At 30.8% G+C, this 144,179-nt stretch overlaps 13 protein-coding genes and 1 pseudogene across 32 annotated transcripts; 8 read left to right on the forward strand and 6 right to left on the reverse strand.

Annotated features, from left to right (window-relative positions):
* Positions 1-478: 478 nt before the first annotated feature.
* On the forward strand, positions 479-1,039 carry LOC108320192 (uncharacterized). The gene has a single exon (XM_017551545.1). It carries the CDS (start codon positions 479-481, stop codon positions 1,037-1,039), a length of 561 nt encoding a protein of 186 aa, XP_017407034.1.
* Positions 1,040-6,217: 5,178 nt separating this feature from the next.
* Positions 6,218-7,387, forward strand: LOC108320204 (uncharacterized). Of its 2 annotated transcripts, none has more exons than XM_017551568.2 (2): positions 6,218-6,293; positions 6,594-7,387. In XM_017551568.2, the coding sequence occupies exon 2, from the start codon at positions 6,668-6,670 to the stop codon at positions 7,298-7,300; it is 633 nt and encodes a 210-aa protein (XP_017407057.1). In that variant the 5' UTR covers positions 6,218-6,293; positions 6,594-6,667; the 3' UTR covers positions 7,301-7,387. The 2 variants fall into 2 exon arrangements, with proteins under 2 accessions (XP_017407057.1, XP_017407058.1); XM_017551569.2 differs by having other exon boundaries at positions 6,222-6,293; positions 6,660-7,387.
* Positions 7,388-12,657: 5,270 nt separating this feature from the next.
* LOC108320203 (uncharacterized) lies at positions 12,658-14,566 on the forward strand. 5 transcript variants are annotated; one of them, XM_052868955.1, is made up of 4 exons: positions 12,690-12,772; positions 13,357-13,681; positions 13,835-13,910; positions 14,277-14,566. In XM_052868955.1, the coding sequence occupies exons 2-4, from the start codon at positions 13,381-13,383 to the stop codon at positions 14,302-14,304; spliced, it is 405 nt and encodes a 134-aa protein (XP_052724915.1). In that variant the 5' UTR covers positions 12,690-12,772; positions 13,357-13,380; the 3' UTR covers positions 14,305-14,566. The 5 variants fall into 5 exon arrangements, with proteins under 5 accessions (XP_017407055.1, XP_052724915.1, XP_017407056.1 ...); XM_017551567.2 differs by lacking the exon at positions 14,277-14,566 and having other exon boundaries at positions 12,692-12,772; positions 13,835-14,192; XM_052868954.1 differs by having other exon boundaries at positions 12,693-12,772; positions 13,357-13,910.
* An 8,296-nt stretch (positions 14,567-22,862) lies between these two features.
* LOC108320201 (uncharacterized) lies at positions 22,863-24,237 on the forward strand. 2 transcript variants are annotated; one of them, XM_017551561.2, is made up of 2 exons: positions 22,863-23,068; positions 23,401-24,237. In XM_017551561.2, the coding sequence occupies exon 2, from the start codon at positions 23,423-23,425 to the stop codon at positions 24,062-24,064; it is 642 nt and encodes a 213-aa protein (XP_017407050.1). In that variant the 5' UTR covers positions 22,863-23,068; positions 23,401-23,422; the 3' UTR covers positions 24,065-24,237. The 2 variants fall into 2 exon arrangements, with proteins under 2 accessions (XP_017407050.1, XP_017407049.1); XM_017551560.2 differs by having other exon boundaries at positions 22,864-23,068; positions 23,417-24,237.
* An 8,884-nt stretch (positions 24,238-33,121) lies between these two features.
* Positions 33,122-35,008, forward strand: LOC108320216 (uncharacterized). The gene has a single exon (XM_017551585.1). It carries the CDS (start codon positions 33,785-33,787, stop codon positions 34,814-34,816), a length of 1,032 nt encoding a protein of 343 aa, XP_017407074.1. The 5' UTR covers positions 33,122-33,784; the 3' UTR covers positions 34,817-35,008.
* Positions 35,009-38,806: 3,798 nt separating this feature from the next.
* LOC108320199 (uncharacterized protein At2g37660, chloroplastic) lies at positions 38,807-41,391 on the reverse strand. Of its 2 annotated transcripts, XM_017551558.2 has the most exons (8): positions 41,103-41,391; positions 40,716-40,805; positions 40,547-40,602; positions 40,270-40,365; positions 40,073-40,150; positions 39,611-39,673; positions 39,361-39,534; positions 38,807-39,155 (listed from the first exon to the last, which is right to left on the reverse strand). In XM_017551558.2, exons 1-8 carry the CDS (start codon positions 41,374-41,376, stop codon positions 38,976-38,978), a joined length of 1,011 nt encoding a protein of 336 aa, XP_017407047.2. In that variant the 5' UTR covers positions 41,377-41,391; the 3' UTR covers positions 38,807-38,975. The 2 variants fall into 2 exon arrangements, with proteins under 2 accessions (XP_017407047.2, XP_017407048.2); XM_017551559.2 differs by lacking the exon at positions 40,073-40,150.
* Positions 41,392-42,518: 1,127 nt separating this feature from the next.
* LOC108320212 (PHD finger protein ALFIN-LIKE 3) lies at positions 42,519-47,197 on the reverse strand. Of its 2 annotated transcripts, none has more exons than XM_052868464.1 (5): positions 46,872-47,197; positions 45,595-45,627; positions 44,475-44,703; positions 44,173-44,305; positions 42,519-43,085 (listed from the first exon to the last, which is right to left on the reverse strand). In XM_052868464.1, exons 1-5 carry the CDS (start codon positions 46,963-46,965, stop codon positions 42,816-42,818), a joined length of 759 nt encoding a protein of 252 aa, XP_052724424.1. In that variant the 5' UTR covers positions 46,966-47,197; the 3' UTR covers positions 42,519-42,815. The 2 variants fall into 2 exon arrangements, with proteins under 2 accessions (XP_052724424.1, XP_017407068.1); XM_017551579.2 differs by having other exon boundaries at positions 44,170-44,305.
* Positions 47,198-50,190: 2,993 nt separating this feature from the next.
* On the reverse strand, positions 50,191-54,429 carry LOC108320197 (nuclear transcription factor Y subunit A-3). 2 transcript variants are annotated; one of them, XM_017551552.2, is made up of 6 exons: positions 54,084-54,429; positions 52,821-53,119; positions 52,298-52,446; positions 52,148-52,222; positions 51,006-51,173; positions 50,191-50,839 (listed from the first exon to the last, which is right to left on the reverse strand). In XM_017551552.2, exons 2-6 carry the CDS (start codon positions 53,077-53,079, stop codon positions 50,444-50,446), a joined length of 1,047 nt encoding a protein of 348 aa, XP_017407041.1. In that variant the 5' UTR covers positions 53,080-53,119; positions 54,084-54,429; the 3' UTR covers positions 50,191-50,443. The 2 variants fall into 2 exon arrangements, with proteins under 2 accessions (XP_017407041.1, XP_017407043.1); XM_017551554.2 differs by lacking the exon at positions 54,084-54,429 and adding an exon at positions 53,354-53,990.
* Positions 54,430-60,687: 6,258 nt separating this feature from the next.
* On the reverse strand, positions 60,688-69,709 carry LOC108319332 (polyadenylate-binding protein-interacting protein 3). 8 transcript variants are annotated; one of them, XM_017550433.2, is made up of 15 exons: positions 69,522-69,709; positions 67,186-67,355; positions 66,953-67,114; positions 66,659-66,786; positions 66,251-66,441; positions 65,246-65,423; positions 64,917-65,147; positions 63,212-63,339; positions 62,995-63,061; positions 62,842-62,875; positions 62,327-62,583; positions 62,054-62,200; positions 61,453-61,548; positions 61,312-61,368; positions 60,688-60,978 (listed from the first exon to the last, which is right to left on the reverse strand). In XM_017550433.2, the coding sequence occupies exons 2-15, from the start codon at positions 67,325-67,327 to the stop codon at positions 60,949-60,951; spliced, it is 1,848 nt and encodes a 615-aa protein (XP_017405922.1). In that variant the 5' UTR covers positions 67,328-67,355; positions 69,522-69,709; the 3' UTR covers positions 60,688-60,948. The 8 variants fall into 8 exon arrangements, with proteins under 8 accessions (XP_017405922.1, XP_017405925.1, XP_017405923.1 ...); XM_017550436.2 differs by having other exon boundaries at positions 67,192-67,355; positions 69,522-69,678; XM_017550434.2 differs by having other exon boundaries at positions 67,186-67,363; positions 69,522-69,677.
* Positions 69,710-70,809: 1,100 nt separating this feature from the next.
* Positions 70,810-76,551, reverse strand: LOC108319333 (phospholipid:diacylglycerol acyltransferase 1). The gene is made up of 6 exons (XM_017550438.2): positions 75,495-76,551; positions 73,627-73,849; positions 73,172-73,455; positions 72,502-72,817; positions 71,749-72,008; positions 70,810-71,548 (listed from the first exon to the last, which is right to left on the reverse strand). The coding sequence occupies exons 1-6, from the start codon at positions 75,953-75,955 to the stop codon at positions 71,062-71,064; spliced, it is 2,031 nt and encodes a 676-aa protein (XP_017405927.1). The 5' UTR covers positions 75,956-76,551; the 3' UTR covers positions 70,810-71,061.
* A 17,508-nt stretch (positions 76,552-94,059) lies between these two features.
* LOC108319307 (protein Brevis radix-like 2) lies at positions 94,060-98,077 on the forward strand. 4 transcript variants are annotated; one of them, XM_017550400.2, is made up of 6 exons: positions 94,060-94,396; positions 94,696-94,999; positions 95,239-95,618; positions 96,443-96,578; positions 96,841-97,232; positions 97,689-98,077. In XM_017550400.2, exons 2-6 carry the CDS (start codon positions 94,880-94,882, stop codon positions 97,765-97,767), a joined length of 1,107 nt encoding a protein of 368 aa, XP_017405889.1. In that variant the 5' UTR covers positions 94,060-94,396; positions 94,696-94,879; the 3' UTR covers positions 97,768-98,077. The 4 variants fall into 4 exon arrangements, with proteins under 4 accessions (XP_017405889.1, XP_017405891.1, XP_017405890.1 ...); XM_017550402.2 differs by having other exon boundaries at positions 94,076-94,396; positions 94,744-94,999; XM_017550401.2 differs by having other exon boundaries at positions 94,076-94,384.
* A 4,583-nt stretch (positions 98,078-102,660) lies between these two features.
* On the reverse strand, positions 102,661-107,012 carry LOC108319304 (uncharacterized; annotated as a pseudogene).
* Positions 107,013-107,564: 552 nt separating this feature from the next.
* LOC108319330 (uncharacterized) lies at positions 107,565-115,609 on the forward strand. Its single transcript, XM_017550432.2, has 10 exons — positions 107,565-108,020; positions 108,988-109,031; positions 109,134-109,269; positions 109,707-109,836; positions 110,666-111,264; positions 111,682-112,033; positions 112,301-112,562; positions 113,625-113,717; positions 114,377-114,823; positions 115,098-115,609. Exons 1-10 carry the CDS (start codon positions 107,840-107,842, stop codon positions 115,440-115,442), a joined length of 2,589 nt encoding a protein of 862 aa, XP_017405921.1. The 5' UTR covers positions 107,565-107,839; the 3' UTR covers positions 115,443-115,609.
* A 10,032-nt stretch (positions 115,610-125,641) lies between these two features.
* LOC108319320 (protein BIG GRAIN 1-like B) lies at positions 125,642-127,423 on the forward strand. The gene has a single exon (XM_017550421.2). It carries the CDS (start codon positions 126,049-126,051, stop codon positions 127,321-127,323), a length of 1,275 nt encoding a protein of 424 aa, XP_017405910.1. The 5' UTR covers positions 125,642-126,048; the 3' UTR covers positions 127,324-127,423.
* Positions 127,424-144,179: the final 16,756 nt, after the last annotated feature.

The raw sequence follows: 144,179 nt of genomic DNA on the forward strand, positions 1-144,179 counted from the left end.
ACAGTGCAACGGGTGTTTTTAACTCCTGCGGACTTAGCCAATTCAACGATGAACTCCAGTGAAAACCCTTTTTTAATAGTCATCAAATTCAATGTTCCTTCTACCAAAAATCCTGTTATTGTCAACTATTAGATTAATATAAGGTCCAGTTAATTGCGAATCAACGTTCCATTAAATTAGTTGTTTATCGGGTTCAAATGCTCACTATTTTCCTCCACCTCTTCAATTTAATACCTTCTGCAATTTTACATATTGCCTAAAATAATGCAACTGTCCATAGAACCAAACCCAGAATTCTCCACACAGGAAATTTCACAGAAAGTATATTTTCTGAACCAACATATGACCAGGCTTTGCTCCAAATATATTATTAATGGAAGGGTGAAGAAAAAAATTATGCATGCTCCTTTTTATTCCCATCTGATACAATATCTTAAGATAAAAGATTTGAGGCATGGATGGAATGGCACTGCCAACGATGACGGTGACTCGAAATGGAAGGCGTGAAGGGCATAATTGGATGGAAGAAAGAAGAGGGTCTCTAATGATTGTGGCCACTGTTCTTGCAACAATGAGTTTCCAAATTGCCATAAACCCTCCAGGGGGTGTTTGGCAATCTGACTCAGATGCAGAACAAGGTTGTGAACCTGGTAAAATATGCCTAGCAGGTACTTCAGTTTTAGCCTTTGGCAACAACAAGCAAAGGGGAAAATTTGAGATATTCATGCTGTTATGTACCATATCTTTCACGGCATCTCTCAGCACAATCATATTACTCATCTGTGTAGTTTCCCTTCGTAACAAGCTTATCATGTGGTTCCTCACCATTCTCATGTTCATCTCACTAGTTTGCACAGCAGGAGCCTACGCGATTTGCATTTGGATGATTCTGTATCCTCTCGGTGAAGCAGTTCAACTCGCCACCTCAATTTATGCAAGGTTTTGGGGAGGATTTACTGCTTTGGTGTGTGTGGGTTTCTTCTGTCGCCTTGCGTTTTTGTTTCTGAAGAAGTTTTTCCGCTTCTTGTGTTGCCGCTAGAACACTGTATACTGAGAATCCACGTCTCAAACATTCACAAAACCTAGTACAGGATCTGTTTGACCTGGGTTTAAATTTCTTGTGATAACATTTTGTATATCTAAGTTTCATTTTAGGGATTGATATGGAGAGAATCTGGTAGAGAGTTAAATTATAACTTTTATGGATGGTAGATTTTATTCGGATTTTTATTTTACTGAGCTTATGTAGATATATTACAAAGATTTTTAATATATTTTAAAATATTGATTTGAAAACATAATAAAAAGATATACTAAAAATTTAAATTCCAAAATTTCACACTAGTATAATTTTGTTGAGAAAATATTTATAAAATAGATAAATTGTTCGAAACGTATAAAAGTGGATAAGTTATTTAAGAGAAGTTCACTTCAATTTTAAAGTTGTCTTTCACAAGTAATTCAACCTTTTTATTTTAAACCAAATATAAATGTCATATTTAATATACATATTTTATATTTTTTATTAAAGTTATTATGTTTGGGAAAAATAATTACAATTTATTAGGTATGACTTCAAAAAAAGTTTTATTAAATACAAATTTTAATAAAATATATATATATATATATATATATATATATATATATATATATATATATATATATATATATATATATATATATATATAAACAAAGTTATATATACCAAACATGATTTTTATTTGTAAAAAATAAAAAGTTGAAATCATCTTTTTGATGGATATCTTACATAATGTTAAAGTTATTTTACCATTTATTCATTCTAATATTTTGTTGGTAGAATGGTAAATTTTTCAGCAGCATATGGATTGATGAATGTTTTTATTTATATCGTATGGTAAAGTAAAATTGTGTGGAAAAGTTTTGGTATCGATCGTGTGGTGAAGAAAATGAATAAGTGGAGAAGATATTTATGTCAATTTTAATATTTGTGATTGAATTGACTAAGAGTTGAATGAATCGCCCGTAAAGTTTCATCATGTTTTTATGTAATATTAAATTTGTGATAACATAAAAATAATAAACGAACCAGTCGAATAAGTTATACCAAGTTGTAAAATTCAACATATATCTTTCACAGGTCACTCTTTGGATCAAGCTTCAACAGGTCATATTAACTCTTTTTGCAACTCTCATAATCATTGCAATCTTGCTATCACTCCTAATTAAGTATGGCAGATCACGATTGGGTATTATTGAGTTGAGATATAAGAATACCAATCCAATCCACCACAGTTAAAATTTAACATTTAAAATTTATTTGTGTTCGTTTAACTTGTTATAAATTAATCGATTGAAAAGCCTTTTAACGTCATCCTTTAGACATCTGATCATCGAATATCTAACGTAAAAAATGATCGGTGACATTATAATTAAAATCACTATTTAGACGTCGGCTGGGAGTCGCCGACGTCTAAAGAATATTACACGGGGCCCTTCAATTGGATGCCAAAAATAGACGAATGAATAAAAATATTAATATTTTAATTGGTTTTAGACGTCCGGGTTCAGGATACCCAATGTCTAAAACCTATTTAAACGTCGGGGCCCACCACTGGACGCCAATGAGGTAGTCAGAATTCCAAAAGTTACTATTTAGACATCCGATTCCGCCACACCGACGTTTAAAGTCTTATTTAGACGTCGGTCTCTCCTAACCCGGACGCCAAATGTGTCCACTAAAATTATATTTTAAACTCTTTAGACGTCGGCTAGGAGGGGGCCCGACTTCTAAACTCTTTAGACGTTGGCCGGCGATTTTCAGCATTTTTTGCCGACGATTCTTGCGATTTTGAACGGTGGACTCCTCCATTTTCCTCCATTGTGTTTTTGAACGGTGCACATGCAGACGTCTAATGAATTACATAGCCAAAATTCATCCAGGACATTAAACGTCGGCCGCCCACAGTCAGATGTCTATATAGACGTCTGACATGTACTATCCGACGTCTATATAGACGTCTCACTTGTATTATCCGATGTCTACATTGACGTCTCCTTATAAGACGTCGGTGCGGGATCAGACGTTAAAAGCCCTAAATAACCGACATTAAAAGCATTTTCTGCACTGGTGCGAATTCGAATAACTCGAATTAAATATGGATGGATTTAACTTGTTATAAATTAATCGAATTTGAATAACTCGAATTAAATATGAATGGATGGTGGGTTACCGTTGAAAAATCACAAAAAATATCTCAGAACAAATAAATATACTAAAATCCTTATAATCATCACCACCACTAGTTTGGCAGCGGCGTCCCCCACATCCTAGCCAGGGTCCAACAGACTTAAACTCTAAGCACGAGAGCTATATCATCTTTGTAGACAGATAAAATTTGTTCTTCAAAGGCGAAATATCGATCTTGCCAAGCGGCAGACTATGAGCAGAAAACGATGGCACGGTGGTGATGGACATGGATGCAGAAGTAGAAGAGCATGGAGTTGTATACAATCCGTGAGAAGAGGAGACATAACTGCCGTCCAGACACCACTAATTAGACATGTATGAATTAATAGATCATGGAAAAAAAGAAAATAAAGGACAGAAAATGAAGAAAAGGAAAGTGTAATGGGATTGTTAGAATAAAGAAAAAAACTTAAAAAGCGTAATAAAATTTATAATAAGATTGATTGATGTACGGGGATGCCCGGACAGTCTAGACGATCGGTGCATGAGCAGCGATAAGGTTGTTCGGCCATGGTAGGTGTTTCCAAACATGATTAAGGTAAAACACTGATTAAGGGTGATTGGGCTGTGGTTGGGCCGCGATTAAGGCTTCGTTAATCCAAAGCCCATGAGCAAAACTATAAATACAAGTCAAAGGTAAGAGGTAGGGAGGTTCATTAATTACGCATTTATTACAGCACTTAAATTACCGATTGGACTATCATTGACTTTGGCATCGGAGCACCTTTAGCAGGTACACCTCCGATCAGTGCACAAGAGATTGAACAAAGCTTGATTGGACGGAGAGAGCAGAGAGAACGTGGACCGGACGGCGTCTGAAAGAAATTGTGCAAGACTTAGGTGACTCGACTCTATACCAAAACAATTGATAAGACAGAAGAAATTTGATTGTATAATAATATATTTATAAAATAACTTATATAGGTTGTTTCATCATAAAGTAATACAATACACTTATATATCATATAATTTGATTGGTATATATCATAAGGTTTAAAGAATAATTTTGATACGTTATTTTAAAGAAGAGAGTACCGTTTATACAATATTATATATCAACTTTTCTCATTAATCTCTTTTTCATTTCAATAAAAAAAATTAAATTAAATAACGTTTTTTCCTTGTTACTTCCAGCTAGAATTAGATGAATACCTTTTTTTTTTTCTACTAACTCACATGCAAATTATAGCAAATATATTTGCTTTAATTTTAAACTTGTATTATCTTTGATTAAAGAAAAACAATAGTTGATTTAATCTTTTTATTACTTACTCATAAATTTGATCAATTCTCCTATAGTACTCCAACGTCATATACGGTTGAAACAATTTATACAGTAAAAACAATCCATTTTATGGAAAAATCGTATTTGATTCCTCTCACGGACAAGAGTTAATCTAAATAGTATTATTATTTGATGCAGTGTGTTGGAAAACCCGAGAAGAAAAACAAATCTAAAAAATTCTGTGAACTTTTATGACTTTGCCTTTGGCCATCATGTTTACCAAAAATGAAAAGAAAAGTAACTTGTTTTTTTTTTTTTAACAAGACTGTAAACAGAGTTGTTATAGTAGATTTATGAAAAAAAAAAGGAAAATTATTGTTAAAAATGTCAGCTTCAATTTTTATTAGAATTTAGAATTCTCCACTTTGTTTTCACCCTCTTATCTCGTTTCAAAAATGGCTTCGTGGAGCTATATATTTTATGCTTTCGAATATTTTGTACCTATAACTGGAGCCTTTCAAGCTTTGATTTTGTTGGAATTAATGGCTGCAAAACCTTCCAAGTTGGTTAATGAAAAAGAGTATTATTCTAGTGATATATTGGACTAATTATTCATGAGCATTTGTGAAGATGGTGGAGAATGAACTTTATTCGACTTTATTGTACTGCATATTACAATGAAGGACAATCACGTAGCGCATTGGAATACCAAAAAAATACCCTTATTACTTCATATCTGTGTTGATTCTTGCTATATAAAAGATTCTTTATGCTCCTCAAGGAGCACATATTCTTCCAGCACTAAACTCCACTAATGGTGGTTTTCATTTTGTGTGGATCCTAAGATGGGTATGCGTATGCTTCTACAAATGGAATTTTACAAATGATTAATTACTTGGATTAATCATTTTGTAGGCATAATTTATAGATTTTGTTCAAGATTTTTCTTACGCTTTCAATCTTCAATTTTTGGAGTGTTTGTCCTCCTTTAAAATAAAAAGATTGTACTGGTAGGAAAGGTTCTGACATTCAAGTCAGTTTCTCACGTTAACAAACAATAAATGTATAATTAATAAAAAATTTAATTAATTTATCTCCTAAAATACATTATTTATAATTATAATTTATGAGTTTTTTACTTGAATGAACTTAGATCTATTAGTCTAAATACATACTATCTCCCCGATTTATATTATCTTCTTGATTGTCATAATTAATCATGAATCATGATAACTAAGTGTCTTAATAATAATAAATCAAGTACAGATAGACTTAATAATTTAATATGTGTTCATCCCAAGAATAGATCAATATTAAGTCATACAGGACAATTTACTCACTGAGCTCTCCCTTCACATTAATTTCACACCTGTCATATAAATAAATATATAGTATATTTTTATATTATAATTTGTATATTTATAAAAAAAAACAATTGTTTAGGCAATCTAAAAAAGGGGTCACTTTCCAATAAATATATGGAGGCTGACAATTATTTTCAATAAAACCAATTTTTATTGAATAATTTAATTCAATATTTTATTATTAATTTTAAAAAAAAAGTTCTCAAAGTATATGTTTGAATCTGTTGTGAGAATATATATATATATATATTTTTTATTGGAGGAAATAATATATGAAATACAGGATATAAGTAACACTTATCATTACATCACTCTTTAGTCAACAAATGACATCATAAGACAAACTTGGCAGTGGATTTTCACCACATCACATTTTTAAAATTTTGCATATATATGTGTGTGTGTTTCACTTCCTCAAAATCACATTTCACCGTATTTCACTTGCTTTGCGAGCTACCATACTAAACTATCAAAGGTATGTCAGATTTTGTATCCCTAATTAATGAATCCTATATTTTATTTTACTTTTCATCTTGTGTACTCTGGAAATTTATGTAGAACTTTAAAGTTGTAGAATTGAAGTGTCAACTACTTTCCTTTTTAGGGTCACCTTAATTTTTTTATGCACAAAAAAGAATCATCCTAAATTTGAACTGTCATGAAAGAAGACTATTTTTTCTGTATCTGAACTCAAAAACAATCTATCAAGTTGCAACTACTCTATAATCTTTCAAATATATCATGCCTGTATTTATAACTCTATTGTTTTCTATAGGACTTTAGTTGCACGTGTAATATGCATAAATAAGTGCATGCAACTTACAGCTGTAACATGAAGTAGGTGAAGGCATGGAAGATCCATCAGTTACTGTGAACGTTGAAGGTGAGAAGAAGGAGGAGAGAAAATGGTGGGGAAAGCCTGTGAAAAAGGTAGTGAATTGGCTGACACACAAGGATAAAGATAAATGGCCGAAGGAGTTGAGGGGTAACCTTTTTTTGGTGGCTACGGTAATCGCAACAATGACCTTTCAAAGTGCTCTAAATCCACCGGGTGGCGTTAGACCGGCAAAAGATGGTGGAGGAAACGTGGTTTGTGACGACAAGATACATCCATGTCCTGGAGAATCTGTTCTGGCTTATACAGATTCAGATAATTATACCTACTTCCTTATTTCGAACACAACATGTTTCATATCATCCTCGGCTGTTTGTCTCTTGCTGGTGAGTGGATTCCCTCTAGACCACAGATTTATCAGCTGGCTTTTGTCAATAGGCATGTGCATCACCATCAGTAGTCTTGCTCTAACCTACATGTTTGGTGCTCAAATGGTTACCCCTGATCCTGTTTGGGAAGAATCCACCTCCATGTTTCAAAACGTTTTCTATATTTGGATAGCGTTGTTAGGACTCGTTGCTCTTGTTCTTTGCCTGCGTCTGTTTGCTTGGATTCTCACCAAACGGATTAGCAGACCTAAACAGTGAGATATCAGACCTAAACTGCACCAGCTTATAGAACATTATGCAGTATTATATATATGAATAAAGAAATGAATTTGCATGTTTCAAGTATCATGCTTGGTTTTGTTTTTCAAACATCAAAACACCCAAAACATATTGATGTTACTTTACTGGTCGAGTTTTTAAAATGGAATTTCCATGTTAAGATGTCCAAATTGCTGATCATAGATTCAATATTTTATCATAAAAACATCTCTAAAAAGTAGCATTAGTTTAAGGCAATTTGCAAGATTCTAGCCTTCCATGTTCATATGACAAAACAAAATGAATCATACAAATGAGACAAACTAAAGCTTAAACAGGAAAGTCTAAATTCGATTTATAGAAGAGAAATAGAAAATTTAAACAACACCGATATGAGCTCCCTATAGCAGAAAATGATGATACAGTAAACAGAGAAAAAACCCATAAAATGCTTTCAAAAGAAGAACAATGATCGAGTAGTGATAAACATATTCACCTTTTATTTTGATACATATTATAAAAATAAAATAAAAAAAATTATATTTAAAAAAAAAGAATAATATGAAATAAATATAAAATATTAGTTTCTATTTTGAGTATAGAATTGAAGTCCCTTACTTAAAGCACTCCAAGTTGTCTTGTAGACCGGACGGGTTCCCTAGTGATCCTTCATCCTCTAAGTTACGTTGTTCGTTCTCCCTCCTCCTTCCAATCCGTGTGGGTGGATATCTGTCAAAGACACTTTGACGCTCAAGTTAGTAATGTAACTGAACGGTTGGCACAAAGTGATACATATATTATGTATCGTGATCCTAAAGTCATACCTGAAACCTTTATTTATACTAGTTGTGTTTACTTTTCGCTGGCCCAATAACGACCCAATCACGTCTTAATCTGCATTGGGGGTTTAATGAGTCAATACCACTAGGCACAACCTGGGAGGACATCTTGGGAGGATGTCCTGTTTGGATGGACTTGGAAGAACGACCTGGAAGGACAACTTGGTTGGATGGACTTGGAAGGACTTCGAATGATGGCCTGAGTGGACGACTCTATGAGGACGACTTGGGTAGACAACCCTGGGAGAACGACCTAGTTGGATGGACTTGGAAGGACAGTCTGGGACAACCAGAGAAAATGTTCTGAGAGGACGACTTGGTTGGACGAACTTGAAAAAATGACCTAGTGCGGCCTAGAAAGATAACCTGAAAGGACGGTTTGAGTGGATGACCTGAATGGTGATTGGTACCACGACAGACTGTACAATACACACCGGTGTGGTGGACTGTACGGTACATTTTTTTTTCCCTTTTTTTTTTCTGAGTTCCGTTATAGAATTTTTATACGCCTGTCTATCAATTCTCAAACCCATGCAATTTTGAATTAATCAACTTCTTACGTGTTTATCTTGCGCTCAATCCCTTAAGAATAATGTGTCACTTATCCAAGATTACTCCTTCATTTATTAGCCTCTAATTCGGGTCTCCCATCATTTTCATTCATTACAAAAATTTTATATACTTTTAAAAAAGTAAAAAATAATAATAATAATAATTACAACAACAAAACTTTTATCAGAGACACTTCTTCTTCACCAATCGTCTTCTATACTCTAAAATCTTGACTCTAAATACAACACCATTTTCATACCATATTAACCAAAAGCTAAGACCTTCTAATATTCTTTTTATCTTTCAGCTTACTTTTTCTAAAGAAATCTAGCATGACAAAGTGACCCGAATACTGCTATAAGCCCTTTTCAATTAAAAAGGTGAAATTGACGGTTCTTAATCTATTCACTTAAAAAAAGTGAATTAAATTAATTGTTTTGTTAAAAGTATATTAAGATTAGTTTTTCCATAAATACTTTTAAAAGAAAATAAGGTATTTTTTATTCATACTTAAACTAATGTTAATTCATAGGAAAAATAATATTTTTTTCTCAGTTAGTATTTATTGAATGAGGTCACAAGTTAATACTTGTTTAGTTATGATGTCTATTAATTTTGTATTAATTAGTGTGTGAGAGGATATCAAAGACCTTTGCCAACATTTATTTTGATCTTCCCTCACAACATCGACGCCACAAATACCAAAGTTATTAACTTTTTCATAATGTCAGATTAATCTTATCTTATCCTAACAAAGTTAGATTATAATATTATCTTATCCTAACAAAGTTGTTAACTTTGACCTCGTCTCTTTCATGGTCAACCCAACTTTTTTGGCATTTAGGACTTGCTGTTGGCTCTAAATAACGTTCCCAACATTCTTCTATTCATCCATATATAAGTCTCTTTTAACATAACCTTCTCTCGATCTCTCTCACACGTGACTTTTATTTTTTAAATTTACATATAATAATGAATCTTTTGCCAAAAAATTCAATAAAAAATAAACATAAATTCAATTTACACGAGGGCTCGTATCATTTTCAATTAAAAAATTTATTTAAATTATTTTCTGAAATAAAGTAGGTGTTATAATTTATTGTTTCGAAATTAATAAATAAAAAAGGCTAATTTAAACGTTACCACCGAATCAATATTATACGATTTTCTTACAACGGTCTTGAATGAATGATGACGATCAAATCTCATCTTAGCTTTATTTCATTTTTTTTCTAATAAAAATAACTTTTAATTTTAACCATTAATATTCGGACGGGTGTGATGTGAAAGGTTGGAAATTGAAAAAGAAAATATCATGACAATGCCATGCGAAGACTCCAGAGGATAAACACACTGATTTATACTAAACTTCTGGGCATACCCAAATTTAATATGCATAAATTGCATAAACACACTGATTTTTCCCCCTTATCAATCATTATAATTGTTTCCTCCAATAGGGATAAACATGACATCTAAAAATGGAAATTAAAAACAAAAACATATTTCATGTAAGCATGACTTTCAAAAATAAAAACATAAATCATACACATAAACACAATCTTCTATAAATAAAAAAGAAAAAAAACAAATAGAAATGAAACTCTTGTCAAAACTCTTATAAAAACGATAAAAAATCTAGTCATGAAAACTTTGCGTTCTTCGTGAATCTGCATAGAGAAAGTCAGAAACATAAAAAATCTCAAATAGTAACAACCAGAAATTTCATTCCCAATTAGAAATCTCGTTTCCAATTTCAAGAATCCTAATTTAATTTTCAGAAATTCCATTTTTAATTTGGTTTTCAAGAACCCTAATTTCCTTGTTCAAAAATTCAATTTTCAGAAACATTAATAATTGAGTATCTTACTTTTGCACATGTATGACGTGGAGCCAGAATTTCCCCCATGAAGGTATATGCATTACACCACCATGATCGGGAATCCACTTTATATCGTTAGCACAAGCATTAGGTCCTTCTCCGAGAATTCGCAAACATATATAATTAAGTGCAGTGCAAAACATGGTGCTGTGACTTTCTGTGTGCAGTCCCCAACCTCCATCTTCGTTCTTCAAATGTTTCCCAGTTAATTTTCAGAAAAGATAATCAGACTAATCCACAATTTTAAATTAAATATATATATATACCTGGTGAATGTATGTGTAGCGAAGAATTTCTTTACGATGTTCTTCTGAGAATACTGAATCAAGATGTCCTGTAATGTATAAACAAATGACCTGCAATATTGTTATACAAAGAAACTTATATAAATACCAAATTCTCAGTTGAATAATTTCAATTGATTATATTTTTTATGATTACGTATATGAATTTTGATATAGAAAGTACAATTTAAAATAAAAATGTTATAGAACTTACCAATGCTGGAGTAAAGAAGAGGGAAACTGCAAGGTGAGCAGGCCAATGGCAATCACTGTGTGTTGCAAGCACTTCACAGCCTATGATATTGACCAATGGAAGGGCTTCGATCACTTTGTCTTCGATGCTCGTGTAAGTCTCTCTTCTTTCCTTAGTTACTGTTTCAAAACCACTTTTTCTTCATCGTTTATCGAGTATAATCAATAATTAATTATTTTTTATTTTGGTTCCGGTACAAACATACCAGTCATGTTTATTATATGGATAATGATAATTATATATTATATACAACACAAATGCATTACTACAATGTCAAAAGCTTTCATTTTTCCCTCATGCTCTTTGATTTTTCCCTCCATGCTCTGCTAGAGATTTTAGTTTTTCTTTCTTTTCATATTTGTTTGTTGTTACGTGTCCATGAAATATTGGAACTCAAGTCATCATATCTGTCATGTGAAGTTTGCTCATTGATTTAACTCACAAAAAGTTGTTGTGATTAGCAGAGGGAGAGAGAATAATACATTTTGATTTTTAAATTTAAAATTTATTTAACAAATAAAAAAAGTTGTTTGAGGAATTCATAGGAGCACAAGAGAGAAAGGAAAAGCTAACCCCGTTGGTTATTTAACGAAAGAGAGAATATTAACCAAAAATTTATTAAGTGAAAATTAATTTTATAAACTTTTAAAATAAGAGACTAAATTGACATTATTTAACAAAATTGAAGATAAAATAGACTATTAAACCTAAGAATTATAAGAATTATTAAACTTATTATTAGTAATACAAAACCTGTATAAAAAATATTTTCTCAAAAACATTTTAAGAAAGAAAATATAGAATGTAAAAAATTTTCATGCTAAAATTAAATTTTGTAAAAATTTAGAAATTTTTTCTTAAATATGCGCCATAAATATAAATTACTTTTTTGTATAAAATCCTCTCAATTTTGTTTTATTTTATTTCATAAGCCAATGCTATCTTTTATATTATAAATGTTTGTAGGGAAGTTGTATCCGAACAAATCTATTATAATAATGATAATAATAATAATAATAATTTACATATTAATTACTGGTAAAACAAAAATAACTTTTTTTGTGGGGCCATCTTTATTCAAAAGCACAATCCACTATTAAATAATTATGGCTTTTGTTCTTTGTGTGGGTCTTACGGGCATGCTTTTGGTGCGATGCATCCATTATTAATTGCTTTTGAATCTAAAAAATTTGTCCCATGCATGCTAATAATTTCTACAATCTTTGTTTGCTCGCTAATCATATCTTCAATGCAGACTAATCTTTTGACAAAAGGAAAATTAGTACATTTGTTTTGACAAATATGATGGGATATGTTTTGAACAAAATTGAGGATAAAATTGATCATAATCATAAATTATTCATTTCATAATGAAAATATACAAATAGACTCTCAATAAATAAAAAAAATAATTGTTTAGATGAACGATGTACTACAACAACTTGCATTCTAAAGTCACTTTTCAATGAAGTGATTCAAACATCCACGAAACTGATTTTGCAAATTCCCACCATACCCTTATTTCTTAGCCTTATGAACAAGTTTTGCAGCTATAAATGTATCCTTTTCTGGCTTCAACAGCAGCATTCACTTGAGCCAGAGCTTCGTTGCAAAAGGAAATAAACTAATAGCATCTTCAGCTTTCATACTAAGAAAGATAAGGTATGTCTTTTAATATGTGTTTGTGTGTGCACTTGTTATGGATATTTTTTTTATGTAAGAGAACACTTAAAATTACCATGAGAGGTTGTCAAATACATATAGATATGAAAAAAATAAAGAAAGAAAAGGAGGAGGAGGAATCATTCTGTCTTTAACGGATTCTGGGATCTCACTCTTTTCAAGTATAAAAACCAATTACCTCAAAAACATTATACCTAGAATGACCAAACAACAGTCTGTCACAAAAAACAACAGAGAAAACTCATTCGTTTCTATCAAACAATATACACGTTGTTGTGTTGTGTTTTTGGAGTAGTATTTTAAAATTCTCATGTATCACTGAGATTCATAGATTTCAAACAAGTAATAGAAATAGACTCGTGTGTGCAATCCTTTGATTCTCCTTGCACATGGCATAATGAGATTGAACTTACTCAAAACTCTTTTAAACCCTTTATTTTATTTGTTTTTAATCCATGGCATGAAAAGTAGTTAAAGCAAAATAACTGAATAATTAAACCTGATAAATATTGAAATGATTATGAGACATTCATGTAATTAAATTTAATTGCACAACATAACAGATTTAGACATATTAACCCTAGCTGATGAAGTGCAGAACTGATAAGGTGATTATGAGAGGTATATCCGTTACAATGGAGGATAAAAGAGAGTTGAAAGAAGAGAAGAAATGGTGGAAAACATGTATAGAAAATATGGGGAATTGGCTGGCAAACAAGAACAAGGATGAATGGCTGAAGGACATGAGAGGGAATCTGAGTTTGGCTGCAACCATAATCACAACCATGACCTTTCAAACTGCTATTAATCCACCAGGTGGTGTTAGACCAGCGACAGAGACTGGACATGTGAAATGTACACCAACGGTAGAAGGTGATCCATGCCCAGGTGAAGCAGTTCTAGCTGTAGTTTTCCCAGATGTTTATATCAGATTCCTTTTGTCGAACACTATATGCTTCGTTTCATCCTTAGCTGTGTGCCTTTTGCTTGTGAGTGGCTTCCCTCTGAATCATAGATTTTTCACCTGGCTTCTGTCAATAGGCACCTGCATCACCATGACCAGCCTCACAGTGACCTACATGATTGGTGCAGAAATGGTCACCCCTTATCCCGTCTGGTACACCACCGATACCATGTTTAATAAAGTCATTTATATTTGGTTTTCACTTCTAGGACTCGTCACACTTGTCCTTTGTCTGCGGCTATTTGTTTGGATTTTCACTAAATGCATTGACAAACGTAAACCATGAACTTCTGCTCATTCACTCTCCTTCACTGTACGTTGCATGCATATGTTATTGTTATGCATATCCCTATGTAAATCAGTAGTTTGCGTATGAATCTTTAAACTATGTATCAATGTTTCTCTATAATGATCTTTTTGCTTAGTGTTTATATATATGCTTTAATAATCTTGATGTTTTCTGTCCGTAACCGATTATAACTTTGGAGATTATACCAATATGTATATCTAAATGTTAAGCTGGACAACAAGGAGAATGGTGGGATGAACACGGACCATAAGCATGACAAAGGATGCAATTGTGTATAGAAGTGGGGGAAAGGAAGCGATGTGCAAAGGGTAGAAAAGGAAAGTTGAATCTGTAGGTGTAAATAAAAGGAACAACACGAAATATGAGAACAAAATGAGGTGTAAGGAGTAAAAATATGGTGTACCCCAATAGCATATTCTGATTTTTTTCAAAGCAGTAAGAAATGCATGGAGGCACACCAGTGTGTATGAATGTGTCTAACGAATACTGCATTTTGCTAGGACTATATTGCAGTGATGAATAGTATAGGTTCATATACACACAACTAACAAAAAAAAAAAACTATTTAAATAGTAATTAATTTTAGAGATAAAAATAATTAGTTATTATTGTGAGAATGTAGAAAATTATATTTTACAATTAATAATGATTTAAAAATAATGATCCTTTGTTATTTTAGTATAAAATAAGTTTATATAAATAAAAAGTTTTATAAATGAGTTTTATTACATTAATTCTCTAAAAATTACTTTTTTATAATTCTTTCACTTCTTTATGCGAGTTCTTACTCTTCGTTTATCTAATTAAGATTTGAGACACCACAAATAATCTTCGCATCGAGTTCTATTTGGATGTTTTTTTTTGCTCTTTTCTTGGGCCAAATATATCTTTCTTACATGTGATTGACTTTCTTTTGCTTGCATATATCGTCCTAGTCTTCTATACAACTATGTATTGACTAATGATCATTATGATAGGTCCTAATATTTTTGTGGTGTTTCTATGCATAAATTGAATATCTTGTAAGTTCATAAATGTTTAGCTATTTGAGCAGTTTATTCAAGTAAGGAAGGTTAAATTTATAGTCTCTATATGTTGTTTTATGTTGCAATTATTAGTTGTAATTTTCATGTGTTGCTAGAATGAATTGGAGATAAAATTGGCTTTTTCTACAAAAACTAGTTTTGTATGTAAAAATTAATGTGGTATTGTGTGAAATGGATGACAATTATATATTAGAATGGTTGTAATTGATTATAATTTGCTTCTGTGTGAATGAGAGAATTGAAATTTGAACAATTGAGTGTTAGTACAGGCTCATTATATGTAAAAATGTTTTGAACCAAAGCATGTAGGGGAAAGTATCAAATTAATCAATTGAACAGGTCAAATTCCTTCCATCACAATATTCTTTTTCTGGTTTCTGATAAATCACTAAGTGTGATGGGGAAGTGCATACCTAGAGAGAATATACTAAATGACATTTAAGAGAATGGGAAAGAAATTAAAAATGAAAGAGATTAAGGAAGCGGAAACTTATGATTTGAAGATGCGCCACTTGAAGGAAGCTCCAAGATAAGCATCAAAGGAGGACCGTCACTTGTTTGAGCAAGATAAGGTCTGCCCAAAATAGGAACTTTGGAGACAAAATACTATCTCAAAGAAGATTGCAAAAGTGCAAATCAACTCAAAATTCAATTGATTCAAGGTAAGGTCGCTACAAAGGAGACCCCTTAGCCTTCTTATATAGCCCTTGGAGTGAGTTTGGAAAATGGAATTAAGAGATGTGAGACTTATAAGTCTCAAGGCTGGCCAGCAGTTGCAACACTTCTCCTTGGTGCTTGGAGTCCCACATTACTTAATTCTCTCCATCCAAAAGGGTTTATAAGCCATCTAGATCTCCTAAAGTTCAAAACATAAAAGTTAGCTATACTACCTTACGCTACAAGCTAAGACGCCTTCTTTCTCTTCTTTTCTTTTAAGACCAAGCCATGGAAAGTCCCACATTGCTTGTGCTTAAACGAAAAGAAAGGCTTATAAGCATATATTCAACTAGAACTAAAGAAAAGATACAAAGAGGCAAATACAAGCCTATGAAATCTATTCTACTCTTTTTATGCTTGCTGTCACTTTGAAAACTCTTCATTGTTGCCCCACTTTGAAAACTCTTCATTGTTGCCCCATCTATGATCATATCAAAGTGGCAGTAGACTACAGTTGAGTGTCAGGCTCATTGTGCATGTCTAAGACCATTTTAGCTTTAGATCGTTGAGCGCCAAATCGTACTATTGAGCGTCATGTTTTACAAATGCTTTGGCGCTTAGTGACAACATAACACCAATGAATGGAAACTTTGAACTGCAAGTTTTGGAGCATTTTAGCTCTAGGACGTTGAACACCAAGAAGTGTCGTTGTGTGATAACTTTTTGGCAAGTATATCAAATCGTTCAAGTAATACAGTGAATTAAGTTAAGAGTATCGTTCTCCCAAGGGAATTTGAGTTATGTTATTCAATTAAAATTATTTATCAAGATCAATTATTGATAACATTTGAGATTTCAAATTGGAAATTAGCATGAAATTAACAACGTACAAAAATTTAAGATCGAAAAATACGATAAAAGATCACTGGAATTGGTCTTTGACTAACATTATAGTAAAATCCTAGACGACATATATATTCTCTGTTCAAGCATTCACATAAGAGTATCTTGGTTTAATTCCTTAAAACAAGGTCTAAAATTATCTATTGAATTATTAATTCATCAGATAATTTTGCATTAAATTCAGATGTTGAGAATAACCAAAAGCACAGAAGTTATTCCTAGCTTAGTTACTTTTAATTTCTTTTCTTACGTTTCTAGTTCTAAAAATACTTCCCAGTATAAAAGAACTTTTAAACAGAATAATACTTCTGTATAATCAAAAGCAAGTCAAGAAAAGAACAAGAACAGAAACATATATTGCACAGGAAATTTACATTAATGTGTCGTCATATAACCAATTCCAATAAACAGAAAATTTAGCATATCCTAGACATCTCAAACGTACTCTTTACAGCAATTCCTTAAAGAAAGTGAAGTCTTGATGTCTTCAAAGGTCTCCTGATCGTCTCTTGAGTTCTTCAGTATTTTTCTTGCTTTTTCGTGTGTCAAAAGATGGTTTCTCCTTTCTGTCACGTCTTTTAAAGTCATTTAACTTCATTAATTCGCTCAGCGCACAGGTGTGTGTGCGCTGTGCAAATTTCCTTTAACTGTTGCACTTTAACTGATGTTATTCGCTCAGCGCACAAGTACTAGTGCGCTATGCGAATTTCCTTTTTCTGGTAGTGCAAATTTTGGCTTTCGCTTTGCGAAAATTGGATGACAAACTCCAAATTATACACCCTTTCCTACAATAATTTACATAACAATATACTTCCTATTACAACTTTTCACTGAGTAATAACATGAATAATTATAAGATTGAGATCAATTATAAGTGTAAAAACAACTCTTTTTCACACTTATCATTGTGTACCCCTTTTTGCAAGGAATGACACTAAGCACCAGAAATATCATTGAACGCCACTTCTTACGAGAGGTTTGGCGCAAAATGTCATCATTGAGTGTCATTTTTAATGTTGGCCTTGTTTTCTTCTTTGGCGGTTTGAGATAGATTTATAATGAACCTTATATATGTTTATCATTTTGGTTGTTATTTAATTGAGATGAAATTGTAATGTGAACATGTATGATGATGATGGTGTTAAAGGAATTTCAAGGAGAAATTCTTTTTTGTGGTAATTTTAGTGTATGCATTGATGTATAAGATTCAGTAAAGGGATATCATGTTACTTTAATAATCATTCAAACTCAAGAGTAGAATGTGTTATATGGAGAGTTGTAAGGCGTCCTAGTCAATGAGCTTGTTTGGCCCTAGATGCAAAGGAGATTAATCTGTGTGGTAGGGTGATAACCCCTTTGGCTATGACTCTATAAAGCATGGAGACCAGCATAAGGGCACACCTTTAGTGAATTTCGATGTCAAGGGCATGTATTCGGATAATTAAGAGTATACAGAGTCTTTAATTATATATTTGATTTTATTTTGCCAGTTGTATGACTTTGTTATGAAAATATATCTACTTATCATATGTTAATTTGTTTTATAAATTAGTTTACCCTCTCTTGTGTTGGTTTCCCTGTATTTGTTTTCTTCTTTTATCATAATCACCTTAAGTAGTGTAAGCATACGAGAAAGTATGTTATTGTTATCGTTTCTTTATTAGTTGTATTTCCTTTGTTTCTAGAATTTTAATAAAAAACTTAAGTTTTCTTGATATACCATAGTTTTCTTTTAAATTATATATTTATATCTCTTGTTATTATTATTATATCTCGGAATAACTCTAATAACAATCTTTAGATTATGAATTTTTTAATTATGAATTTCCTATTTTGAATATTATTATAAAATATCTTATTTTATCAGTTTTATATGTTTCTAAAATAGAATAATAATCTAATTTAGAAATAACTAAAATTTATTCGTATTTAAAATAATATTTATTATATTATAATTAGTTTTTGAATTAGATTCTAACATTAAAATACTAAGCTTTGACTAACAAAGAAATTAGTATTTAAATTGATTACTAATTAATTAGGCTCTAATTTGTTACTAACTTAATTTATTTTAAATATTTTTTATTAACTTTATTTGTTTTTAATATTTTTGCAGTTAATATTCATCAAACCAACAATTTAAACAAAGATAACTATAAAAATAAATAAATATCTTAATATTTGCTAAGTTGAAATTAATACAAATATTTTATTTAATAAAAAAGTTTAAGAATAATTTTGCGTAGTTTAGGTTTCTTTAAAAAAAATACACAATTAAATCAATATTTTATTGTAGTGATTATTTTCTTTGACTTACCCACTGTACACAAAATATAGAGAATATATTAAGATGATTGTAGTCAATCAAATAGGATATCAAATAACTAAGTTAAGATAATTATAGTCAAAATAGTTAAGATAACATTGATTGAGGTGAGTTAGTCACACACAAACAACATTTGAATCATGAACAAATTAATTTTAGGATTAAATATGTTTTTAATCTCTAAACTATCAAGCGAATTTGTTTTTAGTCCCTCTTTCAAAGTAAGCTACATTTTAGTCCTTCTTCTTAAGGAAACCATAATTTTTCGTCCTCCAAAACCAACGACGTTAAAAAGAAGCTGAGCTGGTTAACCGTGGAGTGCCACGTCATTTTTTTTCTCCCTCCATCACTGGCGTTGTCTCCTTCCTTGCATCTTCATCCCCGTCCACCGCCCTCCGCCCTCGTCAACTCTTTTTTCACCTTGTCATCTTCACCAACACGAACCTCCTCCACCACGCCAACGTCAACAGTTCTACTTCTACTAGCATTGCTACTGCAACTATTTTCAGAGAGTTCATTGTCGCTTTTCATGTTTGTTCCTCCAGCATTAACTGTTGTGTTGCCCCCATTTTGGCTATTGCTTCCATTGTTGCTTCCTGAAACACTTCTATTGATACAGATAAGGTTGTTTTTTATAAGTTGGAAAGATATGGTGATGACGATGCAAGTGGGGTCCATCATTCGTTCAGAGATCTGATTTAGAAGCTGAAAACACAAGATTTATTGCCTCTAATGGCACAACTTCTATTCTGGGAATAAAAGAACCAACTTTCCATCCATTCACAAGCAGAAAAAGAAACTCAATGAAAATTAACCAAAACTAAAGGGACAAATTGTGGAATTGGATCACGAGTCTGATTGAAAGAAACCCCATAAATTCAATTTCAGAGAAACAAACAATAAAAATAAAACACAGACCTTTGGGAAAAAAACCTAATTTGCATATTGGGGGCAAAACCAGTAACTGCGACGGTGAATGGACATGATCACGCTGATCACGATGATCATGTGGTCCAGCAGCCCTAGGATTCGGTAACTCGATTGGTGAATGGACATGATCACGATGCTTCTGCTTTGTGCAATTCTCTACAAAACCTTCACCACCAAGAACGCGCTGGTGGAGTCAAGTCCCGAGGTTGGCTCGTCTAGGAACAACAGGATCGGGTCGTGGATAATGTCGATGCCGATGGAAACTCTCTAACGCTCTCCACCTGATTCTCCGCGGTGACCTTCGTCGCCAATGACTGTTTTCGCAGCGTTTCGAAGACCTGGCTGCTCGATGAGAGCTTGGACACGGGTGTTTTTCTTCAACTTAGAGAGCGTGTGCGAAAGTCTGAATTTCGCTACGAACATCAAAGTCTCTTCCACAGTGAGCACAAGGAAGAGTAGGTCATCTTGCATCACATACGCAGAGATCACCTTCAGAAGACGTGATTCCAGTGTTTCGTCGTTTAGCACTACCGTGCCTTTTAAACTTCGCTTGGTGATTCGGTTCGCCAGCGCGTCGATCAGTGTTGACTTTCCAGAACCGCTGGCGCCGAGGACCGCCATGATCTCGCCGTTGCGCGCCTCGCCGGAGATATCGTTAAGCAGCGTCTTGGTTCGCCTGAACATGCTCTCGTCGACGGTAGGAGCCTCGCCAGGGGAGGGAGAAAAATTGGGAAGATTAACTGTGTCAGAAAAATAAATTGGCGTGGCACTCCACTGTTAGCCAACTCAGCTCTTTTTTAACGCTGTTGGTTTTGGAGGACGAAAAATTATGGTTTCTTTAAGGAGAAAGACTAAAATGTAGCTTACTTTGAAAAAGAAACTAAAAACAAATTCGTTTTATAGTTTAAAAACTAAAAACATATTTAACCCTTAATTTTATATTGAGATAGATGTAACAACGAGGAGAAATGTTATTTCAAAAGGAAACATATCGCCCAGAAGAAAAGTATTATTTTTTTTTAAGCACTAGAAGAAAATTACAATGTTAAGAATGGAATATACAGAAAACAACTACAAAATGATAGTGTTAAGATAACACAACACCCAAAAGTAAATAAAAGACAATAAAAAAAGTTCATAAAATAAACATTAATTACCCCTAATTTTCCTATTTTTCTTAAAATACGATTTAACGTAGTTAATATACATTTAAAAAAAAAGCTCGTAAAAAATAATAATTACAACAACAAAACTTTTATTAGAGACACTTCTTTCTTCACCAATCGTCTTCTATACTCTAAAATCTTGACTCTAAATACAACACCATTTTCATACCATATTAACCAAAAGCTAGACCTTCTAATATTCTTCTTATCTTTCAGCTTACTTTTTCTAAAGAAATCTAGCATGACAAAGTGACCCGAATACTGCTATAAGCCCTTTTCAATTAAAAAGGTGAAATTGACGGTTCTTAATCCATTCACTTAAAAAAAGTGAATTAAATTAATTGTTTTGTTAAAAGTATATTAAGATTAGTTTTTCCATAAATACTTTTAAAAGAAAATAAGGTATTTTTTATTCATACTTAAACTAATGTTAATTCATAGGAAAAGTAATATTTTTTTCTCAGTTAGTATTTATTGAATGAGGTCACAAGTTAATTAGAGCATACAAAGATATCACGTGCATTTTTTATTGTGTTGGAAGCAATGAAAACATTATAAGTTGAAAAATTCATATTAAATATAAATAAGTAAGATTAACTATATATAAGTAAAAAAAAATCCGAAAACTTATTGTCTTTTGAAGAAGATACTTTTTTTTATAAGTTTATATATAATAAATATCTCAGCTTCAATATATTTTTCCTTAAAATAACCACAAGATGTCAAAACAAAAATTTGTTTTAACTAGTCATGAAATCTACTAAATAATTTCGAAGAACAACAAAAAAAAATCTAGTGTACAATACATTCAATATTATTGTGTTAATCTCATTAATCCAACTTGTAAAAAAAAACGACAAAATATATTTTATATGAACGTTATCATTCTACTTTAAAGTAGTTAAGAACCTTAACGCTATTAATCACTAATGAAACAAATTACTAGTTTCAAAAGAAGCATAAATTAATTATTTGATTTATTCATTTCTACTATGATATTATTAACTTGTGAAATAAAAACTAATTCCTGTTCAATATCTCAATAACTTTATAGTATTATTAATAATACCAAACCTGTTTAAAATATATTTTCTCAAAAACATTTTAAGAAAGAAAATATAGTATGTAAAAAAATTTCACGCTAAAATTAATTTTTGTAAAAATTTAGAAAGTTTTTCTTAAATGATTAACATGTATAAATTACTCTTTTTTTTATATAAAATCCTCTAAAAAATTTTTTCTTTTATTTCATATAAGCTAATGCAAATTTTTTTATTTTTTAAACGTTTGTAGAGAAGTTTTATCCCAGCAAATCTATTATAATAATAATAATAATAACAATGATTTACATATTAATTACTTGTAAAACAAAAATAACTTTTTTTTTGTGGAAATAACAGGGTCTACGGCCATCTTTTTTCAAAAGCAAAATCCACCATTAAATAATTATGGCTTTTGTTCCGTGTGTGGGTCGCACAGGGATGCTTTTGGTGCGACGCATCAATTATTAATTGCTTTTGAATCTAAAAAATTTGTCCCATTCATGCTAATAATTTCTACAGTCTTTGTTTGCTAGCTATATGTTCAATGCAGACAAATCTATTCAATGTCTTTATGCATCAGAAAATTTGCAAAGGGAAAATTAGTACATTTGTTTTGAAAAATGTGATGGGATATGTTTCGAAAAAAATAGGATAAAATTGATCATAATCATAAATTATTCATTTCATAATGAAAATATACAAAATAGACTCTCAATAAAAAAACTTAGATGAACAATGTACTACAACAAGTTGCAGTCTAAGTCACTTTTCAATGAAGTGATTCACACATCCACCAAACTGATTTTGCAACTTCCCACCATACCCTTATTTTTCTTAGCCTTATGAACAAGTTTTGCAGCTATAAATGTATTCCTTTTCTGGCTTCAAAAGCAGCATTCACTTGAGCCAGGTTCGTTGCAGAAAAAGGAGGTATGTCTTTTAATATGTGTTTGTGTGTGCACTTGTTATGGACTTTTTATTTTTTTTTATGTAAGAGGAACACTTAAACTTACCATAAGAGGTTGTCAAATACTATATTGTGAATATATAGATATGAAAAAAATAAAGAAAGAAAAGGAGGATTTCCATTCATTCTGTCTTCACTCTTTTCAAGTATAAAAACCAATTATCTCAAAAATATTACCCTTAGATACTACCTAGAATGACCAAACAACAGAGAAAACTCATTCGTTTCTATCAAACAATATAGACGTTGTTGTGTTGTGTTTTTGGAGTAGTATTTTAAAAAGCTCATGTATCAGTGTGTTTTTGGAGTAGTATTTTATGATTGGTATATCAGCTACAATGGAGGATAAAAGCGAGTTGAAAGAAGAGAAGAAATGGTGGAAAACATGGATAGAAAAAATGGGGAATTGGCTGGGAATTAACGTGAACAAGGATGAATGGCTGAAGGACATGAGAGGGAATCTGAGTTTGGCTGCAACCATAATCACAACAATGACCTTTCAAACTGCTATAAATCCACCAGGTGGTGTTAGACCAGCGAAAGAGACTGGACATGTCAAATGTAGAGGATCTGAAGATGGTAATCTATGCCCTGGTGAAGCAGTTCTAGCTGCACTTTACCCAACTGTGTATTACAGATTCCTTCTGTCCAACACTGTATGCTTCGTTTCATCCTTAGCTGTGTGCCTTTTGCTTGTGAGTGGCTTCCCTCTGAATCACAGATTTTTCACGTGGCTTCTGTCAATAGGCACCTGCATCACCATGACCAGCCTCGCTATGACCTACAAGCTTGCTGCAGATATGGTCACACCTGCTCCCGTCTGGGAAGCCAACGATACTACCGTCTTTGATAAAGTCATTTTCATTTGGCTTTCACTCCTAGGACTAGTCACACTTGTCCTTTTTCTGCGCTTCTTTGTTTGGATTTTCACTAAATTCATTGACAAACGTAAACCATGAACTTCTGCTCATGCACTCTCCTCTACTGTACGTTGCATGCATATCTTATTGTTATGCAATATCCCTTTGTAATTCAGTAGTTTGCGTTTGAATCTTTGAACTATGTATCAATGTTTCTCTATAATCATCTTTTTGTTAGTGTTTATGCTATAATAATCTTGATGTTTTCTGTCTGTAACTGATTATAACTTTGGAGATTATACCAATACTATGTATATCTAAATGTTAAGCCGGACAACAAGGAGAATGGTGAGATGAACAAGGATGCAATTGTGTATACAAGTATAAATAGAGTGTTTTTGTGTTGTTATGTTAACAAATGGAAAACAAATTAAAACACACACAAGTGGGAGGAAGGGAAGCGATGTGGAAAGGGTAGAAAAGGAAAGTTTGAATCTGTAGGTGTAAATAAAAGGAACAACACGAAATATGAGAACAATGAGGTGTAATGAGTAAAACTATGGTGTAGTCCAACAGCGTATGATGATTTTTTTTCAAAGCAGTAAGAAATGCATGGAGGAACACCAGTGTGTACGAATATGTCTAACGAATACTGGATTTTGCTAGGACTAAATTACAGTATGAATAGTATAAGTTCATATACACACAATTAGAAAAAAGTACATTTACATAGTAATTAATTTTGTGATAAAAAATAATTAGATATTATTGTGAGAATCTATAAAATTATATTTTAAAATTAATATTGATTTAAAAATAATAACACTCTGTCATTTTAATATAAAATATATATATATATATATATATATATATATATATATAAATAAGAAGTTTTATTATTCTAAAATAAATAAATTTTCTAAAAACCACAATTATAAATTTTTTTGACAATTCTCCCTCTTTGTTTGTCTTATTAAGATACGAGATAATAGAAATAATCCTTTGCAACAAGTTTAATTTGAACGTTTTCTTCTTTTTTTTCTTGAGCCAAATATATTTTTTTATTACATGTGAGTTTTTTTTGTTTGCATGTACCGTTTAATCTTGATTAGTGATCATTATGATAGGTCTTGATCATTTTTGTGATGTTTCTATGTATAGATAAAACATCTTGTAAGTTTTGGAGGTATTGAACTACCTTAGAGTTATTTGAGTAAATTGTTCAGGTGAGGAAAGTTAAATTTGTAGTCTTTATATGTTGTTTATGTTGTAATTATTAATGTAATTTGCATGTGTTGCTAGAATGAACTGGAGATAAAATTGGTTTTTTCTGCGAAAACTGATTTTGTATGTAAAAATTGATGTGGTATTGTGTGATTAGAATGGTTTTGATTGATTGTAATTTTCTTTTGTGTGTGAATGATAAAATTGAAATTTAAATAATTGATTGTTGGTAGAGGCCCATTGTATGTAAAATCACTACAAGGAAAATATGATTTATCTACTGATATTTACATACAGATTTTGATCCATAGATAATGCATGTATTACATACGAATTTCATATACGGATAATTTACATACAGATTTTACCTACAGATATTTTTGTATGTAAAATTTGTATGTAATGTTGAACGAGAATTTTACCTAAGGATATTATCCGTATATAAATATTCAAAATTCGTATGTAATCCAAAAAACCATTACCTACCGATATTACATACGGATTTTCAAAATTAATTATTAAAAATTATTAAAAAAACAAAAATAAAAACTCACATGTCTTCTCTGCGTTGGCCTTATCCCAGAACCCTAGTCCTCACCATGGTTCCTTCTCCCTCAAAATCAATCTCTCTCACTTAAACCCTCAAAACCCTAACTTCCATTGTGTATGTCTCCTCTATGTTGGCCTTATCTCGAAACCCTAGCCTTCATTGTGTGTTCCTTCTCCGGATTAGGAAACCATAAAATTCAAGGATTCCTTACTCAGACTCGCGTGAAGATGGTTGGAACGGTAGTGGCGAGAGTGGCGGGGGATGCAGAGAGGAAGCAGGTGGTCTGAGAAGCATTCCTTCCCTTAGTGTTGGTTCTCAATTGAGGCTTTTTCTCCTAAGATAGATCAACTCATACTTCCTCATCTGTTTACACTTATCATTGCAAAAAAAAAGAAATACAAGAAAACACCAACACAAAAGAGGGTAAGCTAATTTATTAAGAAAAATCAACATATAATAAGTAGATAGATTTTCATAACAAAGCCATACAACTCAAATACTCAAAGTGAAATCAAACATATAATTAAAGACTTTATGGAATCAATTATCCGGATACAAACTCTTGACATTGGAATTCACTAGAGACGTGCATTTATGGTGGTCTCTATGTTCTGCAGAGCCATAGCCAAAAGAGTTATCACCTTACCACACATAAGGTTAATATCCTTCATGGCTAACAATCTTATTAACTAGGAGCTCCTACAACTCTTACTACATAACTCATTATACTCTATTTGAGTGTGAATGATTATTATCAAGATATCCATTTACTGAATCTTATACAACAATGAATACATTAAAGTTACCACCAAAAAGAATTTCTCCTTAAAATTTCTTAAACACCATCATCATCATACATGTTCACACAACATTTTCACCTCAATTAAATAACAATCAAATTCATAAAATTAATAAGGTTTATCATAGACCTATCTCGAACAGCCAAAGAAAACAAGGCCAACATAAAAAATGACGCTCCACAATGACACTCAATGCCAAACCACTCGCAAAAAGTGACGTTCAACAATATTTCTAGTGTTTAATTCCATTCTTCTTGCAAAAAGTGGTGTCCAACGACACTTCTTGGCGTTCAATGTGCTGGAGCTAAAATGCTTCAAACCTGCAATACGAAGTTTTCATTCAGTGGTGTTTTGTTGCCGCTCAACGCCAAAGTATTCGCTAAACACGACGCTCAATGCCATTGTATTTGGAAAACACAACACTCAACAATACGATCTGACGCTCAACAACCTAGAGCTAAAATGCTTCACACCTGCACAATAAGGTTGACACTCAACTTTAGTATGCTACCGCTCAACGTAATATCAGAAACTAGAAAAAGAATATTGTGATAAGAGAAATTTGACTTGATCAATTTGATACTTTCCCCAATGCTTTGATTCAAAACAATGGTTATACCTTGGAATTATTATGAAATGTCTTATTTTGTAAGTTTTATGCTACTAAAATAGGATTTTACAACTATAATGTCTAATTTAGATATCAATTTGTAAACTAAAAATTATTAGTATTTAAAATAATATTTATTAAAAATAAAAAATTATAATTAGTTTGTAACATTAAGTTACCAAGCTTTGACTAAAAAAATAGTATTTAAATTAATCATTAATTAATTAGACTCTAATTTGTTATTAATATCATTTATCTTAAATTCTTTTTATTTAATCTTTTTTTTTTATTTTTTTTTCAGTTAATATCCATCAAACCAACATTAATTTAAATAAATATAACTATAAAAATATAAATATCTTAATATTTGTTAAGCTGATGCTAATATAAATATTTATGTAATAAAGAAATTTAAAAATAATTTTACGTTTTTTAGGTTTCTTTAAAAAAAATTACACCATTAAATCAATATTTTATTGGAGTGATGATTTTCTTTAACTTACCCATCTCACTCTATACAAAATATAAAGAATATATTAAGATGATTCTAGTTAATCAAATAGCAGATCAAACAACATTTGAATCATAAACAAATTAATTTTATATTGAGATAGAGGTAACGACGAGGAGAGAAATGTTATTTCAAAAGGAACATATTACCAAGAAGAAAATTACAGAATATAGAGAAAATAACTACGAATGATAGTGATAAGATAACAAACCACAACACCCAAAAGTAAATAAAAGACAATAAAAAAAAACTGTTCATGAAATAAACATTAATTACCCTTAATTTTCCTATTTTTCTTAAAATACGATTTAACGTTAGTTAATATACATTTAACAAAAAAGCTCGTAAATGTTTTTTACAATTTGACATTATATTTTATTCTACATTAATTTTTAATTAATTAAGTTAAAAATATTATATTTTTAATAATGAATATTTAATTTAAATGAAAAAATTATCATTATTTGAAAATTAGCCCATTTTTAAGTTAGACATTGATGTGATATGAAAAAAATATTTTTTTATAAACAAATATTAATCCTTTATACTTTTAAAAAAGATAACCTTTTAATGCTGAAGACGAATTGAAATTTCATAACTCTGCATAACAATTTATAGAAAATTATAAGAATGTTTGATAAGAAAACCGAAAACATGTAGTTATGTGACATAACATCATGTTAATGTGGTCACTATCTCTAAGAACGCCAACATTGATGCCAGATCATCTAATCACTGACACGTTGGTCCCACTCACATTCAACTCTGCCACATCTTCGACAAATTTCCAACTCATAAGGATCCACTACAAATATGCCACGTAATCAGTCTCACGTGTTTTCTGTCACCGTTACAATTAACATTTTTATTTATTTCTCAAACGTTCTTAATTTTTACCTAGTCTTTTATTTTTAGTTTTAAAAATCAATATTTCATACAAACTTTCTATCAAATCGTTTCTCATTATTTACATTCATTTCGAAAGAACAAAATGAACTAAGACCAAAACAAAAAAAATCATGAAATTCTAGAGATAAAAAAATTAGTTAACCCGAATCATTCTTCTTCTTTTTTTTACCAAGGATATTTTAATCTAAAGTTAAAAGTTTTAAATCTTATAAAAATAAAAACAAAAGAAAACAAACATATAACTTTTAATTTAAGTCTTATTAATCCGGATGAGTGTAATGTAAATAGAATATAGATTTAATCATACCATCTAAATTAATCAATGTAAGCACAGTTAACTAATTAACTGTTTTTCTAAAAAAATGTAAGAAATAAATGTTATATTCTTAATTTCTCGTTAGTGTTTTCTTTTATATTTTGTGAGACTTTTTTGAACTTTCTATAAAATATTACATGATAATTAACTTTCTACTAAAATATAAAAGTACCGAAATTTTTAGTAGAGTTCACATTTTCAAGCATGTATATTCCTACACAAGTGTATTTTTTTCATAATTTACAATTCTGGAGTATTTTATTAAATCATGTTTTATCTCATAATTATTTTAATTATTATGTTGTCGACTGGTTTAATGGAACAGTAGATCTAAAAGTATGTTAGTTGAAGTGATCATATACATAAGGAAAATTGTCACGTACGGACACTTTATCTCATAACTTTTTCATTATTATCTTTAGTCATTAATTGAATTTTATTAAAAATAGATACTAGGTTTTTTTATTTAATAGCTTTTTACGTGATAAAAAAATGATAAATGTGTTTTAGAATGTAAACATAACTAAGATGTGAAAAAATATAATGAGTTTTTGATAAAAGAATTGAAAAATGATATGAATTATAAAAAAATCACAGTATATTATTTTTCTTTTTATTCAAAAATCTCATGACATGTTATCCAAGAGATAAAACCCTGTGAGGAGACCAACTAGAATGTAAAATTACTATTAGTATTATTACTACAAAACTTACATAGATATAATCCCTTTATCTTAATTATATATATCCTTCAATGTCTCAATTTTTTGTAATTTTTTATGGCAATCTAAGTACATATATTATTGTCTTATAATCCTATTTTACAATCTAAAATCAAGTATTTTGGATTATATTTATTTTTAATAAGAAAATATCTTTTTAACAATTTTTTTGATAATTTTTTAGAATAACTTATATGGTAGTTTGTGATTGGTCTATTTCAAATACATGAATCAATAAAATAATGATACATAATCTATTATTAAAAAATTATTAAAAGAAGTTGTTAACATAATCTTTTTAATAGAAAAACAAAATTAAAAACATTTAAGTAATTTCTAACATTGAATACCTTCTATAATGTTGTGTTCGCATGAAATGAAATGGATTTTCCTATTAAGTCATATTTGCGAGTAGGGATGGCAAAAAAATTCGTGCCCGCGGATATCCGCGGATAAAATCCGCAACGGATAGTTGATACCCGCGGATATTTACTACTCGCAACCCGCGGGAAGCGGATATTTTAATACCCGCGGGAAGCGGATATTTTAATACCCGCTTATAAACGGGTCGGATGCGGGTATTATACTATCCGTACCCGCGGATACCCGCTACCCACAAAAAATAAAATAAAAATTTAATTTATATTTTATTAAGTTAAATTTAATTAAAATTAACATTAATTTATATTTTACAAGATTAAATTTAATTAAAATTGAATTTAAATTTATATTTAATTTAATTTATATTATATTTTATATATTTTTTGTAATTCTATTTAAATTTTATTTTAATAATTTATTAAAATATTTTTTTTTAATATTTGCGGGTATCCGCGGATATCCACGGGTATCCGCGGATATCCACGGGTATCCGCGGGTCTTAAAATACTCGCGGATATTTTTTAAGCGGGTAGCGGGTGGATTTTTTTTTTGTCGGGTCGGGTTGCGGGTAGGCACTATCCGTGCCCGACCCGACCCGTTGCCATCCCTATTTGCGAGTGAAGATTTGAGCTAATTTGCATGTTCGTTTTAAAAAATATGCGCAAACTGATTTGAGATGATTTGCGGAATGAATAACTTTTTCACCACCCGCTAATGTGCTGAGATTTGGAGGGATTGTGTTTAAAAAGTCACATTTATCCTTGACTTCCCTAGAGTAAAAACATGGTGTATTTGGTTCTATGTTTTCTGTATTCCATTCCCTCACAGTTTGGTTGTATGTATTCGGTTATCTTGAATAATTTTGTATTGACCAGAGGGAGGTTAAGCATCTACGCGACGGCCATAGGAAGTGGGTTGGTCATGTTGTTGTTGTAGAGGTCGAGGACCTCGAGTCTCTGGACACGCGAGAGCTCTGGGGGAAAGGTTTGGTTGAAGCCATTGTTGGAGAGGTTGAGGAAGCGAAGGGCAGAGAGGGAGGAGAGAGGCGGAGGGATGGGGTCGGAGAACTTATTGTCGGCGAGGGAGAGATTGGAGAGGAATGGGAGGTGAGCTACGTCGACGGAGAGAGTCCCGGAGTGGTGGAGTCCGGTGAGCTTAAGAGCGACGACGTGGCAATGGGCATCACATGTGACGTCGAGCCAGAAATAGTAAGAGGTTGAGGCATTCCCAGAAGAGAGAACGAGTGGAATGCCATCGATAATGGCTGAACGAATAGAGCGAAAGGCATTGTACTCTGAGAATGGCAGCGAAAGGGTTTGATGAAGATGGAAAAAAGAGGATATGCATTATACATCTTTTCTTTGCCTCCTACTTTGTTGTAAACTTTTGGCTCTTTAGTCTTTGAAATTTTAACTTATATTTTATTTTGAGGTGGTAAATTATATTAAAAAAATATTATATTTAAAAAATAATAATTATAATAACTAATAATATTAATATTAATATTAATATTAATAATAAAAATAATAATTTAATATTATTATTATTATTATTTCAATTTACTAAATTACCATTTTTTACATTTTAAAAATTAATTTTATTTTTTTTCTATTATAAACATTTTTACAATTATATATAATATTAAAAATTATCATTTTATATTACTTTTATAACTAGGGGTATTTTGGTAATCTTTAATTTCTACTAATTAAACAATTTTTATTTTTGTGTCACATCAATCAAATCCTACACTAATTCTCAAAAATTTTACTTCCAAATCCACTCTCAATTACCCACAAATCCACTCAAAAAAACAACAAAAATATTACCCTCAAATCCATTTAATTACTCTTCCCCAAACCATCTCTCACAAATCACCTAAACCGAACACACCCTAAAACAAAAATGATATTCTCACCAAATCTCATGTTTTTAAAATTGTGCTCATAATCCCAAAGATTATTATTGTCTTCCATCCATAAAATTAATAAGACAAAGTGTAAAGGAAATTGACCAAATAAAGAAATAAGTTAATTTTTTTTTATTTTCATTTTAGGTTTGACTTAAAATCCATTCTTCTTTGTAATACACAATATTTTATAAATGTATATTTCTGTTTTTTTCTCTCTGGTCTCTTTCTTCTGTGCTTCTGCTACATCTATAACCTTGAAGAGAAACCTTAATACTAAAAATTAGTAATATTGAAAATATTTTAAATAACATAGAGAACGTTTAAATAAAATTGTGTAAATATATATTAAAAACAAAAGCCAAAATCCTGACCATATATATGACATCTGTAATCAATGTTTAACTAACAAAGAGAACAATATATACCTAATAAATGAGTGCAAGTTGCTTATTCTGGATTCTATCACCTTCCTTTCTTCCCTTTTTGGTCCACCAAATTCTACATCCTCTGCATTCTTCCCTCATATCAATCTCTTATCCTCACCCTTATCCATATCTTACCATATATCACTATAATTAATAATAACAAACTTCAAAACTACATTTTTAAGTCATATACTTTTAATCAAATATATTATTCATTCTTATGTTTCAATATTAATAAAATAATTTTTTTAAAAATATATAAGTTTAGTTTTAAGGATTTGATAAAATTATGCGCACAAACTTACATTTTTCTAAAACAGATGAATTCGTCTTTTAGTTAGAATGAAAATTAATATTTATGTACATTAATCAAAATCTTAATCGTGGATCTAACATAAATTCACTCACTTTTAATTTTTCCATATCAAATAAACAAATTTATTTTCATCATATTTCATATTTACTCGACAAGACATACAGGTAAAACTAGGTAGATCGTACAACACCTGTCATTTATTCCATCATCTGACAAAGGCAGGATCAGACAATTATATACGGTCAATAAACGAGTCACATTGTACTATTGTGGTACGCGTCACAGGAGGACAAAGCTCTAGCCACCCAACACTGGATAAGGATTGCCACGTCACTAACTTTCTCGGAGGACACACCATCTGACGAAAACCAGCAACAAAAACAAAAACTCCTTGATGAACAAACACATGCCCTAATCCTTAACTGACACGTGTCAATCCATTTCCTTCTTTTGCACCTACAAATCCACCTCTCATTCCGGTTACCTTCTCCTCTCTCCCGTTCCTTTTTCTCTCTCTCGCACTGCTTATTGATACTCTAAAGACTTTATCTATATATGCCTCTCTCTGATGCGACGGGTGCCTCCAATTTTCCGGCGAGCTTTTCGTCCCCGGCTCCGATTTAGATTATTTTCCGGTATGAATCGTTTGCGACAACCCTTTTGTTGATTTAGAAATGCTAGATCTACTCATCGTGTCACACGTTCGATCTAAAACCTGGTTCCACAAGAGGAGAAAAAACCTCCCACTTCGTTCCCACAAGCACTAGTTATATTTCCCTTCCAATTTCGCAAAACTATATTGTAATTTTCTAATTGTACAGCTAGAATTTCTTTCCTTTTTTTAATTTATTTTTATACTTCCTTTATTGTTCAATTTTCGTTGTCGGGGTTTGCAAAGGTTGTACAGTTAGGGTTGGGGTTGTGTTTGAAGGAAAGAGCAGATTTTGAATCTGGGTTTTTGTTGGATGGTGGAGAATATGATATAAAAAAGGGTCTCTGATTGTGATATTGGCTGCAACTTCAAGGTTTTTAAGGTGTCGTGACCTCAACTGTGTCTGCATTTGTCAGTAATTTTCTGCAATATCAAAGAACGTGACAAAATTGTGACTGTAACGTAAAAGCTTGGTAGTGAAAGTGGGGGAAATGAGCATGAGAATGGCAGAGGAAGAATCTAGCGAGGAGGTTCATGTTCCGGGTGAGATTGATTGGCAAATGCTTGATAAATCCAAGTTCTTCTTCCTTGGTGCTGCTCTTTTCTCTGGGGTTTCTGCAACCCTTTACCCTGTTGTTGTGTTGAAGACTAGGCAGCAAGTGGCACAGTCCCAAGTGTCTTGCATAAACACTGCATTTTCGTTGATTAAGGGTGAGGGTTTTAGAGCATTGTACCGTGGGTTTGGGACTTCTTTGATGGGTACAATCCCTGCCAGGGCTCTTTACATGGCTGCATTAGAGGTTACCAAAAGCAATGTGGGCACGGCCACTGTTAGGTTTGGGCTTGGTGAACCTACTGCTTCTGCAGTTGCCAATGCAGCTGCTGGCTTGAGTGCGGCCATGGCAGCTCAGCTTGTGTGGACCCCTGTTGATGTTGTGAGCCAGAGGTTGATGGTTCAAGGCTGTTGTGATTCTAAAAATCCAAAGGCTTCGGCATTTCGGTACATCAATGGGATTGATGCCTTCAGGAAGATATTGAGCAATGATGGCCTTAGGGGCTTGTATAGGGGTTTTGGGATCTCAATTTTGACCTATGCCCCTTCAAACGCAGTTTGGTGGGCTTCATATTCTGTTGCACAAAGGATGGTCTGGGGTGGAGTAGGGTACTACTTGAGCAAGGGCAATGATAATGCAACTAACAGTGCTTTGAGGCCTGATACAAAAACCATGATGGCAGTTCAGGGAGTCAGTGCAGCAGTGGCTGGTGGCATGTCTGCTTTGATCACCATGCCACTGGACACCATCAAGACAAGACTGCAGGTCTTGGATGGCGACGAGAACGGCCGTCGTGGACCCACCATTATGCAGACAGTGAGGAGTCTGGTCAGGGAAGGTGGTTGGATGGCTTGTTACAGAGGATTGGGTCCTAGGTGGGCATCAATGTCAATGTCTGCAACAACAATGATCACTACTTATGAGTTCCTCAAACGGCTCTCAGCGAAGAACCAAGAGGTTTTAACATAATGAAGAATAGGTTTATGACAGCAAAGAAAAAGGATAAACAGAGAGAAGACGAGGTTCATCTTTGCCTGTTTTCTGTACTTTTCTTCTTTCTACTTGTCACTGTTGTTTCTTCCCTTTTAGTTTACCACAATGACTGCTTCATCAATGTAAGTCGTTGCAGGTTATTACATAAATAAAAAGTTACTTCTAACACATCTCTACATTTCTCAGTCATCATATGCAACAGGCCTCAATTTTACTTGGAAGTTTGATTTGATAATGGTGACTCACTCTGGTTTTCAAATTGAATATCACGAACTAGCTGACTTAGCAATAGCAACTCTCAAACGCAAGAATCATGTCATGTGGATTTCAACTTTATGCACCATGTGATCTACTCCAGACTTTTCAAACAAAAAGGATAAAAATGTTGAACCTGAGAGTATAGCAGTCACATGAGCATTCGAGACTCTTCTATGTATTTTTCAACTTACATATTTACTTAGTCTATTAGTTATGAGGAAGTGGGAACAACTTTTAGGTATCTCTATAGGTTTGGTTTATAGTGGAGAACTTTAATACAATGGTGGGACCACCATCACCAACATGTTGAGTGGTGGACCTGACTTTGCACATTTACAAAAACATAAAATTCCCACTCCCTGATAAATAAAATCACATATCAGTCCTATTGCATCTTAGCACAAATCTTTGTATTCTGCAGAATCTTGCACAGATTTATGTTATTGTTTAATGGAGGTTTAGCCCCACAAGTTTTCATTGAAAAAAGACAAGCATGTTTTTCTGATTGAGTCTCTAATTTATATTATTTGTTTATAGGTTTTGGAATATAATAAAGTGGTAGATTCTTTAGGAGAAGAATCCATGCACCTCACAAGGAAAATAATTGAAATAACCGTCACATGTAAGAGCCACTTGTCCAAAATACTATTTTTAAATATCATTTTAAAAAGGGTTTATCTTTTTAAATTGATGGTCTTATGAACTTGTAAGAAAGAAAACATAGTGATAGGAAGGTGGTTAAGCCCTGGAATAAACAAAATTAAACACATACCAATAATGTATAAATAGATGGATAGTGCACAAACATATAAAATGCATATTTCAATAAACAAGTGTAAATAGCTTAGCATTTTCCAGTGATAAAATGTTTCTTATTATGATAGTCAAAGCGCATAATTTAAATTATGTTATCCTTTAAGCATTGTTCATATCGTATTGTCCCTATCATCCTTTAAGCAACTAATATGTTATATTTTTAATGTATTTGGATATAACTGACTTCTTTATTTCATGAAGTGACTGGCTTATTAAAATAGTTTAGATTTGGGTGTTTCTTGATATTGTTAAAGACTAGGCTTAAATTTCTATTATTAGCTTTTTAGGCTCTAAAATAAATTATTTAAAGTTACAAATGGTTGTTTGTTATTGTAGTGAAACATCTAGGGGACAAGACAAGAATGTCTCAGTAAAACTATTTTACAAAAAAGTATCATATTTATAAAAAAATACATGTAGTTATGTAATTTTTTATATAAGTATGTTTAAATATATTGTGTTCCTGTAATTGATTTCAAAATTTTATTTGAATAGTTGTGATCCCTCAATTTTGTAAAATTGTAATCAAATTTGTAACTTTTGCACCCCACAAATTTTTAGAGAATATATTAAATCTTTCCAAAAAGTTACTGCATCAATTATTTTGTTTTTTTATAAATCCTATATATTTTCACATCTCAGAACAAATCTAAATGTAGATCAAAAGAGAATAAAATTAGGGTTTGCTAGACTTGGAGCCTGGTCCAAAAGCAATATACAAAATGAAATAACGTTTGTTGGAAATTTGTGGATAGTAGTCCCCACACTTAATTTGTGGGGAAATCCATTGAAATTTGTGGGAAAATATCCCTTCTTTTATCTATCTTTAACTTATTTGCAGATATTTTTGTAGGAACGGATAGGGTGTAGCTTCACTTTCTCACACTTAATTATACTTCTTGCCCCCATTACTCCAGTTTTTTAGATATGCAACTAACCAAGTTTTTGAACATAGTCAGGTTTTGACGACTCTGAATTCAATCTCTATTATAATTATTATGTTTAATGTCACTTTATCTTAATCTTTCTTGCAATTATTTAAATTGTTTTTCTCAATTTTTATTTTTACTCAATAGACATTTGTTAAAAAAAATATGATTTGTTTTGCTAAATTGATATTGACATCATTTAGAATTGATAACATAACAGTGAAAAATTGATATCACATCTGATAATTCAATCATTTTGGATAATGTGAGGTTTTATTAATATGAAAAATATTCTTTGACACACCGAAATCTTTTACATTCATTTGATGCTATACTTACATACTTTTTACTTTCTTTTTTCTTGAAAAAATACAAAATTTTACATTTTTATGACCATTTTATCCACGTGCTATGTGTCAAATGAATGTAAAAGTGTGTCACGATACTGTTACTCTATTAATATTGTTATATTGTCATTTCTAAATTATGTGATATTATAAATTATTCGTGATTTTATAATGGTATCAAAAGCAAATAAGTATGTTGTGCAAGAGAGGTTAAATGTTCATAATGTATTCGTGAATAAAAAGATTTTTGTTGTAAAGAAAACAAAGTCGCACATCGATACAAGAGATGAATGAGTTTACCATACCTCCATTTGGTTGAAGGCTTTTTGAAGTGATACCAAAAACAAATCTTTAACGACTTAGTCCAAAACGAACAATATCTATCTTTCATTGTTCTAGCAAAATATATATATATATATATATATATATATATATATATATATATATATATATATATATATATATATATATTAAACTTAATTATTAATATTAATACGAGTTTACTTTATTATACACAATATTTTTAATTTTAAATGATAATAAATTTATATTCATTTCAACTTTATAAAATTAACTTATAAAAAATTTATTTAATTTTAATATTATAATTTTATTTTATTTTTAATCGATATAATTTCGACAAAACCTATACCGTTTAAAAGCTAGGATTGAAAAGTTTATTTAATAATTTATTTTTAAAAAATGATAAGTCAATAAGTCTAACAAAACCATCGAACCTACAAAAACAACAAAGTATCATTCATCAAATAAATTATTCTTTATTTTTAAGTGCTAACATCAAATCAAATAGGAAAGAACCATTACAAAATTAGACAGACACATTTGTCTTCTCATAGGATATAAATACGATACGAGTAATCAGAAGATAAAGTACATTAAATAAAGTTTCGCTACAATAAAATATGTATCTTACGATAAATCACTGTAGAATTTATCGCTAGATATTGAATCATCCTATCACTAACTATTCCATATAAAAAATATTAATTTTATCTTGAAAAAATATCTTAATTTTTTAATACATAATATAATAACTAAGTTAATTCAAATTAAATTTATTAAATATAATATAAATTTTGAGTTTTATAAGTTGAGGAATATAGTTTAGAAAAGTTGATTGAAAATAGTAAATCATATACGGACAACTAAAATAAATTTATTTAATTCTAAATTATTATTATTATTATTATCATATATAAATTTATCAATTTTAGTAATAATTATCACAAAATTTATATTAAGAGTAGTATATAATTATGGGTACTCGTTCAACTTTTTATTTTATTTCATTTTAGTTATTATTCTTGTAATTTTATGTATTTTCTTTTCTCGACTATGATATTTATATTGAATAAAATAACAATATATTTATAAAAGTAGGCATGGAAATATGAATCAATGAGTGGGTGAATCAATCTATGCAGAACTTTTAAAATCATACTAAAATTTACTTATCTTAATAAGTTTGTTTAATATCATGATGACCTTACTTGTCTTCAATCTATTAGTCAAGAGAAACCCAATCAGATGACAGCACTAAATATTGGAGAGAACACCAATTTCTTAACTTTCAATCAACAATGGTTATTAAAACATGTGATCACTACTCAAAGTAACAATTTTTATCTCTATAAGGCAAAAGGCTTTCCTTCCCCATGAACTACAAACCCATTTGAAAGCATTTTGTACACGAATTTATATATTCAATGGAAGAAAGATTAATCTTATACAATAATTTTTACTATATTCAAGAAATAGGAATAGTCACTGGAGTTTGTTATTTTCTTTCTCCATCAATGAGGACAAACATTCTTTCCAATCTGAAACTTTGTTATCCCCATTGGCCACCTCAAATATGAACCCAGTTTGTGGGGTGCAATCCAAGGCTGCAACACAAACAAAGGCAGCATCTTCTTTGCTAATACTCCCACTAGCTGCACAACCCTGTTGAAATAAACATAAAATGGAATTAGTAAGCCTGCAAATTATACCATAAACATCCAGCCCCTCCTTTTGTTTAGGAGAATTCAGTTAGCCATACTTGAGAATGTGTGAAGTTGGTTGATGATTAGAAGGGTCCTTTGAACATCCCTTTAGTATTGATTTGTTTTCTTCATTAAGAGGAGATATTAAGGCCTCTGGTATGTACCTGATCAAAGGTAAAGCCTTGCTTCCCACCAGGTGTGTCTTGTAATGCACCAGTCCTAATTATGGTGTAAGGAACTCCAGAGATCTTCAAAACTGATTCATCTTGCTCAGCTAGTTTCTTTGCATTGCTTTTCATCATAGATTGAAAGCCGCTTTTACCGCTATAAGCTGACAACTGCAACTTTGTTAAAACAAAAGGAAGATTGTGTTTGTGGTGAAAAGAAATGAAATTGGGGTGGAGGTGGAAGTACCTGAGATAAGAGGATCACATGTTGTACTCCTTTAAGGCTCCCAACGCTAGAAAGAAAACCCTCCTGTAAAGAATGAAATAGTTCAAGCATTTATTCAGAAAACTTGTTTGAAGGTCAATTTTCTCAACATTATTGCCAGAATAGCTGAAAATAGAAAGAAACAGACTCAAGGGCAAGTAAATCGTTTGAACTAAAAACATGCTTTACTTGCTCTATGGCTTATATTTGAAAGATACATCACAAGGGAAGCTTCAATTCTTTCCTCATAGAGATAATGGCCTTGACGGAAACCTAAGCTTTGTTGAAAAAGCTATGAAATAAGAAAATCTGGTTTTATGGGGGTTTTATTCTTTGTTCCATCTTCTAAACTTTTATTCATGGAACTTAAAAATGTCTATTAACAAATGGAATCTATGTGAACCAAAGATAGATTACTAGTGAGGCATGGCATGATATTCACACATTTGGGCATATGATTGTGCGAACTCCTCTGAGAGCTTTCTTCACGAATCGATTGTCACTAGTATCTCCTGCCAGGGACTTTGCAACAAGCATCACGAGATCAATAATAAGAATCTGAAAAGTAGACAAAACTACTAACAAACAAACAATGTACCCGTTACCATCTGTTAGTAGTTTTGCAAATTTACTTCACACACCTCAACATAACTTCCAAAGGCTTCAAGTGCAACCCTTTTATCCTTCACCAATGCCTTTACTCGAGCTTTCTTGATAATCAATGACAGTATCACCATCTACATTAGTCAGAAAATAAGGCCAAAATTCAGAATTCGTTTGATATTGCAAAGCAAATCAATCGTGGTTATGAATACAAAACCATCAATTCATCATATCTATCTATAACAAGAATATAAAATCGGAATTTCAAGATTCTGATGCATCAACTTATAAGACTTTAGGCTAAGGCAAGCAGACCTGACCCATCTCACTATCTCCATCTGTTACAAGCACTGCATCTCTGACCTCATCTTCTGTTTTGAAACACTTTGTCAAAACAAAATCACCAACACTAGAAACAAATGATAATAAGATTCTCATATAAATACAAGCACTGTCATTTATGGATCACTGTGTATTTACTCACCCGGATAGTCATCCTCACCATCTTCTATGGAAGTACCATCTTTTTCAAGGATGTCAGGTGCACCATACCACTTCCTTAATTTGGGACCCCCTGATAATCAAGAGAGAATCAAAGGCAATAAGCAAAACAGGAAAGAGAAAATGTTGGAAACAAGGGTTTGAAAAACAGTCTCAAACCGTGATTACGGCCACAACATCAACAATTCTAGAGTTTCCTGGCTGCATCGCAACCGCATTTATGGCCATATCAGACACAATTTAATGCAATTTTCCTCAAAAAATAAATATTGTGACAAAATCACTTCACAACCACAATTTAAAACCTTGAAACCAACTTGATTGTAAGAACAAAGTAACTATAGAAGAGGTATGTAAAGAAAGTAACCACCTTCAATATAATCGAGAATTTGCTCCATAAGGCTGAGTTTTTTCTTGGCATGACAGACAACAAATGGTGGAACAACAGAACCATAATCTCTGCTTGATGGGAAAGAGGATCCAAATGGTGTTCCTGAACGTTGAGAAGAGAAAGGAACAGAATTTTGAAACGATAGAGTGGAAGAAAGCGTGGCAGCATAGGCCAACACCATTGTTGGCAGTGTTACACTCCAACCGTCTCTTCCCGCTATAAAGGATAACGCATTTCTTACCAGTGATGCCATTTCATTAAATAATTAATAATTAATAATCCCTGAAAAGGAAATTCAATCACAGCCGTCAAAACATTTCAATTCTATGATATTAACCATTGGATCATGCCAATCTAACATCTCAAAATCCCAAATGCACCCCTTTTCTATAAATTGCATGCAAGAGGCTGCATTTTTCTTCAGAAAGCTCGAGACCTAGGTGAGAAAAAAGACAAAGGCGAGTCCTACTTTGACTTTTTCTCCATCAACTAAGTGGAATGTTTAGTTTTTTGTTTCTGGGATTTTCTGTTTTTGAAATGTAGGCAAGTGCAATTTTACAATGGAATAAACACGTTAAGCTTTTGCAGTTAAGGTTGTTACCATAGAAATACTGTATTTTCCGGTGTATATTTTGTCATTATTATCTAATGAAAATTCTTTGATCAAAAAAACAAATGATGTAAAGTTTACATTCTTTGTACAGTAATGAAGTTAGATAACTTAAATAACAAAATTCTACTTGTCTTAATAACAAATGTCTTACGTAGAAATGGTAGTTATTTCCATAACTCATCCTTAAAACCTTCCTAAGTTATGCATGTTGTCTCGTTTCTTCTATAAATACATGAACTAAAGCATGAACATTCCTTGCATATAGATAAACGGCAGAGAAAATTTCACTTCACCCATGATTTAGTATTCTGGAAATAGACAAACTTATTGGTATTGGAACACTTCCATAAAAAATGGGCGATTCAACATTCTGAATTGCCACTTAAACTTCGCTGAAAACCCATATTTATATTTGGAATAATGAAGACAGAAATGTCAGTAATCATGTGATTGAATCGTTCGCACGTTAGAACTTCCTACGAAGTAACCTCATTGAGATTGATCTCTGCATGTCGACATTCGTCTCCTCTCGTGCATAATCAATTTAAATGGTGTCATATTAAAAGAACAAGGACTCATGGTTTCAACTTCACCAGCCTCATAAGATGATATGGAGCATGCACACATTGACTAAAATAAAGATAACAGTTTCCTGGATACATTAGCTTAGCCACCCTTTTCGCCGGCTAAAAGCTCGGTGTAAAAAACCAAACATTAGGTCCAAAAGTCCTTCAGTTATGGGGGAGGGTTAGCAAACTAGTAATCACATAACTAGAAATCCATTTAAATAAATTTGTGTTTTTCATTAACCTAGTCTTAACGTGACATTAAGGAAAAGACTTCACTTTCCCAAGTCAACAATGCATAAACTACAAATTGATCATATCCAAGGCGTCGACTGAATTGCAGTTGACACTAACAAAACCAAACACAGCAGAATCCTACAGACTAGAAAAGAAACCTACATCTGCCAAACACAAACTATCCATAAACTGCAACATCTAGGAAGAAAGGCAGAACACGATCAGCAAAGACCCCAACAATGATTGTCAACGGTGGAACAACTTGGTTCATGTTCGTCAGGGGCGAGCTCTCTTGTTACTGCATGAGGGACACTTGTATTGTTTGATATGCTCTGCCCTAGCTGGTGTAATCTTCACACATTTACCATGGAACCATTTCTCACATATGTCACAGCAAATCCAGAATTCATCAGTGCCATAATGCTCACCACATGCCCCACACAAGGTCTCTCCATGTTCATCATCATCTTGTTCATCCAGTTCTTCATCCTCTTCTTTTGGTTGCGATGGCTTTGACTGTCTACTCTGAGAATCTGGAGCTCGTTGCTGCACAAAATAACAATTAGATGAGAAAGCAAACAAGCTGAGGACCAAAACAGAACCACAATATGACGACACCATGCAAAATATGAGCCAGATATTTCTATACCTTCACACATTTTCATACAAATACAGAACTACAGCAACAATGCATCCCATTTAAACAACCGCTTCAACAGACAATGAAAACATCAATGTGGTACCACTACAACATACAGAAATTCAAGCAAAGAAATTCCCAAAATCAGATTTGAATTCAGAACTGTACAAAATCATGATAGGATATTCCCATATTTTATCCCCCTCTTCATCTAACCCCTTTCCTACAGGAATGAGGTTGGTAGTTAAGAATCCAAATAGATCATTTATACAGGTAAGGAACACGATATATTGGAAGTTAATAAATATATATATACAAATTCATATGCCATAACCCTTTAAGATCAAATTTCAGGTTAGAAGTGCAATGCTTACAGATCAAAACTAAAATACAAGGTCAAGTTAAGATGTATATCCATTTCACCGACACTTCAATCTTTTAGACACAGCTTAATCTCATCAAGGGATATAAGTTGTATCAAGGTCATAAAGTTTCAACATTGTTCCCCACTCTAACTACGCTAGTGTTATCTTTAATCTCTATTCATATGAAATTTTATCTCAGCAAGCACACATAACAATCTGCTTTTTCTACATTATTTTTTAAGAGCATACCAGAGAATGCCACTATCCATAACTACCCATATTTTCTGTTAAGGACTCGGGGCATAGTATACCATGATATTGAACCCCTACTTACGAAATGATATCCATAAAATGTGAAACTATATTTATCTTCAGAAAACATGCATATATACATCACCATTTTCATAAGATTTACACAATATTTCTAATGTTTTAAAGTATTGAATGCAAACTGAACTTTCATAAATTAACTCAACAAACAATGCACTTAAACTAATGAGGCTATAATCTAGAAACAAACAACACCTGAAGATCAACCTGAGTTCATCACTGCTACCAAAAAAAAAGGTATAAATGAAAAAAATAAAATTATAGGCCATGCAGGGGTTCAAGAAGATATTATTACTGCCTTAGAGCTGGACTTAGACTTGCTGCCACTGTGGTTTGAAACAGAAGACTTCTCCTTAACTTGCTTCTTTGCTGCACCAGTAACAACTTCAAATATTGTTGGCAATTCGTTGATCATGTTGAAAAGTCGTTTCCTGCATTACATATGCAAATCATGAGTATATGGATGGATGGGACATGAAAAGGAAAGAACTAAACCAACGAGACAGACAAATCAGACAAGCAAAATCATAAATGCTCAGTAATTTTACACACCAACTTAATTTAACTTCAGATAAGATTTAAGGTTGGAGTATGAAATACCTGTCAGCTTTATCAAACCCGAATCTGGCTCCAAAATAGAATGCAATAGCAAGTAACCATGCATCACTATGGACAGCAACTAAAGATAGCCAGTCTTTTTCTTGCATGCCATCCCTAGCAAAGTTGATGCCCAGCACAGGCTCAGGAAGCTCAGGTGGTACTTCTTCAGCAGGTAAATTTACTTCCCACTGTTCACTGGGAAAGCCATACAAGCACAGATTCTCCTTCTCTAAAGGAATGAAGGCAAATGATTTATAAAACATGAGCACCAAATGGAATAAATAAAAAGCAAAGCTTATAATCCCTAAAAACTTCTTAATGCCGCAAAAGCAATATTTCTGTTTGGAAAGAAAAATTAACAAAAATAACAATCAAGAGACCGAGAAGCACCAGGCACTCAATTAAATTTAACATAACTCAGCACAAAAAGAATACATATATGTAGGAGAATGACATTGACAGTGATATGAGTACGACAAGTTGACAATGTAAAAGAATTTCCCTCAAGTTCAGTCAATAACCAGATTTGATAATCACATTTTTATATTGAAATAACTACTCACGAAATTAAATGGAAAACATGAATCATGCAAAACCCTAAATATAGTCATTTTAGCATCACTTTTGTATAAACTTGCAGAACATTACAACAAGCTTGAAAACTATTCACAATTACAGTGAATCAAGAAAGGCAACAAGTACTGGAATGCTAGTTATGACCACTTTGACTATTACATGGTATACAACCCCCCAAATCATATGACAAAGAACAGTTAATTTGTAATTGAAAAACATAACTAAGCCACAATTCAACAAGAAAACACAGGAATCAATTTTAAAAAGGAAAAGTATTAATTAATCAAGAGAACAGGTAGGTTGGAAGAGTTTTAAAATTATACGCTGATATGAAACAAACAGCATTACGTATATCAGTTAGTCCAACACTCAAAGAAAAATATCCTTCAAACATCATAGTAAATCAACAGAATGATTATTTATTTGTTAATCTTTACAGAAGACCCAATTGAATCCATCCATACGATAAGTTAAAGCTAAATGACCATTCAAAAACACCAATATTGTTGCACACAACACTAATCAAAAGGAGAGAATAACTAACCTGGATCACATTGGTTGTAGAAATCTTCAACATCTGCAACAGCATTACCCAGAAGAAAAAGTACATTAGTAAGAAAAAGCTTCCAAAACCTTCATACAGATAAATTTTAAAAGATAAACAAATACAAAAGGCTGAGCATCAGACATTCAAGCGTTGAAAATGAATATAGATATTAAGGGCCTGTTTGATTTTCTCACCATCTTTTTGTTTTAAAAACTTACTTTTAAAATACTCAATAATCTATTTCTCGTTCAAAATCAGTTAGAAAAATTGTTTCCATAACCAATATTTGAAAAACCAAAAACAGTTGGAAAATGTTTTCAGGGCAAAACTTTTAGAAAACATAAATGTGCTCAAAGGGAAAAAAAACATTCGAATGTATTTAGGAGACAAACAAATTTTATTTCATGAAATAAACAAAACTGTTTTTGAAAACGGTAAACAAACAAAGACTAATGATCAGGAAATAAAAGAAACTGACAAGAAGAAACGCATCATATGTGTGTTTGGATTGCTGTTTCATAGGCACCAAGTGTCCTTTCACAATTTTCAAAGCTAAATATGGAGAAGTAACAATATTGGTGGATCAGGAAAATTGAGGGTTACCCAACGTTTCCACAAATACACCGAAGTAGCCTTTTCAAGCTAAAATATAAACAAAACACCACGTTAAGTGCTAAACCATACCGGAGTTAAGCATACTGAAAGGAGAATAACAAGAAGAAAAGGAAGAAACACGTGCAAATTCCTTAGAAAACACAAATCAAACAACACTCAAAAACCACACAAACCTACTATGGAAGGTCCAAAGCCTCTTCTTCAAACCACAATACAATGCCAATAAGGAAGCCGTGAATTGACAAAAAAGTCAAATCAAATGAAAATTGACAACGGAAAACCATCCATAGAAAGTTTGAAAGACAAACCCATTCACACGCAAACCCAAAAAAACACAAAAACGAAAATTTACACAGAGCAGACAAAACCTAAATTATCACCTCAAATTAAAATTTTAAAAAAAATGCCAAACACTCCAAATATTTAAACCAAAATTCTCTCACCACCACCTGTCAAGCGTCAACGGCAATAACACCGACGCCAAACACGAAGCTAAACCCACACGACAATTTTCACCAACACATTAAGTAAAACCAAAAGGCAAAACCCAAAAAAAAAAAACACGAAATTTGTATTCAAAGCACATTACTTGACTAAAAAAACGGTGTCAAAGACAGAAATTGAAAACCATCTTAGATAAAGAAAAGCAAAAACTTCACCAGTGGTAAGGGCTTTGATGAGAGCAGCTCTTCGGCCCTTGAAATCCCTAAAAACCTCTTCGACCGTGCGTGGATTATACGTGCGCGAGTCCATTTCCCCTTCCGGTGGTGGTCCTCCTGCTGAAACCTAAATCAGAAGAATGAAAGCAAAAGAGAGTGCGAAACGAAGTCGTTTGAGAGGAAACGAGATTTGGAAGTTGCAGAGCTGAGAGCTTAAAGTGTAGAGAGTGCTCCCTCTCTCTGCCTCTCTGCAACCAAAATTTTGCAAAGTGCAGTCACTGCACAAACACAACAACAAAAGAAAACTCTTCTTTTTTTTTTTCTTTTTTTTTAATGTTTTACTAATTTTATTTTATTTTTTGCTTGCGCCGGCGTGCCTGAATTCAAATTTATCTTCTTCTATTTTCCTCATTTTTCAAAATTATTTATATACCCGGTATTCAAAATACATTTTGCTGTTCTGTAGTATTTTTAAATTTTCTTTCACTTGTTTATTTTTAGCACTTAATATTTTAAAAAATTGATTACTTTCATGTTTCTGTTTTACATCGATTATTTATTCATACAGCTTTTTTTCCTTTATATATGTAATGTTCAGGTTTGAATATTTTTTATTATGTTTTCGGGTTTTACTTAAATTAAGAATAGCCGCAGAAATTCGCAGGATATTTCGTAGTAATAATACTGGTGTTTATGATTCCTGCTAATATTGTTATTGATTTTTTTTTTAGCAAAAATTCATTCATAAAATGCTTCTCAAAGACAAATGGTAATGTAATAATAATAAAATTAAATATTTTACTCAAATGAGTACTGATCAGATTATTACTTTTAAAGAGGAAAAATCACAATAGGCGAAAATTTATTTGTGTTTCTTCTATTCTGGAATAAAACAATAATATTTTTAAAAATTTATACACTCGTTAAAAAAATATTTAATTAATGTAAGTTTAATTAAAAATTTATTTGTATTAATTATTCGAGTGTCTCTGTTCAATGTAATAGTACTGTTATTGAGATATTGTTAAAAAATGATCTTAAAAAACTAAAACCCGATTATTAAATATAAATTATATGTTATAATAATGACTCAATCTTATATGATTATGAATCTAGAAGATGCATACCTCATTTAAAAATTAATTTAAATAATCCTTATTTAACCCAAAATAACTACATGTATATTTATATTAAGTTTGATTATAATTATAATAACAATCTTAAAATTTATTCTAAATATAATGTTAAATTTTCTAAGCTAATGTTTTTCCGACAATACAGGACATTAACTTTTATTTACTGAAATATACTTATGTTTTATTAAAAAAATCAAGACAAAGAATCACATGATTATAAATTGTAAAACCAGGAATAAATTACAACAATTCCAGTCAACCACGAGTAACTTTATACTCAGAACAACCATTTTAAAAGTCATTCAAAAATAGTTTCTAATTGAGTAATATTTCCTTACATAATAGTATAATATAATTATTTATGAGAAATGCAATAATCAGTATATTTTTCAACTCTTTGTTTTTAAATTTCTACAAATCACCACAGTTATTAACTATAAATAATATTCGGCAAAAGAAATGATAGTTTGACACAAACTTTTTATATTTATTTGATACTATATTTTTTTTTTTAAATATAAAAATTCATTTTTTATAATTATTTTACCTTTATTTTATATATTAAATAAATATAAAAATATTTCATCCTGACGCAAATAAAAAATTAGTGAAAATGTATAAAAAAACATATGTAGAGTATTTATTTTCCAACATTTCTTTTGGTTTGCTTTTATAGTTTATAATACACAACACAAAAGATTGGAGTGCACAAGTAAAGAATCAACATAATATTTGAAACTTACATTATTCTTTTCTTTCCTCATTTAGCAAGTCATGATTCTAAGTCTTTTGTAATGTAGTTATTTTATAAACAAAAATCATTTAATTGATCAAATGTAGTTTATTCCATTACAAATGGTATGTAATAAGTTATTTTATATTTTTAATTATCCTCATCTAAAGTTTAGATGTGAAACTTCAAGAAAGTAATTTAAATTTTTTATATTTTAACATACAGTTGGCAAAAGTATTATTTAAATAGAGAATTCAGAGTAAATTAAAGTTCTATGAGAAAATATTTTGATTACTTGAAATCGGAAAATTTTAATTATTTTTTCTCCATTTTTTTTCCCCTATTTTTCTTCTCCTTCCCTCTCTGCTCTTTTTTGCCTCTATCGATACAGTCTAAACTATATTGATATTTGTAACTTAAACATCTATTTAAATAATATAATTCATAAATGGTAGAAATTAAAATACTTTCTGCAAATTAAAATTTCGAATTTTAAAAATTAAATTGATTTATTCAAATAACATTTAAAAAATAAACCTAATTCAATTAAAAACAATTAAAATGTGAAAATCTCTAAATTGGGTAAAAGATCTTTTTTATATAGACTATTTTGAAAAAATAAAAAAATTAACCATAAATTTAAGCAAAAAAATTAAAATACACAAATTGAAAATAATATATACCAACAAGCCCCTTTAAACAAGTTATTGGATATAGAGTCTTATGATTAAAATATATAATTGAGATTAAAGATCCACAAGAAATTATCAAACAGATTCTTCCAGAAAAATTTAATATTCATCAACACAATCAATTAATATTTTACACCAATAAGACTGCCAGAATTTGACTTAATATAAAATTGAGATCTTTTTTTCTTTCAGATTTTCTACTTGAATGACCAATGCATCTTTGCAGACAAAAAACATTTATGGTGGTGAGTTACAATGTCTAACACAATACTTTGCAATAGCAACAGATATAAACTTGCTATCTTCATCACTCAAAAACACAGCAATAGATGAACATTTTCAGGAAAGATTCAGAATAAGTTCCACTAAATGATCAGTGATATCTAGCAAGGAAAATTGATTCTTTGACACATAAAATTTTACATTCATTTCACACTTTTCTTTCTTACTTTTTATTTTTTTCTTTTCTGAAAAAATACAAAAAATTACATATTTATGATCATTTTATCCTTATACTGTGTATATCAAATGAATGTAAAAATATGTCATGATACCGTTACTATTTAGCAAAACAAAAGATGCTTTGAAATATCCACTAAAATGTTGTGGAGGCTCTCTATCAACCGTATAAGCCAAAGCAACAAACGACAAGGACAACCATTGATGTTACCAGAGACACCAACAAAAGCCAAGCCACTTTCTTACCTCAAAAATCAAAATCATAATCAACAAAGCATCAACATACGAAAGGAAAAATAGGTACCACAATCAAAACACAAGTCAAAATGAAATTTTCTAATGTGACATCAACACAAAGAAACATCAAATGTGCTTCTCTGCCCAAACATTTTCAGGGCAACAATATATGATAATTGAAATCTAGCAAAGGTTCAAAGCCATGTTCTAGGACAACCAATACACATAGTAATATATGAGCCAAGGATGACTTCCCTATGGAACACAGGCAATTGTCTTCTCCAACAGAATGCTGGAAAATAACTTACTGGTGTGTCACATAAGGACTGATAGACGACGCTGGTTTGCACCACCACCACCACCACCACCACTGATATCAGCAGAGTAACCCTGCATGTTCCTTCCTATATGAGAAGGGTAACCACATAATCTAATGTCAGGTTGATGTTGCTGGAAGAGATCACCACTATTAGATGCACTAGAAATATCTGAACAGGTGGCTGTGGAAGCACCATCTCTGTAGTTCAACTGACGAGCCTTAGATTCTGACATGTTTCCCCTCAGATTCAAATGAGTACACCTCGAAACATCTATGTCATGGTTTTGTGAAGTGGGTTTAGACTCTTCATGCTTTTTTGTATTCAAGAAGCGACCACCAGAACCTCTGGCTCTCTTCAATGCATGTAGATGGCGAGACTCGTGAAGATATGGCTGAAAAACAAACATGGTAACGTTAAGGAGAGAAGTTGAACTTAGAAGGAAAAGGAAACAAAAGAGAAGTATGAAAAATGCTGTAAAATCACTCTTTTAAGTTTTATCAAACACTTGTGTCAAAGAGTGATTTTACGGCATTTCTAAAATGCAGAAGTGCACTTACTTTCCGTTCTTTGATGAGCTTGTTCTGTGATTCAAGTTTTGCCCGGTATTGTCTGCGCCTCAGAATAGCATGGTACTGCTTTGCATTCACAAATATAGGCTCCTCACTAAGATCAAGTGGCAGAAGAATTCTAGCAGTAGGCATTCCTATCAGCTGAGCAGGATGAATCTGGCCATATTTTGATAGCATGGTTTAGATTATAGAAATGCACATAATGTCTTAGTGTTACTAACATGATGGAAGTTTGAAGGCATTATGTAACTTTGTTAGGTCATTTAATTAAAATAAAGAATGAACACGTCATAAGAGAATCCAAATACTCAAAAGCTTGATTATCCATAGAAGGCTCAATTTCTTTTTCCAACAACTCAGCATAAAGGTTAGCAAGAGTAACCATGCTGTCTGGTAAAGAATGCATGTCAGATTGTTAAGTCTATAAAATAAAGAACACCTTGAGTCAAAGATAAGAAACAAGCTCCCCACCATAATAAAAAAGTGCTTTAGTAAATAATAATACAAAGGATGAAAGAATAAGAACAAATGAGGTGCAAAGGAGAGCAAAGAAACATTTTTAAACCAAAAAGATTCTTCATAAGCATACTTTATGAACTATGAGAATCTGTAAGGTTGGCAAGCTAACAGTGGCACAACAAATAGTAAAAACTAATTAAGCATAGATGATTGCTTAAAAGATTCTCAAGGACGTATAATAATAAGTAAAATAAAGGCACTATTGGTGATTCATTTAAATATGCATAATGATGGCATTAATACAGGAATCAACCACAATAGCATCTACTTATAGTAACATTATCCAAAAGTCTCTCAGAAAGCTTCCAATCAAATTAAAACTGCTAATAATAAGGGCAGCATGCTTTCCCGAAAGACCTTTAACCTATTTCTAAGTCAACATCATAACAAAATCAGAAATCACAGAGTGGAGCAATTAGAAAGTGAAAAACTCAGTACACCAGATCTAAACAAAGTACTTTCCAGATACACCATAACCTGATGCCACTCATACTCATACAGTTATTTTATCAATTTGTTTGAATGATAAATCTTTAACTCACTGTGCTGAAGACAAGCTGACAAGAATAAGAAAATAGTGAAAAAAAAATGAATAAATTCCAATATCTTACATTAGGTTGTGGGCCATATGGAGAAGCTAGTAGGCCACTAAAGCATGGCTCAGCAAGATGGAATGCAGTATGAGCCTGAAAAGCAAATTATAAGAAAAGAGATTTGCAAACAATATCAGTCCACTGAGATACAATCATAAATCAACTTACAAGTGGCTGGTTGTGACACATTTGTGAAGGAGGTAAGGTAAAATCCTGACCACGAACAGATGACCTGATTACACCTTCTATACTCTTTCTCCCAGCTGTGTTAAGTGTCGAACAAGCAGAAGAATTGCTACACTGAACTGAAAATTGACCTAAAGCAAGTATTTACCAACATCCATTAAGCAAAAAGTGTTTTCTGATAACACAAAAAGTACTTCTAGAGCTTTAAACCAAACATGCACTAAACAATCTAAGGACTAAGGTCAACTCTAATTTTTGGAAGCAAAAAGAAAATGCAACACATGTATGGCTATCATTGTTAAATGCTAAGTGATCAGGAGATATAACTTAACAGCAACATCACAAGCACAAATTGGTATTACTTCATTTTTTTCTTTACTATAAAGATTTCAGGTTCTCTTCATTACTTCACTGCAGGGTAAAATACGGGTATAGAACAATAAAAAAGAATCGATTAGAACGATCAGACATACAACAGAAAAAGACTAAGTTTTATTACAAGTACCTGATTGCGCTGAACCAACTTCCGGATAAGACTGACCAGTTGATTGAGATGAAGAAGAATCTCGGTCTTGATAATGAAAATTCAATGGCTTAGTCTTACGGCCTTGCTGCGGCAGAACACCCATTTTCAAGGTCAAACCTCTGGACATGGATGATTGTTGAACATCAGATTCAGAGGAAGCCCCCCATGACGAGCATCCAAGAGCATAAGGAGCTGTTAAATGGGTAGAACCAGAGCCTTTTTCATTTAAGTTCTTCATTGTTTTCCTCAATGGATCGAGCCTTGTTTAGAGTGTTTACCTTCAAACAGAGAATAAACCATGATCTAAAAACCAGGATTGGACTATGGCCTTTTTTCCCAACAAACATCAACTATTAATGAACATTTCCATTCATACATGCAGAAGAAAACAAGGCAAAAAGGTTGAAGTAGCTACAATTTTAAAACAACTTATGGTTTGTGTATGAGAAAAAGCAGCCATCTTTGCATGTCAGTTTGTGGCATGTGTATATCCAGAAAATAAACTCACGTACTGGAAAAAAGATGTAGGGAAGAGAAAGACATCATCTTTCAGTAAACAGACTTAGAAGCAAAGTAATTAGACAATATGAAATGCCATGCAGAAACTCCTAAAGATTTAACAATGTATGGTACGTCATCGAAAGCAAGAAGTTCCCTTTGTGGGTTTCACCCACTGATAAAGATATACCAATAATAAGAAAGTTAACAAATTTCTTTAAAAAGTATGAGTCTAGGAATCTTCTACATTTTCACAATCTTTACAAAGCAATCCAACCAAACAAAATAGACAGATAGATTGCATGTGAACGGTTAAATGAATTTGTGAATATATGAAAAGAAAAAAGAAAAGTGAGGAGTGGGAAGAAAAGGAACTGTTTCTTTTGAAGACTTTTAACAGCATAAAAAGCATACCAAAATTGAAAAGCTTCTGCATAAATGGTTAATTCCCAGAATATTCACAGAAACAAGAAACAAAGTCATTACCAAAAACAACAATAACTTATCATCCATCAGCAAACACAAGCCTGTCTCTGCCTTACACATAACAAGAAATCCTCTATCTAAGACCAACCTCAGATTCACTACCATGCCAGAAAAAAAAATACTTTTTTCCAAAAAAACATAAATTAACAGTAATGGAAAAAGAGAATGAAGGCAGATGTACAGGAAGGAATAGTAAAAAGAGAGAAAGACACCTCGAAAAATCAGTAAAGTGACGAGGAACAAGAAAATGGTACTAACCAAAAGCTGTGCATGTACATATGTATGTACTTAAAAGCTAAGAAGAAACTCTCAATCTGAAACAGAAGCTGAAACTGAAAGTGGTACCCCACTATTGTCTCACACTCCTCCACTTCATCACCCTTTGCTTGTGTTGCATCTGATCTCTTTAAAGTACAAAGTCACAGACTTGAAAAACTATGAACTCTCTCTCTCTCTCTCTCTATATATATATATATATATCTATATGTATCTATTTTTCTATCTCTGCATTAACACAGTCAATTAAGTTCAATTTCAAGACTCAAAGTGTACTCTCTCACCACTCACCTTCCACAGGCTACAGCACCAGCTTTCTCAATTCTCCATTATCAAAAAATAATATTTTATTATCATTAACGTTAAAGGGAGAAAAGAAAAAGGGTACCCATGAAAAAAATCCATTGATGAAGTAACCTTTTTTCTATGTGACATTGACATATGACGATGTGAATATGATCACATCCTAATCTGAATAAAAGGGTTTTAGAAAGTAATAATTAAATATTGAAGGGCTGCAATTGAATATTGTCGCGTAGTGGTACGTTGAAATTTGCATAGGGATTTGGGGTTTGGTTTTAAATATTAGGGCTCCAAGTTTCAACTTCATATCAGACTGTGATGCCTCCTACTCATAGACTTCTGTGTGCTTCTTAAATGCACTCCACCTCCTTCATTCTTCACGCGCTCCTCTTTTACACTGTCTTTCCCTTCTTCTTATCTTTCATGGATTTTCATGAACTGATACTGAATTTTTACCTCTTTTACAGGGATCAATGGAAGAAGAAGAAGAAGAAGGAATATAAAACTAACTACTCTTACCCTCTTCTTAAAATTATCAACTTTTTTTAAATGATTTAGTGCTTCTCATTTTCAAATTTTTTATTGCTATTATTTTATTTTGAATTAAACTTTTAGGATGTTTTTACTTTATAAAATTTGAGTGACAAAATATATGTGGAGAAGTTTGAGAATAAATTTATTGTTTTTTATTTTAAATAATTCAAAAATAAGTGAAATTAAATTTAAAAATAAAATTGGTGAATATTAGTGTATAATTTAATTACAAATAAAAAATTGTTTAATTAATAAAAGGTAAAAATTATTAAAATATTTTTTGTAATAAAAGTAATATAAAATTATAATTGTTAATTTATATAATTGTAAAAAGATTTATAAGAAAAAAATTAAAAATTAAATTTTTACATATGAAAAAATAATATTATTATTATTGTTATTAAAAAACTGTAAGGTAATATAATAAAACTAACCAATTTTCTTTCTATCTTTTCTAATACGAGAGATGAGAAAAAAGCCAACATAAAAAATTTCACTTTTACATCTTCTCAATCTCCATCCACATGAGAATAAATTCAAACAAACAAAACATTAATAATAATATGAAAAAAATAATATTTTTTGAATGAATATGATAGTACGGTCTTAAAATCTGAACTTTAAACTTTAAATCAAATTTATAAAAATTAATTTTGAAATGATATCACTGTAAATTAACTTTAATTTTTAGTTAATTGTTTAACATATTTATATATTTATGCTTGATCTTATGTTATCAAAAAATAAAAATAACAACAGAAAAAAATATGATTTTTTTTCGGTAAAATTTATTATTTTTTAAAAGAGTCACGCCAAATGAAAATAAAAACAATAAGTAGATAAAACATTTTCTATATATCAAGTGCTAAAATAAATATTTATAAAATTAGACTGTATAAATTGTGTTTATAGTTTCAAAAACTATAATAAAATGAATTAAATCTGTTTGACATGCTTATTATGAGGTCTATTTTTCTTCTTATTAATACTAGTTGGTTGTGTATTCTTGTTATTATCAAAGTTATTGAGAAGACTGAAAACTTGAAACTTGGTAAAAGTCGTGCAAAAGTTCCCACGGATTAAAAAAAATTAATTTAAGATAAATTAGAAATTATTACTAATTTAAAAGTTTATAAATAAAAAAGTACACATTGATTCTTGTTTTATTTTAAAACTGTATCTCTTTCAAACACAGTTTGAACTCTCTTTTTCAGTTAAAAAAATAATTACTTTTATGATATTATGTTATATACTTAAAGAGTTTGAAGGTTAAATATAGTTTTGACTTTTGTAAGTAAATATATTTTAGTATAATTTTAACTTTTTTAATGATTTGTATAAGGAAATATATTGGTACAGTATTTAATTTATATATATTTATATGAATGTGATTGGATTTTGTTGTAACTACTAAGAAGAATTTAAATATAGTTTTATTTAGAAAAAAATATTTTAATATATATAATTCTTTTACATTTATTTAACATTATTTTTTATTTTCTATTTTTAAAATTATAAAAAAATATTTTTGTTACGATCATTTATTTTATACCATATGTAAAATGAATATAAAAATATATTATCTATCATTACTTTTCTATCTAAGACAAGATAGTATTTATTTATATGTAGTTTAAAATTGTGGAATTATCAGATCGATATGTTTATATAAAAATTTATATGTATACTTTTAAGTATAATTTTGAATATAATAAAAAGATATGTGGGTTGAGAAATGATGAGAAATTTAAAAGAATGCAATAATGTGTTTTTTTATGTATGGAAATGTACGCAGATAAAAAAAATTATATTTTTCTCTATTGTTTGAAATGGTTATTTTTGTATTCAGTGTCATTCAAGTAATGTATAATGATAATATAAATTGATTATTATTACTCAAACAATAAAACAAATGCTTAAATAATTATGTATGTAGCTTAAACAATAAGCAAAAGTACAACAGTGGTAAATATTTTCTTAAAAGAGTAAAGTCATGTATCTGACACACTACTTTTACATAAAAAAAATATGTTTGCACAGTGTTTTGTATATACTTATATGAATTTGATTGAATTTTTTTAAGTACTAACACATTTCATTAATTATAAGATAGGTTAATATTTACTTATATTCAACAGTTTGATAGTTTAAAAGTGTGAAGACTTTATGGTTGAACTATTACAAACAGAATTTAATGGTTGTAGAGCGTTAAGATATTTTTTTTTTTCATTCATTTTCATCAATTGTATGTTCTAGATGATTAAAAGTAATTAAACTTCATTTTCATTATAACTGATGTAATTTATTCAAGATGATGTGAATGTTATTGTACAATAAAATCTTTATTTGTTTATATGCTTTATCTTGAATTTAATGTCTAAGTTTAAAATTTTCATAAATAAAAATGTTTTTAGTTGTTGATAAGTGATTTGAAATATATACATAAATAAAATAATAAAGTGGATTGATTTTGAAAATGGTTTTAATTTCTCTTGATCATTCTAGATATATAAGCTTAATGCAATTTTAGTGTTAAATGAACTAAGAAATTAATAATTTAGCATATTAATTTAGAACTTGTTCTAAAAGAATGAGTTTTTTTATATAAATGTTTGAATGAAATAAGGATAAATCTGATAGAGTATTTACATCATTATTTGATGAAATCTAATTTTAATGAAGTTTTTATTAAAACATTTTATAATTTGTTAGAATTTTAATGTTTGTAATCTGTTTTAATTCTTGATCATTTTAACAATGACTTATTTCAAAGTTATAATTACTAAATTGGCATAATTAATTAGACAATGAAGCATAAATTCTTCAAATATATATATATATATATATATATATATATATATATATATATATATTTTAAACTTCTATTTACTATTTGTAATGAATTAATATATACTTAAAAAAAGTTAACATTTAATTGATCATTCTTGACTCACACACAATATTATATTCTTATGATATAAGTGACATTTTATTAACTCACACAATACTTTTATGATATATGTGACCTTTTATGGGTAATCCTTGTATGTGATTTTTAATTTAGCATATTTGTCATGTAAATGAAATATTATGACTTTATTGAATGTTATCACTTATATTAAAAAGTGTTAAAAGTTTGAAATTTTTTATGCAGTAAATGTTCTAATTATCTCATGTTCTAATTAAAGATGACCGAGAATTATGACATTTTATGACAATACTTTTAATATATATTGTTCATTGTGATGATAAATACATTTATTTTGATAACCATGTACCCGTATAATCTTTATGTATGCGGATGATTAATGAATCATAACATATACATATATGTAAAATTTATATCATATCAGATAACAAGACAATAGTGTGTACAAGTTCTATTTATTTTTTATTTCAAATTTTTAAAATAAATTTAATTGGTTTGATACTATAATTTTAAATGTACGTTATTTTTTTTTTTCAATTACTTGGTAGGGAAGCTGTATATCATTATATTATTTTCAATCACTAATAGAAGAGAAAAACTATTAAGATTTTAGTGATATCATATATAATTTATTTTTACTTTTTATAAAAATTATTCATAAATATTCGGACAAATATTAGCAAAAATGAATATCTTTGAATATGAAAATAAAAGACAAATTTAATATTATTGAGTATCATTATAAGAAAAAATGTATAATATTTTACTTCAAAGATTAAAACATGTAGAGTCAAACTTGCAGAGCCTCCACTCCATTGTGAACTTAGTCACTAATTTAAGTTTAAAAATATATTTTTCGTTGTTTTCATTCAATGATTCATTTACAATCTAATTTAATTTGAGGTAATTATTGGATAAGTTTTTTTAATCTATCTGAGAACTTTCTAGTTCATAGATAAGTGTGGGGTTGTTATCGTTACGGCAGTAACTTTTTTTTTTTTTATTATTTATAATCTTTGGATTGAGTTTAGATAAATTACTTCTCCAAAAGAATATGTTTTTAGTTTTTAAATTATTGGCTGTTTCTAGTTTTAGTCCCTCTTTTAAAATAAGGTACAATTTGGTTATCATTCTTTTCGAAACTTTGGTTTTAGTCCTCGAAAACTAACACCGTTAAAAATATGTTGATGTGTCTAACGTCTCTGCCTAACTGATTACACGTGTCAGCAAAAAAGCAATTACACGTGGACACTTATTACACGTGTCAGTGAAAAAGCAATTACACGTGGACAGAGACGTTAAACACATCAGCACACTTTTAACGGCGTTAATTTTCGACGACTAAAAACAAAGTTTCGAAAAGAATGAGGACTAAATTGTACCTTATTTTGAAGGAGAGACTAAAACCAGAAACGACCAATAATTTAGAGACTAAAAACATATTTAACCCAAAAAAAAAAAGGTTAGTATAGAATGAAATATATGCATTTATTGTCTAAGAATATATAAAATCATTTATATCAGGTAAGTCCACTAAATGTTTTAAGTCATTTATAACTTTTGAATGATATACTAATATATATAAGTTTTAAATTAATGAGCATATAGTTTTTGATAAATATGAAATTTGAGTTTTATCTTCTTTTTTTAAAATAAAAAATGTATAAATATATATAAATATATATATATATATATATATATGTATGTATGTATATCCAAATATTTATTAAATAATTATTTTAAAAACTTAAAATAATATTATAAAAAATTATCATCAAAAGATATATATATTTTCTTTAATGTTTAATAATAATAAAAATATAATTACATAAATTTCATAATAAAGAGTTAAATGAACTAAAAGTTATTTAGTAGTTTGAAATGAAAACAAATATGGAGTATAAACACATCACCTTCTCAATATACAATTAAAAAAGTGAGATGCTACATATTTTATCAATTTGAAGTTCCAATCAAAACAAGTTTAAAACATAATATATGCTATATAGTACACCAAACACAACATGTAATGAACATAAAATTAGATTATCAGGAAGGACATAATTTTGTCATGTCTTACAAAATAAAATTAAAAAAGACGACCCATAAGGGTTGGCAGCTAATCATGATGTCCTATATTGATATTTAATACTAGTTTTGATGGTTACCAAAAAAGTATGATATATTAGCAAAACTGTAGCGATATTTAAAATTTATTTTTGGAAGATGGTTGTCCTTTTCATTTCCTTATCATACAATGTTAGTTATCTTTACTATTTATATTTAATGGAAGACAATAGCAACTTATGTTTCATGAGATAAATTAAAAAATACATATTGTGTACAACATATTATGTTGCGTTACAATACAATATATTATATTACAGAAAGCGGACATAATGGAAGGGTGATCTGCCCTGAATTAAGTTGATCATACTATCATATTTAAAATTGCTTTACTTAAAATACAATTTGTAAAATTAAGCAATTAAGACTATTTAATTTGGAAATTCAGAATAGTTTAAGTTAATCTTTTTTAGTATTTCTAAAATAGTTTTAAGGTTTTTAGTTTTTGAACCTAAAAAAATTAAAATTAATAAATATTTACATAAGTTTCCGTCATATAATATGGTAATTCACAGATGCATCATTTATCGGTAAAGTGTTAAAAGTGCAATTTATATGGGTAATTCACAGATGCATCATTTCTTTCAATCAAACACGCATATGAAATATACCAGTATCTAATGATAACCTAATGAGTGCATACATGATTAAGGGTCAAAAGAATGGTAGTAATTAAACAACGGAAGACACACATTAAAGTAAAAGTTGCACAATAATAATACTAATGGGGAAATGTCAATCTGAGTATTACATGACAGAAAACTGAGAAATCTCAGAAGATGTACGAGAGAGTATAACAGAAAATAACTTTTATCCGATAATAAGTCAGCCCAGCATTACCAAACTCTTATGGAAATTCTCCCATAAGCTGCTGATATTCTTATCTTTTGAAATTCTTTAAGCCATCACACTGTTCATTCTTTTCAGGCAAAGATGCAAGTGCCAAGCATGGAGTCAATAATCCCGTCCTTTATACGGCATCTCCTGTAAAAAAAAATTGGAAGATTGAGTTTCCAAAATGCTGACCATAGAACTTATCCTGGAAATATGCCAAGGAGCTTCCAGATCAAATGTCTAAACGGTGAAAAGTCCTGCTCCGTGCCTCTTACAAGGAAGGATGTCCAACATCGGCATATATAAACCATAGAGATAACTATTCTTATCATGTGTCTTTCTCACATTAAGATGCACAAAATTAAAAAATACACAAGTGAAGCCTTCTAATCAGAGTAATGGAAAAGGGAAAACATTTTTTGAATAAAAACTAGAAAAAATAATAGAAACTAAAAATTATGAGCAAAACATGCGAGTCCTTACAGGTTGGAAGCTTGGCACATATAAAACTTGCCTAGGATGACCCAGAAGTTGTCCATACTGCGATACGATTAAAATATTACATAACTGAGACTTCTTTGACCATTAAAAGTCACCAAAGAGAAACTACGAGTAAAATCCCACCTGTGGTCCGTTTGGATGAAAATATGGCTGTGATGGCATTTGTGCCACTTGTGGATTATACATAACAGGTTGTGGCCCAGCAAAAGTAGTTCCAACCTGCAAAACATAAGCAATTTAATCAAACAGAAGTCAGAGGTTACAGGGTACAACTTTTCGACCTTACTATGAAAAGATAGGTCGATTTGGTACTAAACCAATAAGCTGAATAATACTATGATTTGCTTAAGATTTTTCTCACCAAACAAAGACGGTCTCAAGGCATGGTCTACAGAGATGAGAAACAAGACAAGCATGTAATTACTAACATTCATCTTTTTCACATCCCATAACTAATCAGGAAATTCATGCCTTAATAAAATAAGTTAAAGGACCAACCCAACCTAATAATCATTGAGAAGTACACAAGAAGCACCAATCCATTCAATATCAGTTCATGACAGCAGCCAGAAATATTGTTAGGCCCAGGCAATCAATATATAATAAATACACTGAACGCCTCGAAGAAACCTTTAAAAAGAACTCCGTGAAAACACTAATTACAGTAGTATAATACATAATTTCCTGATTGCAGAAAGACAATAACATTCCATTAAATACTTACTCCAATACCCATAGGCATGGCTGGCATATTTGGTACGGTAGATACAGTAGCTGGGTAATAAAAGGAACCATCAGACACCGGGGAGCGGGGCCTAGCATGTGCTTGGGATGGCATAAAACTCTTTGCATTGGGGTTCAGTTTGAACTCCTGACAACAACAAAGGGGAAGCTCTGAGAAATGCCAATAATATAAAAAAAAATTGTCTACCTTAAAATAATCAGCAGTCGTAAGTGAAATTTACAACTTTGTAAGATCAATCTTGCACTTTCTCACCTTGGCATAGGGATTCAGAGTTGACTTTTCCGAAGACAGGGAACCAACCGAAGAACTTGGTGATAGACCCGGACCAGAGGTTGATGTAGAACTACCTTGTCTTCCACGTGAAATTACAGACTTTGTTCCCCCAACCGACACAGTTTCTTCAGGAGTCTTCAATAAAATATGAGTAGAAGGAGCACAGGAGGGCCCATTAAAAGATAAACCCTCTTCCTTAGAACTTTTGTTCTTGGACTCAAGTGATGACTTTAAATCTGCACTAAAAGTTGCCAATATCAGAGAAATATAACATAATAAAAGAACCAATCAATGAAAAGAAAGTTCAATTGCAGGTGAGAGCTTCTATTCCGAAGCATTATCAAATCAAGTGCCGACAAAAAGCTTCATCACTTCCTTCATAATAAACAGAATAAACACTTGAATGAGAGTGATTAGGTTACATCCACATTAGTTTCAGGCACGGTGCATTCAATTTAATCAATTCGGGGAGCTGAGAAAGAAACTATACTAACCCTGAGATTTTGACAGTTGGACATCCTCTGCTTGCTGCATCAATTAAAAGTAAAAAAATAAAGAAAATGAGAAAGATGAGATTTAAGATTTTATAGCTATCTCGTGTGAGATATTTGAGCAGATATGATCTGACAGTTGTAACTCTGACTCACTATCCAATTTTCTTCCGCAGTATTATCAGTGGCTCCATGTAGGTTACTAGCCGAGTTCTCCTGAATCCTGTCAGTTGGATTTAAGAATTATGACAATGTTGATATTATGCTTTTGTGTTTCAAGAGCCCTTGAGCAGAGAGATTACAATAATTATGATGAATTTAATAATTCTATAAAGAAAACCAAAAAAAGATTAAAAAAGGTCGACAAATATACCTGATTTCACCATCTGAAAATGAGCAACTCTGGGCAGGGAGTTCAGAAGCTAACTGCTTAGCATGATCATTAGAACCAGAACGACACAAATCCATAGCAGTAGTTGACTGGGGTAACTCCGAGTGATCCTGGTGATTAAAGCAAATGTAATATCAAGCTAAATTTACGAAATTAAGTGATTACTTTATAAGGAACAAGGGAGGAGAAAGCAAGAGTATGAATAAAAAGGAATATCATATTTCTTTGTTTTGGACACGATTTACAAAATTTGTAATATGTTTAAATGTTAAACTCATACTGATTTCAAAAACAGAAAGAGACTGAAAACATTTAGCACACTTCCAAGCAGAAATTATACATACAAAAATTATCATAACTCTACAAAAATAAATCAAATGTTGCCTGCTTAATTGTGATATTTTATCGATAGTACTAGCACAAGAGTTGCTACATTGAAACGTCACCTTCCCCCACCTTAGGCTGGAATTTAAGATACTAACACACACCCAAAATTGGATTTGGATGTAGTGTGCTTGTCAAAACCAATATCCTTAAGGTTTGGGTGGGGGTGAGGATGAAAGATCATGAAGAGGCGGTTGAAACACAAGTACCGAAAATATAACAGGGTTTTTTTACATATTTAATACAATAAGTAATTAAAATATGTAATATAATACCACCAAATATCAGGCAAGAATTTTATGTATTTATTTCCAAGTTATTGCACTGTATTGTTGAAACATAAATTTGATAGCGATTATGGAAAGGAAGGAAAAAAGAGCAGAAAGATAACAGAAAAGGTTAATTTCAAATGAAGGCCCAGAACAAACCACCCAGTTCATGGGTTTCAGAAACAAAAAGAATAAACAAGATGCACACTCCCCAAAGTGATATGTGACCCAAGTGACCAGAGTTAAGAGACAAAGATGTCTGATGTTTGAAATAGAGAAGAGGAAGTTTGAATGATTTAGAGAGGTCAAGACAAAAGAGACGTAGGAATTCCAGACCTCTCAGATGTAAGTTGTGGTATTTCTATCCATCAGGGCAAGGCTCACCCAGCTCACCAAACTCAGAGGATTCAATGGTTCTGGCATGTTTACCCAGGGTTGCCACCCAAAAATCTAGAAGTTTAACAATGCTCAATACAGACAAGACATGTGATCCTCCAAGTAAGGTCACGATAATGTTGACAGCAATAGGATACTGTTTAATGGTGTTCCCACCACAAAACGAGTGTGTTTCCAAGGCATCGATCACACTCCTGTCAGAGATGTGTACGTAAATGGTGATTAAGAAAACTATATGTTCATATTTATTATACTTTTGAGACAAACGTTTTTCCCCATATGCACTTCTCCCTCTCACTCTCCACATTCTACATGAGTTCTTTTGTGCTAGAAGAGGGATCATTCTACTGAAGTAAAAGCACTGAGAAGCAAATGTCATCCAGTTATCTCACTCGTAATCTGAAGCCCATGAGGGAAAAAAATAGAGGTCAAATGATTACTATAAAATCCCATTAGCAGATAAATCATTTACGCAGAAACATGATGAGCCTCCCAAACAGCAAACATCCTCATCTCGTTCTAACACTCATACCCTAGTATTCAATACAAGATAGAACACCAGTAATATTCAAAGTGACAAATGATTTAGCGTATAGAATAACTAAAATATAACACATAAAAACTGGTTGAGGAGATACCACAGAGGAGAAATTAGGCCATGTTTGAGCTCCATTATTGCCTTTCTGACCACTTACTTCGCCTGGTCTCTTGTTGACTAAACCATAAATATTATCAAACCTTTCAGAACTATGTGAATCCAACTTGTCCTCATCTTCATCGTATCCAACATCATCAGCAATGTTACCCCTATAGACGGAAGAAAATCTGGTTTCTTCATCAATATCAAAGTTATTGTAAAGGCCTCTTTCCTGTTCATAAAAATCAGTTTGAGGAATCCAAATAGATAATTAAATAACAAGATACACAAATTCACAAAAGGAGAAAAAGCCATTGAAGCCACAACAACCTCTGCTAGATGGAGATCTTGGGTTTCCTCACCCTCAATTTCTCTTGCAATTCTTAAAGCTTGCTTTTCCAACTCTCTTGTCTGGGGTCCTTTTTCAAGCTTTGTTGTATATAACTCCTCATTGAATGTGCTTTTTACACCGAATAACATTTTGTTTGTTTCAAACTGATCCCATCCCCTAAAAAAATACAAAAATAATTGTCAACTTAAAGAAAAAATCAAAACTGAAGATCTGTAAAGAATTGTAATAAGAAACCCTGAATATAAAAAATGGTAGTAGCAAGCAATGTCACATACTCAATTGTGTCTAATCTTATTAAGTAAAGACCTAGCACAAAATCTATTTCCATTTTGCCATATCAGAATAGTTCAATATGCCAATATATTTTCAATAATTCAACCAAGAACATTTCATAGCTTCCATAATAGCTACTAGACATCTACTATTTTTGTCTTAGATCACATTTTTAATAAACACTTGAATTTAGAGATGGAAAAAAAATCAGCGAGTATATCTCAAAGATGAAGGCAACAACCTATGTCCTTAACCTAAAGCTAGGTACACCCAAAACAACTTTTATATAAGCTGTACAATAAAACAATATCAATTATTTCAACACTCCTCTCAAGTTGGAGCATAGATTGAATTATAGGCTCTATTAAAGACTTAGTTAGAATGTTTGCAAGTTGGTCATTAGTGTTGATAAATTATGTACTAAATTCCCTAGACAACATCTTTTTAACAAAATGACAATGAATAAGTACTAAAATGGGTTTGGTTCCTTTATCTGCAGTTTCTCGGCCACTTCTAAGTTTAAAGAATTACAGATGAGACTCATGAGCATGCATCTGGATGTCAAGCCTTCAAGGAAAAAAAAACAATTCTATTCTGACCAAGAACAGCCTAGTGCTATAATGTTTCTTCTATGTGTGGGATCCACTGAAAGCAACCCTATCATCCATGAAATAAAATTTTTAGGTATAACAAGAGAAATATTAAACCACCTATTCCAAGGGCCATCAAAGATATTTTCCAGTTCAGGGCATTCTGGATCTTCTTCATCGGGTACCCATCGCTGTAATTCTCTGCCCGTCTCTACATGACGAGATTGAGATATTACCGAATCAACCATTATCTCATGATGCATGTCATAGTGAGGTGCACTAGTTTGGTCATCTCTGAAAAAAGAAACATCCTGCCAAAATAAAGAAAAAAATATTTTCAGGAAACAGATTGACAGCATGTTCAATGCAACTCAGCTAACCTTGAAGACCTGAAGTAAAACCTTCCAACACCATTCATTATTATATTGATTCTTTTTTTGTTTGTCTGTTTTTAAACAACATAGAATTTAAACTTCAATTACTATCATGATTTTCTCAGTATACAGCAAATATATGAAAGACAGCAACCTTTGCTATAACTTGTACAAGGTCATTAGAAGGGATAATTAAAGTCTTAGAAGGAGCTTTGCTGAAACCAGATCTCTGTCCTTGCAAGGAGCCATCCTTTGTCAAACAAGCCATTCTCAAAATGATTCCTATAATAACAGTAATGAGTACAAAAAAGACAGCAAATTCTATACGGTCTATAAATATAATAATTAAAACTAAAGGTTGCAATATATTAACCACTAAAACAACACAAAAAATATCATTGTCCTCAATATCAGTAGATCAATAATCACACAGCATAACAAAACATACCATAATCTTTGTCAGTATTTGTTGCATGAAATATTCCAGAGTATATAGATCCGTTTTTCACCTGGACTTCCACATGCTGCCCAATAAGGCATGATGTTAAATATACTAGTCGATCATGTGAAGGACTCCCATAACCGACACCTTTACTGTCAGTCACTATACCTGTAATCATAAATATCAGCAAAGTAACAACTAAAATAGAAAATAATAAAAAAGTCAGGCCTGAAGTCCACCTGTACCCGCTAATCTGCTGGTGGCATTTGACTTTCCAGAGGGGATCTTATAATCAGACTTAGTTGCCCCTTCTTTCTCAGATTTCCGACGGATGTAACCATTAGATGATTTAGGCTGCTGCCCAATTTGTTCCAAATTCATCCTCACCCACAGCCCTTGTTCCACTAATCTAGAATACTAAGGAAGTCAATTTTCAAGACTTCATTCTATAAAAAAGATGGCAAAGAAAGGGTATACAGATATTTGTAAAACAAAAAATCTCGAAAGACTTAAACCAACATTATAATGCAGAAGCATATAAAATAAAATAACCAAAGAGAATATTTGCAAAACAGATACTTTATATAACACAGGTAAAATACAACACTTAAAAATTCAAGATATGATACAGACTGTTTATGTTAACATGAATTGAAAAAAAAAAAATACTCTACCCAAATGCACAATATTTGAAGAGAGACAGGGATAGTTTCTAATTAATACACGATTTCATTTGTGGATGATAATCAAATTTGATGAAATAAAAGGAAAATAAAAGTACTAGTAGAGTACTGATCATTATCATAATCAAGTAAACACAGTTGCATGTCATTCACTTGCCCATATCACAAAATATTCCCTATCCTATTAACATGCACAAGAATTATCATATTTTTCCTATCTCTGTTAGAATGTCCAAAAAAGCATCATTAGTCTTACTAAAAAGAAGTTTTGACTATATAATTGTCTATTATTTACTATAGCTTTAAGGTTACAAAGGACAAGATAGAGAAGTATTTAATGATTTTAATCCTACGAGGACTTGTTCGGTGGTGAAGATGTGATAGGATACAAAAATAAGTTAAAACCATGATAGGATAAACATTAATCATATTCAATGTTTAATGCAAATCATGATAAAGAACAGAAAACAATATGTTGCAGTGGTGGTGGCAATGCTGACAATGATATTGGTAGTGATGGTAGTAATGAGATGTTAGCAACAATGATAGTGGTAATGATTATAGTGACAATAATGACAATGGTAATATCAAGATGATGGTGATGGCGGCAATGGTGGTGAAGGAGAGAGTGATAACAACAATGGAAGAAGTGATGGTAGTTAATAAAAACGATGTTAATGGGTTAACAATAATGATGATAAAAGTAGTGACATCAATGACGGTGGTGACAATGTATTGGTAGTTTCTATGATGAAAATGATGTGATGATAGTGATGACCCAAATCATAATGATGGTCACAATGATGTGACAATGGTAGAAGTGGATAGTTATCCTTTCCTGTATACCAAACAAACAAGGTAGGATAGTTATCCTTTCCTATCCTAGCCACCGAACCGACTCTTAAAGTATCGAGTTGTATCCCACACATGAGCAACTGCTTTTTAGAAAAAACACACACATATATATATAGAGAGAGAGATATGTTGGGGGATCTCATATCAAATAGAGATATGGTCAAATTATAGTATACATGTGGATGGAAACTTTAATTTCAGTTTTGCGAAATTGAGTTCAATCCAAAGTTTACTTTATCAAAAGGTAAGAAGAGCTCATCCTAGCAAGGATTTTGGGGCCTATTGTCTCCCATGCTATTGAACCACCTACAAATCTCAAGCTTGGATGAACAATTCTCTGTGTACGGTGTGTATTGGAAATCCTACCTTGACTAGAGAGATGGTTAAACTATAATATATAAATGAGTTGTCACCTTGCACACTAGTTTTGTGAGTATATATGTGTGTTATTCCCTTTACAAGCGAAAAAAAATGCATTTATCTTAATCCAAATCATCCAAAGCCCCACTCATCATGAAAATACAGTATTTTACTCCTCAAACTCCAAACCTCTTTTACTTTGTTACGGCTCAATCTTGTCCAAGAAAAATCGACCTTCAAAAAACAAAACCAAAAAACCACTCCCCTGTCACTAAACCTAAAACATAGCGTGGAAATTAGAACCTCAATGCCCTGGATATAAACACCAACTACAAACATCAAGGTCTTCAAAATTTCAAACACCACCTCCAACAGTTGACTACAAAGCCTAGCGTAGCAGAGCCATCCTTTCTTCTTCGTAATGAACCTTCGTTTTTACTTTTCCTTAACCTTGACCAATTTTCCACTCCTCTGCCTCCTCAATTAAAAACTTAATCAACCAATTAATTTTTTTAGCAGTGCATTGAGGAACCAACAAATGGAGTACAAATTTCATCACCCAGGAATGAATAGAATGCAAGATATTACCAGGTTGATTTTTGAAAATGGAATTTATACACGAAACAAAGAAAGTGGTATTCGTAGGTTTGACAGAATTGGAAAAGAGAAAACGATACCTGCGATCAGAATAAGAATAGCGTTGAAGGGTGTGGGGTTCGGAATGAAAACGACGTCGCAGCGACGGAGACAGAATCAGAATCACAGTTCTTCTTACTTCGGTTCTCAAAGGCGTAGGAGAACAGAGAAAAAAAATTGAAAAAAGCTTCAGAACACTTAAAATGAAGTTTATGCTAGCGAAAACAATTAATTAATTAATAATAACTTAGAGATAATTGTAAATAACGATCATTAATTCATCTCTAAAAAAACTATCATTATTATGAGTCAATATAAAGTCCAGCATCATTTTAATATTTGATATTTACTTTTTATTGTTTTATGATTACACGATATTGTCAGATAAACTAGAATTATTCAATAATTTGTTAATTTCGATACAAACTAATATTTTGGATTTTTTTTTTTCACAGCGTTGAAATAAATACGCATTTTAAATTTGACAAAAAAATAAGTTATATCATCAACAAAAAATAACCGCTATAGTTATAACTTTTTATTAATTTTTTGTTATATTTTATTACTTTATGAATTTTGTAAATGTCTGTTTTGGAAGATAGATTTGAAGGAAATAAAGATTAAAGTGTTGTTGTTTAGATTAAAAATTGATGAAAAATGAACAAATTTGAAATAAAAGTTAATAAGTAACATGATGATAAGTTATTTTGTCAATTTTGAACAAGCTTTCGGTCAATTTTGAACCCGTTTGATTGAAAATCTGTATTATGTTTTGGTTTTGTTGAATTAATAAAATTGGATAAGAAAACACAAGATTAAATATATTTTTAATTTTTAATAAAAATTAAAGATAGTTATTTTTTAAATTTTTATTTAATTTAGTTATTTAACTTTAAAAAATTTTATTTAATTTTTATTTTATTATATTATTCAAATGTATTTTTTTATTACATTTGAATTATTGATACCATTAAACACAATTCCGTTTTAATGTTAAGTTTAAAATATCAAATAAACTTAATAAATTTAGTTAAAAAAACTAAATTCATAAAAATAAGAAATTAAATTAGTTCAAAATTTTAAAAAAATTTAATTTCAATTTTCACAAAATTTAATAATTAAAAATATATTTAACCCAAAAGTTAGTTATGTCTAATCTCTTTGAATTTTGAGTTTTTGTTTTGAAAACATTAAATTCATTCAAACATTCCATTAGCTAATATTTGAATCATGAGAAAGATTAGTCAATACTTCATTTGATTAAAAAAAAGAACATTTTCGTTAACAGTCTATAAGATTATTTTTTTTATCATAACTTTCCAGATGAACTTATCGAGAATAATGACCCTTGCTTGGTTTCTCATAACACAAATCAAATCCTAAGCATAACATTTTCAATACAAGCACTTTCAGTGTAACCAATTAGCATAGTTCACCCCTCCATGGAACTACAATGTGATCAGCAGAACCAGAAATTCAAAGTGCAGCTCACAGAACTCTGGTGGCAGTGAAACTATACTCCAAAAATGATAATAATCTGATGTGATCCTTTTAAGAAATGTGGCATTGTGCTTAATTCATTCACAGTGGCAACTTGATTTTCTCAGACCATTTGAAGATATCAGAATACACTCTATCACCTCCTAGATCTTCTCCTCTGGCCCCTGCTGCCACTCTAATAACATCCTCAATCAATGCAAAGTTTCCCATGATGTCAACATGAGCACCACTTTGTGTGCCTCTTCCTTCTAGCAAGTTGGCTGGAGGAGAATGATCATATTCTCTAACGTATGTGCGAATGCCAGAAGGGTTGAATCTTGTTTTTCCACGCCAACCTTTAGCACACATGAAGCCTGAGCTCAGAACTGGCACTGTCTCATCCCCATCAACAGTGTAAACTCCACCTTGCAGCCACCTATCTTCACCATTACCACCATCTTGTGTAGGGTCAATTTCGAAGGGAATGTAACAGGAGGCAAAGGGAGTTAACTTGTACACATAAGATCTTTCAGTTGGTAAGCCAACTCCATACAAAGAGAAGATTTCCATATCAGGAGCATTTGGTAATCTGCAGTTATTTTTAGTGTAGAAAAAGACATCAATTGAGCACACAAATTGAGTTACTGCAAAATCCCAGTATGAGAAATGGTCAATAGTACTACACTGTCAATATCACATTGTAGGAGCTAAAACTATTCTGGAGCACTACCACCAAAGTAACAATATCAGAAATGTATAACAATAATAAGACTAACAAAAAAATCTTACTTTGTTTCCAAGGGATTTGACCAATACTTGTAGTGACTGTATTTAGGATCATCCAAATTGTCAGCAATTCCATAAGAGAAATGAGCACTACCACGAGCCATCATCTTTGGAGCAACAAAATGAAGCAGGTCTACGATTGAGCCAGCTGTGTAAACCTTATGTTCAGCAACTGCTCTTACTCCCTCAATTCCCATTTCATGGTATTCGGTCCACACATCGCGACACGTGGTATTAGCAACACTGCGACCCTTGAGGGCACCCTGTTAACAAAGTCAATATAAGCTATAAACATAATATGTTCAGAAAACTAGATAAAAATATAGGGTAGAAGTAGTCTTAGAATTTAAGTTTATGAACTAACTCAATGCTATAAAATTGACTTTTAAAGTGAGAATTATCTCAGCCTTATAAGAACTATGGTACTCATATCATATCTCTAATATGATATGAGATCTAAACACACATCCTCGTATCCAGAACTAGACATTTGGAGTATGGTGAATAAGGGTTGGCCAAGTAGCAACACCCCCATCTTACTGATGAATAAACATTTAGAGTGTAGATAAATGTAGATTCCATTAACAGATCTAGAATACGCTTCGATAACCATCACAGAAGTTGAGCTTAAGATATAATTCAATCTTACAAAATTAGCTTAGAAGGTGAGAAAATTGTCCAAGTCTAACTAATTAGCCATTTCTCTAGCATACAGTGGTAGAGAAATTTAAAGATCCATTGTTAAAATGAGCTCACCCGAAAGTCAGTTATCTCAATCTCAGAGGAGGGTGCCTCAGCCACGTCTCTTCCAAATGATATCATTCTTCCATAGTTGACGACAGAATGTGTTTCATTTGTCTCTTGGTGTGCTAGCTGAGTATAACCATCGCTGTTCTTTCTCTTGCCAGTGTGATAGCCTTCCTCTGGTGACCAGTCAAGACCACCCCATATAGTATCTCCTCCTCTTGGTATCATTGACATTGTTGAGTCCCAAGAACGAGTCATCCTCATTACATGTTGCAAGGTTTGAAGCCGAAACAGATCGTTATCTAAAAATCCTGGAGCTATTGTCCTTGATGTATAACAAGAAAGAACCAAATTAAGTTTAAGTCTAACATGCTGAACAAAAAAATACTGATATAGCATTAGTGCCTATGCAATCTGAATTCCCTTTCTAAATGCAGATAAATAGTAGGAAAAGCAGAAAATGTTGAACAGGACTATTTACTTGGCAAAATCTGTATTTAAAAAGAAGAATTCGTAAGGAGAAGACAACTATTAAAGGTATTATAAACTACAAAGCATAGCTTATTTAAACAGCTAGAACAAACAGGTAGGTAGGACAAAGTAGATAAAATATGATCAAATATGACGAAACTTTAGCAATAATTTTCTTAGAACTAACATGACCAATAAGTAAATTTACCTGGCAACAGCAATATCCCTGGCCTCAGCTGAGAAAAGCCCTGCTATAGCCTTTGGGACACCTAAAAATGGCCCACCAATGTTTAAAACTGCCTTTATATATTTAGAACACCAATCTGGTCCTCCACCACCACCCATTGGAGCTGGTGCTTCAACCCATTTCATAAAATGAAGAAAGTATAACACACCCATTGAATGTGGAATAATAACTGCCTTGTTGCCACCATTAGTAGCAACCATAAGTTCTATGTTGCTTTTTATCCGACTAAGTGTTTGATCCCTCACCTGATCAATTCATTAAAAAAATCAAAAGAAGAATCAGAAATTATTTAAAAAACATACACACACACACACAACTCCTTTTATCTTATGAGTCATTATGAATGTACTTCTTCAGGTGAGGGACATGGGCCACAACACAAGAAAGGTAGGTAGAATCAGTTACAGAATATATACCTCAGTGTTCTGAAATGCTATTCTCCAATCATACGCAGCCATGTACATGGTTTTTTCTTCATAACCAATGCGAGCCAAGTTAGCAATCAGAACTGCCCAAACAAAGTATCCTGCAGCAAAGTAATCAGCAGCTACAAGTCCAGAGACAGGCCTAACTCTTATGCCTGGTGGATCTAATCCTGTTTCATTGTCCAGTGACATGTGATCCACCCAGCATGAAGGTCTGCAAAACATCCATCAAGAAACAAAACATAAATTCTCAATCCCACCATATCTAGGCCTACAGGAACTTAGTTACTAGTATCACAAACATAGGTTAAGATTGCAAGTTAAAAAGAACAACAAGTACGAAGTGGCATGTCAAAGGATTCCACAAAGCAATAAAAATGGCAATCTAATGTGAGTTTCTCAACTAAGGATAAGCAACAAAAATGGCAATCCAATCACAAGGCAACAAACTCACCATTGTACTACGGTCTGACATTTCAAAAATACCAAAGGGATGGTGAACGATCTTATACACCTTATCATACTGTATTTAGGATTATCATTTCTATTTGGTAAGCTATCCCCACTTTGATGTTTAAATTATGCACATTAAACTAACACGGGTAAAAAGAATTGGAATGTTTTCCATTGTGATATTGATGAATTAAAGTCTCAACCAACAATTGTACTTCAGTACCAATTCAAATCAAAAGATTAATTTTATTTTAATAAGAATAAATTATGTAAGGAATTTTGTAGGCTATTCAATGGTGCAGTCTAAAATACTGGAAATTCCTATATCAGAAGTTCAATGTTTGACCATACTGAGGACTGATTGTTGCTTCAACCATCAATCAATGACTACTTGAGAAATCATATTAGTTTAAAATTCTCAACACTTTCAGAAAAGCGACCGATAAAGACAAGTTCAAGGTGGAATTTAAAACTAGACAACTAAATATTTTTCTTCCCAAATGAATATTAGTAGGGGCATAAGCACAGTGCTTGAGGACATATTGATCAGTCAAAGGTTTACAGTAAAACAATGATCAAACCACACATTATTCAAATAAAGACAAGTTATTGTGAGAACAAACTCTCTCACGAGAAGATATTTCAAACAACAATAAACGAACAAACAAAATAACTCAAAAGGGAAAAGTTTAACTATCTCAAGCAATTTCGTCACAAACCAAGAAACGAGACCATAAAAGAAAGTCCCCTTTCAATTCATTGCTTTCAAAGACTCCGCCACCTATAATGGAAACAATTTGACAAATCCATCCAACATTCCAAAACTAGAGTGACATATTTCACCATAAATCACCAAACGTTACCTATTTAGGACCATTCCAATCTGCCATCACCCATCATCATCCTCATCACCATCAACCAAAAACAGAAACACGACATACGAAGAACATAAACCACTTACCTTGTGGCCGACAAAACAAGCCGCATCCATGCATCACCATCGAATCAAATTAAGGTAATGACTAAGAATAAATACTCTATGCACTAACAATGTAAAGGAGTTATACAATATCAGCTGATCACAAACGTTCATGTATGTGAAGTTTATTTGACTTTTATAATACTACTAATAATATCTTAAAAAACATACTAAATCTGTTTTTTGATCAGTTAACAATCTAAAAAGATTATGCTAGCGGTGTATAGAAATTGAACTCAATGAACAAAAGCAAGCAAGAGCTTTTATCATAATCAACAAAAAAATAAAAACAGAGACACAGCATACCAACACCATAAATCACTGACCTAGTAGAATGACAAAAGAAGTCACAAGCAAATATCACCATCAAATCAGATTTAAACAGCAAACAAAAGCAAGAACTAGCAAATTTGTTTGGTGGTGATACCTTTTATATACTTCTCCAAAGGTACCACCCCACAAGCGTTTCCTGAATAATCCTTCAGCACACTGATGACCCTCCCATAGTTCAAGCCCCCCAGTGACAATCCCCGGCACAAAAACAACAGGGTGCTTCACCCTGAGCCCCTCCTTCTTGAGCTTAAGGCCCGGTGGATCAGGCATGGGCCCAGTAAATGCCTCGGTCACGTACTGAGGAATCGAAGAAGGCATCATTTGATACAGAAAAAGAAGAAACCACCACACCGTGCAAATGCACCCCACCCACCAGCAACAGTGATCCAAGCACGACCATTTCCTCTTCCTCTTCTCCCTCAACTCATCTTTCATCTTCTTACTCTTCTTATTCTTATCATCTTCTTTCTCCTCTTCGCTTAGAACATTCGGCTCTGAACTTGGACCCGGAACCTTTTCCGGTTCCGGTCCTTTTCTCCGACGAAGCAAAGACATCTTCTACAACACGTCACAAGCTTCAAACTTCAATTTTCTCTGGAAAAAAAAAATCACTTTTTTTCAGTTTCTCTCCTTTTCTTGTTCCGTTCACTTTTGCCCCATAAATTACAAACGCACCGGGTTGCGTTATTTTCCTCAAAGATTGAAGATTTAAACGGAAATCAAAACCCCATGATTATAAATCGCATTGGGTAGCTCGGCCAGGTCTTAATTTTGTTTTTCTTAATAAAAAAATAAGAAAAAACAAACAGGATTTCTTTATCTGAACATAAAAATGAGCATCAAAGTGGCGTGAGTTATTGGCTATGGCATCTGTGAACCACTGAACGGAAACTGATCTTGAAGCTATGTCTTCCTTTTCTCTCTGTGTCTCAGATTTTGTCGAGAAACAAGGAGAAGCTTATCAGGAATTTTTGAAGGTGCGGTTATTGGTTGTGTAATTGAGTGATGGTGGATCTCAGAGAATGAGCTAATCAAAACCGAATTCGATAACGTGGCAGAAATCAATTGGTTCTAGTCAACTATCTGCGTTCGGATCAAATAATGTCAATTATTTGAGTCTGAGGGGTCATAAGAAGAACAGAGAGGAAGACGTGGTTTGATAAAACAATTGTTTTTTTCTTCCTACTTGTAGCGTTTCTTATGAGATAGATCATTTTGTCGAAAATTATCAAGTATTTAACTAGATTTCCCTATAGATATTTTAATTTTGACTTGTCGTGTTATGATTGTGTGGTCTCATTTGTTAAACTCAAATCATAACTTGATTTTTGAAGAAATACTATTTTTTTTTATCAATTTTTAAAGAGATGGTTTTTTAAATTTGAATTTATGTGTATGGCATGTTAAAAAATTGCATTTGTTTTTATCACTCATTATGAATATAATACAAGTAATTTCATGTTTAAATTTAATATGAGAATATTTCTGTATTTTTAACTGATGATGAAAAAGATCCATGATAAATGTAAAACATCCATGGTAGTAGTCCTGTATTTATGTAATTAAAATTAAAGATGACAAAATAAGTAGATTTGACGACGGTAGGTGGAATTTTTTTTAGTGAATAATGAGTTTGTCATGTCTAGTTTGTAAATGCATGTACCCTTTTAAAAAAATATATTATATAGATGAGATACTAAAAATTACTTATTGGAATTAAAATAAAACATTTTAAAAAATATTTTTTATCTTGATATTATTCAATGTAATTTAAATAATTAATGCTTACAAACTAAATTTAAATTGTAATTAAATATTTTAATATGTAAAATAACAATCTTAATTTTGTTAAAAAAACTACTTATTAATCATTAAGTTTTTTTTAAAAATATTATATTAAAAAACTAAGGATCCATATACATTTTATTACCACTTTTTTTATTATGAAAGCAACATTAACATATTTTGTCGTACTGATTAAAAGACATCAACTTTGACATAAAGTTAAACTTTAAAGCGGGAGAATTCCATTGTATTCTTAAGTTGCATGTTGAAGTTATTGTTTGAAATATTTAATTTAATTTGTCATTCTGCTATTAATGTATATTATGTGGCATTCGATTCCCTTTATAATATTTATTGTAATCTCTATAATTAATTAATACTTTATCGGTATATATAGGGACATGTTTGAACTCTTTTTTACGACATTGAACGTAGTCTAATAATGATTTGCTTTTGAAAAATACTTTTATAAAATAATACCTAATAACATTATTTGATTAAATGATTTAGAAGGTTTTTGTTCTCCTTTACTTTGGTCGACAATGTATTAAATAGTGGCCATAAAGACGGTGTCGGTAGGAAAATGCATAGATATAAAAAAAATAGTTATTTTATAGAGTGAATCTTCAAGTTTGTGTATGGAAGCGTCTCATGATGTTCATTTAGTCTTTATAAGTAATACAATTATTAAATATTTTTTGGATGCGAAAACAAATAATTACTTTACTTTTGTTGTTAATCAAATGTTTTTGTTAACGTTTATGACTTTTACATGTCATGTTTATGTAATGTGTTGATTATACATATAAACATATGATATTGTTACATTAAATTAATATGATAGGGTTGGGATTTGCTTACTTTGCTAGACAAATTTGATGTCAAATACTTCTCATAATTAAAGCTACAATATTTTACACTTTTAAAAAGACTTAAAATCTTAATAATTTGTTTACTTTTATTTTTATCGTCGCTCAAATTATTTTATTATTCTATTATAAGATTGATGGAAATTTTAAATTTTAAAAAATGAAATTTAATTATTTTATTATTAAAAAAAGTCAAATATATAAATAAAAATATTAATTAATTAAGTTTGATTTTATGAGTACCATATTTCTTTATAAAATGTTTATTTGTTTGTATCTATATACATTTATTTATATGATTGAAGATAAGAAATTGTTATCCACTTATAAAATCTTACCATCTTAGTCCAAAAGAAATAAATTTTATTTTTTACTTTTTTTGGTTAAGTCATTTATGAAATCTAACATGAATTGGATATTTGAGACATGCCTATGAGTCTTTTAGGTTCAAGATTAATTTTTGTCTTATTACTATAATAATTTTTTAGATCATTTGAGTTTGTTACTTATAGATAGGTGATACTATTTAAGAGTTACTATTCTTGAAATATAGTTGAGTCAATGGTTTAGTAAAAAAAAGAAGCTAGTTATTTTTTAACCGTGTTTCAATTTATTGATCTTGTAGTAGAGATTATATGATTATTAAATAAATTTAATTTGTAAAAATTGTGTTGTGATTAAAATTATTGATAAATATTATAATTGAGGAGTTTATATAATTGTTGGAGAAACCAAACAGTCACTAAGTGAAAATGAAATGTTAAAAATCCAAAGAACCTGAGTTGTTATACTTATTAGACGAGCCTTATGAAAAATGCTATCGAGGGTTTGGATCACTAAGGGGATAAAACTCCCACTTAGTAAAAATATTTTTATAAAAATTTAAAGAGCTCAAGCTAGTTAGATCAACATATGAGTTTTGTCTCGTTGGACGAATTTAATTGATTTTACTCCTGGTATCTAGTTCTCATGCGAGTCAATTTTCTTGCTAATTAAAAATAAAATGATGAAATCTAGTGGACTAAGAATGAATTGGTTACTGAACAAGTTAGGACTCGCTGAGCAAATATACTCCAAGAGGTGTGTTGTTGAGCAAGCAAGGATGCTCGCTGAGTGAGTTTAAGCTTTGTAAAAAATCTCAACTCTATGCCACTGGACGAGCTTGTATCCCACTAAGTGAGAGAGAAATATTTCTAAAAATAAAACAAAATGAATTTAAATATTTTAAAGATAAAATGGATGGATGTGTGTCCTGAATAAAAGCCTAATTGTTTTGCTAAAACATATCGTGGATGTGTGTATGGCCAAGTACAGTTTATTGTTTTTCCAAAATCTAATGTGAATGTGTGTTTAGCTAAGTAAAACCTAAGTGTTTTGTTGAAATCTATATGAATGTGTGTGTAACCAAGTAGAACTTGAGTTTGTTGCCAAAATTTACTATAGAATGTTAATTTATTAGTGCGTGTTTAAGGTGGATGTAGTAATTATCAATAAAAAACACTTCATTAAGTAATTTTATGATGTGTATATTGAATGAAGATTTCAATAATGAGTGTAAGAACCTAGAAAAATATAGTATTAAAGTAGATAGGTGTATTAAAATAATGAGACGAGCATTTTATTTTAAAATAATCTTATAATATAAATAGAATTTTCTAAAGCTCTGTTCATTATCTAAATCACCTATATCTCTCTAAAACATTATTCCCTTTTGTTTTTCCGACTCCTCCTTAAATTTTCTCACACTTGGGCCGTTTGTTTGACGAGCAGGAGGTGCCTAGATAATCCTGGTGTCAAGAGCAACAACCTATACCAATCAATTTCTTGTTTTTAGTCGGTAAGTCATTTTCCCCTTTCTCCATACGTTCTTAAAACTTTGATCATGCAAAGAATCCTATTTGTGTGTATCTAGTAGTGTTTTCTTTTAATTTCTAGCTCAATTTAGGTACTAAAGTTGATTTTTATCATAAATCGGGGAGTTGTAGGTTTCTATAGAGTTTCCTTGCGGCACAAGCTTTAATTTGGGGTTTTCTAGAACTGGGTAGTATTTCTCTAAGGTAAGGAAAGCTAGAAATGTCTTTGCATTTGAATTGATTGGGTATGTTGTTGATATTATAATTTCTAAACTGTTGAGTTGAAATCATGTTTTAAAGTAAGTGAATATGATGAAAATTTATGGTTTTGAAGCATGAATGATGATCTGAGATTGTGAACCTGCATTGAATGATGTGTGCTCTCTTAGTTGGTGTTTATGATGTTAGAAATTTGTCATATTAAGGTTTGGTGATGATAAGGAACAATTTACTTTTGGTTTCATAGTTAATTTGGAGGAAGTAGAGTGGTAAAATTGAGAAGTTGTGGTTAGAAGTTAAGTTGGTTTGTTTGAGCAGCTTTGGTATGTCAAATATGACTTGTTTGAACCTTTAAACTGGTCAAAAGTGTGTTAGAAGTGGTAGATTTGATTTTGGGTTTATAAGTTATGATTTTAGAAGTTTTGAAGTAAGAATTGGTTCATAATCATTATAAAATGATGATAGGAAGGTTTAGAAACATTTAGTCAAGTTTAATTAGGTATATAACACAATTTAGGAGTGTTAAAAGTTGGGAAAAATAGTTAGAATTGGTAAATGGGGTTTGAGTTACATAATTCTGCAAAATTTTGTGTTGTAGAATTTCGTGCTGCAGATTATGCAGACTCGTTGAGCGAATAGATTCGCACAGCGAGTAGTCTTGGCGAGTGGCTCTTTGTTTGAGCAATTCGCACAACGAGATGATGCGATGTGCGAATGGATGTGGGGTTTGCTCTCTGTTTGATGATTTGAACAACGAATCAGTGCGCTGAGCGCCTGGTTGTGGTCTGGGGTCACTGCCAGATTTATTCGAATAGCGAAGGGGTGCGCATAGCGAGTGTTTGGGGGGTCTGGACTACTGTTTAGACTTTCGCATAGCGAATTGGGGCGCTATGCGAGCGGTTGAGGTTTGGTACCACTGATAGTTTAATTCACACAACGAGTTGTGTCGTTGAGCGAGTGTTTGCGGAGGTTAGCTCACTGTTAGTGGATTCGCACAACGAGCTGGGTCGCTATGCGAGTAAAGTCAGTGGTCACTCAGCGAGTGTAAGCTCCGAGCAACTGTCCCAAGTTATCATGCATTTCTTCTATTCATTATTCTTTATTGGTTGTAGTAATGAAATTGATTTAATTTTAGATAATGTATGATCATATATGAGTATTATATAAGTGTGATAGTAAAGTTTATGGTTTCAAATGATGTGGAAGAGAATTTCAAGGAGGAATTTCTAAGTGGTGATTGTCAAGTTTGTAAGTATGAATATGGGAAGCTCAGTCTTGGAGTTCATCCTCACATTCTAATGGTCACCTATTCTCAAGTAGAGAGGGGTGAGTCATGTCGTGAGAATAGTAGGAGGTCCTAGCTTAGGGGTTTTTCCTTGACCTAAGGTGAGTGATAACGGACTAACCTTGTGTGGTAGCTTGGGGTGGGCCAGTTGTTTCACCACAAGTGCACGAACTGCCATAGTTACATATTCATACTAATCCGGATGGTCGAGTCAATTGTTGATTAAATATAGAGTTAGTTTGTTTGGATATGGTTGTGTTGATCTACTTGAAATTTTAATTGTATTAATATATCATTGCTTGTTTTATTCTAGCTTACCCTTCTATCTGTGCTTGTGTTATATGTTTTCTTGGTTTTCTTTCTTTGTAATGATCATCCTGTGAATGTGAGCAAAGGGAGATGAGGTATCCCTTGAGTAGGCTCTTGATGGAAGCGATGCTGCATAGTAGATGTTTTCTGAGCAATATTTGTAAATATTTTTAGTGTAGGTTGGTTGTATATAAAGTTTAAATTTTATATTATTTTGAGATGATGGTAAAACTTTTCTTTATATTATGTTCAGTAAGTGTTTAATCATATCCTTGGTGTAATGACTATTTTATATAATATTATTCTATATTTTATAATGTTACAATAAAACTATCTTGACTTTATTAATATTTAACTCATATAAAAATATATATTAAGTAGTAAGTCTTGATGGATGAATGTTCTTATATAGTTTAAAAAAAGAATCACGTCTCACAATCACAAATAAAAGTAATTTATCTTGTCATAAAAAAAAAACTTACTTCATGATATATAATAAGAGAAGAATTTATGAATTTAATTCAATACAGGAGTATTTCGAAGATAAACCTAAATATCTATTTTATTTTGAATTATTGGTAAATATTAATCAATATAAATATTTGATTATGACGATAGTGATTGAGATAATTTTTTTGAATTAAAATCCATGTAATATTTTATAAAAATATTAACTTATCCTGTGTTATTTTTAAGTGCAATGATTATATGATTAAGAAGTAAATGATATAAAAGAACTCAATCAAATTACATGAAGATCAAAATAGTGGTTCCTCTAGTTAGCCCTTTACCATCCGTTTGAAATGTATCTTTAATCAAAGCTATATTTTTTTCAACTGATTTTACTTTGAATTTTCACAACATAATTATGCCATGAATTATTTATTAAACAATTTTTTTCAGTGTGTACAATTACAAAGTGTTTAATGATTAGGTCAATATATCCAGTGAGTAAATGCATTAGTGTTTTATTCTTCTTCTACTAAATTCAAAGTGAATAAACTCACATAAACATATATAATATTAGAAGAAAAAAAATCTAACGTTAGCCGTAAGATTTATTATTTTATGTTTGTCTCTGTTCTTGCATTTTATTCCCCAACTCTCTCACGTTTTCTTGCCGTTTCGCATTAACAAAAGCATCGTCATTAACGCTTTTTATTAGTTCGTAAAATAGTATTTTTATTTTAATAATTGCACCAAATCCAAACAACTAACACTAATCACGCTTATTTTGAAGGTTAGTTAAGAAACACTCAGAATTTCTTGCGATTATATATATTCTTTTTGTGTTTCTTTGTTGTGAAAGAAAAGTTAATGAGATTTATTGTATGCTTCACGTGGATTAATGATTATGCTAATGGTGCCAGCTTTTAGTGCACATTCTTTAAGCATTAAAATATACTACTATTGGTTCTTCAAAAACATGCAATGAATTAGTATTGGTTCATATTATACATATATTATGGAGTGAAAATGCTAAAAGATAATTCTAAAAATAAATTATTATATTTATTTTTAAATATGTTTTTAAAATAAACTTCACAACTTATTAAAATCATTTTTAAGTTGTTATTCGTTATATGTTAAAATAAATAGAGAAAAAAAATTACATATCGTGCAATCTTCAAGAAGCAATGAAAGAAGCCCGTGGGCTGGAAAAAGTAAAGGGCCCTTTCAGATACGGCCCACTTGGTTAACGCTTTCAAAAATATAAAAGTAAAAGTTATAAAGAAATGACTTAGCGTACATTTAGTTGCACCTTTTTTAATAAAGTAATTTTTAAAAAATTAAATTAAATTTTATTAAATTGATTCTAATTCTGATTTTATATTTTCAATTAATTTTAAATTCATTAAAAAATTTACTGTTACAGTTGCTTCATGTATATGAATAAAATAGAGAGATAGTATTGATTTTATATATTATGATTTGAGTTTTGATTATATCAACCTGCAAGTTCATGATGCCACATTTTCTTCCCCTTAATTTATGATATTTTTTTCTACACAAATGGCACAAACGTGCTTTTTAAGTACAGATAAATAAAGTTCCACCTGAAAAAATAGAAAAGAAAAACACTATAGATATTCATGAAATCGATACAGAAAAAATACAATATATATATATATATATATATATATATATATATATATATATATATATATATATAAGGCCTTTATTCTCCTTTTATAAAGATGTATTCTTTATGATAACTCACTTTACAATCATTATTACAGTGTTCAAGACAGGCTTCACGTTACAAATTCAGCACACCTTTATGGTAACATGGATTTTCGAACCGATTAAACATAATTAAATTTTAATACAAGATTAATTAGTTTGATACATGCATTTGGTGGTATACAAATAACATCTTCCTATGGTCAGTTTTGAAGTCTAAAATTCGGTTATGATTTTATTTTTAAAATATATATTAAAGAGTAGAAAAAATATTTAAACTATGTTTAACTTTAATTCTTAAACGATACGAAATTAAATTATTAAATATCAGAAACGTTACATTTAATAAATAAATAAAGTAAATATATTTAATTATAATAAAAATTCATAATAAATTTCAACTGAAGAAAAAAATTAAGTATTATTTAATATATCCTCAAAAGATAATAATAGTCATAAGTCTTAAAATAAAAGAAAAGGGTTTAGTATCTTCTTGTATATCTTTCTTTATCCTAAATTGGTATCCAAAGCATAAATTTATAAATTTATGTACATGTGTAATTAGGCAAAATAAGTAATTTATTAATTAAATATTAAAATTTGGATATCACATGTGATATCATTATTTTTTATTCATTTTAAAATACAATATAAAAATCTTTAGAAGACGGAATCAGCAATATTCCTATTTCTTTTCATGTGGAGTCTTTTAAAAAGAGAAGAAGATGTGAAATAAAATGTTAGAATCGAACAAAAAGGAAAAAGTGATAATATTCGTAATAAAAAGACTTAATTTTCTTAGTTTTTCATCTTTATGTTTTATGTAAGATCTTCAAACAACTCAATAAAAAAATATAATATTTTTACTATAGAATAGGTCATCGAGAACATCTTTTTTTTCTTTTTCCTTTTTAACTTTTTTGCACTTTTTCTTTTCTTTTTTTTCTTATTTTTTTTTCTTCCAACCGTGCCGTTTCTTTTGGATAAGAAGAAAAAAAAATCAAACCTTTTTAATTTGAATTCAATTACCCATTTATATTTTACAATGGTATGAAAATTTACTTTTCAAATTTTCTATTTAAAAATAATTCATATACCTTATATCATTTTTGACACACTTTTTTGTTTTGATCTTTCATTGAAAAGAAATGATATTTTGATTACACATTGTTTGACCTACTTTTATTTATTTTTTATTCTTTTCTTTTTTTAAAAATACAAAAAAATACAATTATTTATTATCATTAATATATGTTAAATCAATAGACGTAAATGTGTGTTATTTTATGTGTAGAAACATATATATAAGCAAGAGTGATGAATATATGGTTAAAAGGAGTTAATGTGGAATTGAGCATTACATGCGAGATAGAATGATTGAAGCAGGCAAAGTACCATAATGGTTTTGCCCTCTCATCCTCTAAATTCTCGAAACATAGTACAAAAACCAATCTTTTCCTTTGCAAGCATGTGAGTGATGGTCCACTCATACAATCACAACATATATATATATATATATATATATATATATATATATATATATATATATATATATATATATATATATATATATATATATATATCTTCCTCACCATTCATCAGCATTTACTCCAATCTATTAATGTCATTCAAATCATTCATATGATAATGTCTCCTCTACGGAACTAGGTGGACCTCACTCTCTTCATCACCTTCGTTCAATCAATCAATGAATCAATATCCACCGTCACCTTTAACCCTTTTATACGTCACGTACCAACCTAGGGCTACTTCTATATGTACTCTTTCTCACTTTCATTCCTCATAACAAACACATTAATTACCATCCCTTACATTAATTTTGCCCATGTGCTTCCTAACATCTTCCTAAACATCTCAAACGTAAATGCTTACAACCTTTTAATGTCAACTTTTACATAAGTGGTTATTACAAAAATCCATACAGTTTCATATTAAAATGTTAAAAGTGTGAGTTTAATTCTTATAGTTCAAATGAGAAAATAGAATATTATATAAGATTGAAGATTCAATAATTCATCATTTTAAGGTTTTAGATAGAGAATAGTGTTAATTCCTTATGTGATTGAATTCAAATATCATTGGTGTTTGATGTTTCTTCTGAACTTCCTTCTTGATAGACCCATCATTTCACACTTTAATGTTTATATTAAATTATTCTAGTAGTTTGAGTAAGTTGACTCCACCCATCACTTTATAGTCTATCAATTTCTATTCAATAATTTTAGAGTAAATTGACTCCAATAATCAATTTATAGATAATTTAATTTAATTTCTTGTGGAATTGAATTAAGTTTAAAGTCCAACTCTTAACATGGTATCAGAGTGAGGTTAGAGCATATCCTAGCGATATTTGTGGACATGTTGTTTCACCTGTTATTGGACTATTATCGGACCATCCATTAATGTTTAGTCTCACGCTCGAGATGTATATATCTCGGCATGAGGGAGTGTGTTGAAAGTCTCACATCGATTAGAAATAAGACCAATTTATAGCATATAAGTGGGTGCAAACCTTACCTTACAAGTCAGTTTTATGAGATTGAATTAAGCTTAAAGTACAACTCTTAACAAATTATACATACAAAATAGAAATTTTTCTATTTTTTTAGTAATAAATATGTAAATCCAGTATGTTTATGTGATTTCAAGGGCTTCCTCTTGAACTTTTGTATATTACGTTTAGAAATATTCACAAAACTTTGAATAAAAGTGTATATGTTGCAGCGATGAAATTAAGTGATATTTTATATTCCACAGTCAAACTATACTTTAGGAGAAAATAAAGTTGCATGCATTAGAATTCCTTAAGAGGTAAGATTTCTTGATTAAAGATTTTGAAATATGGAATCTAGAGTTGCATATGGAAAGAACAAAAAGAGTTTCACTTTATTCCTCCCTTCTTGACAAGAACAAGGGAAAAATAATTAAACCAGATGATCTTCTGGTTTAATATTATGGGTGTGGCATTGTTTAATTTAAAGGAATGAGTGGTATAATTTTAGAAGAGACAGAGACAAATGTTGTCTTGTGGTAATGGTTGATTGTTCTTTTCAACACTCTTAAAAAAGAATGTTATTAGGTTTTACCTTTAGTTGCTTATGATTTAGGATGCAAAGCAGAGTTCGATCACCCATCACCTTTTTCTTCTAACGAACATTGTGTTTGACATGACAATAAAAGTGTCAAAAGAGGAACATGGTGGGTTTCAATAAAGCAAAAACTAACATATTAACGATTAATATTCATTAATGCCACTTTTATCACTTTATATAAATCATAAAGATTAATCAAAAATATCTTTAGACTAAAAATTTGTCTCATGTACTTACCATGTATTATTCATCAGCTGCATGCGTGTTACAGATCATATGAATTTACGTAACCAGATATTCAAATGTATTATGTTCCATGTTATCTTTTGAAACATACATTTTTAATCAAGTTTTTTTCTTCTATAACTACCAGTGGAGACTCTATTAACATTGTTTTTTTTAAGTTATTTTGATACAATTTTTTTAATAATATTTTAATATAATACGTGTTATCTTTTCACTTATTTATTATTGTATTAACGTATTATAAATTTAATAAAAAATAACACTTATATTATATCAAAATATTATAAAAAATATACGTTAATATATTATTATATTATTTTTTAAATGTATGCACACATGTTGTCGTGTCCGAGAGAACAAAATTTTTCGATTTTGACACAAAAACAAGACACAAACTGAAGCATTATTACATATTCATATTTTTTTTTTCTGTAAGAACAAAAGAAAAAAGTATAAAGTATAAAAAGAAAAAAGTATCGATTTCTTTTTTGTGCTTTCTCTATTAAATGATCCAGATTACTTTTAATGCACGCAAGTTATAAACATCTGTCAATAGTTATGTTTATAGTTCCTTTATATAGCAAATTTTTGTTTTAATTATTTAAAAAAAAATTACAAATTTTAGGAGCAGTTTTTGTAATGATGTGTGTCATAAATTTAAACATGTAACTTTCCTTATCATTAATATTATTAAAGGTATAAATGAAAAAACGTTATTAACATTGCATTGAAAAGTTAAAATAGTACACTCATTTTAAAATTTACTTTTTCTTTCTTACACTACACTAGTTATAAACTAAAATAGAGATAATATCTCCTAAAAAAATTCACTATAAATAGATGGTACATCCTATCCATAATGTAGAAGCTACAACAATTTTATATTTTTGCTTTCTCCTGTACACCAGTTTATGCATGATTGTATAATTATTTAAAAATCAATATTCTAGTTTATATATATATATATATATATATATATATATATATATATATATATATATATATATATATATATATATATATATATATGATGATAATAGAAGTTTTCTTTTGATATTTTTTTCATTTTTTTTTGTCAAATATATTTTTAATTTTTAAATTATGACGTGAATTAGTTAATTTATGAAACTTTGATATATTTTGATGTAAAAACTTAAAAAACAAATAAGTATAACTCTCTTAACTTAATTATGTTATTTCTTTTAATCTATCATACGTGTTTTATAGCTGACATTGAAACATGAATGTATTAAACGGTCTAAACAATTTAAATACTAACATAAAGGGTATTTAATAGGTAAAAATATTAACGTAATTGAGTTAAAATAACTATATTTATTTATTTTTAAAGTTTGAAACTAAAATATATCAAAATTTTGGATATATATAAAATCTAATTTTACTTCAAAATTCAATAATTAAAAATATATTTAGCTATTTTTTCAAACAATTAATCTATAGATCATGGGAAATAAATTAAAATGTGTCTAAATGAACCCTACCACCTTAGGTACCCTCCTTTATCATATAAGTTCTTTGAAAATAAGAAAACCAAAGTGAAAATGGTTGTTTATGTAATTTTCACCGTGTTATGACTTGTTTTTCTATTTTAAATACTATTTTATAAAGTTTAAATTAAGTCATTCTTACAAAGTATCGACCTACAAAATGAAAATCGATTATAATCATATGATGTAATTTAGCTAGCTATAAGATTTCCAAAAGTCACTAGCTAACAATAAGTAATAAGTATGTTCCTTAGTCTTACTTGTATATGGCCATTGAATGGGCGAACAGGGTTTCCAAATTAGTGCAAACTAGAATCGAGTCAAAATAGTGACATGAAACGAAATGGGATGAAAAAAAATGGAAAAGGAAGTTTTTGGCATCTTTGAATTTGAACATGTTTGGACTGTGTGATAGAAATGGACAAAAGAGTGTGGCAGACGCAGTACCAGTTTTTCTGGTTTGACCGAAGCCTGGGTCAATAAACAAAGATAATATTGATAAAAATTATAAAATATGATAAAAAATTATATAAATATTATTATCGAAGAACAAATTGCTGTTATTATTCTACCCGTGAGGTTGGTGACTCTGCAGATTTTTTATTTGATTAATTAGAAGCTGAAATGTTACAGAATTAGGTATCTAAGAAATGTTAGAAATTGAAAGAATTTTGTAGTGTTGTGATGCATGAATGAATGAATGGGATGTTGAGTGTACTTATGCAAACACTTTAATGACATAAATTCACAATCACTGCACTTCCTTCTTCTTGTCTCCTTCCTGTCAAATAAAATTATGATGTTTCTTCTCAAATCAAAATTTTTACCTTCCATTAACAACACTCATTTTTTACTTACCTTCCATCATTATATTATATTATATTATATATTATATATTATATTATATATTATATTATATATTATATTATATATATATATATATGTTTTAAAATCTGAATTTATGATAATTTTGTTTTTAAAAAACATCTTAAAAGTTAAAAGAGAAATGTATATTTATCTTAATTTTTATACAATGTGAGAGTATTACATATATTGGAATTATTTTTTTTTAAAATGTTGTTCCTACTTGCATTACATATATTTCAAATATAGTCTGTAATTTAAACTAAATGCGAAAACGATAAACTAAAAATTTGGTGAGAAATAATCTTAAAAGTAATTAAATAATGTTGAAAATATTTTTTCAATATTTTTTATTTAAATTAGGTTTCAGAAAATCTCTTAATATTAAAATTTACTTTATTTAAAAATAAGAATATTTTAATTATTATTTCTATTTAGAAAATTAATATTATAAATGTTTGATGTTTTATATATTTTATTTCATATATATAGAATATATAAATATAATAAATTAACAAATTTCTGCTCATATATCTTGTAGTTTCAAAATCTCTAAAATTATCAACAAATAATAAGATATGGTTTCAGGGCGGAAAAAAGGAAGATGAACATGTGCACGTGTGGCCGTACTGCCAGGTGGACTCAACTTTGACATTTATGAAATTTATAAACCTAAATCGGTGGTAATTAATTAAAAATACATTTTATACTTAAAAAGTATAAATTTATTGAGACAATGGGATTCAGAAATTAAACTTCAACTTGTAATGATAACATGCGAACATATTTTTGACAGTGTGTTATTTTTTTATTGGATTTATAGTACGTTAATAATAAATAAATTATTAATTATTGAAAAAATATATGTTTTATATTAAAATATTGTTAAAAAATATATATTAAAATATTTTTTCTACTATTAATTTTGTAATTAAAAATAGGGAGGTAAAAGAGCCAAGACAAAAAAAATAGGTTGGGATAACTTTTTTAGTAGTCCAACTTGTCCTGTCTAGCGTGGTAGTTCAGCAGGCCAGTCCAACCAGTTCAGTAAGCCAATCTAACAAATTTAGTATCATTAAAAACCCAAAATGCAAAGAATTTGACTTCACTATAACACTCCAGACAATCAACTAGTTTGGTAGAATAGTCTCACAATCCGATATAATTAAAAACCTAAATGTAAGAACTCGTCCTCACTCGCAACAATACTTAGATCGACCTCATTAGTTATGCTAGTTCGATAACATAAATAATGTTATACTTAAATAAGTGATAAATTATTCAAATGTAGTCTCAGAGTTTAATATCCTTACAACTCACCCAACAGTCCATCAAAAACTCGTTTTAATTTGACAAACATGCCAATCCGAAAATTCAGCTAGAGTAAAATTTAAAATTCAACATAATCTCAAGTGCGTGGACCAATCCAGCCAAACTCATTTTTGGTTGATCTAAGTCGAGTCACTTAAACGGATTGAGTTGGCCCGTTTTGGTATCTTAATTAAAAATAGAGTGGTTGGAGTGAAATGGTAGGAGAAAACTTAACTAAAACAAATTTGATACAAATGATTGATCATTTGTAACTGGCATTAGAATAAAAGGAGTGAAAATAAAAAATGGTGATGAAAGTGATGAAAGATTATGCGTGGAAAGGAGTAGGAGAAATGTTTGAGAATTGCAGTGACAACTGTGTTCTCTTCATAACACAATGATCGAAACCTGGGAGTACTTGTTGTTGACTGTTGTTGGTTTTGTAGTGTGACAATTGGTTCACACTATCTCATCATTTGAAGGCAAAAGGAAATATTGATGCACTAAGTTGTTGATGTGTTTGATCATATCATAATTTTCCAGTCTGTCATGTGCACTCAGTGTATGGCCAAAGTAATACTCTGTCATATGCCAATGTCAAAGTAATCTCATATTGAACTAACACTATTATTATTAAGCTAATCCAATTGCATTTGCTTAATTTTGTGATTTACTTTACACTCTGTTTAAACTGGGAAATGAGAAGAAAAATAAAAGAGAGGAGGAAGATAAAAGTGAAATATACATTATTTAAGATTGATAAAATTAGGAAAGTTTTATGCAATAATGATTTTTTTTCTAAAATCTTTATTAGTTTCAATTATTCAATTTAGTTTTTTTTAATTAAATCACATCTTTTTTAACAACGATTTAACTAGGTTGGTTTCATTGAATGTTAGATTAGCGTTAATGCATACATGTCACCTATATCAAAGTAGTATTTTCAAATTTATTATTTTTTATTTACTTAATTTTATGATTTACTTTACACTTTGTTTAAATTGAGAAATGAAAAGAAAAAGAAGAGATAGACAATAAAAAAAGAGTGAAGAAAAATATCTTTTTGACACTAGTTACACTTTGACAATATTTTGATCATTAGAAAAAGGTTTTAATATGTTAAAAAGGAAAGATTAAAAGATAAAATATTAAATGTAAAGTATGAGTATAAATTTGTGGAGTCTCAAAATAATAATATTCAACAGTGAAATATAGATTAATAAAATTAAGAAATGTTGATGCTGTCCTAAAATGTTTTCCTCTTCTTAAAATAATTTTAAGCTATTTTTGAAATATTTTCATTCTAAAATTACATGTTTGACTTACATTTTATCTTTAAAAAAATTATTATTTTCAAATCACTTTCTTATAATGCTGAAATTCCTTAAACTTTAATAGTTAAATTTTCAATGTTATATTTATATCATTCAACCAAATTGAAATTGATTAACTCTCCTCGGATTTTTTTTTTAATTCAGTGTCAAATCAAATTTTGATTAAGTTAAAAATATCACATTAAATATAAAAAAAATTACATATAAAAAGTTATAAATTATATTATCTTAAAATTTTGTATTAAAGATAATGTCAAAAAAATCATATATTTGTTTATGATTTATCATAATATTTACATTCATGATAGATATTTAGTTATGAATGAAGACCTGCAACACCATCATAATATTTCAAACATGTCACATTTGAATACTCATACAATGCAAATTCAAGCATGTATAGACATAAATGGCTTGTCACAGCAAAAATCCAAGCATGCTTGCATAATTTTCATATCATTCCAAAGTGCAAAATTGTTGCCACATGGAAAAATTTCCTAAATACAGATCCTTCCATTTTTTTGGAAATATAATTTCGAAAAATAGTTGAATGTGTGTTCCAAAATTACATTATTGAATAAGAAATAAGTTTAATATTTATGAGACTCTCTCATTACATATATCATGAAGTGAAAATACCATACATTTAAGACTCTTAAATTTTAAATAAAATAATGAGTTATGAAATTAAAAATCTTACCTTTAATTTTGACAGAATACTTTTTAGTTTAGTACTTTTTGTCACATTTTCATTTTATTATATATATATATATATATATATATATATATCGTATATCATACCGTCTAAGTACTAATTGGTTAGTAATAAGAAGGGGAGACTCAGCAGTTTCAAATTCTAAATAACCTTAAACACAATCTCTAGCAAGTTTAATGGTAAGTCTTACTTATTAGGTATCAAATTGTGATTATAATTTCACTAATCATAAACTCATATCGAATAAATTTAAGATTTTATTGTAATACTCGATCAGTTAGATTACTTACTTGAACGTCAGAATGTTTTTGACAAATATTTGTCTGTATAGTTTGGAGTTCAAGTATGACATAAAATTTTTTGAGTAAATATATTTAAGGTAACATAAGCTCATTATAAAAAAAAATGTAAAAAAATATTTGATAATTATTCTAGATAACACCTAAAATAAATTGTAATATTAGTCTTTACCTAATCATAATGTTACTTAATAATTAAATTATTTTTAAGTTAAAAATTAAAATATAAATAAAAGGCTTAATACCCTATTTTGTCTCAGTTTCGCTCAAAAATGTCAAATTAGTCAATCCTTTAAAAAGTGCGTCAATTAAGTCCTTACTTGATAAAATTTATATGACTGAAATCTCTTCCATTAAATCTGTACAAACATGGTTAATTATTAAAGTAGGAGAGAGAGAAAAATAATTAACGCCATTTGTACCGATTTAACGAAAAGAATTTCATTAATTTCATTGATATTAACATTTTCGAACGAAACTGGAGACAAAATAGGATATTAAGCCTAAATAAAATTATTAAAACGTGAGTTCTATAATGTTAACATTTACCCTACAGGTATTCAGTCATAATTAGAAATTAAGATGACAGATAATTATGAAGCTTGACACTGCTGTTTTGTTTGTTGTTACACAACATGATGCAAGTCATTATGAAAAAATAATCTGCATCTTTTACAAAAGTAAAAAAAAAAAAAACAGAGACAACTTTTGTAGGGAATAATAGCATATATATGCGAATTTTATTACGTGGGGCAAGTTAATGTTAAAGTGGCTAGAGTGCATTTGCACAATGTCCCCATTTTAAGGTAAGCCAGAAAAAGCAGACACAGAGACTGGGAACTTCACGCCGCAACACAACACAACACAACACTCCCATTTTCACCTTTTTTTTCTTTCATCGGAGAGAATAGGGTGGTGCATGCACACACACTTTTCATGATCTCTCTCTCTATATATGTGCACTTTCACACGTTATATCATACATAGAGAGACACATAAGTCTCTAAGCCAAACCTCACTGTCTCACACGTTCTAGAGCTACTTACATAGGGAGCTCAAATCTCAATGGCCCTTCAGAGACTCTGAAAAGGTAGCAAGCCTGGTGGGTATTCATTCTCTTAACTTGCACTCTTTGTTTTTGATGTGTGTTGTGTGTCTTATGTTAGTCTCTCCTCTGACTCGGAGACAGAGAGAGAATCAAAATCACTATATAACTCATTAAAAAATGAGAAAAGAAATGATTTTTAATGAGTCTTGATCTCATAAATCGCCTTGAAACATGTCCCCTTTCTTCTCTATTGCTAACCTTCAATTTCTGCCTCTCTCTTTCTCTCTCTGTTGAGAGTTGAAATGTTGTTGTTTTGGTCTCCATTCTCTCACTTTCTCTGCTTAACTTGGTAGGTGGTTGTTCAGATACAAGCACATTCAATGGAGTTTTTGTTTTTTCAGTTTTGGGGAGTGGATCAAGTTGACCCCAGATCTTCAATTTGTTTCATTGCTGCGAAGTGTCGTCCTTTCTTTTGATTAATAGCTTGGGTTGGTACTCGGCAGTGTGACTTCAACTTGGTTATCTTGTCATTGGGAAATGTTGACTTGCATAGCTTGTACCAAACAGCTCAATAATGGATCTCTTCGCCAAGAAGAAGAGGAAGAAGCTGTTCACACACCCAGCACAAAGCAAGCCATCAAGGCTCTCACTGCACAGGTAAATTGACAACTTTCCTTGTATACTTGATTTGTCTCATTACCAAATCTTAAAACAGTAAGAAACAACCCACCTCTTCAATTATGTATTTCTTCATACTTGGTTGCTTGTAGCCTAAATGGTAATACCAACAGAACTAATAAAAGGATTCAATTTTGTTTATCTGTTTGAATGATTTGCATGACTTGTTTTTACTTAAGTGGGAACTATGGTGACAAAGGGGTGGTTTTGTTTTTCAGATCAAGGACATGGCAGTGAAGGCTTCCGGGGCCTATAAGAGCTGCAGACCTTGTTCGGGATCTTCCAATGGTAACAGAAATAGGAAGTATGCAGACTCAGATATGGGGTCAGAGTCAGCCAGGTTCAACTGGGCCTACCGCAGAACTGGGAGCTCCAATTCAACCCCAAGGATGTGGAGGAAGGAAACAGAAGGTGGCAGGGTGAAAGGGCTTTCCAGTGGGGAAGGAACACCAGCTTCAGTGAGTGGACGCACTGAGTCAGTGGTGTTCATGGAGGAGGATGAGCCTAAGGAGTGGATTGCACAAGTGGAGCCTGGTGTGCTTATTACTTTTGTTTCATTGCCTCAGGGAGGGAATGATCTCAAAAGGATACGGTTCAGGTACTAGTACTTACTTCTATCCATCTTGTGTGTGTTTGGAGATTGCACATTTGGGGGAGTGAAAGCACATGCCTTTGTCATGTGGTAGAGGTTACTTGCTTTTTAGCCAATGTGACTTTGTCCTTTGTTGTAGTTTAAACTCTTCCTTATTCTTTGATCTGGCAAACTAAGTACATGTTTGTTTGGGAGTGATCACATGCTTTTCAAAGGCTGTCCAGATTCTAGATTGGCAGGATCTATCTTGTTTCTATTGTGCCTCTGTGGAGGACCTCAGCTTTGTTCCATTGTCAGTAACTCATGCTTGGCTGGTGTGGTATGGTAGGCCGGGACAAAAGCAAAAAGGGTTTTTATCTTCTAGCCCTGGACATTCAAATGCACTCCCTCCCTCTTCTCAGCCCACAAAAAGAAAAAGGAAAAAGAAAAAAAAAAGAAAAGAAAGGAATTTGTGCAAAGAAAAAGGCCAGGCTTGGTTTTCTGCCACTGCTAGAGTAATATTCATTTTCTGAAATACAAGAAAATTTGTCACCCTCTCCTGTTCTGAATAAAACATAAAGAACTTAAATGCAATAATTAAAGGGATATTAGAAGGGTCTAGTCAAACATAAATAGTTTTATGGATATGAAATTATACTTTATTGATACTGGATAGTTTCATTAGTTTGTCTGAAAGTAGCAATTAGAGTTCCCTGTTAATATTTGTGTCAGTAAATAATTCAGCTTGAGAAATTTTCAACCAAGGGAAACATACCAGTGTGGGATGTGACATTTCTTTTTCTAACCCCTTCGGTAATTGTACTGATCAATTGTTTGATATTTTTTGTCAGTCGTGAAATGTTCAATAAATGGCAAGCTCAGAGGTGGTGGGCAGAGAATTATGACAAGGTCATGGAGTTGTACAATGTTCAGAGGTTCAATCAGCAAGCAGTTCCTCTTCCAACCCCACCTAGATCTGAAGATGAGGTAGAATACTACTTCTTTGTTATTTGTTAAGGATTGCATGGTTATATCTTTAACCAAGGAACTCATTAAGCTTACATGCTATCCTTAACAATCAATCATAAATTCCTTCTAACTCATATTTGAGGTCTGATATTGAGATACTTGAGTTAAGAACCTGGTTCTTGAATGAGGTCTGATATTAAGATAAGCTCATTTAGTATCTTCTTATTTAGAGAATTTGCTATATATTTTAGTTGTCATTTACATGATTTTTCTCTTTCAGAGCTCAAAGATTGAATCTGCTAGGGACAGTCCTGTCACTCCTCCACTCAGCAAAGAGCGTGCACCCCGCTATTTTCACCACCCAATGGGAATGGGCTACTCCTCATCAGATTCACTGGATCACCACCAAATGCATCCTCACCCTTGTTATGAAACAAGTGGTCTGGCATCAACACCTAATCTTTCCAACATTAGTGCACCAAAGACTGAAAAATCATCCCTTGATGGTTCTGTAAGGACCAGTTCATCTGGTGAAGATCACTCAGGCGAGTTTTCAATCAGCAATGCCAGTGATATGGAAACTGAATGGGTTGAACAGGATGAACCAGGAGTCTACATCACTATCAGAGCACTGCCTGGTGGAACTAGAGAACTCAGGCGTGTTCGGTTCAGGTAAGAAGAAATCATTACTGTGGAAAACAAATTACTCTCAATACAACAGCTTTTTTATACTTTGTTGCTATCTAAACAAATTGTATTGTATTGTGTGAAAAGCAGAAAACTTGCTCATGCACCTTACTTTTGACATTTTTTTTTGATTATGCAATGTTTTTCCGTTGTCTTCCCATCATAAATCACCATGTATGGTAAGTTTGTTCACTTTTAGAATAACTATATTAAAGGTCATACTAAAAATGATTTTTAGTTGTTTGACAGTGTAAAAGAATTTACAATGATCATGCGTGACTGTTTTAATTTTGGTAATTTAGCTACATTTAGTGATTTGATTCTATGATCTATTTTTATTATGCTTTTAACTTATTATCCCTTTGGATGGCTGACTCTTAAAATCTTAACAGCTGAACTGTTTAGTGATCAAGTTTGATTTTGTTGATTCTTTTTCCGCAGCCGAGAAAGGTTTGGAGAAATGCATGCAAGATTGTGGTGGGAAGAGAACCGTGCTAGGATACAAGAACAATACTTGTGACTGTGACTATAGAAAATGCCTTTACACAGACAACTGCTTCAGCAGGCTAACACAGTACAGCTTGAAAGCTTTACAACAGTGTTGTGCATTATAGATCCAGTTACCTTCTTTCCATGCCATGTAACAGCAACTTTCAACTTTGTAGTTTACTTTAGCAGTGGAGAAATGCAGATGTTGGGAAATATTAAACTTTGATAGTGATATTTTAGTCTTAGTTAAAACTTATTCCTGCCAATGTCAGTCAAATGTTTCCATCTTGTATGAATTTTGAACTATTCCAAATGAGATAACAAGTTTGGTTGTGTCAAAATGTTTAAAGCTGCAAATACAATGCTGTAGATTGAAAACTCTGCACAAAACGAATCACTGGAAAGTTGGTAACAAAGTACATGGTTTCTGATGCTAAGAAAATGTAAAGTGGAGTATGTCTAAGACAATTGCTGTCTCCTTCTGTCATTAATGTTTGGATAATGATACTTTGACAACATTTTTTTGACAATATTTTAACACCATCTATGTATCATTCTGGGATTCGTCCATATTAGTGTTTATGAATATTTATTATTGATTGTGAAGTAATTTTGGACTAATCACAGGATGACATGTAGATGGTGTTAAAATGTTGTCAAAAAAATATTGTCAAAGTATCATTATCCTTAATGTTTTAAGTGTCAATTACATTATTATCATGACTTAGTAAAAGAAATTTAGGAAGCTCGATAAGGTGATCATATATATATATATATATATGTGTGTGTGTGAAGAACTAGCTATGCACGCCACCCTAAACTAACCATAGATTGTTTATGTCACTATTCTTGTTTGAGAATGCAACTACAACCTATGAAATGCAAATAATCTTATGATTATTTTAATACGAGATCTAATGTAATATTGGGGGCGAATTTATTTGTTTTCAAAAATATTTATTCTAATAAAGTAAGCAGCATATTTCAGTTTGTCTAATGGTTTGTTTATTTTTTAAAAAATAGTTTTCTGCCCCTTTTAATAAGTAAATTCTATTCATTTTTCAAATAAATGATTATTTCATAAAGTTATTAATTTCAGAAGCATTTAAGTTTAATACAACGGAGACAAAGAACTGAGCCATTGCGTTGTTGTATAGAATCAAAGCATCAAAACTTAATAAACTTAATTCAATTTTCTAAAATCCAGATTATTGCATGCTATGATAAAAAAAATTGAATTGACCTCCATTAGATGGACAACAGCCAGATCCAAAATAAGTTAGTTAGGCTAATTTACCCCAAATACGTATGGGAACCCTTTTGAAAAATATTTTTATGAAAACAATTTAAAAGAAGGTTTAATTAATTATTTGGATGGTCCTCACTTTTAAATAAGTTTCAATTTCGTCTCCAAATACATTAATGTATATTAATCAAGTTCTTTATTTTTTACGCTGTTTAAATTGTTAACTTTGGCTTATTAGACATGTTGTCCTGAGAATTTTCTGCTTTCGTGGTATCTTTTTTTCTTAAGTATATAATCCATAAGGGCTTTCTGATGTAAAAATTTGGATTAGTTAGAAAAAGATGCTTTGTCTATGAATTGAGGATTCCCATGACAATAGGAGAAGAGAAATTGGGATTCCATTCAAAGTAAAGTGACAGTGAAACATCAAGCTTTTATTAATAGTGAAGTGAGTTTCATTAAAGATCAAATGTGCGTATGTTTTAAATATATATTGTGTATGTCAATTTTGGGTTTTTGTTAGTGTTATGTTGTTGTGATGAATGCATAATTTAGGGTTAGTGTTGTTTTTTTTTTTTTATGTTTTTGTGTGTTTGAATGTTGTGCTTTTTTGTAAATTTTTGTGTAATGTGATACAATGTGTATTTGTTTATGGAATTAGTTGACAATGGTGGTTTCCTATTATGTGTGATGGTGTTTCCGTTGTGATTGCCCATTTGAAATTGGTTTGTTGGTGTTTTAGTATGAAATGTAATATGTCTTATATTTTTTGGACATGACAGAGGTCTATGACAGGTTGGCCAAGGTGTGTGATAGGTTGGCCGAGGTGTGTCACAACTTAGATGAGGTAATTTTTTTTAATGATGAAGCTAGTCTTGGCGGGACTGAGATTTGTCATAATCAGTGACATTCATAGTTGTACAATTGTTGTCTAACTTTGTCAAACTTTAACCATGACGTTCTCTACAATTACTTGCATAGAGACTTTTGCCAACATTACAACAACTTTTACCTAGTGTGGATCAAAGGTTCTGTGCGCTACATATATGCAAATTTTAGGAAGAAATTTTTGGCAAAAATTTGAAATGTCTCTTATGAAAGACAACATCATCCACACACCCTCAAGCATGGGAGAAATTCATGAGAGACATTAAAGAGTTGAATGAAGACACCTTTAAACATTTGATAATTATTCCCCCAAGGCATGTATTTAAAACTCAAAACCATGTTCATTATTTAAAATTGTTGGTTTCTGTTTTTAATGTTTCATTTCTTTTCAAGTAGATTTTGGTTAAGGTCAATGTTTATAACAATAGTTCCTTGTGACACATTTATGAATAATATGGCACAAGCTTTCAAAAGTGCAATCATCAATGTAAGAAGTAAGCCCATTATAACAATGATGGAAGACATTCGAATTTACTTGATGAAGAGATGGACAATGAATAGAAATAAGATAAAACATATGAAGGTTCTCTCTACCTGAAAATTAAAAAAAGATTAGAAAATGAATCACAGAAGACTAAATATTGGATACCAATGTATATTTTGGTATAATTTATTTATGTAGGATTAATTATGGATTGCCCTATTTTTATTTTAATTCATTTTGCACTTGGTCAAGACATAAATTGTTTGAGGTCACACACACGTTCATGATTGGTGAGAAGTTTGTGGTCAACATAGATAAACAAGAATGTAGCTGCAGGAAATGAACTATAAAGGGAATCTCGTGCTGTCACGCACTCACTACCACGAGATACTTAAATACCAATGGAGAAGACTACATCTCATACTGGTTTATGAGGTCAACCTATGAAGAAACATACCTTTCAATGATATACCCTGTCAACGGTCCTTATCTATGGGAAATGACTTCTAACCGTGATGTTTTGCCTCCACCTAAAAGGGTGTTACCTAGAAGACCCAAAAAGAAAAGAAGATTAGAGTTTTGGGAGCTAAAGAAGGATGAAACACAATTAAAACAAGATGAAGCACGAAAGAGATGTGGGATATACAAACAACTTGAACACGAAAGAAATAGTTGCACACAAGTTCCTCAAATAGAACACCAGGCAAGCTTACCAATAAGCCCACCTCCTGCACATCCTGAAGGAACTCAGCCAACTTCAACAAATTCAACACCATCTGAAGCAACTCATATTACAGCATGCCAACTTCAACAAACCCAACCAACTTAACCAACTCCAACACACCTAACTCTATCTCAAGCAAGTCAGATTTCAAGAAACCTAATAAACTGAGTCAACTACAAAACCCATCATTATAGAAAAATTATCATATAGGAAGGACTCAATTTTGATGTCATGAAACGTTATTTATGTACATATTTCCGCTTATTTTGGAAGGCATGTAATTTGGAACTTTAATATGTATTCTCCACCTTATTTTGCTTATGATATGTACCTATGTTGCTTAACAACTTATGTCTTTTGGAGAACAATGTTCTTTATTCAAATGTATTTGGAATTAATATTATGTGTATTTGCATCACAATTTAACATCTATGTTTTTCTGTATATTGCAAAAAACTTCTAATTCATTTAATATCACATTACAAAAACATACACCTATGTTCATCACATTTATTACCACCCATAAAGTACATAGCTTGTTAATGACAACACATCACTTTTACAATGTTTCATAGAATTTTAAACAACATACAAACTAGGATGATGTTAATCAACCATAGAAAACATAACATTCATATTAAGAACTTAACCCATTTTTCATTACATAATTTGAAATAATTGCACCCTTAAAAATCTTTATTTCCACTCCGCTATTCAAAAAATCCAACAAAAACAAAGATTTTATTAACAATAAACACTTTTTAACATGAAAAAAATATACTCCGAATGGAAATTAAAACCATACATCAAACCTTGTAGTTAGGATAACTTAAAATTGTTTTCCATTGATTTTAACAATTTCAGCCTCTCAACAGTGTAACCTCACATAATGACAAATTAGTATTCTACCTAATCCTCTAGTACGAGAGAACACATTGTGATTTTGTATCCCCCACAAACAATACAAACCACTCTGATTGTAAGATATTGTACACTTTATCAACCATCACCTGTTTGTGACCAAACTTCATGAATCAACTCTAACGAGAAACACAGTAAAGATTAGAACAAACTTCAAATTTCTCCATTATAAGGACACGTCAACAACACCATTTCCATTGGATATTTACAAACTTTTACATGTAAACATTTTGCTTTGTCACATCACTACATTGTTAACACCATTTCTAAGAAACTAACGGCAAAGACTTGATTGACACACATTAACACATTTGAAGACGTAATTGAAACTTCTTTAAACAAGGACCAAGTAAACAGATTGTCTTCAAAGTGAAAATCATCCGACTAATTAAACCTTAAAAGAATAATGATAAAAAGGAACGCATAATTGCATTAATCTCATTCGTAACTTGAGAGATTCTCCTCATCTTTCCAAAAAAAATTCTGGAAAACTTACATTAAAGAAACAAGACATTTCAAACAAGTTGGTTTGAAAAAAATAAAACATGATAAGATCTTAGGTTGTGTCCCTTATCTGACAATTACACCGTCTATAGCCATGGCCAAGCCACCTAAAAAACAAAGGTTGGAGAACATATGAACTGATTCAACACCGAAATAGTAAAAGAATGTTAACGCAAGCTATTTGTAAGTATTGTTACTACTGCCTGAAAAATTACCATTTCATTATTCTTTCAATAAACAAACCATCAGGGGTTGCAAATTAACAAAACATAAATGGTAGAATGAAAAACATGATCAAAACCAAAGATTCATGAAAGTACAATATCAAGATAAGAAGAAGCTTTCGTTCATTCTGTCATGTTGTCTTATTCATCTTCATCTTCACTCAGATCAAGATCAGCCAATAGTTCATCCAATGGAACAGAAGGTAGCTAATCGCCATCAGTCACCGATGCCATCTCTGATGGCTGGTACTCCTTGTTTCAGTACAAAGATATATTGAACCTCATATCATGGTTTTCTTCCAAATCTTTAAAAAACTGTTCATATTCTGAGACCATTTTGTCTTGATCAAGTCTCCTATCATCAACATCCATTTCAAGTGATTTAAGCTTCCATGCTTCCCACGTTTCTTTTGGCGCTTCTCTTCATAACTCTTCTTTATTAAAATTGCTTCAAGAATGTGCCCTTTGTACTTGTCCAACTCCATGTCATTACTATTAGCCTCATACAGTTCACAACCAAGAGCATAATCACCAGGATTTAAAAGATTGCCCACATGAGTCTTGATGTTAAATATGGTCATTCTTGCCAAAATCTGACACACGAGCAACTTGAGCATCTACTAAGCGATATTTTGTGCCACCGATAGTAACCTCAGATGAAACAACCTCCACATCCAACACTAAATATTCCACTAACTGTCTGCTAGTAAGCAATGACTGGAAGGCTGTTCTCCAGTATTGATCAGCATCTAAGAAACAATGCCTCAGGGTAAATGGATCAAGCAGCGCAATGCTGTTGGTAACCTTGGTGCAAATCACAACAAGACCAATATTTCCCAAACTAACAGCAACTTTTGGAGGCAGACAGATTAAATCCTCACGGCAAATGGAGCTGATCTCAACAGAAAATGTATATTTGTAGTTGTAGTTATTACTCTTTGGATCATGAAAAACTCGCTGGTTATTTCAGGAGAAACTTTCCCAACAAACTCTACAAATTTAACTGCATCGATTGGAGAAAAAAAAGTCAATACCTTGTTCCATCTGCTTGATTTTTATAGCACTGGCAGCAGCACCATTCTTCAGAATTAGCTGCTCTAGATAAAAGAAAGTACGCCTATGAAAAACAATACTGGAGAACATCTTAGGTTGTCTTAGCTGCACAGCAGCACCCACTGGTCCAGATTAGCCTGAACCCTAGAACAAGATTCACACATATGCTCTTGTTGAACATACTCCACGGTATAAGACTGTTCAAGAATTGCTCCGTTGATAACCTCTTTCTGAACCTTGACCTTGACTTTTATCCTCCTCGAATGAGGTTCAGTTCAAATAAACTCGGCATGTACCAACCTCACTTTACTAGAATTAAAATTTTTCTCCAATTTCTTCAAGAAAAATGTCATGGGCTCCTTTGATTCTAGCTGTAGCTTGACCCAACTTCTTGGTGCTGCAACTAACTCTCACACTCAGAGCAATGACCAGCACTAGCCCCTTCAGTAATCCTTCAGTAATGTCAACTTCTGAGCTCAAACACTTAACACACATATTAGCAGCATTTGGCTGCATTGGAATTCCACACTTGCAACACAGAGCACTGCCAATTGTTTGATGAACCTTGAACATATCAGATCCATCTGCCCTGCCCGATGAACTGAACATACTGACAAATTGAAGGTAGTATTCCCCAGTTCAAACAAGCATGTGTAAGCATAAGGATTAAAGGAAAACTTTCAACTGGAAAATTACTAATAAACAAAAAGAAAAGGAGTTACTTGTAAACAACTTGTAAGAATGGAAAGCTCATTATGGAAATTATTAGGTAAAATAAAGGCACACAAATATGAATATAGTCTTGAGAACAAATTGCTATGAACAACCATTAAAAAAATTCAGCATAAGGAATAAAAGATCAGAAAAGTGTAGAATTCTATCACGCACAAACAAGGATGGCAAACAGAGAACCGAAAGGTAAAACAGATCATTTGAAAGAAAATACATTCCACCCATAAGCATAAAGTCAATGAAAAATTCAAAAAGAAGAAATCTTAACAGAAGTTGGCATTCAGAAACTTACTTTGTAAAAAAGGATTGTAGAGAAGAAAGTTGGCGAGGTAACACAGTCTTCTAGTTTTGTGATAAAGTCCATGAGCTTTAAGCCCTACTACTCTAAAGCCCAACACTTTTATCTTGTCTTCCAAACTTAAATTAGATATCAGAAATTTAAAATATGATTTATATATTTCAGAAATATTGATTTATTAGGAATTTTAGCCACCATGTAATTTATTTTAAAGATATTTATTATTATAAATCTCAATTACATAAGAAGTTTATCTCATGCAAAACACATAATAAAATACTAAGGGTGGCAATGCAGGTGGCTTGACCTGTTTAGGCCCGTCCCACATTTGACCCACAAAAAGTGGGCCGGGTTGGTCCCCCGATTAAGAATTGCAGACTCAATTTTCTGATCCACCTTGCATATATCCTGACCTACATAAGACTTTTACTTTTTTCCTTTATTTATTTAAATTAGTAGGAATAATTAATATGAATATAAGTTTCTTAATAAACATATGGTACTTAAGAATCCTTAACTTTTACAATGTGCTCCATGAATAATCTGACTGACATTCTCAAAAGGTAGCATGAATAATAATGTAAAAAATTAAGAAATAATTCTGACATTAGCATCCTCAAAATTTTGCTTCATATTTGAAGGGTTGCAGTACATAACAAACTAGCATTCTCAAAATTTTGCAAAACAATCAACAAAGTAGCGCAACTAGAAGTCCCTGCCAGGTTTTTCACCATGTCCACCTGTTAATTCAAAGTTCAGCAATTTCTTCTAAGCGATAATCATTATACACGCAAGATTAATTGTGCAGGACCTGGGCAAGACAATGATCCACTTTAAAATCGATAACTAAACTTCAAGTAACTATTATATTCTAAAGTTTCCAGTACCAGACAGTTCAAAAAGTACAAATAGTTCAACAAGTTCAATAAGTTCTTCATTTACATTTTTAAAAAACAGAAAATCAATACAATGTACCTGATAAGAGAAGCTTGAGTCAGTGGTCTATTATGCAAAATTAGGATGAGCTGGTCTCTCACGTGCTCCCCATTCAAGCTGTAACATTGATAAGCTTAGGATTAGGATATTTTGATATAAACTGAAAATTAATCTACAAAATCTCTAATTATTTTATTAGATTTTTTGTATTACACAAACAACAGTACATGAGGGGAGAGGAGAAGACCTGTTATACTTACACTAGCTGCACGCCTTTCACTGAAATCGGAGATGAGAAGAACTGTTCTCAACTTCCCACCGAAGTTGATGCACAACTCGGGATTGCTGCAATTGGCTCTTAAAGAGTACTTTCAGAGCAACAATGTGATTACTCTGTACATAAACCACATATCAGTCTCACAATAAAATTCATGTGTGAAAACAAGAAACTAAGGAGAAACATCCTGTACAAATTGGTAACAGTACATCACAATCATCTCATATAAATACAATGGTCCATGGTCGTGTGCAATCTGATCTGAAACTAATAATTAAAAAAACCTGTTATCAGTGTTATGTGAAGACATTTCAGATGCTTTATATTGCATCCCATAGTCGCTCATCAAAAGACTACACGTAGTCACAATCCAACAATTGTAAAAACTTGAGTAGCTACACCTGAAAATTGTAAAGCCTTTTTTCATGTTAGAATTAATCTTCTAATCAATTTCTAGAAGACTGATTTCTCAGAACACTTTAATTTTGCAGGTTACAAATTTGACGAGCTTGACCGCAACTCGGTAAATTTAAGGTTTCAATAAGCAAGACCAACAAATTTCCAGATTAAGAAAACAATGAAATTCTACAACAAAGGAGTAACCAATAATCAACACAAATCAAATGCAGCAACATATGGTCAAAGAGCACAACTTGAAACTCAACACAACCACTAACCCTTTAGGTAAAAATGCAACCTTTCGTCCAAATGAAAGCACAAACTGGTGAAATAAGGAGCCAAACTCAAAATCATATATAAAAAAATAACTAGTAATTGAGATTTAAGAAACATAGGTTTGTCGCTGTTGATTTCTTTGTCAGTACAGTACATTGAATTGCAACAATTAAAAGATAAGAGGAAAAGAAAAAGATGATGGTGCCAGTGGTGAAGAACCTTGTTCGGATGTTCCTCGGCGTTGAAGGACGGTGTCGTCGCCGATGAGGATGGTGAACACTCTCCGTCATGCTTTTGGAATGTTGAATGGTTGGAGTATCTTTGTTAAAACAACATTTCAATAAAATATAAAATATATAAAATAAATAAAATAAATAAAATATAATAACAAAAGTGAATAATCTGATTTTCAAAGCAATATTTCGTGATTATTTTTTTCTATATATATCAAATCAAGGGAGTGAGTGAAAAAATATAAGTTACTATTAGTTCATAAATTATAAAAAATTATTTAACATACAATAGTTAAGTAACAACCATTATTTATTAATAATTAATAGCTTCCTGATTTAAGATAACATTTTATAATTTTGTTTTGAAAAAAATCAAAGATGAATACTCATAAATAATTTTGAAAACTAAATTGGTTAATGTTCTTTATTGTTATAAAAATTGCAATTGCCAAATGAAACGGATAATCCATAATGATGAATAACCACATGCTGGTTTTGACATTATTGGTGAATCGTTTCAAAATGATTTGCAATTTTTGTTTAAGCAAAGGGCATAACCGTAGTTTAGCAGAGAACAGCACTAGGGCACAACACAACACAAAGTGAAGCAATGTGTGATTTAAGCGTATAAAGTTTTTCCCTCAAAACTAAAGTCATTGTCAAACGTTTTCAAAACCCTCACTCTGTCGCTCCAAGCCGCTTCCGTTTCTCCCTGTTCTTCGTCTCTCTTTCTCTCTCTCTCTCTCTCTCTCTCTCTCTCTCCCTCTCTCTCTCTCTCTGTCCCTATTGAGGAGAACAAAACCCTACCCGTCTCTTGTTATCCCCAGTGTTAGCCTTAAGTTTTGTTTTTTCGTCGCTTTGGTTGTGTTTTGTCTTCTGGGTTGGGTCCCTGTTGGGTTTTCGGTGCAATGGTCCCTGGTTCCAGAACGGAGAGTGGCACTGGTACCCATTTGCTCTCTGCGAGAGTGCGCAAAACCATTCAATCCATCAAGGAAATCGTGGGGAATCATTCTGATGCTGATATCTATGTTGCCCTTAAGGAAACCAACATGGATCCTAACGAAACCACTCAGAAATTGCTCAACCAAGGTTGGTGGGTGCCTTGGTGGGACCGTGTTTTGCCTTTTTGTTCTTAAGCTTTGCTTCCCTCCTTTGAATTTTTGAATTGTGTTGCATTTGTTTTTCGTTTTTGATTGAGGGGATTTTGGCTCTCATTTTTACCCTCTCTTGTGGTGTTTCGTTGATTGATGGAGAATGATTCGTGGCGCTGGGGTGTTTGTGTAATTCATGTGTGGGCTGAATTTTTGTATTTATTTTGCATTTGTGAGAATGAGGATGATAAGAGTTTAGAATGATTTTGTTGGCTTTTCTTGTGGTATAGATGGCTGAGATATGGTGAAGGCGGTGGAGCTTTCTTTGATTATGTGTTATTTTTGCTGTTGCTGCATGATTTTAATGTTTGAAACTGCAATGATCTTTGATATTGTGGAAACCCGGGGACAAACCTTGTGGCTGAAATTGTGGTTCAGTTGTTTAAAACCTTACATGATTGAATTTGTTCATATCTTTTTGGTTATTTTTTCTTTATTTAGTCTGCCTGCCGAAACTGCTGGCTTAGAGTTTGTGGCACTATCAGAATTGTTTGGGCTGACCATTGGTAACAAAATATTAACTTCATCATCAAAGTGAAAGTGTAGGACAATTATTCTGTGCTGATCATGTTCTAAACTCCTGCTACCTGCAACATATGATTCAAAAAGAATCCTGGAATTTATTTGATCTAACTATCCTAAATTTAATTTATTTAATTGATGCGTTTAAATTTGCTGCATGAATGTGAGTGCTTATTGATGGCCATTGCAATTAGGCTGTCTAAATTAGAATATTTCTCGATTGTATTGTTTTAAACCATGTATGTGATTCTGCAACTGGTGAATGTTTTCTTATGTTATTTTACTTGTTCAACTCTAATTGGAGTTTGACAATGTCCTATTTGTTTTGAAAGAAAATTAAACAAAAAAAATCTACTAATTTTCATTGTGGCTTTATTATTCAGATCCATTTCATGAGGTGAAGAGGAGGAGAGACCGAAAGAAAGAGGTACCACTTCTTGTATTCTTTCTGGATGACTTATTAAATTAAATCCTAGTTACACGCAAAAGACTAGTGATTTTCTTATCTGTAATGTTTCTGTTGTTACAGATTCATAATGTTGGGAACAATGGTTCAGCTGACTTGCGAAGGCCATCTGAGAATAGTAGTGGTCAAGGAGTGAAATTTCACACCCCTTCTGAACGCAATGTTCGAAGAACAAACTATTCTCGGAGTACTTTACCTGGTAATATGTCTTGTTTAGAATGAGAATTCGTGTTTTACTCCCAATTTTTTCTTCAGTAGTTTTTATTCTTATTGTATCATTATGGGGGAAGATCCATAATGTATTTTTAAATTGTTGCATTTCCATTTCACTTAATACATAGTAGTTGTTTTTTCTTTCTTTGATCGAAATGCTTTTTATGCTGCCTTTCTCTTTTTGTTCATATAGTGGGGGTTTTTTTCTAGTTGAAACTAGATGAAGAGTAGTATTTTAGCCATATATGATATATCCATCTAATAATTTACTTTTGATGAATAATTTATGGTTTTCTGCTTTCAAACCTTCATTTTCATATGTGGTTTCCAATAGCTAAATGGATCACTTGTTTTGTATATGTATACATGTTTTCATTAGCATTACTATCTGCTCTGATCTTTAAGTTCATTCTTATTATTCAGGCATCAGCAGAGAGTTCCGTGTTGTTAGAGACAACAGGGTAAATCATATTTATAAAGAAGTAAAGCCTCTTTCACAGCAGCACTCAACATCTGCCAGTGAGCTGCCAAATGTAAACATATCTGAGAAGGGGTACGATCTCAATTTTATTTTGTATGGATTTTGAAGAATTGGTTGATTGCCTTTTACCAATTTGTATATCTAGTTTCAGCAGCTGTCAATATATGCTAACCCTTGCTAGCTCCTCAAACATATTTGGGTTATGTTCTACTGCTTAGAGTTTCTTCTGTGTTAGAGGTTATAAAAGGGGAATGCTTACCTGAGCTGTGAAAACAATTTTAATAGAAGATTACTTAACTGATGCATGTGACCTGAATTGTGCAAACCCAAGGTCAGATGCATGCAAACTAATGCAAGGTTTGCTGACACATATAGAAAGTTAACAGTTTACTTTTAACAGAAGGGGTTAGAAAGGAATCAAATGAGGAGAAATAGTAAACCAATCTTCGTAATATAATATGTAAATCAAAATTTGTTATTGTACATCTGTCCATGGTTGCTAAAGGTTAAGGGCATGCCTTAATGATATTGAGAGTTTACGATTTTGGTGTGTCGAGGGACTGAAAAAAAATGTCTTACCGAAGGACTTTAAAGAATTTGAAAGTACTTAATCAATATATGCTGAAATAAAAAATATTGATCTGTTTGCTCCATAAAACAGAAAATAGAGTATTTCCTCTTTGTGTGTGGATCAGATAAGATAAGGAATTTTCTCTATAATAGGCAACACCAGGAATGAAAGTTCAGTGATTCTACTGACTAGCATTCTTTAATTTTAACTAATGCAATGGACCTTTATGTCAGATTTGAAAGACATGTTTCAGGGATCACTATTTTGGTTTATTCACACAGTTGTTGGATAATTGAATTTTATATATACATGTATTCATCATTGTTGCAGTTCATCAGCCTCCACCAGTCATAGGTCATCTGGCTCAAGGAATTCATCACAGGCACTAAATGGTCCTTCTGATTCATTTGTGAGATACCCGAAAGATGCCATTCCAGATACCGTTGAAAGAAAAATTGCATCTGAGGATAAGGATAAGGATAAACAAAACATGATTTCCAATGCAGCTGGACGGGTGCAACCAATTAAGCCTAACCACATCCATCAAAATCCAGCTACAGTGGCATCAAGCAGCAGTTCTGCTGTTGGGGTGTATTCCTCTTCAACAGATCCAGTTCATGTGCCCTCACCTGATTCTAGATCATCAGGTGTTGTTGGAGCCATTAGGCGTGAAGTTGGGGTTGTTGGTGTTAGGCGACAGGCTTCAGACAACAAAGTAAAACAATCATTTGCTCCTAGCAGCTCTTATGCTGGTGGAAAAGATGGTACATCTGCAGGTTCTTTCCAATCAGTTGCTGTCTTGAAGACTGAACAATTTAGTCAAACTAAAGTAACTGAACCTTCATCATCTGGTGCGCCAGTTAGCAGACCATCTGTGAACAACCAGTATAATAGTAGATCACATCAACAAATTGTGGGACATCAAAGAGGTAATTCTTTGAAACGGCTCTACCAATTATGATTTTGATCTAAATTTTCAAGAGTAGCATGTCGGAGTATGCTCTGCTTTTATGGTAGGGTAAATTTAGCATTTTAATTCAGTCAAAATGACTGAATTCCAGAACAATTGAGTGGGAGAACTTATTGTGGATTTTTGTTTAAGCTTTTCTTACTTGTTTCAGAGAAACTTGCTTATTAAAATGTATCTGTAATGTACCCATTTTTTTCATTGCATTTTTGTTTGATGGAAGTGCTTATGATTGAACTATCCATTTCCTTACGCACATTACTGAATGAGATGATTTTGGTGTAGGTTTCTTTTTCATTATATATATATATATATATATATATATTTTTTTTTTTTTTTTTTTCTTGCCTAGAAATTTGATGAGTTTTGAATGATGCAGTTTCCCAGCAAAATAAAGAATGGAAGCCTAAATCTAGCCAGAAGCCAAACAGTAATAGTCCTGGAGTAATTGGAACCCCTAAAAAGGCTGCTGCTTCTGCTTCTCCTTCTCCTCCAGCAGAAAATTCTGGAGATATAGAATCAGATGCAGCAGAACGTCAAGATAAACTTTCCGAAGTAAATATATATGAGAACCAAAATGTGATTATAGCACAGCATATTCGAGTTCCAGAGACTGACAGATGCCGGCTGACCTTTGGTACCATTGGGACTGAACTTGATTCTTCAAGGCTTCAGTCTAAGTATCACATAATAGGAGCTTCCGAAAAATCAAATGATGAATTGGCTGCAAGGTTTGCATTCTTGTTTTTATTGTATTTTTTAATTTTAGGTTAGGGAGTTTAGTATTTGGGCATTGGAGTTGACAGCCTGACCGATCGGATGTATTTGCTGAATTTCTTTGTAGTTTTGTAGTATTTTTGTTGAAATTTTAAGGTTTATAATTTTTTTTTCAGATGTATATTCACTATGCTACATTCACACACAACTACTAAGTCCATGATAGGGTAGTATGCTTTTCCTGTTAACAAAACGTAATGTTGTTTAATATTTGATGGCAGCTTGACAGTACCTGCTCAAGAGTTGTCCACTGATGATGTTTCTGGGAGCAAACAGGTGGAGTTACTGGAGGAACACATTAGAAGTTCTGGGTCAGACTCGCCTGTATCTGGTGCTGCTTCTGAGCAACATTTGCCTGATAACAAAGACTCTTCAAGCACTCAGGACAATTATGCTAACATTGGGTTAGTTCGTGATAGCAGTCCGTCCTATGCACCTTCAGAACCTCAGCAGCAAGATTCTCATGATATGCCAGGCTTTGCGGTGTGTGTTTCTTTTCAATTCTACCATCGTAGTCTTTATGTTGTTGAACCTTTTCTGCTGGTCTATGCAAACTTATCAATGACCTGTAGTTGTTTATACTATGTTAGTGAGCCTCTGGCAATGAGGGGCTGCATAACCAAACCTCTGGTTAGGCACTATGCCTGTGATTTGATTGGCTTTTGCCATTTATTTTTGTTGTGAATCATCTGCAAACCACTGAAACTTGAGATATTCCTTAGTCAGGCACTGGTTGTGACCATAAAGGGTTAGATCAGGTCCAGTATGGATTAGATGTGGCAGTTTGTTCCATAGCAGTCAATAGTGGATAGTGGTTTCAAGTGACTAACTCCAAAAGATGTTAGAATGGATAGTAGGATGGCTGCTTTTTGGACCCTAAATATACCTATATTACACTATGCTTATTTATTCAGAAGTTAAGAAAAAAAGCCTATAATATTACACTGAAGAGCCAAATGACAAGAGAGACATGTTTTTGGACTTGGTGAAGATTGGCCAGAAAACTCGCTGGAAACTGTTGGGTCAGCGTGCGGAGAGTAAAATGTTGAGAAAAAAATGTATCAGATTTATCAGTTGGCTGGGGATTTTTCTAGTTTGCACCTTCCCCAAAATCTTTGAAATGGAACTGGTTTCAGGGGCAAACCTAACGCTGTTCCTCCACCCTTTTGTGTCGCCAACCATTCACCATGGATTTTTCGGCTATGAAAAATTTCGGTACATGGTGACAATGGTCAGCCATAATGTTACTGTCATTGGAGCAGTGGCAGGGTGCCACTCTGCACTGGAGTGATTGTGACACTGGTGCACAATTGATAATTATGGACTGTCCTGTCTGTTGTCTGCAACGATATTTGAGAGTCGTTGTTTGGTATGAGGGACATGAAACGTATTTGTTGTTGTTAGGAGGAACATGAAACGTCTACAATCATGTCAAAAACTTATATTAGTTACCCTATTTATCTACTACTTTTGTAATAGTATGTATAAAGAGGTGTACTTTGTGCCTTGTTGTCTTGTCATTCTCACTTTTAATTTTCCAAACAGGCTTATGATCCTCCAACTGGGTATGACATTCCTTATTTCAGACCTACAATTGATGAAACTTTACGAGGGCAGGGTTTATCGTCTCCGCAGGAGGTATAATATGCCATAAGAATATTAAAGTATTTTTATTGCTTGATTGTAGTTTGCTTTAATGTGTTTTTCATCCGCAGAAAAATACAACTTTACACACACTCACACACACGGTACAAGGGGTACCAACCCATTTGCTATGTTACTGAACAAAATTGAATCCTCCACCTAATGGTTACAATGTATTTAGTATCAACCTCAACTAGATAGATTATAATCGAAAGGTTCCCTTACAAAGCCAATAAATGCAGCTAACAACAGGAAAGCCAATTAGCAACACAAACAGCATCCGGACTGGGATTGCTGTCCCATAAGACCACAGTTAGACAGTTGGAAGGATTTCTTGTTTGTTCACTACTCATGTTTGCAGAGTGATAGAGTTTAATTATGCCGGAGTTTACTTAAAATAAATCCCTTTTAAAACAATTGGCACAGTTTGATCTATTTTAATTTTGATTGAGAAAACTTTTGATTTTCTTTGAGGGCCTTTCCTATTTATTGTCTGTTTTGTGAGACAGTATTTCTTTGTTTCTGATTTAGTTTTTATGGAGGAATATAATATGGAAAAGTTCTCTCTTTTCTTGAAATGCAAGATTAATTGGCATTTTAATTTTGTTGGCGTTCTTCATATTTATTAAATTCACCATGTTTTGCGAGTGTAGGCTTTGATCTCCCATGGAACCAATACTACTCCTGCTTCCACAATTGCCATGGTACAACAGCAACAACCTCCGGTGCCGCAAATGTATCCACAAGTTCATGTTCCACACTTTGCTAATCTTATGCCATATCGTCAGTTTCTGTCCCCGGTTTATGTTCCACCTATGGCAGTGCCTGGATATTCAAGTAATCCTCCCTACCCTCACCCAACCAATGGCAACAGTTACTTGTTAATGCCTGGAGGTGGTTCCCATCTTAATGCCAACAATCTCAAATATGGAGTTCAACAGTTCAAACCTGTGCCTGCTGGAAATCCTGCTGGGTTTGGAAATTTTGCTAGTCCAACTGGATATGCCATGATAACTCCTGGTGTGGTTGGGGGTGCAGCACCTCTTGAAGATTCATCTCGTGTCAAGTACAAAGATAATCTTTATGTCCCAAATCCTCAGGTAATTTGGTGTGTAGTGTTGAAGAACATTTTGCTAGGATCATTATTATTTCCATTTGTCCTTTTCTTTTTTCAGTTTTAAGGGAGGCACCAAAAGGTTCTAATCCTGTGTATATCTCCTTTTAATAAGTAATGTAGTCCTCATTGACTCTTAAATCTAATAGAAAATAGAATAGAAAATAATAGGATAAGATTATTAATATCTGCATCTTCTATTTGTTGCTTTCTTTTGCAAAACTAAGATTTGATTTGTTATTTGTACCCTTCATTCACAGGCTGAGACATCAGAAATTTGGTTACAAAATCCAAGGGATCTTCCAGGAATGCAATCTGGTCCATACTATAACATGCCCGGGCAAACACCTCATGCAGCTTACATGCCTTCACACACTGGTCATGCTTCCTTCAATGCAGCTGCAGCTCAGTCTTCTCACATGCAGTTCCCTGGCATGTACCACACTCCTCCACAGCCAGCTGCCATTGCTAGTCCTCACCATTTAGGACCACCAGCTATTGGTAGTAATGTTGGAGTTGGGGTAGCTGCAGCTGCTCCTGGACCGCAGGTTGGTGCATATCAGCAGCCCCAATTGGGCCACATCAATTGGACAACAAATTTCTGAGCTGGGATAACACAAAAAGGAAAGTTATATTTAACCCCTATGTGTACAAGGGACTGACTGAAAGTAGATATAGAAGAAAAAAGTCAGTTTTCATTGTGAAATGGATGACTTATGCTTTAATTTTTTTCTCCCTTTTTACAAATGCAATGAGGCATTAATTTTCAGTCTCCTTGTTTGCAGTAGGTGTAGGAATTATTGAGTTTTGGCTTCAACAGTTCAAATTTCGGTCATTCTTGAAAATCCTTTCAGATAATGCTGAAAAGCTTTTCTTGAATGGATATGCTGTATTTGTACTGATATCTATGGCCACAATAACCCTCAAAATACTTGCATCGTCTTCCTATCCATGTCTAGCAAAATTAACACCATCTCACTAAACCATTTTTTTATTTTCCGATTGACCAAAGCAAATTGCAGTTACAAAGTTTGAAATTTGAGTTAGAACAAAATTTATCAAACTTAGTTTTTCTAACAATTTCTGTCGAACATTTTTTTTATCTCAAGCATGAATTTTGACAACATATAAACTAAATCAAGTGTAATTAGTAAAATGAGTATGAACTATATGCGAAAAGGATGCTTAGTTAATTCACCCACGAATAATGGATTTTGAATTAGATTATCTCTTAATTTAAAGTAAAAATTTATTTTCATTTTTATTAATATAAACTTATATTTTATATAACTCGTAACAATATATTTTTTTTTCAAAATCAAATAATAATAAATAAATTACAATAACTTAAATCATATAAATAAAATTTAAATTATACACATGAGTAAACACTTATTTAAAATTGAAAGTAAATTAATACTTTGACATCTTTGGAAAAAAATATACCCACCTTAAAACTTTCAATAACATGATGATGTTGTATACGAGAATTTTTTTAAGTTAAAAAAATAAAACAAAAATATTAATATTTTAACTTGTGAAGTGGGTATACTTTATTTGATGGATGCCAAAATATCCCAAAATCGAAATTCCATGAAAAATACTTTAGACACATAAGCGAACTTGGAGATTTGAAATGGAGAATTGTGTAATAATATAAAAAAAACTTCTTCAAATCAAACGAAATCGTTCAAATCAAATCTCTGTGAAATGTTTAAAATACGTTTTTTAAGTTATCCAATTATACAAGAATATTTTAATAATTTAAGATAAAAACGAGATATGAAAATGAGTTAGATAAAGATATATCTATACTTATACTTAGAGATAGACAAAAATATAAGACAAATTCTTGTGGAGATAAATTTAGGCGGATAAAATCTATGATGAATACTCTTTAGTTTTAAAATAGTTGTAGATATTTTTAAAACCAATATTTAACATATAATAAGTGATTTTTTTATTGCAGGTCACTGTTTGACCCGAATCTATATTATTAGTTTTATTACCAATATAAAAATTCTTATCTAAAAGTATGATAAATTTGAATATTTACCTCGTTTTTATATTGGTAACCATTGTAAATTTTCTTTTTGTATAGTAGTTACAATAATGGTGTAATGAATCTCGTTTAAGTTAATGAATAATATCTATAAAATATTTGACTAATATGTTTTAATAATATCTATCTTTTTAATTAGTTTTCCTTTCATTCACAGGCTACCCAATTGAAACCTAATCGAAGTGCAATAACTCGGTTACACGAAGAAGTGCATGAAATCTGAAACCCTTAAAATGTCATCGTGGCTTATGATAATGGATTGGTAGAAATTATATATATATATATATATATATATATATATATATATATATATATATATATATATATATATGATATAATAAGTCTAACTCACATAAAAATATCATTTTTAATTAAAAATCCAAAACATAAAATTAGAATTTCTTAAAATGACAATAAAACTTATGATAATAAATTATATAAGGAGTTATATATATATATATATATATATATATATATATATAACATGAATTTAGTTAATATATACTATTTTTAATTCAAAATTCTAAGATATGAAGTGGTTATAATGAATGATGCTTATTATGATAATGAATTATATATAAGGGATTACTTGAAGAAATTGATGGGTTGGTAAAAATTATATATATATATATATATATATATATATATATATATATGTGCGATGAACTTAATCCATATATTACTTTTAACTGAAAAATGTTGAATTCATAGATTTTTTTTTTCTAAAAGTTATAGATTGAGAAAATAATTTTGAATAGAAATAAAAAGGTAAAGAATGATGGTTGGAGGAGTGAGTGAGAGGAGAGTGTGTGAACGTGCAGTGGTCCTACAACCCTTGTGATGGGTCTATAAAGAAGGGTATGCTGTCCCTATGAACACGGTTGTAGTGACCCTCAGATTTCAGACTTTGAACAAAAGTGTTTGTTGATAATACAAAAAGAAAAGCTACGCCAATCCCCATGCCATTTTTTAAAGCAAACCCACTCCTATGCTCTAACCATACCAAACCTTCTTCTATTCTATCGTCATCTCTGCAAACATTATTTCAGATAATATAACTATTCTGCATGCTCATGCATACAAATTACTATATATAATTAAGTAAAATCATTTTATCAGGTCAAAACGGTTAGGTTTATCGAGAAGAAAGTTCACAGAAAAACACAATCATCAATCACACATGAACTCAACCATATAAAGAATTGACATCATTCTTTGTTCAAAATCTTAAGACAATGAGTTAATGGGTCTTTTATCTTTATACAGTACTCTACTTTCTCATTTTTATCCAACGTGGAACTTAGACTCAGACTTGAATTTCTAACAAAAACTCATAATATATCTCACCTTTTCCCACCCTAGTGTAATCATACAACTTTTTTCTTCATATTTGCTTCCTAATAATAAGAAACTAGTGAGTGTTTCGTCTCATATAAGATAGATTAGTCATAGCATTAACATTATATGTTGTTTCTGACTATATCTGTATGCATATATAGAGCTCTAGTGGGTTAGTAGATATCTATAAAAGCATGAAAATAGTGAATGATTGAACTGAAAATGTGGAAGAATGAATACTAGTTAAAGGGATAGGCATGAAGGTGGCAACTATGGTTGATTAGTTATCATAAGTGTGTGTGTTGCGGAAACGATGAAACTGGGCCAAAGCAATATATGGTTTTGATTGAAGCTAAGGTTGTGGGGGTGTCCCACAGTTTAAAACCAAGTTATACAATTGATAACCCCAACATCTATTTAAGTGTGAATCTAAATACCATAAAATGATCAAAGACTCGAAAATTCATTATTTTAAAACTTTTAATAAAAAATGGTGTCAATTATTCGTATTCATCAGATTCAAATTTTATTGATACTATGTTTTCGAAAAATTTTCCTTTGCTAAACCCATCACACATTTGTGCTAGACACCTGCTCTAACATCGTAGCATCATTGTAATACATCATGAATCATGTTATTACATGCGTGTGAATCTCTTCAACATGTTTTCACTCCTTTTCCAACAAGTATCTTTTACCCATTCTCTTGCTCTACAGCGGTATCTTCTGTTGTGGCTATAACATGTTCATTATGTATGCTGAGAACATGTTTTGTATCATGTTGAAGTGAATGATATGTATTCTTTTTAACATGTTGTTGGCATTCACTTAATGTATTAAAAAAAAGACCGTTTGGATTTAATTGATTTCACATATTTAAAGATGGTAATCATGTTAATGTATTCTCAATTGCACTAGAAAATAAAAGCATTTGTAATATAAATAGTATAAGGGAAATAATTTTTTTGTCAAGACGACTAATTACTAGTTAAAGTAAATTAGGTTTTTGGTAAAGAAATATTTCAAAACAGATTAGAATTTAATTAATTTATATTCATTAAGTTTGCCAAAGAATTAATTTAACACAATATAAGTTTAGTTTAAATCCAAAAAAATAATTTGATTCTTGTACTAGAAAGAAATTTAAATTATAACAGGTAGAATTATATTTATAAAGATAAATTTTAGAATTTTGCACATATTTATATGTTTATCCTTTTGAGATATTGCTTAAAATTAAACAAAAAAATACGAAAAGTAAGAAAATGACAATAAAAGAGAAAATAAAACTAGTTAAGATGAATCAACCTTTATGTGTAAAACACCTCTTTATTTACCCGATTACTTTAGTAAACTTTCTTTAACTTTAATCGGTTTGACTTAGTTTGTATTATTGATTAGCAATAGAAGTAGTATATAATAATAATAAATAAATAACGTAAAATATATTTAAGAGCATTGCTTAGCTGTACACAATTTTTAAGGACCAAAAAGTGATTGATCAATAATTTACAGAACCAAATGTAGGAGGGAATTGATGGAAGTTAACCCTCATTATTGATTACCATAGTGCTTTTTTGTCGAATCTATCCTTCATTATTTACATTTATTTAAATATTTCTATTTATTTATTGATTTATTTTTATATATTTATATGTGCGTAACACAAGGAATTGAATTAAGAGCATCTTGAATCCTCTTGCAAATGGTGTTAAAATTATTTATTAGTAGATATTATAGCATAGTTACTTCCTTTTTGGCGTTTGAGACAAAGTGTGATTAACGTGGGACTATTATAGTTCCTTGAAAACAAAGATGTTTAGGACAAACTATTTCCACAATGTGATGAAAACAAAAGTTTCGGAAAGGCAAAAAACAAACGCATTATGTGAAATGACTGCTATCATATTGATAAACATCAATTGACATATATTAAAGCAATGTTGTATTAAAGTGAATTCTATGTATGTCTATCATCAAATATGTAATTGTTTTTGCAATTTTTTTTTATAGAATAATAATAAGATTATACACATTTATGTTTATTTGACACATATTATTAGAATAAAATAATCATAAAACAATTAATTTTTATATTTTAAAAAAAAAATATCAAATGAATGTAAAATATTTCTATATCAAAGTATCATTTCTTTAAAATATCTGTTAAAATTTTAAGTACATATTTATATTAGATAGAAATGAAAAAATTAAACACCATCTAAGAAAAACTTATTTAAGATTTTGGATTGAAAATGATTTCAATTACTTACTTATTATATTTATGTAATTTTTCCTTAACAAATTACTCTTAAAAAAGAACTATGAAGATTTTTTACATGATCTCATAAGTTATTTAGGGTTTAATGGTATAGAATGTGGTAGTAGTGAGTGGTATGTATAAAGTTTAGTGGAGAGTGAAGAGTACATCCATGAGGAATAAACTTTAATACATTAATTCTTAGGAAGGATGATGAGAATGGAAACATGAGGGCACATTGCAAGTAACTTTTTCCTAATTGGGGACTCTATATAGGGCATGTCAATGTGGCATGTGACTTGGCTTTGGGTCCCTATATTGGTCATTCCACTTATGTAAATGGAATCTTAACCCTCACAATATTACTTTCCTTTGTTAACCCCAATGCTATCAATCCACCTTTTTTCCACAACATTCTTTAGGTTTTCTATTAGGCTAATTACATCAAATCTAACATTCATATTCACTTATATCACATGCATAATATTACAAAAATCAAATTAGTTATGTACTATTTTCATCTTAACCTTGGTTATGTTCAAATACATGTTTTTAATCTTTAGTAATCGATTTTTTTATGGTATTTATGTTATTAATACAAAGTACGTATTTACTAATTTTTGTGAATTAATACTAATAATTGGTATGCATTATATGTAAGTAAGAAAAACATAACTAACATGGTTTCTTCATACTAGAGCTCAAATAATTAAAATAAGAGTTTTGGAAGTTGATATAGGAGATGAATTGAATGTGAAAGATATTTTAAAAACAAACATAAACATAGAAAAGGTTTTTTTTTTTTTGCTATAAAGGAAATAGAAGTTCTATTATAGAACTTATAATACTTAAGTTTTGAGATATTACACAGAAGTCATAAGTGGAGCACGTTTTATGCTAAATTTTGTGTGTAGAAAAAAAAAAGTCAAATTGAAGTGCTTAGTTATATGATGAAAGTATGAGTGAAATTAATAGGTTTTACTAAACAAACTTATTGCATTGCTAGGTCAACGGATATTGGAGACAATAATGAAAGCCATTACACAGATTTTTGTTAGTGTTAAATGTAAACACTCTTTTCTCTTACTTGAAATTCATGCTAGGTCTTCCATTACCAATTTATGACAATTTTTTTTATTATATTTGAACTTTTTTTAAAATATAAATTGAAAAAAGAAAAACAATAGATTTTCTATGAGTACATAAACTAAAGAGAAAATATTTTTCCATTTTTTTTTGAAGAATCTTGTTCAAAATAGCCTATTTTCAAATTAATTTTGAAAAGAAAAAGAAATTCAGTAATTTAAAATGGTTTGTCGTATATGACAGATTACTTTATTGTTTTTAAATGAATATGTTGTTTTATGAACAAATATAAAAAAAAAAATTAATCAAGGGCAACAAAACAAATGTATTAAATGGTTAAAAAAAGGTCCTAATTTCTTTCATAAAAATTATTCTATATTTTAAATTTCATATACCATAAAAAAAACAAATTTCTATCTTTTACTTGTACATATTATAATGGTAATATATATATATATATATATATATATATATATTAATTATTATGAAAAATTGTGTTTAATCTATACACTAAATTATTACGTGTTTGTTGACTTTTATTTTATAAAAAGGTTAATGTAAAATATTATTCCTAACAAACAATATATGAATGATATAGTTTAGTTTATTATGGAATTTCATTTGTTATATGATAGAGTTTGTCATAAAGTATAAAAATTAAATACTTTATAATTTAATTCAAAGACAAAAGACAATTTTTTATAATTGTTCGAGAATGAGGAAGATATTTAATTTTATATTAAAGATTCAATATATATATATATATATATATATATCACAAATTTGTGGGCAAACATAATAACTTTATCACTGTAATTAAGGTTTTTAAAATGTTGAGAATAAGAAGCTAATATTGGGTCCAAGATTTTAACTATGTATTCAAAACTATTTACTCTTCTATTTTGTGCAAACTAAACCGAAAGAATATGAGTATGTTTATTGCAAAGTTGAAAAACAGTGATTAACATGAATGGAAACAATTGGAGGAACATTACATACTATCTTGTACGACATGTTCATTAATGCTATACAACCCACCTTCCCCATATACCATGTAATAACAGTGCATAGTGTTAATTAGGTTACAATTAGAGCCCTATTGTCATCAAACATGAAAGAATATGCATGTGGGTATCTACTGAACTGTTTTATAAGTCATATATATATATATATATATACATATATATATATATATATATGTATATATATATATATATATATATGTATATATATATATATATGTATATATATATATATGTATATGTATATATATATATATATATATGTATATGTATATATATATATATATGTATATGTATATATATATATATGTATATGTATATATATATATATATATATATGTTCTATTTCACTTTTTTTTCTTTTTTTTTGCTGTATAATATATATTTTAAAAAAAATTGTATTTGAAGAGATGAAACATGTTAGGAAGTGGACTTTAAACTTAATTCAATCTTATAAAATCAGTTGTAAAATGGGGTTTGTATCTATTTATATATTTTAGTTGGTCTTATTTTTAGTCAATGTAAAACTTTCAACACACTCTCTCACAGGTTTTAACCTGATTCTGATACCATGTTAAGAAATAAACTTTAAATCTAACTCAATCCTATGAAAACTGGTTTGTAAAAATAAGGTTTGCATTCATTTATATATTTTAAATTAGGCTTATTTTTAGTTAACGTGTTACTTCTAACATAAAATAAACATGTTTGAAAATAGTAATAATAGTGAAATAATGGATTGATTATCACATGTGGCAAAAGTGGCTGAAAGAAATAGTTAGAAAAAGTATTAAATTGGTGAAAAAGTCAAGTTTCACCAAGAACGAACTATTGTTTCACTCAAACAACTCATTCCTACTCGAAAATCCAACTCATACATGATTTAAACATCCTTTGTTCCTAAGAATGGAATTAATTGGAAGTGATTACTCATGAACTCCACAATCAATTTCTCATAAACGTTTAACAGTAATGTGCATGATAGAGGTGGAATCTGGAATTTGTTTTATATATATGATACGAAAATTGTGTGGTAATTCTAAAATGATTTTTTAAGAAGCCAAGTACTTGTTCATACGTACTAGCTAAATTATTAATTTGTTACAGATGAAACGTGAGAGTTGAGACTCGTGTATCATCATAACATCCCATGATTGTTACAAGGGTTTGTATAATTATAGATGACACTTGGTGGATGTGTTATTATATTACCATCCTAGCTGGTAAGTTTCATTATGAAATATTTTCTTGAAACCGAAGGAAAGAGAACAAAAGAGTGAGGCCAAAAAAACAATAGTATAACATCCAAACATCTCAACACACACACACGATGTTTTATTTGTTTTGGTCACTTTTTCAACCTTATCAACTTAATTAACCCTACTTTTCATCTCTTTCTCTTGCCTCATCCTTTTCCTAATCTTAATTAATTAATTAATCAATTAATTAATAGATAAAATCTCTTGTGCCTTTGTTTGAAAATTGCTTTCATCTCTTTCTCTTCATAAAGTTTAGGAGCCACGAGAGCAATGATTGTGCAAATAAGCACACAATGTTCCCACTAACTATCTCTTTCTCTCTCTCTTCTCTTCTTGTTGTGCCCCTACAAAACAATAACACAAAGCATAGACACGTAGGTGAAGAAAGTTTGACAATTGAAAGGACAAAACGATTTTTTTTTTTTGTGTTTATATTTCTTTTGCATTGTCAATCAACTCAGCTTCCATAAATGACAGGGGCAACCATAGATTGCTATTGATCTTGCTTTTGTAATTCAGGCATAGACCTTATGCTATTCATTAATGCCTACAAAATGCATATTACCAAATTTTCTTCTATATAGTGAATCAATTCTACCCACCCCATTTCACTTCGAATTCCCCCCCTTATGAAAAAATATCACAATGTCATGTTTTCTTATTTTATTTTCTAAAATCTAAAATTAGCATTCTTTTTTCTCTTATTCTAGAGATGTTAAGAGTGTGGATGTTTAAATCTTAAAAATATTCATAAAAAGAGAAAAAAAGGTAAATTTTTAAACCTTATTTCTACACTGTTGTCAAAAGCAGTTTTTTGAAAGTGTTTATGTAATCTGATTTGTCTGAGGAAACTTGAATAAAACATTGGAAGAGGGTGAGAAAATGTATGTGAATATCTAGAAGAAGGTTAAAACTATGTACTTGACAGCAGCAACATCTTGAAGATGTTGTTTTGAAAGTTAAACCTAGAGTAGCATGCAGATCATTAAAATAGGCAAAAGGAGAAGAACTTTAATTTGAAGAAGTCACGGGAATTAATAGAATCCACAAAATTAAATGAACACTTAAAGCCCAAAGTTCAGTTGAGTAGCCGCATTAATTGACTGTGCAAACAGGACCATAATACAGTATAATACCTTATGTTGGAAGTGCTCCACACATGTTCATACATACCTCTCATTCCCTCTTTTAATCAACACAAAAACACCACCCTTTTCATCATAAAACCCACCACTTAAAGAAGGTAATAATAATATGAATGCATTTTCGGGTGCAGGAGATTCATAGCAAGATATAAACATCAATAATATCTAAATCTAACCATTTAAAGAATTACAATATTTGTTTATTTTTATCTAATCAAAGATTTAAACTCACATTTAGATTTTTAATAAAATATAACATAATCAATATATAACATAATGAACATTTTACACCTCCACAATCACATTTCTTTCTACATAGAATGAAGAAACTGCATATCCACATAAAAACTGAGACAGATACTGATCAATTTCTCAAGCAAGAGTGGAATCTTCTTTGCTGGTTCATTATATGGTCTTCATGGACCTACAAAAGTATACATTTTCTTTTTTTGTTATATAAAGAAAAAGTAAGGATCTAATGTCAATTCATGGGATGAAGGGAAGAAAATAAAAAATGAAAACTGAGGAAGAGAGGTGAATTGAATAATGAAAACATTAGATTTAAAATCAGTGAAATTCCACATCATTATTGACAGCCTGGCCAGCTATACTCCTTCCCCAACCCTTATAAGAGCATCCAAAAGAAACCATTCTCCAAAACTCTCTCTTTCTCTCTCTCTCAATCATCCTTTGTTTTCTCTTCTCCTCTGAGGCGTGGAATTTGGCTTTCATTACTGTCTCTCTCTAAACCATCAAGCACTCATCAACACTCATGTCTCATTTCTTTCTTCCTCTTTCCTCTTATGTCCTCCCACAGTGATTTCCAAACACACCACTCTCGCACTCTTTTTTTTGGAAACACAGCCATGGCCTTGTCCTTTCTCACAATCATTTCTTTCTCCTCATAATTTCTCTCTACTACAGCTTTTCACAGTGCCACTATTTGAAGCAGACAACAAAGCCCAAGTAATTGATACCCTCCAAAATCCCCTGTTCCACCCCTCTCTGTTTTTCTCCCCTGTTCTCTATAAAAAACACAATGGACAGGTGGGACAATAAACCATCAAGAAAACAGAACCACACATATAACCCTTCTTTCTCTTCCACTCTACTTGACGTTATCTACCGTTCAATCGACGAAGATCAAACGGAGGAAAAGGAAGAGGAGCGGCTCATCTTTTACAGAGAAACCATGAGGAAGCAGAAACAGAGCAATTGTTTCAGAGAGGACAAAACTGAACCTGAGAAACTCAACTCTCGCAGGGCCAGGAAGGTGGAGAATTGGATGGATAAGAGAACCTCGGAGAAAGTTCTAATGGGGAGAAACTCGTTGACGGAATTTGAAAGAAGAACAAGAAGCAATTCAATTTCAAACACTCTCTCCATGTATTCAAGTTCAACCTCTTCCTCTGAGTCAAGCTCTGTTGGGGGCTTCTCTTCTTCGGAGTCAGAGTCCTTCTATGGAGTGCAGAGGCCTAAGCCAATCAAAACCAGCGTTTCTGATAAAACCAAAACCAACTTTGATGCCGCACTTCACAATCACAACTTCCGCAGCCACTCTTCCCAAACCCAAAAGCCAAAGCACGAGAATGGTTTCGGCAAAACCAAGTCCAAAGCCTTGAAAATCCTTTATGGTGAGTTGAAAAAAGCAAAGCAACCCATTTCACCGGGTGCAAGACTTGCTAGCTTTCTCAATTCCCTCTTCACTTCAAGCGGAAATGCCAAAAAAGCAAAGGTTTCAACAACCACGACGCCATCTACTTGTGGTCCCGTTCTGATTCCGGTTCCAACAAATCGTACTGCCGATACTAAACCAGCAGCACAACAGCCAGGTTCTACATGTTCATCGGCATCTTCTTTTTCAAGGTCTTGTTTGAGCAAAACACCTTCTTCAAGATCAGGCGCCAAAAGGTCTGTGAGGTTTTGCCCTGTGAGTGTTGTAGTAGATGAAGATTGTAGGCCCTGTGGGCACAAGAATGTTTACGAGGGTGCAGAAGATTTGGCGGCTTCCAATGGAAAGAACAGAAGCGAGGAACTGAGACTGCATGTCATGCAGGAGAGTCGCAGGGTGGAGGAGTTAGCAAGAGACTTGCTGAAGAATTATCAGAAAAAGAACGAAGTGGAGTTTGATGCTGTTATGCATTATGAAGATGAAGATGATGACGATGACGTAGCCAGTTGTTCAAGTTCTGATCTTTTTGAGTTGGATAATCTATCAGCAATTGGGATTGAGAGGTATAGGGAAGAGTTACCTGTGTATGAAACTACCCATTTCAATACCAATAGAGCCATTGCCAATGGCTTCATTCTGTAATTTTGAAGGGGAAAAAAAAGTGGGGTTACTTTTTAATTAGAATTAAATGGTGTGGGGGTTTACATCAGATAATAAGATTTCTCCTTTTTATTTTGGCTTATTGGTTCTTTAATCTAGTTCTCTTGTCTTTCTTAATCATGTTTTGTTTGTCATTCTAGTATTGTTCATGGTTTTGTGTTTGGTTTTATGGTTAAAATGTTTACCTCATGCAATATCATGGAACAAGAGAGAGTAACGTTTTATGAGGATGTTTGCACGAGAAATGGGGAAAAGGGGTGAAAAAGCAGTTAAAGAAGGGGAAGAATATGAAGATGAAGTTGAAAGCAAAGGCAGAATTTCTACACTTATTCATGGCAAGAGAAAAGAGGGCTTTTGCTTTCTCTCTTATGTGTGGGGGCCCCTTTTGCTTGAAATTAACACTATCTTCATGCATCTCATATGCGTGGGAGCAATAGTCAAAAAGTGCCTATGTTAATCTAATGGGGATATGAGATCCTTTTTATTTTATTTTATTTTAATTTTTCTTTTAAATTTTCAAAATTTGTTTTACTTAATTAATCATCCGAAAGATTAATTTTCTTGGGGGTAAAATGACTCGGTGGAAAATTCCAATGGAGGCATTGTTAATTTTAGAGGCAGCAAAAAAGAGGTCAAATGATGTGTTTAATGGAAAAAAAGGGTAGAGGTATAAGGCATGGTCTCCAAAGATGTGGACAAAAAATCTCTTCTTGGATTCTCTAAAACCTTCATGTCAAATTGGTTGGCTTCTAAGCCAAGAGCTTGTCCCTGAATTATTTGAAAGGCTAATGCAAACAAACAGCTCAATATTGCTAATGATCTCTTAACTTCAACCCCAAATCACTCCAATATCTCAAACTCCTTTCTCTATGTTCCTCTTTTGTTTCATACATGTTCCACTTCTGCTTTTTTCTATATATTTTTTGTCTCATACCCTTCAATGAAATACATCTCAGGCCAAATTTAATCTTTTTCCCCTTTAATGTTCCAAGTTCATCCTAAGCATTCCATGGTTCCTATGTCAAAAAGACTACATAAAATACGAGGTCGGAAAAAAAGAAAAAAGAAAAAAAAAACAACTTTATGGGGATTCTCACATTATCTTAAACAAGGGTGAAGAAAACAGGAATGTTCAGATTTGGACTCCAAAATTCTCATTTACATTCAAACACAATGAAAATCTTTCTCTTTCTCTTTTTTTTTTCTGTCCCAAATGAATTAAGTTATCTCTTCCTTTATTCTTCAAATTAAAATAGCATGAAAAGCAGCAGCCATGATCGGATGAATTGAGAAAATGTTTAATGTAAAAGAAGAAATGAAGAACATAAAGTTTGGAGAGGAGGACCACTAAATCATAACAGTGTGATATGCTAATTGAGTTGAAGGGCTTAACTAACAGATTTTTAAGGGAAAAAATAATGTTAGAGTTTGAAAGCTAGGTAGCTATGTTGGACTGTAGGAAAAGAAAAGGCTATTCTATGCTATGGTTTAAAGTGGCATAGGCGAAGAGTGGCTTTGTAGGGCGTGGCGTTGTCATGGACCTGTGATGCCCTAACCGCAATTGACAAAACATTAAGAAATTGATTAGTGAAGGGAATTTGGCATGCAACTGTGTAATTATTGCCTTAAAAAAACACTCTGTAATCTAATGAAAATGATTTGTTTCAAATTTAAACACCATAAACTGTTACTGTTTTCATATGGTTGGTGAAGTGGGGGAGTACAGCAATCATAATATATACCAGATAGTTGGTGTCAAACCACCAAACCTTCTCCATTCCTTGGATTTCAAATAATCACACTAATATTCTAACAAAATCATTTTTATAAGATTAAATTAGATTTAAAATTTATTTTTTAATATTATAATAATTAAATTTTATGTTTTTTGTATTTAATTTTTTTTAAGCAAATTGAGCGATTTAACTAGGTATTTAAAACCTAAATAATTATTATATACAAAAATTTTATAACATTATCCTTTTGAAAATAGCATAAGCTAGAGATAAAATCAATTTAGAATATATAAATACAAATTTTACTTTACAAACTAGTTTTATGAGATTGAATTAAGTTTAAAATCTATTCCCTTTCTAATATACATTTGATTAAGAACTTAAATATTTTCAACACAATATCTCTACTCTTATCCTTAAAAACTTCAACAAAACATTGATGTTAATGAAACATTTCTTGTTAAGACCTAGGATTATTATATTTATACTAATAAATAATGCTAAAATGATATTATAAATAGTTGAATTATTAAAATAGATATCTCTGATTAAAGTTTGCTAGAATTTTGATTATTAGATATTAGTAAAAATTGTTTTAAAACTGAGTACATGAAATATATTTTTCAAGTAAAATTGATGTTTGTTATTTTGTGTAGGACTAGAAAAAAAATGGAGTTGGGTAGTGAAATTAACTATAAGAAAAAAGAAGAAAGGAGATAAACCTAATTAGAAATGATAAAGGAGAGAGTATATATTTGTGTAATGAGTGGTGGGTCGAAGGTCATGAAGTGTGTACGTAAGTGGACATAATGGTGAGATTCTTGCTTTACTTTCTACTTAGAAAGATTATTAGAGTGAAAAACAGGATCTTTCAAAATGATTAAGCTTGTAATATCTTATCTTAGCTTCTTTTATCTCTTGTATTTCATATCTTATGTCTTGCTCTTTCATTGCATTACTTTAAGATCTTATGATCATGTTCAATATTTAGGGGTTGAGGACAAGACCCTTAGATTTTGCCATGATACTCATCAACAATCACCATGGTTATGGTGAAATCAACTCTTTCATCAACTAAAGGAAGAACACAAAAAGGTTGTAGGGTAGAAACCGTGCCAAAACCTAAAACAATATTATTTTGAATGTTGTTGGAAATTAATACAATTCGGTGAAGAAAAAGGAAGGAACGTATATAAAATTAATTTAATCATTTTAGGTGATAGTTTAGCACGCGTAAGAGGGAAAGCAAATGAAATCCTCAAAACTATGTCTAAAAGACAAAAACCTAAAACCATAGGAAACAAGTTAAAAGAGAACAAAGTGATTTGGGAGGGGAAACAAGAAGCCCCAAAAGAAAAGGTTTCTAAAATAATAAAATTATTTAAAATCACATTATTAAAATTCATCACTGTATATTTAAGGTATTGTTTGCATTGTTTCCTTAAAATTTTTATTCATTACAATTTTATTTTTAAAAGGCATTTTAAAAGATGAAATGAGAAAAGGTATTTAAATCATAGAGTTCATCTTCTAAACAATATGAAATTATTCGATTAGATAAGAACAAAAATATTTGTTATTATAAAAAAAATTATGAATTATATCAATCTTATACATTATTAAATTACATTATTCGAAATTTAAGTTATTGATAAAAAAATATTTTTTGTTATTTTGAGATGTGTGAAAAATTGTGGATTAAGAGTTTTGATTATTATGTCGAGCAAAAATATAATAAGCAATAATTACAATGCAAAACGGGGTTAAAAGTAAGTATTTTTTAAACACTTTAACGTGTTCTTAGAACAAAAATTAACATTCACTAAGTCTAATAAGTTCAAGTATTGCAAAATAAATTAAAAATTAGAAAGCTAATAATGTCATTTGGAATTCTTTCATCTTATTATAATATTAAATTAAACAGATAGTTTACACAGTCAACATTAATTAATATTCTTCTCATACTTTGAATCTGATGGACTTGTATACCTACTTATATGTTATTTTATAATTATGACCAATTACTATTAATAGAATTAGTTACTTAACTACCAAGAGATAAGACGTACCAACTAAGTTGTATCACATCTTTAATATATTAATTGATTATATATACCTTATAGGTAATTAAAAAATAAGTGCTAATAATTTAAAAATAAGTTATTTTTTATATGATTAACTGATAAATAATTATAAAGTTCAAAATCTATACAATGTCTCCACCACTAGAGAAGAATGACCACAAGTCACTATCAATACTTATATTTATTTTTTATTAATATATAATAACCTCGTTCGCAGAAAAACCTGTGTTTCAATATCGTAATCAATTTTCTAACAACTATAGTACACAAGTTTTTTTTGGGAGATTGAAAATTACCAACCAACAAATTTAACAGTGTAATGTTGCAATTTGAGTAGAGATTAAAAATTGTACACGCGTAAAAATTAACACAGATTATCTACAGAACATGGAACAAACTCATGATAGAGTGACAGAAGAAAGAAATTGAATACACTTAACGAAATGGTAAAACACGTCACGTTTAATAAATTAATGAGTATAACTTCTCAATGATGCAAGGGATATGCTTTACACTTAGTGGTGAATCCGTATCCACATCCTGTTAACATCATATTAAAGTAACTTGTTTCCATGTTTTTTAATACTTTCTTTTTAGTATGGGGGTGTGGAATTTGGAATCACAGTCAAAAACTCCTTTTCTGGTTACTTAATATTATGTTGAGTATCTTTAGTTAAATCTTTCCATGTTTTTTATGTCTCAACTTCAAACCGTGAGAATAGATATTTGTTTAAGACACTCTGATATTCAAGTCAACTATATACTCGATTGAGCCTTATAATAAAGTTTTAAATTTATAATAAATGTATTCACTTACCTCGTTACCTTACACTTGTATTTATAAATTTCGAAATTGTAATTAAGATCAATTATCTAATAAATAACACTTAATTGTAACCTTGATTAAAAATTGTGCTTAAAGTTGTTTAAGATTTGTTACCACTCAATCACCTTATCCTTACGGCTGATCGGTTCTTTACTGGCCCAATGTACAAGGCACTTTTAATTATAATACACCTAATTTTTGGCCTAAATTTTATAAAAAAATGAAACTTTTGATATTCTTAAATTATTCAATTAGTTGGTAGTGACGAAGTTTATTTCACAATTGAGTTAAAAGATTAGAGAAAAAGCATGAGCATAAATAATGGGATGGAATGTTGGAGAAAGCACTTGTCCCTCTAAGCTAAGCACATAATCCAACAACAAACACTACAGATAGATTGTGGTGTGAAGAATGGTGTGAGTGCGTAATAGCGTGGCATCGTTTTGCTGGGTATGCCACTTAACCACCATGCACGAAGCACTCATGCATGGCAAGATAAGACTGTACCAGTTTATGTGGCCATTGAAGTTACAGGACCATACATGCACGCAAGTGGCTTCATCACTGTTTTCTCCATGTCCAAACAAAGGGGACCAAATAGGGTCAATTACATTACCATCTTTCTTCCTTTCTCTTTTAGAACATACCAGATTACAGGATTAATTTCGCACCTCCCTCTGTTAGATAATCTTCTCAATAATTACTCATAAATATTTCTCAAAAATGTCTAAAACAGAATATGTCATCACCTTACTAATGTGATATAGGCTTCTCAATTTTGTCTTTATGCACCTTTTTTTTTCAACAATCAACACATCGTGTTTATGACTAAATATTTGTGAACAGATGTATTAAAATGTGAGTCAAACTCAACTTTTACTCATAATTTAGTTTTTGAATTACCACAATTTTGTTCAAGGTATAAGTTGATCCGTAACTCACTAAAACAATTCTTTTTTATTATTTTTATAATTTTTTTAGTATAATTATTCATTACTTTAGGTTCATAATTTAATATTTTAAAATATTAGAATAGTGTTTAATAACATTTGAATAGTTCAAATGTTTAATTTATGTGTTTCTTTTGATATTTTAATTTTCAATTATTATCTTAATAATAATGTTTGGTGAAATATGTCTTCAATTATATTGTTCTAAATAGATGAGTCTAGTTTAATTATATTATAATAAATATATAAAATAAATTAAAAAGAATAAAAATCTGAACTGAGTCCAATTGCATAATCTCGATTCATTATGAGTCTAATTAAATTATAAAATTTTTATGGTCACAAAGTAATTTATGTTGAACTTATCCATTTTCAACAACATCTGGTGAGCTAATCTATGTTAGTCGAGTTGGCTTAATTTAACATAATAATATCAATAGTATCTTAACGGAGTAGATTCATATACCACGTTAGTAAGTGAGTTGAATCTAATTTATCCATACAAACCAACTCATAAAATGAAAATATTATCTTAATTTATGCATTATAAATTGGTAAAACGAGATTTTCATCGTGTAATATATATTTTATATGTGTGTTTAACTTTTCCAACAAATAAGCACAAATTAGATATTCAAACAACAATGTATTGTGACATGTCGGTGTCATTAAACAGATAATATTTCTGAGAGCAATACTATGTGGAAAACAGTGTGATGAACAATGTTTTGTTGTTTATGATTTTTTTGATGGAACGATTACGAGATGACAAACAAAGTTGGATGGATCGGGATTCACAAATCAAATCTTCATTCTTTTTATTAGTTTAAAACAAAAAGGAAACAAAAGTATACCTTTATTTATTCCATTCCTGCTACACACTAAAATTATGAGAAGCACAAATCACCATCTCACAACGTTCTTTCTTGATAAGAATATATTTCATGGAATTCATAATGAGACACCAAATTTCCTGCTTCCACTCATCTACGCATGCATGCATGCATCTCCTTCCATGTATGTGTGTGAGCTGTTCATGCTGCATCATGTAATTTAAAACAATATATCACCAACACAAAAATATGTTTGCACCCCACATATGGATATACTCATAAATTTAAAAGAATATATGCATGCGCAAACCACTTATCCAAAACAGTTTCTCAATCATCATTCACTACTAATAAATTCCAATTACTCAAATAAATTTGTTCTCTGTGTACATTTTAAAAACCCATTACTAAAATTTAATTACCCAATAATTTGCATGAAAAAAAAACATATATTTTTAGTGATTTTTTTCAAAAAAAATTTCTAAATTTTACAATCTTTAAAAGAAGAGAGAACAAATTGAAGTTACCCTTTCTAGTCAACGAAATCTCACCCTTGGTTGTGTCTCTCTAATTAATGTCTTCTTTTTGCTTTTTTTTCTTCTTTTCTTGTTGAATATCGACAATTCCTTCGGCTTGTGCTTTTCCAATATCAATGTGTTCTGAAGCATAGCCCGTGGAACCAGGGCGTACCAAAAGCAAAATATTATATACACAACAACAAAAATCATATATATTTGAAGAAAATAAACTCTTTTAAAGTAAATAACGACCGTTGAACGTGTAGTAGAAGATAGAAATTAATAATACGACATATGTGGTAGATTAGATTATGTTCACACACATTTAACGGTTAATATGTAAGTAGGTGTACGAAACAATGATTCACATACAATTTGGATTCAGAAGTTGAAAGCTATAGCTTAAGCTTCTTTTTTGCTTTTCTTCACTTTGCACCCACACGTGATGAAATGGCCCCACATGTCCCAGAAGTGTCGCGCATGCACACGTGTGTTCTTTCTTACCTTCACTGATCCCATTGAGATCCTCTCTCTAACCAAAAGCAGAAATATCAATATAATAATAATAATAATAATAATAATATTATGACATGATGCACTCTCATTCTCATCCATACACGCCAACTTGTATTATTCATGAGTCTTGTGTATCGCTGCATATATCTTTCAACATGGATATACGTGGTTAACGATTATGATTAGTGTTTTGATGTATGAACCATATTGATTTAGTTAAAATAGATTGTTATGTGAATAGGTTTACATGCATTAATTGGTTTAAAGGGTAGTGTGTAGGGGACCTTCCCCTTTGATTAGTGTTGCTCCCCTTCTGCCTGGCATGAAACACCACTCGAGTGCTGACACTTGTGTGGGATTCCCACGTGTGGCACTATCACCATGTTTGGTGCCGCAAGTGCCTTATTTGACTTTGATGGCTGATGTGGTGGAGAAGGCTTATGTTCATTTTTTCTTTTTTTCTTTTGGGTTGTTTCGAATTGGGAAAGTGAAAGCGGCAAGGTTTTTGAAGAGGTGAAGTGTAGCAGGCTTTAGTAAAAGAAAGTAAAAGGGCAAAAAACAATACAAGGGGATCGTGGATTTGGATGTGTGAGTCACTGTGTCTGTCTATACGGAAAATAGAAAAAAGAGAAAGTGCACAAAATTTTGGTGATCCCAAGAAGATTGCTTCTCTTCAAATTCTTAATTGTTTTGCAGCTTTAATTTTCTCTTTGTAGAGACAGAGACTTGTGTGGGAGAGGGTCTATAGCAGTATGACAGATATGACAGATTCTCTTCTGCCTTATAAAAAGTGTATCTGGTTTTCAAAAATAATTATCACACCCAATATATTATAATCTTGATGTGCTACAATACTATATACTTATGTAATTTCATCCATTTTTCTTAGCTTTTTTTTGTCATGGAATGTTCCATTTCTTTAATTTGAAAAAATCTGGTATAATAGAAGTGTTGGGAATTGAGCTTATGTGATTGTTATATACATCAGGCCTTACAGCACTTCAATAAAGTTTGGATTTCGAATCTCTAGATTATACATTACTTAAGGCTCAATCATTTGGTGTCCCATACTATGGAGAGAATAGAAGAAATTTTATATTAATTTACGAAGCAACACTTCTGTGCATGGCCACAGTATTTCAAGAAAGTAATACTTATATTCAACCCTAATGAAAAATCATGACATTTATCCATTTGGTTGGCCTTCATCAATTCCTATAAAGTCAACGCCAGTTTACGTTTTCTGGTTAATCTGTTGTTTTTTGATATATAATATGTAGTTTTATCATTTGATGATGTGGTTTATGATACGCTTGATTTCTTGTAAACTTTCATAACTTCTGTGTTGCCACTACAAATTTTAGAACACTTGTAGTGTGATGATTAAAAGTGAAATTAATTGATTGAATGTCACGAACTTAGGGTGAATTTAGTTGAGGAAAACAGAAAAAAGGTTGGAAAAAGATGTTACAGATAAGATTGAATATTTATTTATTCGGTAGATATGAAATAGATGAAGAATATAAAAAATTTGAAAATGATATAAGTTGATATATTATATCTCTTTCACATTACATATATAATCAAAATATATAGAAATAAAATAATCATTTTCATTTTTAAAATATTTTATTCATTCTTTTCCTTTCCACTCTTTCTCATCTTCTTTACCAAAGTAACAATTTAATTTCTCTTCTTTTGATCTTCATCCATCGTCCTATCAAACAAAATTAATGCACGTAGCTTCTGATGATTACGATGGCACAACTATAAACCAAGCAGTTAACTTCAACACGACAAGACATCTTCCCGAGTCGACAATAACATGGTGATTATTGAGCAGTTGCTCAGTATGGTTCAGACATCAGAATCTTGAAAATTGTTGAAAGCTAGAATCTGCAGTCTATGATGTTCTTCTAGTTTTCTAATTCAACACACAAAAATAAAAAGAGTGAAAATATACATAATAGTAAAACATTATATATTTATAATTTAAATAATTTGGCATAAATTGAAACAGCAACAATCATGGTTTCATGGATATTGAATTGCACTGCATGCAGTTCACATATCTTTGTATCAGATATCCTTAACGTGTTCCTCGTCCAACCGTTGAAGAATAATTATTGTCCCAAGTTAGTGTAAAAAGTTGATCTGTCACTTTTCACCGCAGAGGATGTGAAAGTTCAAGTTTCGTTCAGGTTATGAACTGTGTCTTTCATGGTAGTACATCCATTTTTATCTTTTATATTAAAGACAAAACAGACTTTGTTACTTCTTGAGAACAAGTAAAATGATCATGTAACATCGTACATTAGTTAATTACGGTTCGATATGAGGTATATATGTATGAACTGATTGTAAGGTATTCTCGTTATTTACAATCTGCATTTTGGTCAGTTTTTTACTCCTTTCGTTTAGTTCTTTTCCATTTGCTCTTTTTCCATCTGTAAAATTTGGCAAAAGTAAAAGAAAAAGCAATAAAGGAAAGGACAAGACAATGTTTCAATTCGTACGTTACTCCTTCGAATAATTAAAGGTATCAACTTAGAAAATATTTTATCTATTTTATCAATATATATATATATATATATATATATGGAGGATTAATAAAGTGAACGTTAGTTTCACATATATAGTTTAATATCCTATGGCTAATTCGTGGTTTTGTTTTATAGTTAACTTAATTTTCTTATTAGAGTAACACAATATTGCTAAATTCAACTAAAGAAATATAAAATATATATATTTATATAACTTTCCCATTCATTTAATAAATAAATAAAATATTTTTTTTATAAACTAAACATTAAAATTAATGTATAGTAGTTTTACTCATAATAGTTTTTTTTACAAATTAGTTTCTTATATATTTATAAACAAGTTTTAGTTTATGAAGGAATTTATCAACTTTTTTTTTTACTTTTATTGTTATATATTAGAAGTAGTTATACTTGTTTTTATATTATTAATTAATAATAAGTATATTAATATGTTTTGAAATAATTATTTATAAAATTCAATTGATTTATGTGTATGCCCTTTGTGTTTCGGTATTACAGTATTATTTTTTTATACTATCCATACATATATTATTTAAATATAACTCACCAAATTTGACCTAAATATTGAGAACTCTAAACTGTTTACTTGAAATTCTAGATTCACATATAAAATTATCAAAATGTTGCCATCAAGCTTAGATTTGAACAAATGTCAGCTTTTTTTTTTTTCTTTTTAAAGTTTAAGTTGTTTCTAGGATTTCGTGGCCTAAGTGGGATGCCTTGTCACTCGTGATATTAAAATGAAGCATAAAAAAAAAACCATAAATTTTTTTTAATAGTTATGTTCATGTGATACATTATATATCCTTACTTTTTGTGACGAAACATTATGAAGTTTGATCATTCTTGACCTAATTATATAAGACTCTTAAATTTGGAATTTCCGGAGAGGAAAAAACACTTCATTCAAGATTGAGTGATGAAGAGGAATGCTATAAATGAAAAAAAGAAAAAGAAACAATTTTCATATATGTTTCAACAAGAAAGCAAAAGAAATGCTAAAACAGGAAGAAGAAAGCAAAAGAATATATAGACCTTAAATAACTTCTTATAATATTGTGAGTTAGCTGTTTCTTTAAAATACAATCTTAATTTGTACCTCTTTCTCAACTCTATATTATATAATTTTCATGTTGCACGTCAACTTGCCTTCACAACTCATCCCACACATTTAAAAGTAAACATTAAGAATAAACGACAGTTCATTTCTTTTTCACAACTGTTAGATCCTTACCTAGAATTAATATATGATTTTCTTAATAATTTTGAAAGAAAGTAAGCACGAAAGTTATGAAATATATCAAGTGTGAATTAATTCACTATAAGTAAAAGTTAAAAAAAAGTAAAGTATTATATAAAAAAGTACATAAATTTATTAATTTAATATTTTTTACTGAAAGTGATGGTAATAGTTTGTGTTAGAGAGAAAAACCATCATAATATTGATAATGACATGTTATAATATTTTAATGGAGAATCCGTGAAAGTGTGCTATTAGGCTATTGGCATTAGCTTGCCGAACGAATAGCCACCACAGAATGTGTATGTTGGTATATCTTGTGTCCTTTGAAAGAATCTGTGAAACCTAAGTTTGATGAAGCTTGGCCAAACAAATAAGCACCTTCAATGGGAAAAGAGCCAAATTATTTTCTCCATGGTGAAACAGGCATGCTACCTTACAATTCAATTAAATAGCTTTCTTCTTCTAGCTTTTAATGTATGTATGTGTCATTCTGATATTCATAAACACACCTACTCATGTGTGTGTGAGAAACTCAACAATTAATTCAAGATAGGAGTCGTGGAAAAATCACTACCTATTCTACTTAACATGCACTGTTCATGTAGCCATCACCTATGCATCTGGTCGGGCCACTCTATCACCTTATTCTACTCTCTCTTACATTTCTGTATAAAATACATATCCTATGTTTAACCACAATTTTAGGTTTAACTAGTTTTTATGCAAGATTAATTACAAATTTAAGGTTAACTCAACTTTTATATATATATATATATATATATATATATATATATATATATATATATATATATATATATATATATATATATATATATATATATATATAATATGTCGAACAAACAAAAAGGTTTACAAAAATAGACTTTAATGTATGATTTTAATATCATGTTAATAAGTGAAATTTAAGTCTAACTTAATTTTACAAAACTTATATACCTTTTGAACATGAAACTAAATATTAATAGATGATCTGATAAGGAAAATAATATGTTAAACAAACAACAAATGATTTTAGCGCATAAGAAATAAACTTTAAGTGTAATTCAATTCTACAAAATTGATTTTTAATATGAAGTTTGTATCCACTTATATATTATCATCTTATTTTTAATTAATGTGGAAGTTCAAATAATATATTTTCTTACTATAATTTGAGATTCAATCCTTAACTTAGTTTAGTATAGAGTGGCAATTAGAGATACCTTTTAACTTTTAGTAATGTGAAAAAAAAAGAAAAGAAACATTTTCAAACACACTTTCTTTTATTGATTGAGATTTAAAATTATAAAATATGATAAAATTGTACGAAGTCCACCACTTATATTTTGAATGATTTTTAACTCATATATTTGATTGTTTTTTAATGTGATAAAGTTTTAATGTATGAATCACAGTAATTGATTGGACTTAAGTGCTCTAACAAAGTTTAAAACAAGAATGACAAATACTAAAGATACCTGTCTTAATATTGATTAATGGCCTAATACAGCCAAGATTTCTTATTGGAATGTGAAAAAAAATATCATACTATGAATTTTTATGCATTTTCATATGTTTTTTTCATAGTTATTTTAATTCCTTGATGAGTATCTTTGTTAAAAAAACAAGTTAGAAAGATGAATCTCACATGCATGCACCAGACCTCTCAGTAAGCAAAGTGGTTAAATATTGTAGCTAGTGAGTGCAGTAAATTCCTAAACGTGGGCCATTCTCAAATCATTGGTTATTGGTGGTTCCATCAAATCATTTGAAAGCACTTCCAAAATAGTCAAACTCCATTTCCTGCACTGCACACATATTACTCTCACACAGTGAAAGTGCTTAATTCATCGCCAAACATTTTCATCCTTTATAAATCAATATTATCATGCACTGTACGTAGAGTACTATTTTTTAATCATTTTCTGACATGCATACATTTGAGAGAGCGACACTTGATCAACTTCAAAAAAATTAATTGTGCGCCCTAAAAAAACTGTCATTAATTCTTGTTGGAGGTTCTACTCAGTCATAAAATAAATTTATAATAAAAGATAAATCTTATATGGTTGAATTTATAAAGTTAAAGGTAGGTTTAAAATTTACATGTATTATTATAATTATTTAAAATCTATTTTAATAAGATATTTAATGTGTATATGTCTTAATATGATGATTGTATTAAAGATTTACATTGGTTAATAATAAAATAAATTTATAGAATAAATAAATTCATAACATTAGGATGGTGGGGTTGAGAGTTACTCGTTCACATTTTTTTATCTTATTCTATTTTAATTGTTGTTGTTGGGTACATGTCAAATGTACTCAAGTTAGTTAATTATACCGGTTATTACAGTTAAGTCTTAAATGTTTAATAAATACAATAATCTATTTCTTTACTTTTTCTCTACATTTTAAAGATTTTGAAATAGACTTTAGTTAGGGCTAACCCAATTATGGTCCATTATCTTTACTTTGTTAATCATGTTGAGTTTATGTTGGTGACTTTATTATGTCAAGTACCGAACGATTACAACGAGAATCACTCAATTGATCAATGTTATTGTGAAGGTTCTAGAGTTTTCTTGATGAGAATTGATCGACTGATCATTTTAGAAATATGTTAACGGGACAGTCTATAAGATACACAACGTTTTTAATGGTTGAATTAGATTGTATATAAAAGATTTAAAATATAAAAGGTGGGGTTGTGAAATTTGGTTATTTTTTGCACTACTATGAGCTGATCTAGGAAGACCTAGTTAAGGAAATAGATGGGGAAGAATTAGACCTAGCTAGGTTAACATGATGGTAAATAGTGTGAGAAAGACAGGTTGTTGAAGCTCGCATTTGAAGGAAATCTGATTGGCAGCAATGGCTGCTACGTATTTTAACTAGCTAATAAGTCTATGGAGTACCTAGTCCCTCAAATTCTCTTTCGGTCTAAAAAGAAGAAATTGATGATCTTGAAAGAGATAAGATGCTTCTTCATCAAGGTTGACTATCTGAGAATTGACAAACACTGATTGAAGGAAAAAAGAAAGAGGATTTGATTCAATTGAAAATCATGAAGGTTAGATGAATGTGGGCGTGTTAGCATGCATTTTCAAAGATGTGTTCTTAATCTCTACTCCCAAAGGCACTGTACAACGTTAATATTCGGTGAGTTTACTGTTGGAAAGAACAAAACCAAACATGGCACATGTAAAGAAAATTTTGTATGAAGTATATCTTTATTAAAATTCTGTTTGGGGTATCAAAATTCCACATTTCTGGGAGGTACATAGTTTATGGGATCAAGCTAAATCAGTGATGTTTCTTGTTTGATTATTTCTCACTTTTGATTTCAATTTATCAATGAAAAATAGTCACCCACCTTAATACATACCAATTTGCGCATACAAATTTTGAACTAAACAGTGCTATTCACCAACTAAATATCACTTCAGTGCCCTGAGGAATTTGACTTGGGGATGGATTTGGAGAAAATTTTAACTCAAAACGCTGGTGCTACATGAAAGTTTGTTTGATTTTATCTTATGAATAAAACCAATGCCCAAAACAATCAATAACTATGGCTTATTAGAAATAAAAACTATTTAAACTTAAATATTAATTTAATTTTTACTTTAGTTGAGTTTGTTTAATTAAGTTCTAATATATACTTTTTATTGTCCTAATTTTTATTAATTTTATTCAATTTGGTCTCTTCTTAATATTATTTAAATAACTAAGTGAATAGTACATCACGTATTAATTCGTGGTCTTTTGTTTCTCTTTTTAAATTTTTAAAACAATTTAAATTTTTTTTATTTTTTAATTTAAAATAAAAATTTACATGTTAATTTAATATAGTGTCACGTGTTGACGATAGTAACACATTTTAGTATCTTATATTTTATTTGGTTTTTATATTCGTTATTTTTGTTTAATTTAGTTTTAATTTTTTTTAAATAAATTAATATTATTTTTTAAAATTAAAATCCAATTTAATTTTTAAATAAATATTATATTGTTATTTTTATTAAAATTTACATTTTTATTTAATATCTTTTTATTTAAAATTATGGTTTAAAATTAGAACGATAATTTTAAGAGTGGGACTAATACTATTGTTTTAAAACTTCAAGAGATTAAAAATAACATAAAATTTTAAATTAAAATTAAAATTAACACATCTTAATATTCAAAGAAATCATTATAGTTATTATTGTGATAAAAAAACAAAGAAAAGAAAATCTAAAATAGTTATTTTTATAAAAATAAAAAATATATATTTATATTTGATAATTTTATTTTATGATCTATTGATATAATATTGTATGATTTTTTATTTAATAGAGATGTGATTTTTAATATTTTATGTGATTTTTAAATCAATCATAACTCCAAATTAAAAAATATTTAATAAAAATGTAAATTTTAATAAAATATAATATTTATATAAAAATTATATTTAATCTTAATTTAAAAAAATAAAATCGATCTATTTTAAAATAAATTAAGATTGAGTTGAATAAAACTAATTAATATGAAAACTATGAAACATTAATATATTAATATATAGTATTAGTGACACGTGACAATGTTATTATTTCTATTACATGAATTAGCACGAAAATATGTCATTTGTTGATAAACGTGTTTTACATTAATTTAATTTTTTAGTTTAATTTAAAAGCAAACATAATCTTTTATAATAATGGAAGAACGAAAAATATATTTAATCTAAATAAATATTTTGAAAGTATCTCAAAATAAGCAGAAATGTAAAACCACAGCAAAAAGAAAATCTGAACTCACTAAAGCATACAAGTGAATTAACATATGTAAATGTAACTTAGGTATATCAGAAAACGCCAAAACTAGGATGTTATTTGACAGTGGCACGTTCAAACTATCCCCACCTCCGGAAAACGGTCCCATCAAGATGTTCATTCAGGTTCACAAGATAAAGTTGAATTCTGAATAGTGTTTTGCTTATAAATCCTTCCTTTTTTCAATTCCATTATATCTAAATATTATTTCAATACTGAACCCTATTATTCCCTTTGACTTTCCACATTTATTTATTTTTTCTCGAATTTTTTTTTATTTGGAAGTGTGTTGAACCACCTCGTACTGGCCCATGGGTCAAAAACAAAAGAAAGCCCAATTTAGAAAATAGTAGAAAGCATAACCCAAAGTGCACGTGGAAAATAATGAATAGCCATTTGAAATGAACCATTGTCGGCAATAATTAATTCAAATATTGTGAAAATGAAAGAATCAATCAATATTAAACATCAGGTTGTTTCTTTCCCTACGTCCAAACACTTGATCCCACACCACCAATTTTTAAAAATAGTTTCAATAGTTACGTTTTATTTAACGGATTTTAAAATTTCTTTCAACAAATTTCAAAATTTATTAAAAGATTTTTTTTTTAACCAATTTCGAAATTTGTTAAAATTTAAAAAAAAAATTCAACTGATTTCGAAACATGTTAAAATCTTTGAAAAATCTATTAACAAAATTCAAAGTTAATTCAAGAAAAAATCTTTCAACGAATTTCGAAATTGGTTG

This window comes from Vigna angularis, chromosome 9 (assembly GCF_016808095.1).
Source record: "Vigna angularis cultivar LongXiaoDou No.4 chromosome 9, ASM1680809v1, whole genome shotgun sequence".
Classification (NCBI taxonomy): Eukaryota; Viridiplantae; Streptophyta; class Magnoliopsida; order Fabales; family Fabaceae; genus Vigna; species Vigna angularis.

Coding starts and splice junctions, on each gene's coding strand:
- LOC108320204 (XM_017551568.2), top strand. CDS start 6,668: ATGGAAGATCCATCAGTTACTGTGAACGTTGAAGGTGAGAAGAAGGAG.
- LOC108320203 (XM_017551565.2), top strand. CDS start 13,381: ATGAAGTGCAGAACTGATAAGGTGATTATGAGAGGTATATCCGTTACA.
- LOC108319332 (XM_017550433.2), bottom strand. CDS start 67,327: ATGAATTTGGAACAAATTGGGCAGCAGCCTAAATCATCTAATGGTTAC. Junction 62,584..62,841: donor CCAACTGTCAAAATCTCAGG/GTTAGTATAGTT, acceptor CTTTTAGTGCAG/ATTTAAAGTCATCACTTGAG. Junction 61,369..61,452: donor TTCATCCAAACGGACCACAG/GTGGGATTTTAC, acceptor ATCGTATCGCAG/TATGGACAACTTCTGGGTCA.
- LOC108320201 (XM_017551561.2), top strand. CDS start 23,423: ATGATTGGTATATCAGCTACAATGGAGGATAAAAGCGAGTTGAAAGAA.
- LOC108320212 (XM_017551579.2), bottom strand. CDS start 46,965: ATGGACTCGCGCACGTATAATCCACGCACGGTCGAAGAGGTTTTTAGG. Junction 45,628..46,871: donor CATCAAAGCCCTTACCACTG/GTGAAGTTTTTG, acceptor ATGCTGTTGCAG/ATGTTGAAGATTTCTACAAC. Junction 44,306..44,474: donor GGGTTTGATAAAGCTGACAG/GTATTTCATACT, acceptor TATGTAATGCAG/GAAACGACTTTTCAACATGA.
- LOC108320197 (XM_017551552.2), bottom strand. CDS start 53,079: ATGAAGAACTTAAATGAAAAAGGCTCTGGTTCTACCCATTTAACAGCT. Junction 51,174..52,147: donor CATATGGCCCACAACCTAAT/GTAAGATATTGG, acceptor AAATATGGCCAG/ATTCATCCTGCTCAGCTGAT. Junction 50,840..51,005: donor AGCTCATCAAAGAACGGAAA/GTAAGTGCACTT, acceptor TTTGTTTTTCAG/CCATATCTTCACGAGTCTCG.
- LOC108320199 (XM_017551558.2), bottom strand. CDS start 41,376: ATGGCATCACTGGTAAGAAATGCGTTATCCTTTATAGCGGGAAGAGAC. Junction 40,603..40,715: donor TGGTGAGGATGACTATCCGG/GTGAGTAAATAC, acceptor GTTTCAAAACAG/AAGATGAGGTCAGAGATGCA. Junction 40,366..40,546: donor GAGATAGTGAGATGGGTCAG/GTCTGCTTGCCT, acceptor TGACTAATGTAG/ATGGTGATACTGTCATTGAT.
- LOC108320216 (XM_017551585.1), top strand. CDS start 33,785: ATGAGCATGAGAATGGCAGAGGAAGAATCTAGCGAGGAGGTTCATGTT.
- LOC108319330 (XM_017550432.2), top strand. CDS start 107,840: ATGGTCCCTGGTTCCAGAACGGAGAGTGGCACTGGTACCCATTTGCTC. Junction 109,837..110,665: donor GTAAACATATCTGAGAAGGG/GTACGATCTCAA, acceptor TCATTGTTGCAG/TTCATCAGCCTCCACCAGTC. Junction 113,718..114,376: donor GTTTATCGTCTCCGCAGGAG/GTATAATATGCC, acceptor TTGCGAGTGTAG/GCTTTGATCTCCCATGGAAC.
- LOC108319333 (XM_017550438.2), bottom strand. CDS start 75,955: ATGTCTTTGCTTCGTCGGAGAAAAGGACCGGAACCGGAAAAGGTTCCG. Junction 73,850..75,494: donor TTTGGAGAAGTATATAAAAG/GTATCACCACCA, acceptor GATGTTTTGCAG/ACCTTCATGCTGGGTGGATC. Junction 73,456..73,626: donor TAGCATTTCAGAACACTGAG/GTATATATTCTG, acceptor TGAATTGATCAG/GTGAGGGATCAAACACTTAG.
- LOC108319320 (XM_017550421.2), top strand. CDS start 126,049: ATGGACAGGTGGGACAATAAACCATCAAGAAAACAGAACCACACATAT.
- LOC108320192 (XM_017551545.1), top strand. CDS start 479: ATGACGGTGACTCGAAATGGAAGGCGTGAAGGGCATAATTGGATGGAA.
- LOC108319307 (XM_017550400.2), top strand. CDS start 94,880: ATGTTGACTTGCATAGCTTGTACCAAACAGCTCAATAATGGATCTCTT. Junction 95,619..96,442: donor CTCAAAAGGATACGGTTCAG/GTACTAGTACTT, acceptor ATTTTTTGTCAG/TCGTGAAATGTTCAATAAAT. Junction 97,233..97,688: donor CTCAGGCGTGTTCGGTTCAG/GTAAGAAGAAAT, acceptor CTTTTTCCGCAG/CCGAGAAAGGTTTGGAGAAA.